At 33.7% G+C, this 144179-nt stretch overlaps 6 protein-coding genes and 1 long non-coding RNA gene across 8 annotated transcripts; 2 read left to right on the top strand and 5 right to left on the bottom strand.

Moving 5' to 3' along the window:
* Nucleotides 1-25130: 25130 nt before the first annotated feature.
* On the bottom strand, nucleotides 25131-30500 carry LOC133198909 (uncharacterized). 2 transcript variants are annotated; one of them, XM_061334832.1, is made up of 4 exons: nucleotides 30261-30500; nucleotides 29267-29339; nucleotides 28296-28610; nucleotides 25131-26032 (listed from the first exon to the last, which is right to left on the bottom strand). In XM_061334832.1, the coding sequence occupies exons 3-4, from the start codon at nucleotides 28600-28602 to the stop codon at nucleotides 25140-25142; spliced, it is 1200 nt and encodes a 399-aa protein (XP_061190816.1). In that variant the 5' UTR covers nucleotides 28603-28610; nucleotides 29267-29339; nucleotides 30261-30500; the 3' UTR covers nucleotides 25131-25139. The 2 variants fall into 2 exon arrangements, with proteins under 2 accessions (XP_061190816.1, XP_061190817.1); XM_061334833.1 differs by having other exon boundaries at nucleotides 25131-28610.
* A 7684-nt stretch (nucleotides 30501-38184) lies between these two features.
* On the bottom strand, nucleotides 38185-39402 carry LOC133198531 (uncharacterized protein F54H12.2-like). Its single transcript, XM_061334614.1, has one exon. It carries the CDS (start codon nucleotides 39400-39402, stop codon nucleotides 38185-38187), a length of 1218 nt encoding a protein of 405 aa, XP_061190598.1.
* Nucleotides 39403-48299: 8897 nt separating this feature from the next.
* On the bottom strand, nucleotides 48300-48842 carry LOC133198530 (baculoviral IAP repeat-containing protein 7-like). Its single transcript, XM_061334613.1, has one exon. It carries the CDS (start codon nucleotides 48840-48842, stop codon nucleotides 48300-48302), a length of 543 nt encoding a protein of 180 aa, XP_061190597.1.
* Nucleotides 48843-65379: 16537 nt separating this feature from the next.
* Nucleotides 65380-66069, bottom strand: LOC133198529 (uncharacterized). Its single transcript, XM_061334612.1, has one exon. It carries the CDS (start codon nucleotides 66067-66069, stop codon nucleotides 65380-65382), a length of 690 nt encoding a protein of 229 aa, XP_061190596.1.
* Nucleotides 66070-78524: 12455 nt separating this feature from the next.
* LOC133198915 (uncharacterized) lies at nucleotides 78525-79349 on the bottom strand. The gene is made up of 3 exons (XR_009722662.1): nucleotides 79287-79349; nucleotides 78718-78867; nucleotides 78525-78600 (listed from the first exon to the last, which is right to left on the bottom strand). It is a non-coding gene; the product is annotated as an uncharacterized LOC133198915 (long non-coding RNA).
* Nucleotides 79350-86723: 7374 nt separating this feature from the next.
* On the top strand, nucleotides 86724-112724 carry LOC133198528 (disintegrin and metalloproteinase domain-containing protein 10-like). The gene is made up of 17 exons (XM_061334610.1): nucleotides 86724-86781; nucleotides 87015-87165; nucleotides 89388-89509; nucleotides 92158-92344; nucleotides 92679-92784; nucleotides 93748-93888; nucleotides 94678-94873; nucleotides 102431-102603; nucleotides 104215-104398; nucleotides 106686-106860; nucleotides 108488-108595; nucleotides 108758-108833; nucleotides 109662-109794; nucleotides 110104-110214; nucleotides 110582-110718; nucleotides 111307-111468; nucleotides 112415-112724. The coding sequence occupies exons 1-17, from the start codon at nucleotides 86724-86726 to the stop codon at nucleotides 112487-112489; spliced, it is 2295 nt and encodes a 764-aa protein (XP_061190594.1). The 3' UTR covers nucleotides 112490-112724.
* Nucleotides 112725-120030: 7306 nt separating this feature from the next.
* LOC133198527 (disintegrin and metalloproteinase domain-containing protein 10-like) lies at nucleotides 120031-143574 on the top strand. Its single transcript, XM_061334609.1, has 18 exons — nucleotides 120031-120037; nucleotides 120423-120570; nucleotides 123624-123745; nucleotides 126298-126484; nucleotides 126660-126765; nucleotides 127405-127584; nucleotides 128078-128218; nucleotides 128876-129065; nucleotides 131343-131515; nucleotides 132846-133029; nucleotides 136334-136508; nucleotides 136597-136701; nucleotides 137168-137246; nucleotides 138484-138631; nucleotides 139045-139176; nucleotides 139501-139640; nucleotides 140098-140265; nucleotides 141731-143574. Exons 1-18 carry the CDS (start codon nucleotides 120031-120033, stop codon nucleotides 141797-141799), a joined length of 2454 nt encoding a protein of 817 aa, XP_061190593.1. The 3' UTR covers nucleotides 141800-143574.
* The last annotated feature ends 605 nt before the right edge of the window (nucleotides 143575-144179 follow it).

Here is a 144179-nt window from a genome sequence, read left to right as displayed (position 1 = left end):
CACAGCTCATGAACATATCTATATCTTCTTCTTCTCTCACATCATGGATGACAAATGTCCAATTAATGGCAACTGGATAATCTCTGAATGGGTTCTTTAGGTCATGGATCTCCTCATTTTCTGCCAAGTAAACATTACAGGGTTCTTCATCCTCCAGAGTTTTCACTTCTATTCTTCTTTGAGGACTGGAATGTTCTTCCTCCGTAGGCATGATCAATCTTTTTTCTTATAACTGTTTTTTCTCCACATCTATATCCATAGTCTCTATTTTTTCTAATAACTGTTTTTTTCCCTCATCTATATCCATAGTCTCTGTTTTTTTTCCAAACTGACTTTGACTCATGGTTAGGGTCAACTGATCATGATCAGCTACACACCTTGTATGTATACCCTCAGGGGTGGTGTGCAAAAAATAAATGTTTTACCTACGTTTTTACTGAGAAACTACTGTGTACGTTTTGTTTACGTTATGCTGAGTCAGTCAATACAAAAACCTTATATTATGACGTCATACTTGGCAGTGAGTAGTTATATATAGATGATTCCAGCACACCTATGCACTGTAAATAGACATGTCGCATTATAAATAGAAAATATACTTTTCTATTTTATAATGCGACATGTCCATTTATAGTGCATAGGTGTCTCTTCAGAAAGGAGCATTTTTTATGTACTATAAATAGAAACGTAGCAATTTATAGAAAAAATTAAATAGAAAATTTTCATTTGCTCCTTCTGGAAGGAGTTATACCTATAATTAAAACTTGAGAGGAGCAAATAAACAATTTTCTATTTAAACTGGAAGGAGTCATGTATACCTATAATTATATACCTGCTCCTCCTGAAAGGAGCAAACTTGAATATTGTCCTGTTTTTGAAAGAATAAGGAAGACAACTCTGTTAAAACAAATTTTCAGACGAATACTGAAGTAGTTACGCATGTTTAGATATTTTGAACATATATCATAGCTTTCATTTTCTTCTATCAATCATTGTAGGAAAAATATGGCATACAACTGCAAGGATAAAATTTTTGACTCTTCTATATTTAAACTATTTACTCAGTACTATAAAAAACACTGCATGCAACATATTGAAGATCTAGCTATTAAACAATGTGATGGATGTACTGCATGTGATCCAATTCAAAATCATCATTCCTGTGTAATGAATTCACAGTTTATAAAAATAATTTTATATTATGAGGATGCGTATGATTCAATTCATATATGTGATATTTTGTCAATCTTGCTGTTGAATGAATACACTGAAAAAGAAGTGATTGAGGTTTATCTAAATATTCTGTGCTTTGTGCATTGTCATCATTTGGAATTTAAGGACTATGTTTTGAGTGAATTGAAAAAGACGTTTCACTTACGTAATGAAATAAAAATGGTGTCCAACGAAGAGAAAAATAAATTTTTGGAGAAGTATTATTACAATCCTTCGAATGCAGGTGCATTTTCTATCGCTGAGAAATTATATACTATTCTTAAATCAAGAACAAATATTCAATTTACAAAGTACTTTATCAAAAAGTGGTTACGTGGTCAAGATGTTTATACCCTTCAGAGACAATCACGAAAACCATCAAGATTCGCTCAAATCCGAACGAGTGGGATTAACAATCAGTGGGAGGTTGATTTAATGGATGTTAGGAATTTAAGTAAATATAATGAAAATACAAACTATCTTTTGGTAATAATTGATGTGTTTTCAAAATTTTAAGAGTTGTACCTTTAAAGAATAAGACTTTCACATCTATTCTAAATGCACTGAAAGAAATATTACAAAAGGTAAAGTGTTAAAATTGTGAAACGGTTTCATATACAAGGCATTCCTAGATATGAAGTGAGTGATTTTGTGGATGAAAGAATAAAAGGGTCTTTTACCGAGGAGGAGTTACAAAAAGTAGAAAAAAAAAGAGAGGAGTCCTTGTGGATTATTGAAAAAAAAATACGGAAATGAAAAAAAGGAAAAAATGTTGAATGGTTAGTAAAATTTGAGGGTTGGCCCGACAAATTCAATGCATAGATAAATGAAAAAGAAATTGTAAATTTTAAATAGTTTATGATGGATAAATATATTTATATGAATTCCTCTGAATGTAGAGATTATTTCCCCAAAAATGGACCGAGTCACTTTAAGATTAATCTAAACCATTCGATTATATTGCAAGGTCACTGGACAGTAGGCTTAATAGAATTTTATACTTCATCTCCGTTTCAAAACCCATTATTGATTACATGTAATATTCGTAATACATCATTAAAGAATGGCAGAGAGCAGTCAGTGTTACGAATAATATTTCCTGATGTTTCCGGTAGAAAGGACTATTCTCTAAAATCAGTCATTCATGTACCCGTCAAAGTGCAAGAAATTATGGAAATAGAGATCATAATAAAAGATGCTACAACTGAAGAAATTGCCACTTTTTTATCAGCAAATGTATGGTTAACACTCCATCTTCGACGATATCCTTATTTGATATAAAAATGGATCAATCATCTATCTACATACCAAATGCTGGAAAATGGATACGATTTTTTTTTGCGCATGAAAAATGGAGACTTGAATTCATCAATTGATCAGACTATGAAATGATATCAAAGGGGTGGTGGACTTCAAAACAATACATCTACTTTTATTATGCCTATCGATAAGTATGTGAACAATGAAAAGGATAATCAAAACTCAAAAAAAATCTCATTGAAAGTTGTTTCCCCCGCAGAGCAAGTAGTTGAACAGGCTAAGACGGCAGTGGATGACACTAAAAGGAAACGCAAATATAATCATCCTTCAGTAAACTATCCTTCCAGTAAGAAGAAGACGAAAGCACAGAAAACACATTCTGCTGTAAGCTCTGTTTTAAAGAAAAATTCCACACAGAAGGGACAAGGAAAGAAGAAGATAGTAAAAACAAAATCTGTCAAGAGAAAAAGTGATATTTTTCGTGATTACTAGACCATGTCTGTGGTTTCACGAGAATCTTTCAGAGAGGCATTACCAAGTCAGCACTATTTGATTTACCTCCAACTCAAACTGCAATTAAAAATGTATATTTTCAAGAAGTGAGACCAATTTCACAGCTTTCAGGCAATTCACCGATTGAGTTTCATCTCTCTAGTCAGAATGGAATGGATTATATAGATTTGAAAAGAACAAGGATATACGTACGCTTAAGAGTGGTTAAAGAAGATGGATCACATCTGAGTGCAGATGAAAGTGTTGCACCTGTTAACATGTTACTGCACTCACTATTTTCTCGGCTAGATATTTCAATGCAGGATAAAACTGTGAGCACCACAGGAGGAAATTATCCATATGAAGCCATGATAAACCTTTTGTTAAACTTTGGACAAGATGCAAAAGATTCGCAATTATCTTCTCAGCTTTGGACAAAAGACACTGCGGGACACCTGGACGATGTTAATGTTAAAGGCGGATTAAATGTTGGTGTGTTCAAACGCTTTCAAGCTATTGAAGGGAGTAAATATTTAGATTTAGAGGGACCAGTAATGCATGAATTATTTCAAATGGATAGATATATTATTAATCAAGTTAGTTTACAGCTTAAGTTTTATAGAAGCAGAGTTGAATTTTGTTTATTGTCATCTGTTCCTTCGCCTTCATATCGAATTGAAATTGATGATGTAATTTTGAAAGTTTGTAAATGTAAGATAAATCCAGCAGTAATATATGGACACGCTAAAATATTAGAATCAGTTAATGCCAAGTATCCTTACAAAAAAACATTAGTAAAAATGTATAGTTTAGCTTCTGGTATGCGAAGTATTACAATTGATAATATGTTTTCGGGGGTACGTCCCAATAATCTTGTAATTGGTTTTGTTTCTGCAGCTGCAACATCTGGATCGTATACTAAAAACCCCTACAATTTCAGAAATTATGACATTTCACAGATAGGTGTCTATTGTGATGGTAATCCCATATCAAATACACCAATGAAATTAAATTTTAGTGCAAATGAAGGACAAACTGTTGTAGGAGCATATGTAAACACATTTTTATCTACTGGAAAGTGGATGTATGATCATGGTAATAATATATCTTTAGATGAATTTCAAACGGATAGATATACTTTGTTTGGTTTCAATCTTGAACCTCGGTTTGATCAAGGGGAATACCTAACTCTTTTAAAACAGTCTAATGTTCGCCTAGAGGTCTCTTTTAAAACACCTCTTCCAGAAACAGTTTCTTGTATTGTATTTGCCCAGTTTTTGGGATATTTTGAAATCAATCACGCCAGAGATATATTATCAGACTAAGAAAAATTATGGAAGGTTTAAACACAAAACAATTGATGTGTATGCTAAATTGTGAGAAAAACTTGAAAAGGGATGTTATGGGTGTGTTTTCATCAGACAACGTACCTTCTCTAAAACCAGGAAAAGGTGCGATTGTAAAAACTGAACCGAGTGTTATGCCTGGAAACCACTGGATTGCATTTTTCATGCATTCAAATAGTTTAGTAGTAGAGATGTTTGATAGCTTTGGTCGACCACCAAGTTTTTTTCGAAACATTCCGTTTAAAATTTTCTCTTATAAAAACATATGTTATAATAATAGAATTATACAGCATGAGAATAGTTATATGTGTGGCTATTACTGTATTTTATTTTTGTTATATAAATCTTATGATTTTACAATGAATGAATTTCTTAGTTTATTTACAAATGATTATCATGCGAATGATGAATATATATACAAGACTATTGTTAATTTGTTTCCTTTGTGTATTTTAAATCATCCATATTAAAAATAGTATGTTTCGATATTTTTATGTGCACAATGTATTATTAGATGTTCACAATTATATATTTATTTACATTCATATTATACACAATAAAATAATAAATAATGAAAGAGTTGAATCATTTATCACTCGTACCTACACGTGACAACAATGGCAGAGGATAAAAGTTGATTACAAATTAGAACAAAATCAAACATAATAATAAGTGGAGTAAGTCAATCTGGAAAAACTACTCTTGAAAACTTTTGAATGCAAAAGGATTATTTGATGAGGAACCAACTCGCATCCTTTATGCTTACAGTGCATGGCAAGTATTATTTGATGAAATGGAAAAGAATATTAGTAATATTACATTTTATGAGGGAATTCCAGACAAAAAACTGATAAATCAATTTTCATCAGATGATAAATTACTACTTATATTGGACGATGTTATGCATGCAGCTGCCAATGATCCCAATATTATGAATTTATTTACAACTTATTCTCATCACAGGGGAATAACGGTGATATTTCTATTGCAAAATATATTTCCTCCAGGAAAATATATGAGAACGATATCATTGAATGCACATTACATAATTTTATTTAGAAATAATAGAGATCTTATGCAAGTTGTCAAGACAGATTTTTCCAAACCAATCGCATTATTTCATGGATGCATATAATAAAGCGACAGAGGAAAACCATTCATATTTATGTATCACACTCTTTCCAAACACAGATCCACTTTATCGACTAACATCAAGGATTTTACCGGGTGAGAACACGCGAGTTTACCTGCCTTTCAATGTATAAACTCTTGTGCAATGAGTCGATTAATCCGTGAACAATCTGACTCTATTCGCTTATTATCTACAACCTCATCCATTCAACGAATACAATTACTACGTACCATAAGTGAACAACAATTTAAGGCAGTGGTAGAAATTATTTACAACGTATTAAATGGTGTATGTCATGTTTCTTCATCAATTTATGGAAAGTTAAAGTGATTTAAGTTACAGTTACGAAAAATTACTCATAAAAATGTGAGTAAAAAGACACGTAAATCACTCTTGCTTGAGTTGCGAAACAAATCTAAAAAAGGAATCTGAGCACAAAGCGATAAAGAAAACAAATAAGGTGGAAAATTTACAATCCCTTGGTAAACAAGCAAGTGATGTCATGGAAAGTTTTCAAAAGGAAAAAGATAGTCACTATAGCAACAGTAAGAATGAAACAAATGATAAAGAACATTCAAGTGATGTCATGGAAAGTTTTAAACAGCAGCAAGAGAGCGAGCATGAAAATGATTATGATTTATCAAAAAATGAAGAAATGAAAAACAAACCAAAAACTGTTCAAGGAGTCGTAAGATCATATAGTGATTTTACCAAGGAATACAACAAATCCAAAAGTCAGCGATTTCCAAAGAAGAGAAAATGGATAAAATATTATTGATAACATTTTCTACGTAATCAACAGAGAAGATGACAAGCAAAAATTGGGACAGAAATTTCAATGTGACACTTGTGGAAAAAAATTTACTCATAAACGTAATTTGACTAGACATGTATTAACAAAGACAAATTTGTTAAATTGTGAGTTCTGCTTTAAGAATTTTAACAGGAAAGATAATTTAATTAAACATGTACGAGTTTTTCACAAACTTTCTCTTCAATTGGGAGTACAGAGAGGTGGAAATGTTACCAATAAAATAGTATCAAATAAGAGAAAGTTTGAAAGTGATACAAATGATACAGAAATACATGATGGGAATAAGCGATTACATTCTTCTGACATTGATATAAAGGATAAATTACGTAATCATCTGAGCAAAAAACAGAAAATCACTAATTCTGTTGACATTGCTTCAAATCAAAATGAAAGATCTAATACCATTGTCAACAACACAAGTAATAATAGCAGAGACGTTCTTCGAAATTTCATTTTACGTAAAACAAATTTAAAAAAGAAGGATCACAGTGAAACACAGAAAAGAAAAGAAAATATCGATGAAAATAAACTAAACCAAAAGGATGATAATAAAAATGGATATGAGTATGTCGAACAAAAATCAATAAATGATTCACTCAGATCGATTAGAATTTCCTTTGACTTGCTTGGATTTTATTCAAATACAAAACAACAAATTCGTGAAACACTGCAAAAATGCACAAATGAACTAAATGGTATTAAATGGTATTTAAACAGTCGCGTTGAAATGGAGCGGGAAAAGGAAACGGGTGAGATTGAAACGACAACCCCCCATTTTCGTTCACTCACTAATATGCAGTTACCTAGTGAGGATTTTGATGAACATGCCCTTAATCTAGCATTTCAAAAAATGTTTGTATCCAAAGAAGAATTCATTCACAGAGGATCCAACGGGCGTTTTAAAGAAATAAAATACATAGAAATTAATGTTGCAATGTTTGCACCTCTGAAAGCAATGCAATATGTCAAACTTTGTAAAACATTGCAAAAAAGTGGATCAATAATCAACATAAAGAACAAAGATGAAAAGTGTTTTCTATATAGTATACTTGCCAGCTTATATCCTATGCCAAGAAATGGAAATCGTGTAAAAAGGTATAAAAAATATGAAAATAGGTTAAATATGAAGGGAATAGAATACCCGGTAAAAATATCACAGATTGGAAAATTCGAGAAACAAAATAATATATCTGTAAACGTGTTCGGATTTGAAGAAAATGAAAATTATCCTTTGAGAATAACAAAGCAGAAGATGAGTCATCATGTTAATCTTTTGTACTTAAAAAATGAAAGTACATCACATTACTGCTTAATAAAGAATTTGGATCGCTTTCTCTATAGGACATCCGGATTAGGAAACCATCCACATTTTTATTGTCACTTTTGTCTGCATGGCTTTACAAAAGAAAGACTACTGAAAAAACATTTAGATATATGTTCAAAGTTTGGAGAGCAGAAAATCGAAATGCCTGAACCCGGTGAAAATGATATAATTGAATTTACTGATTATGAGAAAATGTTAAAAGTTCCATTTGTTATTTATGCAGACTTTGAGACATTTGTTCATTCGATGGATACTTGTGATAGAGATCCATCTAAAAGTTATACAAATTTTTGAAGTTATCTTAGTGCATGCAGTTTTGGTTACAAAGTTGTTTCATCTTGTCAAAAATATACGAAGGATACGGTTGTATACCGGGGTGATAATGTTATTGAAAATTTTTTAGATAGTCTGATAGAGGAAGAAAAAGAAATTGTGAATATATTGAAAAAAATTGAACCGATGGAAGTAAATCCAGATATTGAAAGGGAATATGACACTGCAAAAAATGTCATATTTGTTTAAAACCATTCACTTCAAAATGTGTTAAAGTTCGAAAAAAATGATCATTTAACCGGAAAGTTTTTTGGAATAGCTCATAGAGATTGTAATCTTAATTTTAAACAAGCAACATTTATTCCAGTAATATTTCATAATTTAAAAAGGTTTGATTCACATTTGATAATGCAATGCATTGGAAAGTATAAGGAACGATCTATAAACATTATTCCTTTGAACAATGAACAGTATGTGAGCTTCTCCTTTGGAAAGCTATGCTTTATTGATTCTTTTCAGTTTTTAAGTACTTCACTGAAAGATTTGGTTAACAATTTGTCTGCTTCAGGATATGATAGTTTTATCAATTTCAACGAGGAATTCAAGGATTATTCAGAAAAGAGCTTTTGTTACAAAAACAATTTTATCCATATGAATATATGAATGATAAAATAAAGTTTGAAGAACGGAAACTTCCACCAAAAAGTGCATTCTTTGATACACTGAAAAAAATGACTATAACAGAAAACGATTATGACCATGCACAAAATGTATGGAAGAAAATGAACATACAAAACATGGGAGAATATCATGATTTATATCTGAAATGTGATGGTGTGTTATTATCAGATGTTTTTGAAAAATTTAGATTAATTACCATGAAAACTTTTGAAATTGATCCAGCACATTACTTTACAGCCACTGGGCTCTCCTGGAGTGCATGTTTAAAAATGACAGGAGTAAAACTTGAACTGCTCACTGATGTTGATCAATTTCAGATGATTGAGGCGGCATGTCGCGGTGGTGTTGCCATGACCTCGCATCGTTATGCAAAATGTAATAATCCACATGTAGAGGGATTTGATAACTCTTTACCAAATCAATATTTAATGTACTTTGATATGAATAATCAGTATGGATATGCAATGTCTCAATCATTACCTGTTGAAGAATTCACATGGTTGAGTAAATCCGAGATTGAATCTACTGATTTTCTTCATTTGGATGTTAATGAAGAAAAGGGATATATATTGGAAGTTGATTTGTTATATCCACATACTTTACATGATGAACATTCAGATTTCTGTCTTGCACCAGAGCATGTAACTGTGACAGAAAACATGTTGTCACCATATAGCAAACAGACATATAGAACTGTGCATAATTTGGATGATAAAGATAAATTTTCCTACATGAAAACAACAAAATTGATACCAAACTTACATGATAAAATAAAATACGTTGTGCATTATCGAAACTTGCAGTACTATGTAAAGCAAGGAATGATATTAAACAAAGTGCACAGAGTCTTACAATTTAGACAGTCTCCTTGGTTGAAATCATATGTGGACTTCAACACCAAAAAAAGACAAGAAGCAACAGATCCGTTTACTATATCACTTCACAAGCTGTATAACAATGTTATTTACGGGTATGTACATAGATATGGAGGGATGATAGTATTTGAAAGAAAAATAAATTAAGATTATTTACAATTTTAATTTTATTATTTTATTTGTTTTAGCAAAACAATGGAAAACATTCGACTGAGAAAGAACATCAAATTAGTTCACAAACCAAGAATTCTCAAACGATTGGTGTGTAAACCCAGTCTTGATAGCTTCATCATATTCAATAAGGACTTAGCAGCAGTAAAAAACAGGATTTCTCTACTCCTAAATAAACCAATATACGTCGGTTTTACGATTCTAGAGCTGTCAAAACTGTTTATGTACCAGTTTCATTATGATTATATAAAAAGAAACTATGGAAATAAAGCAAAGTTATTAATGACGGATACAGGTAATCTCTCTCTCTCTCTCTCTCATTTACATTATAATTATAAAAGTTTTTTAATTATTTAGATTCACTATTTTACTCCATTGAAACCGAGGATGTCTACAGTGATATGATGCAAAATAAGCATTTATTTGATACGTCAAATTATCCGAAAGATAATCCTCTTTTCAACATAACAAATAAAAAAGTAATGGGGAAAATGACAGATGAAGCTGCTGGTTTGTATTTTTAATTTTTTTAAATATACTAGTACACTATTTTTAAGATCGATTGCCCCCTTCTCTCCCTCTCACTCGCTCTCTCTCTCTCTCTCTCTGTTAATATATTTTTTTTTCAGGACAGCAGATTACGGAATGTGTCTGCCTTCGCGCCAAGATGTATTCATATACAAAACGTGGTGAGATGCAAGTTGAAATGAACAGTGTAAAACGTGCAAAGGGAATTTGCAAAAATGTCGTTGATAATGAATTAACTTTTGAATCATACAAGAAGTCTCTGTTTGAAAAAAATACTTTTCATAATACAATGAACTCATTGCAAAGTGAAAAGCATGAAATATATTTAAAATCAATAAATAAACTTTCGTTATCTCCATTTGATGATAAAAGATATATCTTGAATGATGGTATCCATACCTTAGCATATGGACATTTTAGGATTCTGCAATAACCAAAACGCAATGATATCAAATGTAAGAGAAAACAGTAATATCAGTTTGATTTTTGTGTTATATATTTATTTGTATACATCGTGAATAAATGCTCTACAACATGATTATTTTGTATTTTTTAAAATCCAACACATTGTCAATATGAGAAAAGTTTAAAAAAAAACTATAGAAAAATAGCAGAGATGAAAACAGAAAGAAAATAAAGAAACAAGTTATGATTTTCAATATGTACTGCACCATTTTTTTTATCTTTAAAAAAACAAAACAACTGATCAAACGACAAAACAATTTATTAAGAAAAAATATATATTCTCCATTAAAAAATTCAGTTAATTCTAATGATTGGTTAGAAGATTTGTGCCAATTTGTGATAATGTATTTATTTATTTTGTAATAATTGATTCATCATGACAAATACATAGTTTAGTGTATAGCCAAAAAAAAAAATCCTTTACAAATTTTATTCAACCAAAGGATTCAAAACTACTTAAGAAAAAAGGAAGAAATATTTCGATTAATTTTATTGATTGTTTTGAGTTTATTTATTTTGTAATAATCGATTCATCACATCAAATTCATAGTTGAGTGTGTGTAGCAGTTGCATCGAGAAAGTGACAAAAGTTAAAGTGTGACATTACAATAAGTGCACATCAGAATGATCACGTTACTATTTAATAAAATTTTTAATTAAAAATAATAATTTATTTTGAAGATTGATTAGGGGAAGATGAGATTTTGAAGACATAAACAAATTGTTACATGTTATGATATTTTCTACAAAAATACATGGTTTGAGTGTAAGAGACAATGTTTGAAGAAAAAAAAAATCAAAATGTGATGACAAAAACTGTTATTTTAAATGATTTTTTCCCGAAGAAATAATAGTATTGATAAATAATCATTCAAAATGAAATTTCTTTAAAATATTCATTCTTAACCTTTTTTGCTGAATTTGTATGTCATTGATTAATTTAACAAAGAGAATGTGAAAAATAAATATATCCCATGAATTCATTATGGTAACCCTTTTGCTACCTTTTAAAAATAAAATACTACTGGCGGTTGTCTCTCTTTTTACAAGGCGAATTTCATACATCTCTGTTACGTACATTAAGTGAATTCTGACAGTTATGTTCATTTTAAAATATATTATACAAGTATATATATTGATATGAAAAAAAAAATGTTATTAATTTAAAACACACAAACTTACCACCTGTTTGTTTAAAACAATCCAAAAAAAAAGTAAGTCTATCCAAATAACAATTAAATTGTGTTCATTAAATTATCCCTCCACTTTTACAATGGTTCTTTTTTTAAATGGGTGGGAAGTCCTCATTATCACTGCTAGTGAATTGGATTTCATGTCCTCTCCTGTTCTATTCTTCTTCTTTTTTCAGACAGTATGCATTTATAATAATTATGTATCGATATATATATATATGGTATACATCAGATCAAGGAAGCACTTTGGGATGATATTCATAATTTTTCAAGCTTATATTTTTTTAATTATATATAAATCTATGAATAAAATTAATTCTAAAAGAAAATAATTCCATCCCAAAATGCCACCATATATAGCTACTGATTTTGTCTAATCGTAGACATATTTATATATGCACGCTCTTAGGCAGTGGACTTCTTGAAGGGGGGGGGGGGCAACTCCTCCTCGTCATCAGTAGTGTTTATGATGATATCAGTATCATCATCATCCTCGGTGATCACAGGGATCTTATTTCCACTGCTTTCACCGCTCTTTATTGGTCTTTTTTCCCTCTCATCTTTGCCGGCTAAATGAGAAAAACAAAAGAATTCATAATTAACATTCGATTATAATACATTTTTTCTTATAAGATCAATATAGGAAAATTTTATTTATGAATTATTTCACGATAAAAGGTATTAAAATGAAACATATAGATATGTACTGACCAGAATTGCCGGTGGCGGAGGGGTTGGTGGACGCATTGCATTGTTATAAGTGTCTACTTCCCTCACCAGGCGTGTCAACGCCTTAACCGCTGGACGAGACGAAATAATGAAGAATTCTTTTTTAGAAAGGGAGACGGACTTTCCCTTGCGATTGTCTGAAAAAAAAAAAAAAAAAAAAAAAAAAAAAAAAAAAAAAATATATATATATATATATATATATATATATATATATATATATATATATATATATATATATATATATATATATATATATATATATATATATATATTTTGTCATCTCGCCCAAGCAAAACTATTAGCTTTGTTTGATTTGCAGCAAAAAGATAAACACAGTTTGAATTGAAAAAAGGTCATTTATTAACAAAACGACGAAACTACTAATGCAGTGTAATACTTTTTGTAATGAGAATTACATAACACTCCATGAGAAAGTCAACTTAATGTACTTTGTAAAACTTCACAATATATACACTCTATGAGAAACATCTGACTAATTCAATGATTATTGCAAAATCAAAGGTGGGGACCAATAAAACAGCCAACGTATTATTAATAAGTATGACTGATTAGTAATACCCCCCACCCAATAGTTTTGTGGGCGAGGTAAACAAAATAGGAGAAAACACCTAGAGTATGTTATTATAAGACTTACAATTTCACACAAAGATAAGATTTATCTTCCATTAATACTTTTAAATGTTAATTCGACTGTATGGCAAAACAATTCATTCCTACATAACACTGTAACGTACAACACATGGATACCAAGTGAACCCACATCAAAACATGTTTAAAAAGTAGCTAATTCAACATTAGAATCAGAAGAAAAACAATGCAATAAACACACATGGATACCAAGTTTAACAACATCAAAATATTACTAAAAAGTAGCTAAATCCACATTTAACAATCAAAAAACCTAAACTAACCTTAAGTAATTAATATAACATGACATTTTGCCTCTGTCTTCATATCCAGTCTTGTATTTTTAATTAAACCAATCTAAAAATTACATGTGCATTGGATAGAGGCCCCTGTCCTCACATCCAATTAAGGTCTTCCGTCTCCAACGGAAGACCTTATTGTTTTCGTTCGGTTTCTTTTTCCCTATTATTATTAAGGTCTTCCGTCTCCAACGGAAGACCTTATTGTTTTCGTTCGGTTTCTTTTTCCCTATTATTAAGGTCTTCCGTCTCCAACGGAAGACCTTATTGTTTTCGTTCGGTTTCTTTTTCCCTATTCTTATTGTCATCTCCCTCGGGAGATGACACATTAAGTTTGAATCACCGGAAGTAAAGTCCTAGTGTAAGCTGCCATTGATAAGCTGGTGGTCTGGCAAAGGAACTGACAATGACACGATTTCTAAATATAGAGATGTAAACAAAATTGACCAAAGTCTATCTTATTATTATTAAACAAAATAGTCCATCTTAAAGTTAAAGTAAAACTTCATCAGAGTTCATTAAGAGTAATAGAGGTAGGATCACTTAGGTGGTGGTGGGTTTTCATTAACGGCTTAAATATATATACATAAACATTGTATCTGGGCTATTGCGTAAAGCGATGGTCAGCGCGCGGGGATCAAAATACACAAAACATGGCATATTGAATGTATAAGCCAAGGCGTGGATCCAAGATTTACTGACGAAAGAAAACAGTGAAAACATTTAAATAACAACTCACATTAAATGCATATATACAATGGCAAAAAATTTACTTTTATGTGCACTTTAGTCAATCGATAATTAATGCCGTATATATGAAAAATAAAACAGAACTTATTCAAAAAAATAATAATTAATTTCGAAGAAAAGAAATTTTACCTAAATGCACAACTTAGGCGGAAACATAAATGTCTCTGATTTAAGTAACTCAGTGATGCAGGCATTGGAATAAAGATCACAAAGAATCATTATGAGTATTTTCTCCGATGTGTGGACTATTCTTTTTATTTAAATTTACCCCTGTAGAAAAGTGGGTATTACGAAAAGATACAGTTTTCTTTACCTGGCTCAGATTTTAAGAATTAATAAACAAAGCAACTGTTATCATTTTCTTTATGCAATTCTAATTTGCGTTTTTTGTCAATGAGAAAAGGTAAAAAAAAAAAATCACTCCTCGTATTCTTGAAATAAAGTCAAAATTATAAAATGTGTGTCTCATGGAACAGCCTATAAAATCGATGTTGGTAGATTGGGGTTCTTTTCGGTGTGTAAATACTTAATTTTAAATGGTAACGTTTCAATTTTATTACCTTTCTTTGCATGATTTTTTTCCCAGGAGCTTATACATGTACATGTACTTATATTATACATAATATAGCGTTAAAACATGAATCTGCAGAAGGGCATGATGCAGGAATGTCTCAGTTTTTCTCTTGATATTCCCAGTGGCTCGATAATCAATCAAATCCCAGTGGCTCGATGACCAAGTCACTTCAGAGGATACGATTAAGGAAAATAAGGAAAGTCTTGGAAATTAATTCAGGTTCAGATTAATTTAAGTTGGCGCTTTAAAACTTCTTTGCTGCCGTAGTTGGGGGCTACGAACTAAAGTCAAAAGGAACGCTAAGTTTTTATCCATCTTCTTTCGGAATAATTGTTAAAGCTATATATATGGCATATCCGAGCTAAAAAATAAAAATACGAGATTGGGTGTAGCTAAACATGATATATGTTATTTACGTTGAAATTAAATTTTTCACCGATTTTGAACTTGAGTAACCTCATGTTTCCATAGTTTGACTGATTAAAAAAAACTGTGTCTGTTATTAATTAAAATCTGAATCGGGTAAATAAATCGGTTATTGTTTTAAATTTCTAATATCTTTGAAACGTGATTGATTTAAATTGTGTTATTTACAGGAAAGTCCTATTTTTATATAAAGTAATAAAACAAATAGAGAGATCTTTTTAATTTAGGTAGTCTGAACTTATATAAAAAAAAAAATACGCAATATATGCCTTTAAATAATTCTTACGAATATTTCTCAGTGGTTAGAATTTTTTTTACAGACATTATACAAAATATATTTAAACTGAATAAAGCATATTTACAACAGGTAAAATAATACAGGCACATAGCACCAGGAGGGCCGTCCCCTTCCACTTTTTTCCCTAAACATTGAAAAGGCGCACCCTTGACCCCTCTTCCACCTTTTGTTGCAGTATGGTACGTCAAATCATCCCATGAGAATGTATTATAATATAAAATATGTTTGTCGGAAAAGTTTTAATCCCTCCTTCCAAGAAATGAAAATGTTGAGTTTGTATAGCCCCTTTTTCCCTTCGTCAAAGATTGTTCAGATAAATCGTCGATTTTTCTTTCTGTCCTCCACCCCCCCATTTTTTCAAAAGCAATACTACTGCCTGTAATAGCTGAGAAAATACTATAACATTCCACTGTTTATTCTGTGACATTAATGAAGCCAAAGAGATGACATTTCAGGCTTTCTGGAAAGCCAAACTTGTTATTATTATTATTATTATTATTATTTTTCTTCCAACCGATTTTGTGCACGCGATTTCTCAGAAACGGCTTGGCCGATTTACATCAAACTTTCAGATGTGAAAGATAATCAACTGATCTTGATAGGTTTTTTTGTTTTTTGATGACGTCACTTCCGGTCGTGAGATATCGACGATTTTTTGATTTTCAGAGGGTCGGCTTGTCCTGGGGTGTTCTCCTAAACGAATAGAGATAAAGGGATAAGATTTTCAGTGAAGATAGAGGAAAGATTGTAGATGTGCCATTTTGCATCTATATGTTTCCAGCTCAAAAGGCGCTGAAGCTCGCCTGAGCTCGAAAAATAGGCTCACAAGCATCTCGCAAAATTTGACACGTTTTCTTTTGTATCTTTTTACCTGTAAATATTTTGTTAAAACATATATTACAAAAGATGCACAAAATGACAAGACGTTTCATTTGCTATCAAGAAAAAGGGGCTGATCCCTCAAATTAGGGGCTCAGAGGGGCCAAAAGTCTTTCATATATAACTTTTCAACGATCAAAATTTTGTTATCAATTACTGAAGCAGAAATGTTCATCTTAAAACTCTGCAACTATATATTATAAAATGAGGATCATATATTGCGTAATAAGGGGCCAAAAGGGGCCAGAATGCTAAATCTTTGACGCTTGATATCTCGAAAAGGGGAAATATTTTGATAAGCAATATTGAACAAAAGATGTTCAGAATAATCTTCTCAACAACATATACCCTTTGAATTTTTGCAAGACATCCCCTTTAAGGACTTGGAGGGCTGGCCCCTAAATATTGTTATTCTTAATATCTCTTAAACGAAAGGAAATTTTTGAATAGTTGTTGAACAAAAAATCTTCAAAATCACAAGACCTTTTATTTGATATCAAGAAAAAGGGGCTGACCCCTCAAATTAGGGGCTCAGAAGGGCCAAAAGTCTTTCATCTATAACTTTTTAATGATCAATATTTTGTTATAAATTACTGAAGCAGAAATGTTCATCTTAACATTCTGCAACTATGTATTATAAAATTTGGATCATATGTTACGTAATAAGGGGCCATAAGGGGCCAGAATGCAAAATCTTTGACACTTGATATCTCGAAAAGGGGAAATATTTTGATAAACAATATTGAACAAAAGATGTTCAGAATAATGTTCTAAACAATATACACCCTTTTAATTTTCGCAGGACATCCCCATTAAGGACTTGGAGGGCTGGCCCCTAAATATTGTTATTCTAAATATCTCTTAAACGAAAGGAAATTTTTGAATAGTTGTTGAACAAAAAATCTTCAAAATCACAAGACCTTTTATTTGATATCAAGAAAAAGGGGCTGACCCCTCAAATTAGGGGCTCAGAAGGGCCAAAAGTCTTTCATCTATAACTTTTTAATGATCAATATTTTGTTATAAATTACTGAAGCAAAAATGTTCATCTTAACATTCTGCAACTATGTATTATAAAATTAGGATCATATGTTACGTAATAAGGGGCCATAAGGGGCCAGAATGCAAAATCTTTGACACTTGATATCTCGAAAAGGGGAAATATTTTGATAAGCAATATTGAACAAAAGATGTTCAGAATAATGTTCTAAACAATATACACCCTTTTAATTTTCGCAGGACATCCCCATTAAGGACTTGGAGGGCTGGCCCCTAAATATTGTTATTCTAAATATCTCTTAAACGAAAGGAAATTTTTGAATAGTTGTTGAACAAAAAATCTTCAAAATCACAAGACCTTTTATTTGATATCAAGAAAAAGGGGCTGACCCCTCAAATTAGGGGCTCAGAAGGGCCAAAAGTCTTTCATCTATAACTCTTTAATAATGAATATTTTGTTATAAATTACTGAAGCAGAAATGTTCATCTTAACATTCTGCAGCTATATATTATAAAATTTGGATCATATGTTACGTAATAAGGGACCATAAGGGGCCAGAATGCAAAATCTTTGACACCTGATATCTCGAAAAGGGGAAATATTTTGATAAACAATATTGAACAAAAGATGTTCAGAATAATGTTCTAAACAATATACACCCTTTTAATTTTTGCAAGACAACCCCATTAAGGACTTCGAAGGCTGGCCCCTAAATATTGTTATTATATATATCTCTTAAACGAAAGGAAATTTCTGAATAGTTGTTGAACAAAAAATCTTCAAAATCACAAGACCTTTTATTTGATATCAAGAAAAAGGGGCTGACCCCTTAAATTAGGGGCTCAGAAGGGCCAAAAGTCTTTCATCTATAACTCTTTGATAATGTTAGATAAATCAAAAGAATGAAATCTAATGAGGGAAGTCTATATATTATTATCTTTTAATAAAGATCATAGTCAAAATCTTATCTCATCTTATCGGAAAATCGGACGGAAGACCTACTCGTTGCTCGCAACGAGATCTCATCTAGTTATTAAGGTCTTCCGTCTCCAACGGAAGACCTTATTGTTTTCGTTCGGTTTCTTTTTCCCTATTATTAGGGTCTTCCGTCTCCAACGGAAGACCCTTCTATTATTCTATTGTTTCTTTTTCACTATTATTATTATTATTTTTTTCTGTCCAAATTTTGTGCAGACGATTTCTCAGAGATGGTTGGATGGATTCACCTGAAATTTTCAGAGATGATGTATCATGATGTAAACCTAATACGTTTTCTTTAATTTTTGGAAATTCACTTCCGGTCGGAAGTTATCGCCCTTTAATCGAATTTTTAGTGACCATTTTGTCTACACAAAAACTCAAAAATGACAAAAGCTAGAGTGCTGAAATTTTCAGTGATAATAGAGGACATGTTCTAGTTGTGCACCTCAGTTTTCAAATTTTCTGGAAGTACCTAGTATGGAAGCTCGGTAGGGGTCAAAATTTAGGACATGAATCAGGAGTGAATTTTCGAGACATTTTTTATCATATCTTCAAAACTATGAATATTTTCTTAAAACATATTGAACAGAAATTGTGTAGAATAATAAGATCTTTTTTACGATATCAAGAAAAAAGGGCTGACTCATCACATTAGGGGCCAAGAGGGGCCAAAAGTCTTAAATCCATAACTCTTAAACGATCAATATTTTGATATACATTACTAAACCAAAAATGTTTATATGAACAATCTACAACTATATGTTATAATAAAAATCTCATATGTTACATAATTAGGGGCCATAAGGGGCCAGAATGCTAAATCTTTGACACTTTGTATCTCGAAAATGGGAAATATTTTGATAAGCAATATTGAAAAAAAGATGTTCAAAATAATGTGCTTAACAATATGCAACCTTTCAATATTTGCTAAGCGTCCCCATTAAGGAGTTGAAGGGCCGGCCCCTAAATATCTCTTTTTCATATATCTCGGAAACGAAAAAGAGTTCTGAATAGTTGTTAAACAAAATGTGTTCAATATCATAAGAACTTTAATGTGATATCAAGAAAAAGGGGCTGGCCCCTCAAAATCGGGGCCGATAGGGGCCGAAAGTCTTTCATCAATAACTCTTTAACGATCAACATTTTTTAAAATATTACTGCAGCAAAAATGTTTATCTGAGCAAACTACAACTATATATTATATTATTCACATCATATGTTACATAATTAGGGGTCGTGAGGGGCCGAAATACTAAATCTTTGACGCTTTATATCTCGAAATTGGGAAATATTTTGATAAGCAATATTGAATAAAAGATATTAACAATAATGCTCTGAACAATATGTAACCTTTCAATATTTTCTAAATGTCTCCATTAAGGAGTTGAAGGGCCGGCCCCTAAATATTTCTTTTGCATACATCCCGGAAACGAAAAAGAATTTCTGAATAGTTGTTGAACAAAAAGTGTTCAAAATCATAAGAGCTTTAAGGTGATATCAAGAAAAAGGGGCTGGCCCCTCAAAATAAGGGCCGGTAGGGGTCCTAAAACGATCAATATTTTGTAATACATTACTAAGGCAAAATAGATCATCTTTACACTCCTCAACTATATAACATGTTGTTGGCATCATATGTTATGTTATAAGGGGACATTAGGGGCCAGAATGCTAAATCTTTGACGCTTTATAACTCGAAAGTGGGAAATATTTTCATAAGCAATATTGAATGAAAGATGTTCACAATAATGTCCTGAATAATATGTTACCTTTCAATTTTTGCTAAACGTTCCCATTAAGGAGTTGAAGGGCCGGCCCCTATTATTTCTTTTGCAGATATCTCAGAAACGAAAAAGAATTTTTTGAATAGTTGTTGAACAAAAAGTGTTGTAGGGGCCAAGACGGACCGAAAGTCTTTAATCTATAATCTTTAATGATCAATATTTTGTTATAGATTACTGAAGCAAAATTGGTCGTCTTAACAATTTATTTATATCATTATATTTGAACGAAAGTCTGAGTCAAATTCTTATCACATCTTATCAAAAATCGGACGGAAGACCCACTCGTTGCTCGCAACGAGATCGCATCTAGTTATTATTATTATTATTATTATTATTCTTACCGATTTTGTGCACGCAAGTTCTCGGTAACGTCTTGGCCGATTTTCATGAAACTTTCAGATCTGATAGGTATTGATCTGAACCTTATTGGAAATTTTTTTCGTTGATGACGTCACTTTCCATCTCGAGATATTTAGGATTTTCTGATTTTCAGAGGTTCGGCTTGTCCTGGAAACTCCTCCGAAACGACTTAAGATATTGAGTCAAGATTTTCAGTGAAGGTAGGGGAAGGTTTGTAGATTTGCAGGCAGGTGTCCAAATCTCCCTAGCGCAAAAGGCGCCGAAGCTCGGTAGGGCTCAAAAAATGTCTCAGAAACATCTCACAAAATTTTACACCTTTTCTTTCATATCTTCATACATGTTAAGAATTTGTTAAAACATATAGAAGAAAAGTTGTGCAGAATGATACGACCTTTCATTTGATATCAAGAAAAAGGGGCTGACCCCTCAAATTAGGGTCTCAGAGGGGCCAAAAGTCTTTCATCGTTAAATCTTTAAGGATCAATAATTTGTAATACATTATTAAAGCAAAGATGCTTATCATAACGATTTACATCAATATATGATAAGATTCTGATCATATGTTACGTAATAAGGGGACACAAGGGGCCAGAATGCTAAATCTTTGACGTTTTATATCTCGAAAAGGGGGAATATTTTGATAAGGAATACTGAACAAAAGATGGTCAGAATAATGTTCTAAACATTATGCACCCTTTCAATTTTTGTCAGACGGCCCCATTAAGGACTTGGAGGGGTAGCCCCTGAATATTTCAATTCAGCATATCTCCACAACGATAAGAAATCTCTGAATAGTTGTTGAACAAAAAGTCTTCAAAATCACAAGACCTTTCATTTGATATCAAGAAAATGGGGCTGACCCCTTAAATTAGGGGCTCAAAGGGGCCAAAAGTCTTTCACCTATAACTCTTTAACGATCAATAATTTGTAATACATTACTGAAGCAAAGATGTTTATCTTAACAATTTACGACAATATATGATAAGATTCTGATCATATGTTACGTAATAAGGGGTCACAAGGGGCCAGAATGCTAAATCTTTGACGCTTTATATCTCGAAAATGGAGAATATTTTGATAAGCAATACTGAACAAAAGATGGTCAGAATAATGTTCTAAACAATATGCACCCTTTCAATTTTTGTCAAACGGCCCAAGTAAGGACTTGGGGGGGGGGGGGGTGGCCCCTAAATATTTCCATTAAGTATATCTCCACAACCAAAGGAAATCTCTGAATAGTTGTTGAACAAAAAGTCTTCAAAATCACAAGACCTTTCATTTGATATCAAGAAAAAGGGGCTGACCCCTCAAATTAGGGGCTCAGAGGGGCCAAAAGTCTTCAACCTATAAGTCTTTAACGAGCAATAATTTGTAATACATTACTGAAGCAAAGATGCTTATCTTAACGATTTACATTAATATATGATAAGATTCTGATCATATTTTATGTAATAAGGGGTCACAAGGGGTCAGAACACTAAATTTTTGATGTTTTATATCTCGAAAAGGGGGAATATTTTGAAAAGCAATACTGAACAAAATATGGACAGAATAATGTTCTAAACAATATGCACCCTTTCAATTTCTGTCAAACGGCCCCATTAAGGACTTGGAGGGATGGCCCCTAAATATTTCCATTCAGCATATTTCCACAACGAAAAGAAATTTCTGAATAGTTGTTGAACAAAACGTTTTCAAAATCACAAGACCTTTCAATTGATATCAAGAAAAAGGGGCTGACCCCTCAAACTAGGGGTTCAGAGGGGCCAAAAGCAATTCATCGATAGCTCTTTGATAATGTATATAAATCAAAGGATTGAAATCTAATTAGGGAAGTCTATATATATTATCTTTTAACAAAGATCATAGTCAAAATCATATCTCATCTTATCGAAAAATCGGACGGAAGACCTACTCGTTGCTCGCAACGAGATCTCATCTAGTTATTATTATTATTATTATTTTTCTTCCAACCGATTTTGTGCACGCGATTTCTCAGAAGCGGCTGGACCGATTTATACCAAACTTTCAGATGTAAAAGATATTCAATTGATCTTGATAGGTTTTTTGGTTCTTTGATGACGTCACTTCCGGTCGTGAGATATTGACGATTTTCTGATTTTCAGAGGGTCGGCTTGTCCTGGAAACTCCTCCTAAACGACTAAAGCTATTGAGTTAAGATTTTCAGTGAAGATAGAGGAAAGATTGTAGATGTGCAATTGGGCATCTATATCTTTCCAGCTGAAATGGCGTTGAAGCTCGCCTGGGCTCGAAAAATAGGCTCACAAACATCTCGCAAAATTTGACACGTTTTCTTTTATATCTTTTTACCTGTAAATATTTTGTTAAAACATGTAGTACAAAAGATGTGTAAAATGATAAGACCTTTCATTTGATATCGAGAAAAAAGGGCTGATCCCTCAAATTAGGGGCTCAGAGGGGCCAAAAGTCTTTTAAATATAACTCTTGAATGATCAATCTTTTGTAATAAATTACTGAAGCAAAAATATTCATCTTATCGATTTACAACTATATGTTTTAAAATTTTGATCATATGTTACGTAATAAGGGGCCAAAAGGGGCCAGAATGCTAAATCTTTGACGCTTTATATCTCAAAAAGGGGGAATATTTTGAAAAGCAATATTGAACAAAAGATGTTCAGAATAATGTTCTAAACGATATGCAACCTTTCAATTTTTGCAAAACGGCCCCATTAAGGACTTGAAGGGTTGGCCCCTAAATATTTCAATTCAGCATATCTCGAAAACGAAAATAGATTTCTGAATAGTTGTTGAAGAAAAAGTCTTCAAAATCACAAGATCTTTCATTTGATATCAAGAAAAAAGGGCTGACCCCTTAAATTAGGGGCTCAGAGGGGCCAAAAGTCTTTTACATATAACTCTTGAATGATCAATCTTTTGTAATCAATTACTGAAGCAAAAATGTTCATCTTATCGATTTGCAACTATATGTTTTAAAATTTTGATCATATGTTACGTAATAAGGGGCCAAAAGGGGCCAGAATGCTAAATCTTTGACGCTTTATATCTCAAAAAGGGGGAATATTTTGAAAAGCAATATTGAACAAAAGATGTTCAGAATAATGTTCTAAACGATATGCAGCCTTTCAATTTTTGCAAAACGGCCCCATTAAGGACTTGAAGGGCTGGCCCCTAAATATTTCAATTCAGCATATCTCGAAAACGAAAATAGATTTCTGAATAGTTGTTGAACAAAAAGTCTTTAAAATCACAAGATCTTTCATTTGATATCAAGAAAAAAGGGCTGATCCCTTAAATTAGGGGTTCAGAGGGGCCAAAAGTCTTTTATGTATAACTCTTGAACGATCAATATTTTATTATAAATTACTGAAGCAAAAATGTTCATCTCAACAATTTGCAACTATATGTTTTAAAATTTTGATCATATGTTACGTAATAAGGGGCCAAAAGGGGCCAGAATGCTAAATCTTTGACGCTTTATATCTCGAAAAAGGGGAATATTTTGATAAGCAATACTGAACAAAAGATGGTCAGAATAATGTTCTAAACAATATGCACCCTTTCAGTTTTTGTGAAACGGCCCCATTAAGGACTTGGGAGGGGTGGCCCCTAAATATTTTCAATCAGCATATCTCCACAAGGAAAGGAAATTTCTGAATTTTTCTTGAAAAGTCTTCAAAATCAGAAGACCTTTCAATTGATATCAAGAGAAAGGGGCTGACCCCTCAAATTAGGGGCTCTTAGGGGCCAGAAGCCTGTCATCTATAGCTCTTTGATAATGTTACATGAATCAAAAGAATGAAATCTAATTAAGGAAGTCTATATATTATTATCTTTTAACAAAGATCATAGTCAAAATCATATCTCATCTTATCAAAAATTCGGACGGAAGACCTACTCGTTGCTCGCAACGAGATCTCATCTAGTTTTGTAACTTATTCAAATTTTTTATTTTGGATAAAGGCCCCTGTCCTCATATCCAACTTTGGAAATATTCAAAAATCAGTACATTGGCTCCTGTCCTAATATCAAATCTTGTAGCTATTTCTACAAAAATCAGTGTGTAACAATGGACAAAGGCTTGTAACTATTCAAAATTATACACTGGATAAAGTCCTTTAGCCTCATATTCAACCTTCGAAATATTCAAACAATACATTGGATATACATTGGATAATGACCCTTGCCATCATATCCAACCATGTAACTATTTCTATTCAAACCACTAAATGTATAACATTGGATAAAGGCCCCTGTCCTCATATCCAAACTTGTACACATTCAGAATAAATTGTAAGTACTTTTACATCAGATAAAATTACACATTCAGTATCAGTTTGTTATTAAGCCTTCCACAATACAAGCCAATTATGAGGGGACTATACACATTCTTGCAGAATTTCTTCTCTATGCTACAATTAAAGGTACCTGATAACAATATATACACGTGAAGGCTTATTATGTACTAGTAAGTGTTCACTTTGTACTGCTTACAATCAGCTGAGAAATTTTTCCATTTTACAATGACAAAACTTGTTGTTTATTATTTTAATAAAGGAATTCGAATATATCTTCTAAAAGCTTCTGATTTCCATCTTCCTAACAGCTGAATCTGATCATCAGAAACTCCTTTTGATTTAGCCCATTATGCAGCACCAATTCTAAATGAATGACCCTTATAAATTTTAGCATCATAACCCAAGAATGTAAGAGAAATTTTCAATTGTTCATTGAACATATGGCGTGTAATAGGCGATTGATCACTAAGCATGAAAAGAGGCCCATCTTCTTCACCCCTTACATTCAAATAATCTAACATTGCTAGCACTGCACAAGTTTCCGGTTTTTCAGTGTCTGCGGTTATTTGAAATGTCACAGGTGGCTTGCCTTGATGATGCTTGAAGTTTGTTAGAGTTAATATCATTTCTTTAGGTCTGGCATTGGGAGATTTTTCCAATTGTATAGCTGTTAATGGTAGGACAGTAGAGGACTTTGTTGTGCTTGTGATTTCACCAATGCGTAAAAATGCATGAAAAGCTAGTAAAAACATTGCTTTAAACAAACATTTCTCATAAAATGAAGATGTACAAAAATGAAGGGAGTTTACCAACTTTTGTAAAATTGAAGGGGTAATAGGCATTCTGACATCTGTAGTGGACTTTAAATTTTGAAAACCCTGAATTGTTCGTTTTATCACAAAATTTTGAGTAGGGTCAACATGACCTTCCATCTTACTAAAATGTGCTAATGCAGACAAATATGTACGAACAGTTTGAGGTGCAAGACCTTTTTGATAACAATTTGATATAAACAACACTAAATGTTCTACATCAATTGGAAATGTTACTGTTCCAGGAAAATGGACTTCCAAGAATTCCTCATAAGCCAATTTTTCTCTCTGATATGAATTACGTGTCCCAACTGTAAGGGCATTGTCCAACAGGAACTGCGACACCTCTTTCAGATTTTGTATATTTCTGATGGGATCTCCAACGGAGACTTGTCCATGTGTGGAGCCAGTTCCCGGAACTGTTGAATCTGCAATCGAGACAATTTGTCTCTTAATATGTTTTTGACACCTGGCACATGTTTAGTATAAAATAGAATGTTGAATTTCAAACACTGAACAATGAGACGACGCAATAAATTCATAATAGACTGGTCCTTTGCACTTTGTTTATTAATAACATAAACAACTGCCATATTATCTGAAAAGAAACAGATTCTCTTATTAGCCATTTGATTTCCGCATAAATGAACAGCCACAACAATTGGGAAAAGTTCTTTTACAGATATATGATGTTCAGTCCATTCGGTCGTCCATTCTCCGAAAAACCATTGTTTTCCAAACACCCCTCCATGTCCTAAGCCACTTGCATCCGTATACAATTGCAGTGTTTCTGATGTTTGAAGCTTATCATCCAAAAAAAAAAATGATGAACCATTAAAATGTTCAATAAACAATGACCATGCCTCTAAATCCGCTCTTGCATCTTTTGTTATTCTTCGCTTATGGTGAGGCTTTTCTAATCCTTTGGTCAAATCAATGAGCCGGCGGAGGAATGTTCTTCCTGGTGTAACTACTGCACAGGCAAAATTTAATAGCCCAATCAATGATTGAATTTCTTGTAGAGTCATCTTTTTCTGACACTTTGCATTGAAAATTTCCTTACGTATCTTGGAAAGTTTTTTTTCTGGGAGACGTATAATCATGTTATCCGTGTCCAATTCCAATCCAAGAAATGTGATGGTGGTTGTTGGAAATACTGTTTTATCTTGTTTCATTGGAATGCCGATGTTGTCAAAAGTGTTAAGAAGTATGCATAATTGTTTCTCACATATAGAGTAGGAAGGTGGTCCTACCAACAAAAAATTTCAACATATGTACACATCCAGGAATCTTAAGTTTGTTGGTTACAATCCAATGCAATGCTGTTGAAAATTTTTCAAAAAGATTACATGCAAAACTTAATCCCATAGGAAGTGTCTTATCAAAATATATATCTTTTCCAATGGCAAACCCCAATAGTTCATGGTCAGATGGATGAATAGGAATATTTTTATAGCCATGTTCAATATCTGTTTTAGACAAATAAGCTCCCTTTCCAAATTGTTTTATCAATTTAACAGCATCATCAACAGTTTGATAAGATACATCTGAGTGTTCTCTATCAATTCCATCATTAATTGATGACCCTTCAGGAAATGAGAGGTGATGGATTACCCTATATTCCCCAGGTCTCTGCTTAGGAACCAGACCCAGTGGAGAAATCTGTAATGCTTTAAATGGAATATTATTGATATGGAAAGGGCCCCCGACCCTATTTGTGGCAACTTCTTTTTGATTTTTTTCCTGCAAAATTTCTAAGTTTTCACGAGCTGACTTGAGATTTTCACTATAACGAAAAGTTCTATTGCCATTAAATGGAATGCGAAACCCAAACTTAAACCCATCCAACAAGTACTGTAGTTTTTCCTCCTCATAACCCTCTAGCCACAAATTTAACACATCAACTTTTATCGGTGTAACCACATTATGATCTTTATTTCTTAGCCTTTGTTGCGGTCTGACTGATTTTGTTCCCGCTTGCTGGCATGAATCTAACTGGGCTTGGTTGGATTTCACTTGAGAGGGTACAGATTCTTTTGTGGTGTTGTCCTTGGCACCTAAGGCAAATATGGGGAAAGTCACAGTTTGTTCTGAGGCACTTCCCTGCGTTGTTGTTGAAACTAAAGCACGGACCTTTTTCCTGTGATCTGGCACGAAAGGGCTGCTGTTTGTTTCCTGACTGCTGAGTATAGGAGCTGTTAGTTTTTGATGATTTCTCCCAAGTCTGAATTTTGGTTTTTAAGCCAATCTGTAGCGCCTCAGAATGAAGTTCCTGGTTGATAAGCTGCCAGGGCATAAGACTTGGGCTATCCGCTCTCCACAGTCGAAATTGCTCATCATAATACAAAGCTGCCTTTTCCCCAACATCTGCGTTTAATTTCTTTACAATTGCCATGTACTTCATCATGTTGGAAGACTGGTTAGGAAATTTCTCACAATAAATTGACACAAAAATGTGGAATGCATTATCCACTGAGTGAAAGATTTCAAATAAAACTTTCTCTTTGTGCTGAAAAGTTATTTCATTGTTTGCACCTTGCACTGCTTGTAATTTTGAATATGGATTCTTGAACAGGAGAGCACCAAGTTGGATGTATTCTTCCGCCCAAATTTTAGCTTTCAATTTCTTGTCAATGCTTTGTCCTAAGGGACGACCTGAGTGTAATGGACCTGTTGCATTTAAAACATTACCTTGGGTACTGTTTGTCAAGGGTTGACTTGGCAGGGTTGCTGCACTGCTTGTACCCTGTTGACTAGGCTCTCCTTGATGGACTGTTGCTACAACATTGTTATCTGGGGGCGGTTGGCTTACATCCAAGCTGCATACGTTGGTAGGAGATCCTTGCTCTGTAGGCAGATGCGACATATCTCCCTTTAATTTCTGAGTAACCATTTCTACAATGTTTGGTACCATTGTTTGCAGCATCTGTGACATCAGATCGGAAACCTCCTTTCTAGTTGTATCATCTAGTCTTCTTCTTTTGCGTGCTGGCGGCATTTTGAGAGCTGAAATAAATATAGCTTTATTACAATACCAGTACTAACGTACTTTATGGCATTTAGCATTGATTAACATCAAAATGCAAAAAACAACTTGCAATTACCATTGCCAAGACAATTAAGTAAAATCCATAGCAGGAATAAACTTTCATCTTTTTGATAAAATTCCTTAACAGGAAAAAGAAACTTATCATCCTTAGCAGGATGAATAAGCCATTATTCATTGCAAGGTCCTTAACAGGTCTTACATGTATTTAAAAATTCCTTAGCAGGAATACAATTTCATCCTTAGCAGGATAATTCAGAGACTTCTGATTCTAAGTTCCCTAACAGGAAGTTCCTTAGCAGGAAGAAACTTTCATCCTCCGCAGGGTAAATAGAAAACAATTGATTTCAAATACATAAATTCCTTAGCAGGAATAACTTTTCATCCTAAACAGGACATAGATGGATGATTGCAAATTCCTTTACAGGATTTAAAATAATTTAAAAATTCCTTAACGGGAATCAATTTTTACAACCTAGGCAGAATAACTCAGCCTGCTTACCATAATCTTAAATAGGATATACCTGATATTTCCTTATTGTTAACATAATGAGAGAGACCGAAGACTCTGCAAATTATCTAACATGGTTAACACCACTGTCAGTACTGTCAGTACCTTAAGAGTATCCCTTCCAATTCTAGTCGTTGATTGATGCGAAAAACTTTACTGGCATGTACTGCTACTTAATCTGTAAAACATGTCTGTATGCATTAAATGTGAACGTCATACGCAATGAAATTTTTCATATCAAACACTGAGTGCAATATGTCACAACTATTATTTAAAATTTTCACAAAAGATACATATATATATAGTACTGTATATATATACAAAGCATTATGGATTAAAATCATTCATCTGCTCACTATACTAACTTCAGAATATGCAGAATGGCACCTCGAATGTTCCTATAATATTTATGGTAGCCAACAGTCTCATTTAAATGTACACCATCCTGCTTGTATATATCAGCCTGACTGTTTTTTAACCCCTTTAACTTCCAATACCTTAAATTTGAATGTTTAGACAATTCCTTCTTAAGAATTTTGTTTGCAAAACTGACAAAATTATTGTAAGTACAATCTGTTAAATATCTTGTTCTTTGAAGAAACAGTAATTGGCACACTATTATTTCAAGGGAATATCTTTTTGCAAACAAGTTTAAAAGGGCCACATATCGCAAAATGATTGAATTTACTTCATCAAATGGCACTTCTTTAGAATCTAAATCATTCCCACCCAAGTGTACAACAAGACCTTTCGGTTTATGTGTCTTTATAAAAACTTCAATTCTTTCAACATGTCGTGAATTTTTAATACATCCTCCTGGTATTCCATAACAAAGAACGGAGCAGTCTTCAATATCAAATTTTTTATCACGATAAGAAAGGAAAGTTGCTAGTCTTTTCACGTGTGAATCGCCTACAATCACAACATTGGTCATGTCGCTTCATTTATATATTGACATGTAACTGACCAATCAGCATCGAGGATATCTTTAGCACAGGCAGACAATATCTCTCAGATCCGTATTTTCACAGCGTCCATACAATTCAACCATAAATAACAGTTGTTTTGTTTGTTTGTTGTTTGTTTTTTAAATACCTACATGTATATACTATGGGTTTCCTCACGTTAATGATGCTTTTCTTGTAGCAAATTGTTGATGGTCAGTCCGCGCCAATTTTCACAATGGATGTTCACAATGCAACCCACGCTATTCGTTTTTCCGACGTTTCCGCCTTGGCTGAACACACACAATAGAAAAATTACACTGCAGTACATCTACTAACTTGCGACATAAAATGGATCCACCACTCACCGTGTTTGAAAACACTAAATAGCCAGCTTTCTACTACCGTGGAATTTCAGCTTTTGTTTACAAACTTTGACGTATTGCACTGCCACCTAACGGCAGTGTTACTCTGCAGGGAGATAACTCTCCCAAACACCAACTACAGCTCATGCCAAAAATGCACTTATTAACATAAATGTAATTTATATATATATATATATATATATATATATATATATATATATATATATATATATATATATATATATATATATATATATATATAAGATGAATAAAATCATTCAGTATTCGATAGAATGGTTCATTTTTTAACTTGTCTAAGTTTTTATAGAATTTTTTTTTTAAGTGATAGACTTCAAATTTTAACGAAATGTTTTTTTTTAATGAAAAATAAAACAATAAATTAAAATAATTACCTTGAATATGGAAGAAGAAATCCCCCATAAACTGATTTACTGTAATACTCTTGTTTCCTTTCAGTAACAAAAGGCCACTTGCGGTTGTTTCGCCTTTTACAAGGCGTGTCTCATACATTTCTGTAACATCCATGTCATATGAGTGTGCTGCTTCGAGAAAATTTCCGCTTTTATATGATCAATTACATAACACCGTTAAGAGAGTTCTGACAGCTGTGATCATTTTAATATTTTTTTTCTTAAATCATTGTTTCTCTATATTTTATTTTGATTGCAAACATTCGTCAACGTTGTAAACATCATAATTTCTTATCATAAATAATTTTTACTTGAGAAATATATACGGATTCTCATATATTCAAATATAATGCAGACTAACTCAGTCGATGAATATGCAAAGATTTTATCGGTTAATTGGTCAATTTTGTCGAAAAAAAATATATATACTCATACAATGATCAGTTGTTCGAGAATTCCTTATAAATGAGCAAATACTCTTCAAGTGTTCATGATTGTTGGTTTATGAATAAAGAAGTATCTATTGAACACTGGTACAATCTGAAGAGGGACTTAGAATAGATAATTAGTACCTAATGGGTGTATAAATTACAGAAGAGCATACATGAATACATATGCTACAACAATTTATAATTTTTATTTGATTATCAATATATTTTTACTCTTTTATAAATCAACTAAAATATATTTTAAAAATGATTTTTAATCTGTTATTAGATTTTAATTATAGTTATTATCAACGTTAGAATCTTTGATTTTCATCCTTTTTGTAATAATATTTAAGTAAATATATTCCGTTTCCCACGGTATGTTTTTCCCCATCACAATACAAATTGTGATGTAACTTTCCTTTACGCAGCAGTGTTAAGGCGTACTTCGAAGAAATCAACAGAATATAAACGTGCATAAATACATACCTTTTTAAACTGAATTATTTTTGTAAAGGTGCTATATTATCACATGACTTTAAATATTATTTGAAATAACATTGTATACCTCGCTCTATACTGAATTTGATTTGGTCACGTTATTTGACAGTCACGTGATAAATGCATATAATGTGTACTGTATGTAGGTCACAAACAAATTTCAATATCGCAAGGGCATGCCCTAGTTAAAATTAAAAATTTAAGTAATAAATTGTTTCTACATAACTTGTAGTTTATGGAAAGTGCTGCTGCTTTAAATAGAATTCGCATTTTAATAGTTTAAATTTCAAGTTATCTGGTTTATGTCGAAATATGTGTGACCTTTATCAAGTATTTTATGTATTAATTAAGTAAAGCTCTCGATTTCAGGAAAGCAGCAACACTTTTCAAGTTAAGGAATATGTTCGTTATGTATATTCAAAAAATGGTCAAGATCTATTAAGTGTATGCCCTTGCGAAAAGGCGATTTAATGAAGCACCTCGGCATGAAACATGCACACCCTGTAGACAAAAACACGGTAGAATTAATTCAATACATTCTCTCGATAGTGTTTAAATAATGACACTCAACAAACGTTTCAGATTTGTATTAATGGTCTACCTAAGATTCGCAAATAATATTCTGTTTAATAATAAAATGCATTTTTCACTGTGAAAAAATTACTTGATCCGCCTCTCAATGCACACAAAATGCGTCAAATTTTACCATGATGACGTCATGTCGACAAGTGCATTGTGATCAGTGACTTGTTTATATCTTGCTGTGTGGAATTTAACTAGCGACAAAAATGAATGCAGTGGTAAGTGTTGATGTAGTTCACTACTCTTATGCAGTTTAGAATCGCACATTATTTCATTTTCTGTTATTGTGAGGAATTGCTATATTTGTGTGATGTCACAGTAGACTTTTCCCGTATAAATTAGGCCCCGCCCCCTTTATGCAGCCTTAACAGAGCTGCGTACTGAATGAGTAAATGAATGAATGACAGGGCAAAAATAAATAAAATGAATCTGATTCATTCATTTCAAATATACATTCACTATTCATTCATGTCTACAAAAGAAGTAATCTTGATATTGGTTTGTAAACAGTGGTGATTCATCTATAGATTTTTTTTTATATTTATTTATTTATTTTTTTTTTTCGATTAAAAAAACAATTAAAGAAATATTTTTTAATGCATACTATAGAATCAAAAAGGAATTTTGTTCATTACTTATAAAGTAAGATGAAAATGAATATTTTATTTATTGTGTACGCTCCTTCATATCGCTGAGTTACTATTATACAATATGCTTAACATGCTAAGGGGGGATAGAAGTTTTAAAAATCAATTTAAAAATAAGATAACAAAATGCTTTCAAATTTATTTTAATAAAAAAAAAAGTTTATCGCCTGTAAATTGAATGTTTTAACGTATGATTGTTTTATTTCTTGTTAAATGTCTGAATATTAATGGCTACAGAAGAATATAAAAACACTCAATATTCCTGCACATGATGCGAATTTCTTTGGTATGACTTCACAAATCTCGACTACTCTTGGCACCATAACAAAATTTTCCCGCGGTTTCTTGAGAAAGTAAACAAAGATGGTGCGAACAATTCTGTGTATAATATTGGTGGTATTTGTGAGTTTTGGTTCCTGTGAAGTTTTCCCTTTATCTCAAGTGTGTAAAACATATGAAAACATTTGTTACTGGCGAGGTGATGGTCATTACGGAGGATGTAATGATGAACTTAATGAAGTACATTTCCGGAGATTTCAAAGGGGGTCGATTCTGGATCTAACTTGTACGAAAGTTCATTTAGTACAAATTGACCAAACCAATTACAATTGTGATTCCTTTTTACGACATGGGTTAAAGGCAGGAACAGCCCTGAAGACAGTTTACCTCAATGGGGATCACTGCGTAAGTGATTGTTTATTGTGTCATTGATGTGTTTTTGTGTGTTGTCTTTACCTAAGAAAGAATTAGTAAAAGAAAGATTAGCAGTGATACTTGTATTATATTAAGAAGTAATTTTGTGTATTATGTATTGCTCTTTTATATTTTTAGGATTTTGAGGATTTCAAACAGTCTACCAAAGACAAAGATTCAACAACTGCCTCACCAAAAATTGTCATGTCATGTCCATCATGCCCCACATGTCCACCATGTTCAAATTCATCTTCACCATCATCAGTCATTATTAGTAAGCAATCAAATCATGTTATTGGTCTTTCAATTGCTGTTTTTATTTTATCAATTGTTTTAATTTCTATTTTAATATTTTGGATACATAACTGTAAATGTAGGAAAACTGTACATCCAAGAAATAGCATTTACACTCCTCCCTCTAATGCCTCAACATTTTCTTTAGATACTTTTAACAGTGATGAAAATGATAGAAATGCAACAGAAAACATTTATGAAGAACCCATTTAATTATTCATATTTCCATATCATTTCTTACAGTCATTGGCTTTGTTATGACATCATTATTTTACATCATCTCATGCATCATCTTGTGCAAAAAACTGGTTAAACAACGTCGTCAACTCCAAACTATCTTATCAGGCTTTTCATACCGTCCATGCCATTCAGAAAGGAGACAAAGAAAGCAACAGGATACTCGTTCTGCAAGTTATGAATCAGCTGTATAATCTCCTTATTTCTCTTTATAGACGCTGTTTGTGCTATTCTGGGATATCTTTTGAAAAAGTATGCCACCCAGATTGAAAACTTTCTTATTAGATGTGTCACAGAGTTTACGCAGTATTATAGAAATCGTTGGATAACACCAAGAGAGGAACAACCCCGTTATCCAAGGCGAAACAGGCGCAGAACACAGAGATATCAAGATTCAAATGAATAAACAGTGAATTCACTCAGACATTATTTCAGTAGATTTTTTTCTTTTCACATTTTCACAAATCAGTATATTGTACATGTAAATTTCAGACATTGTTCTTTCTTTTCTTATTTTGTGGTTTTTTAATTGAACTTGCTTGGAAGCATGTTGTAAACAGACTTGGGTAAAAAAAAAATATATATATGTCAATCAAATGAAAAGTGATCCGGTGATAATGTTTACCTCAGTTGTATTTTATTTTTTTTATTTTTTTCATTTTTATGAAAATCATATATTAAGTTGTAGTCTTCTTTTACAGTGTAATCATGATCAGTTGATATCATTCTCTGTTCAATGATTGTCTATCATGATTAAGATTTTATAATGTCATTATATCATACTTTTAAACTTTCTTTTTCATCTTTAGAAGAAAATTATAAACAGCTTTTCCCCCTGTGATTTTACTTCATCATGAACAGACCAGTTTAATGAATTGTAATATATGTACATTCCATAGAAATATAGTTGTGTTAGATTGTTTACAGTTTTTTCATGTGTTTTAAAATCAAGGTATTAATGTAAGAAAGTATTAGCATCAGTTAAGATATTTTTTTTCATATAACTTTATCATACTTTTTTAAAAAAAAAAAATTATAGCTCAGATAGAAAAATGATAAAGTAAATGTTTCATATTTAATTTATTAATTATATTTGTCTTTCCTCAGGTATCCTAGTTTACTTTTGTATTAGATTGTCCTAGTCACTGTTTTTTTTTTCTTTTGGTTTTCGAGTAGACATTTTTTTTTTATAAATTTATTTGTTATAGTTTATTGTTAAGATTTTTTGATAGTTTATATACATCTCAGGAATCATTACAGTAGTTTTTACCTTAAGTATTATTTTTACTTATTATGTGCCAATCAGGTTTTTGTAGATAGATTTGTTGAAAATAAATTTACATACAAAAATATAGTTATTTTTTTTTCTTTTTTATCTTAAAAAATGATTAAATTTCAATATCTTTTTTTTAAAATATATATTAGATGTATTTTAACCACTAAATACATTGAATTTGTCAACTTCATTAATTAATAGAAAAAAAATTATAAAATTTGAATAACATTTTTTTGACTTAAATTTCTGCTTGGTTTTTCATTTGTGTAATTTTGGGAAAGATAGACAGGTTTTTAAAAGATAGGTGCAGACTAAACAGAGAAAAAACTAGGAATGGTGTTCCTTGAAGAAATTTAAATTTGAAAGAGTTATCTTTCTTATTCCATAAGATTTTTATCCATGCAGTACAAAACTTTGTGGTAGGAGCATGATATAAATATATATCAATGCTTGTGCTATAAAGTATAGACTATCCTTTCCTTGCTTCATTTCTATATATAGAAATGAAGCGAAAATTGCTTCATTTCTATTTGTAGTACATAAAAAATATATGCTCCTTTCTGAGGAGCTTTTTGTTTTCCCTTTCTATTTAATTCTCTAAATAAACAGGACAATATTCAAGTTTGCTCCTTTCAGGAGGAGCAGGTATATAATTATAGGTATACATGACTCCTTCCAGTTTAAATAGAAAATTGTTTATTTGCTCCTCTCAAGTTTTAATTATAGGTATAGCTCCTTCCAGAAGGAGCAAATGAAAATTTTCTATTTAATTTTTTCTATAAATTGCTACATTTCTATTTATAGTACATAAAAAATGCTCCTTTCTGAGGAGCACACCTATGCACTATAAATAGACAAGTTGCATTATAAAATAGAAAAGTATATTTTCTATTTATAATGCGACATGTCTATTTATAGTGCATAGGATTCACAGTCTAAGTAAAAACCACACACACACACACACACACACACACACCCTCACACACACACACACACACACACAAGCTCAATGTTAAAAACATTTTTTTATTCAAGTAAATCTACAATCTCTTGGAATTAATTCTTTGTTTCTCTTTTCAGGTTTTAAAGTCCCATATTCTTCATAGTTGCCACCTTGCATATAAAATGTTCTTTCTAATTCTGGTGTGCTGTGAGACATATCAAAACAGGTTAACCCATGAATGATTTTGTACATGTCTCTCTCATTGGTCCAGTGTTTCATTTGAATGAATCCTCTCACATGATGAAGTTTTCCTGTTTCTGGATGCATTTCTTTTTGTAAGATCAAGTATTGATAATCACTTCTAATGATTTGATCTATATCCTCCTGATGGCCCCCAGTTAAATTAAATATCCAATTAGCAGCTCTTCTAAATCTCTCCTTTTTAAATATGGCAATATAATGATTGCCTGGATCTTCTTTATGTTTGTTCTCATAATGAGTTTTAATGTCTTTCAACAATTGAGTTCTGATTTCCATGATTAATCCTTCTGTCAGACTCATGTTTGAAAAATGATTTTTTTTTGGTGACACACACTTTTTATATAGATAACAACTCCCTCTCAAGATATTTAAATTATTTATTCAGATTCTACAATGATTCTTCTCTTGGTTTAAAATCCTGTGTCAATCTTTTCTTTTTTTTCTCTCTCAAAATCCTTTTTTTTTTTTACACATCTTGGCTTCTTCTGCAGTCAAAGGTCTTTCAGGATAATCTTTTTTTGGTAATAAATGGGTATATTCTTCTTCTTCTGCAGTCAAGGGTCTTTCAATGTAATCTCTCACATCATTAGGATCACCCTTTTCTGGACATAATTGATTATATTTTTTATGAGAAATGATCTCAATAGTCCCATCCTCATGTATTTGAATTGGTATACCTCTATCCACATCTTCCTTTCTCAGAACTCTCTTTCCAAATTGAATTTTACTCTTTTCTTTACTGGACGTGTTACCCATGGTTAAGACAAATCAATAACTGATATATTTTTCATTTTACACCTTGTATTTATACCTTTTTCTATCTATATTTAGTATCAACCCTTTTTTTTATTTAAAAAAAAAAAAAACAAGAACAGATTTTTTTTTTTCAATTCTTTATTGATAACAATAACAACAACAACAATTACAATACATTTTGATAGAAACATTGACAAGTTTGTCCATGACCCGGAGGTCTTTTATGATAAGTGTCTCTAAACCATTGAGCTACATAATCTCTTTGTAATGCTGTACTATGGTCAAAGGGGAATAACCACTCATCTGCGGTTTTTCTCTTCTTGTGTCTTTGATGTAAATAATACACGCAATATTGTCCACATACATCTGTATTCCAATCTTGATATCGGTACGGATTATAAATCCATTGTTGAGATGACGATGGATAAAGTCTTGAATTTCTTTTTGTAAGGGAGGAAATCCATAAGAGTCAAAATATTCGATGACTGGACTGGACAAATACAAACATACCCAATGTTCTCCAGGTTTATCTTGAGGATCCGTATTCACCACAATGGCTTTTTCTTGAGGTCTTAATTGATCCTGTAATAAATCTAAAGGGTACACTCCACCAAAAGAACTCTTTAATTCTCTGGATAAGACTTCTTTTAACTGTCCTGTATCCATTAGTAATCAATACTGACTTCTCTCTGTTTGTTGATTTCTAACAGATTATCGAATTCTGCATATACCACACAATTTAAGGTGTTCACCGTATTGTTAGTAAATTGGACTTCTACTCTCAGATTTCCGGTTTCTATGATATGGAATTTATCCGATTGCGCTTCTTGATCTTTAGTGAAATCCCAGCCCCATAAAGTGTATCCGTTTTTATACTCTTCTAGGGTGATGTCCGGGGTCCAATCTTCTCCTAATTTTCCCAAAGCTTGATATAAACTCAGATAAGATCTCAGATATAAGTCTTCATTGAAATTAGGTTCGAAACAACGAGTACTCATGATCTCTCCGTTAATACTGACATCTAATTTCTTAATTCCCACGTTTTGGAAATGAAACGGATTTTTAGATTTATCTCCGTTAAAAGCCACATTGTCCACAAAGCCTAAAATGATGCGTTTAGGCATCTGGCCTTGAAACAGATGATCCGTGATTTTAGATTGAGTTCCTGTGGGTATAGTAAAGGTTTTCACTTCGACTCTTCTCAAAGGATATTTAGCTCTGTGAGTGTTCAAACCTTGATTAATATCATTCATCATGACTGCCGTGGCTTTGACTTTTCTTACCCACAAGATCATGCTCAATATTTTGACTTTTCCCGTACTTCCTGCTTTGATCATCATATAGAACTGAGGTTTAGCTCGATTAAATCTCAAACGGACATCTACTCCATTCGGTAGAAATCGGCCTTGTTGAAATAAATCCAGATGTAAACGATCATACAAGGTTATTTCCTTACTATCATTTATAGCCTGGTGACGTTTTCTAAATCCGTCGTTTTTAGAATTGGCCGGTAACTCTGGGATGATAGGTTCATCAATGGTCACAGTATCAGCACCACCCTGTGCACCTGGGGTTACATCAAATGTCTTATTTTGAGCCACTCCAAGGTCTGCTACCCCTACTTCGTCCATGTGTCCTGCTGTATCTTTTTCCCACAGACTACAAGCTCTCATCTGTGTCATTAAAGTTCTGGGTTTGTTAGAAAGTAATTTCTCCAGATAAGCTTTGTAAGGATAAGTATCGCTTCCAGGAGTCGCTATTTTTCCATTGACACTGAGATCGATTTCCGTGAACAAGGAATGTAAGATATTATTAACCGGGGCGGAAGTATTCCCAGCCCCAGTCAGATTAGTACCATCATCTTTGGTAAATTTACACACCATTTGAACATACGTTTGAGATAAATCCAGATACTGATCTCCTTGTCCATTAATTTCAAATTCAATAGGAGCCGTTAGTTGGGGGGACTTGGAACAATTCTAAATTGTTCATCCCACACGCACAGGAATCTGGTTGCAACATGATGTGTCTACTAAGATTGATTTTTCACAAATGAAGGTCAATATCACTCGACTCCCCTATTTATACTCTCTTAGTCAAAGATATCTAAACCCCTTTTTTTCTTCTTGGGAATATTGCCTCCTTGATTTTTTCTTTTTCTCTTAGGACCTTCTCGGGCTAACACAGGTGTCTTTTTTCTTCTTTTCTTACTACCTCCTAGATTCATTTTTTGTTTCAGGGCTTGTACTCCGTGAGTTTTGACAGCGTCTTTTAAAGATCTCTTATTTTCTAACACATCTAACCCCGTTCTAACAGCAGTAGTCAAGGCATGTTTAGCTCCCGTTTTCAGTAAATCTCTAAAAATTCCTCTGCCTCTCTGCCGTCTTCTTCTTTTTCTTCTCCCTTTACCTTTTTGACCTTTCTTATTCATCTTATTTAAAAGCTAAAGTTCCTCCTCTATTGAGAGCAAATAAGCCTGTATTTTTAACGGCATTGAGTCCATGAGTTAAAAGAGCATTTTTGATATTTCTCTTTTTTAAAATCACATCCGCTCCTATTTTAGCTCCGGCAATCAAGGCTTGATTACGACCCATTGTGACTAGATCTTTAAGAAATCCTCGACCTCTTTGTCGCAGGCCTGAGCCTAATTGGACAACTTCTTTTTAAGTCATCCCTATAGGTAAGTTAGGTACAGCTCCCGAAGTGAAGTCTAAAAAAATTCCTCCTCTTTGAGATTTCAAATACTGGGGAAATTTCCTGAAATGGGGTGGAAGAAATATGGATGGTATTGGTAATGCAGTAGAATCAAAGGGAAGGGCTCCAACCAATCCAGATATAATTCCACCTACACCGTGTCCTTTTTGACGTAATAAACCTCTATGATAGACAAACTGTCCGTGTCCTCTTTGTCTCAATAATGCGGGATGATACTGCATGTTTCATGACTCGTGTCAGACTGACCTAAATGCACTCAAGTGACTCCTTTTATACCCTGTCTTAGGGTTGAATACAATACAGACAGCATATCAGACATCACTCCCAATAGGATGTAACAAAAAAGATGTACACTCATCTCAGTACACTTTTCTGAAATGAAGTTTCACGACCGATTTTCCATTTAAAAAAGGCATGGGAGTCCCTAAAGGAGTCATGATATGAATCTCAATGCTATCGAAATGTTTTTTACTCAGTTTCGAATATTCCGCTCTAACGGGTTCCCATTTAGCTTGTTTTTATCTTCCAGATTGAGTGTACAAGGAACCACTCTTAATAATTTCAAGGCATTGGATCCTACCGTCTGGGGTTCAATTAAGTCACAATACACGTACATGGATTTCAGATTTTCATATAAATCTACGGTATTGTTGCCCATGTAACTAACGTTGATCCATTTGGTCATATTTTCTGTATCGTTCTGAAGAATCACCTTCTTACTTTCTATTCCTAGCTTATAAGCTAAGGCTGTGGTGAAACGAATGCATAAGGGATATTTTCTAAGTTCTTTCCCGATAAACTGATACATCACTTTATCATGTTTGTCATGATATATTAATTTCATGCCATTCTCTTTTTTTAGAATCACCCAATAACTTCCATATTTTTTTCAAACTTCTTTCCAGTCCAAGACTGATTTCACCTGTTAAAGCCATGTGATGAATGTAAGGCCCCTGTCTAAAGTGAATTCGCTTAATTTCCATCTTCTGGTCTTTCCTTATGAGATTAGCAAATTCAGTATGGGCCCAATCTAACAGTACAGGACATTGGTTTAATGGCATCGCATCTATGGTTTTCATTTTAAATCTGTCCCATTTAAAAACATTAGGTTCTTGGACTCTTGGAGCATAAAACTGAGGAAGCAGGATGTCAAAATAAGCTTCCTCTTCTGTGATGTTTTTCAATGAAATGGGATACATCAATTCTGTTAAAGTCACTTCCCATTGTCGATCTGTTAAATCTACTGTTTGTGGTAATAAGGTTTTAAATTGAGCAGTCGTATTACTCGGAAAAGATTGCATGGACCCATCACTGGGTAAAGTCATGTAAAAACTTCTGCTCTCGGCCATGTTCAGTGAGATACTGAGACAAAAGAACTTATGACCCTTCTATTTATAACAACAATTTTTTGTTTTTTAATTTTTTTATTTGACATATTACACTTCTTCCTCTTCGGATCTGTAAGGAATCACTGTCTCAAAACACTGTCCCTCTTAGTTTTCCAAGCTATCTTTAATCTGGGAAAAAGGAATACGACAATACAGGTACTCTGTAGGACAGTAATAGCTGGGAATCCTCAGTCCATCTTTTTGCTGGTTCCAGAACAAATCACGAAGACAGTGTTCTATATTCCAGCACCATTCACCTTCAGCCAGAGCCAGACTAGTCTGGAATTTACAACGACCTCGGATCACCCATTTGTACTGCTGATAATGATGGTATATTTTTACCCTCACCTTAGATCCTTTAGGATGCAAGAATTTCTGTCTTTTTTCCAACCACACATCTTGAGTAGATGTTCCTGGATGACTTTCAAAATAATCTAGGATTGCTCCTATTTTAGTTTTCATCCAGGGTCCCTGCATGTAAATACATCCAAATAAACTCTCACAATACCAACGATACTGCATATTTTTTTGCGTCTGACTTTTAAACTTGACTTTTTCAGAATGATTTTTTTTGTCATACCTCTTTATTTGACCTTATCAAATCTATTTTTAGTATCTCAGGAAAAAAAACCAACAACATTTTTGATTTTATGATTTATTTCCTTCATATCAACATAATGGACAAAGTCTGTAGCAAGTCTTGACGAAGTTCTCGACACATTCCCCACAGCAAGGATACTGTCGGCATTGTTGACACTTCCATCTCCCCTCCGTATTTTCCTGCCAGCAGGTCAGGCATTTCTTTAAGGCTCTCTTCCTGGTCACTTTGACCCATAGGGGCACCATATTCTCTGCCCCGTACTTCCATGTGAAATATTTCACGCACCAGCTACATCCACAGGTCTCCATGGAAGGGGGATCATCCACAAACCAGTGAGGAAAAGGCATTTCACAATGCTCGCAAATTTGATGTGTTCTGTGATGCCATCCGGGATAATCATACACCGTAAATGTACACTCATGGATCATCTCCCTATCACAGTAATGACAGTAATACTTTTCTTCCTTAATCAAATACAACATTCTCCACACAAAAAACATGATTGAGCGCAGTGTACTGAAAGCTAAGCTTTATATATCTTATTTATAGGGTGGTGTGCAAAAATATGTTTGACCTACGTTTTTTTTACTGAGACACTATGTGTACGTTTTATTTACGTTTTGCTGAGTCAGTCAATACACAGGTAATACACAATTTTGGCAGAGATTCAAGTCAGTCAAGCTACCCATTGTGACGTCATTGTAACCAAATGTTAGACAAGCTGAAGAGAGAGAGAGAAAAAAATGTCATTTTTTTTTCTAGATTTTTTCTTATTTTTAATTCACAACAACAATAACATTAAAGTAACAAACATGGAATACTTTGGCATAGTTCTTTTTGAATAGGAAAAGTTCTCCTCATGTACAAATATTCTGTTTCACAAGCACAGTCCATGATGTCGTATCCTTCTTTGAGCACTTTGTTTACATAATCTTTGATACAATCTCGGACTTCTTCCATCCATTTCCCTTGAATCCAGGTCCTTGCTGGTCCCTCTCTTTTGTGAGCCAAAACGTATTTTACTTTCCATTTGAATTCCTGATACTGGGGTTGCCATGGCCCTAATAATACTATTATAAGTTGTCCACATTCATGGTCCGGTAATTTGATTCTCTTATACAGGTACACATCATTGACTCCTGTTTCACCCGGATTCTTATCCATGAAATCTTGGATACATTCATCTTTGTTTTTCATCCATTCTCCTTTGTTAGTGGAACCTTGCATTTTCCAACGATACTCTGAGCTTAAAAATTCCATGTTGCTTTGTCCTCAGTCAGATCAGAAATGAAAAAAATCTTTGTTGTTTCCCCATTTTATATACTCTGTTGTGTATCTATTTTTTTAGACATTAACCCTGTGCATTCGTGGTCTTCTTAGGGGTAGGTGTATGATGCATCATCGTAGGACTAGGCATGATATAACCCACTGAAGAACTGACACATACCATCCAATATTCTCGATTAGGATCGTGTAAAGCTAACATGACCACACTGGTGACGATAAGAGATACACAGATAAATAATTGTACGAAATAAACGATTTCTTCTCGAGGAACATTCTCTCCACAAAATTTCCAATGAGGAGTTATTTGATGAGATCCGTTTGGGGAATCCATGAATCGAAACTAGGGGGATATCCTTACCACCGAACTTTGACTTCTTGAATGATTTTTTTCCCTACGCGTCGCTTTTTATACCCTAAGATTTCCTCCACTTTGTACACGTCGTCTTTTTTAATGATCTTTTGTAATTCTTTCTCGTAAAAAGTCCCTTCTAATTCCTCTCCGTTATAATCTTGCACTCTATACACGTAAGGATACCTTCCAGGAACTCTTTTAGAAATGGTAAACAGTTCTGTGGTCCAGTTAGGTAAATATCCTTTTTCAAATGTGCGCTTGGCCTTACTGATGCGTACCTGATCTCCTTCTTTAAACTGAGGTTTAGGAAACTGTTTCCGATTTGATTTCCCATATAAAGTTTTCCAGACTTTTAACACATTAGAAGCATTCACTTGAGCTGGTGCTCTTTTGATACTCCGATGATAGGTATCATTGTAAGCATACACTAAATCCGGTAAAACCTAAATACCGTCTGGTTTTATGACGAATAAAACAACGCCACATGCGTGCTTTGAGTGTACGCTGAAATCGTTCCACTATACTAACTTTAGTGTCCGTATTACGAGTGGTAAAAAAATTGAATGGATTTAAAAGCTTGTAAGAATTCTCGATTGGTAACTTCTTTTCCTTGATCCGATTGAATGCGGACGGGACGTCGACCGTCTTGTTGAAAAATCTCTTGTAATCCTCGAATCATTTTTTTCCCCTGTTTGCTGTTTTAAAGGCACTACCCAGGCATATTTAGATAAGACGTCAATGGCACATAATAAAAACGTATATCCATCATTATGTTTCTTTAAACTGGACACATCTGCTAAATCTAATTGCCATTGTTCGTCTATATCTGTCACTCTAGTCTGTTGTCTTCGGAATTTTCTTTGAATGGGTTTATGTAAGGTATAAATATCTTGCTCTTTTAACCATTCTCGAATCTTTTTCAGGGAAATTCCTAAAGGTTTGACCTGACGATACAAAGCTTGTATTCCTCCGTAACCTCTTTTAGGATCAAAATAAATCTCTTTTAAAATGTCTTCCACTTGTTTCTTTTTCATATTTTAGGCAATGAAAGCCAATTTTCGTCGATTTGTCCTAATTTCTTTTCTTCTTCGAGGTTGGCTTTTAATTTCTTTCGAGCTAAAGGACTATATCTGGATCCTACCCTTGTCCCTACAGGGGTTGAAATGGATTTTTCAATGATGGTTCCTGGATCTTCTATTGATCTACTCACTGGAGTGTCAAAAAAGGAAGAAAATCCACTATCGTCTATTTCGTGACTTTAAGGAGTACTGATTTTTCCAATTCTCTGCATGGCTTTTATAAAGTTTCCATTGTTCACGTATTCCAGAGGAGTACGCGTCTCTTTTAAAGCTTGAGCAAACTGTTCTAATCCTGTAGGAACCGGATGGTTTTTACGAGAATGAGATAACATACTATCAGCCATTAAATCCACAATGTTAGAATCGGGAACTTTTTGATCTCGATAACTAATTTCACCTTCTTTATTCCAAGTTAACACTTTAGGGTTTTTCCTTAAATGATTTAATAATAATCCAGCTTTTCTTTTCATGTTTTTATTCACTGTTGCAAGGATTTCATCTTCAATCTCAGCTGGGGTTGCTGGTAATGCTGCTGCTGCTGGGGCTGGAGCTCCTGCTGCCGGAATTTTCAGTTTAGAAATAGGCTACTGTCTAGCTTGTTGTAAATAATTCCTATATCGATGAAGTTCCTGGCCATATAAAGCGACTTTTTCTTCTGGGGTTAAATCTTCACGTTTTGTAATCTCGTCCAATTCCTGACCTAAACTGATGATTGATTGAAATTCCGGAGGTTTCGGTAATTTTGCCTTGAGATCATTCAATAAGACTTCAGGAACTAACACCATTTTACGACTCATTTTTTCTTCTTGATGACTTTATAGACGGATCGACCGGCATCCAACAGTAAAGGTGCTGCTGAGATTAAAAGGGGTATAATGTTTCCTCCTTTTTGTTGAAGTAATAAAGCTCTTCGTCTCTGGACAGATTGAGGTTTGACCAGTCTCCTGAAGATGTGTTTCTTTGGAGCTAGTTTTCGTTTATGAGCCGAACTGAGAGGTAATACTCCTTTTAATAGGTTATACACGATCTCGCAGATTTTGAGAATACAATCTCCAGAACAATGTTTTAAAATACCCGTCTTTAATGGAGAGGAATAGTGAGGGTCAGATAACACTCTTAAAAGAGGCCAATGAGGTTTTAATCGTGTAGAACAGCAAGTCCTTCTTCTTAGCCATCATGGGGTTAAAATGAGGACATGTCCCAGGTTTCTCCTCCTTTTATACTCTCAAGGAGGAGCATACATGCAGACCTGTTTACTCTTACGATTTCGCCGTATTTTGTACGGATTTTGAGTCCAAAATACGTCTCACGTTTTGCTATAATAAAAATACGGAAATTGGGAAATTCTTTCATTTGGATTTTAGCAGCTAGTTTTTGTTATGATGTCTCAGTTTGACGCTTTTTAATCGCTAAAAAAGAGAAAAATTTCAAACACTTAAGTGATGTCGGGTTGCCAAAACGCGGTGGTTTAAAAATGACAGAAACCACTCGAAAGAAAGCAAGGTATTATGTTTTTCTTTGTTATTAAAAAATGTTCATTTTTGGTAATCCGAAATGTAGTTGTTTTAGTAATACATGTACAATCGACGAAAAGTGAAATCTTACGGGGAAATGCCAAATCTCACTGACAAATCTAATAAAAAATACTGAGAGACAACAATATGGGTAAACAGGTCTGATACATGTCGTGTTTGTCCTTCTCGTGTTTGTCTCTATTTTTCTGGGTGACGTAGATTTTGGAACAATATCGGCATTTATATCTCATTCCTTTAGGAAGTTGAGGTGTAGAAGCGGTCAGAGGTTGAAAGCGTGCTATTTTAGAAGTGTGAATGGGTACTTTAATTCTAGGAGAGGGAATTCCCACATTGACTTGAGGAAACACATCTAAATCGGTAGCTCTTTGACTGCCTATGGGTCCCATAGGACGATCCATTCCCATTTCAGCTTGTTTTTTAATAACTCCCCAATAGGTTTTTGTCTTTGTTCCTTATAATACTGATTGATTTCGTTTTTCAGACTTTTAGGTATAGCTTTTCGTTGAGCTGGAGTTTTTGGAGTAGTTTTTTCTTTCTACCAGCAGAGGCTTTTCTTTGAGCAGCAGCAGGTTTTCTCTTTTGAGGTTTTCTCTTTTGAGGTTTTCTCTTTTGAGGTTTTTTCTTAGAAGGTTTTCTCTTCTTTCTGCTCCTTTGAGCTGCTCCTCCTACTCGGACCATCCAATCTGGAAACACTCTTTGTTTCTTATTATAGACTCGCACTACCAGACTTTTTAAACGACGAACACGTCGTTTCTTAGGTGCATTCCATTTAAATAAATGACGAATGATGACTCCGCCTAGAAATCCGGCTCCTCCGCGTTTTAAAATGGCATTTTTTCTGTCTTGATCACTCGCCGACTTATCGGCTATGATACTTAAATCTTGACGATGATTATTAATAAACTTTTGGGTCTGTTTATTGATAGGTAAGACCCCACGTATCAAATTTCGAGCTCCCATAGCAAACCAATTCAATAAGGCTTTACGCCGTAATTCGATTAAATGGGCTCGCTTGGCAGGATCTCGCTCCCGCTGTGAACGTCGTAACGTTTTCACTAATTTACTCTTGGCTGAGAGAGGTCGACCCATGACGATTGTATAATGATAAATGACAAGTTTAATGCTGGTACATTTTTATTTATACTCTTGTGGCATGTGTACAGTTAACAATTCAAACAATCGACTTCTCAATCTGTATTCGTCTGGGGTCTGTGGACTCAAGTCAACCAGGAGATACCCGTGAGGAACACTGGTGGCTTCTTGATAGGCTGACATCAAATGAGGTAAGGCTAATTGTCGACTCAAGACACTGATTTGAGATTTGTCTCTGGGATTTTTGAACAACACTAAATAATGAGCATTCAAACTAATGGTGCGATGCTGTGGTGCCCGATTAAATAAATTCTGAGTGATGTAAATCACACTAGTATTCCGACGATGAGCTTTACGGGTAAACCAGTCCACGATCGATTCGATGGCTTTTCCTCCCATCATGTCGTCAAAAATGAGTAAGTGAGGAATACTTAAATTGGCCACTAATTTCTCATCGTCTTCTGGAATATTTCGAATGAAGGAGACCTGATCTGTTAAAGAAGTGTAAGTAGGTTGCCATTCTCGATAACACCAGACAATTTTTTGTGGCATGGGGTAATCCAATGTAAATTTTTCACTAATTTATTGACAAATTCCGTTTTGCCTGATTTAGAAGGTCCTGCTACCACCATGGTAAATTCGTGTTTCAATTGAAAAGATGGGAGTGTCTCGTCAGGTTGCATGATGATAAATGAAGAGAAAAATAATGGTTTCAATCCTTTTATTGATAGTCAACACAGAAATATACGCTGGGTTCTCTTCACATCGACTCGACAGATGGGGCAATACCGGAATGTGGGAGCACATAATGAACAGCAACATACGTGTCCACAAGGGAGTAAAGCAATTTGTAATTCTCCCTCTAAACAAATGTGACATTTTCCTGTTGCCTGGATCTCTGTAGAGGTTTGGTCTAGTAGAGGTTTAATTTGAGGTGAAAGTTTGTATCCCAGCTGATCTAAAGAGATAATGAATACATTCATCACCCACCCACGTCCTTTATAGGTATTGATGTAAGGACAATTAGGGTTCCAATAAGCATGTTCTACATAAGGATCGTCCTCGGGATCCCAGTTGGTGAAATGCAAACCACAATGAAAACAGATGGTCTTATCACTCACTCCCCTGTAATAAAATCCGGCTTTGGCTAGGTTGGGTAATAATCCTTTTAAAGACTCGGGCCATCCATCTTCAAAGGTAGCTTCTCTCTTTAAGAGCAGAGCATAGTTAGGGTAAACAGGAGGCCCGTCTGGCTCCTTATTATCATTAGCCATGACTGAAGTGTTAAAATATTTTTGCCCCCCTTTTTATAACCCTTCATTTTGGGGTTTTCCCATAAAATAACAACACATTTGAAATACAGTATGTTTTTAATAACCATAAGGTAAAGTGTTATAATCTTCCATCAATTGTCTCTTATCATAGACAATTCTATATTGTTTTTCTTAAGGTATTGTCTTGACTTCATGTTGACGGGTCCTCTGTATTTTGTAAGGATACGAGACTTGGATTTCATCAATTTCTTTCTTGAGCATTTTTTGTAATGTCTCTGGAGATACGAGACTCGATAATTAAAAGTCAATCCTTTGACTTTACACACGGAATTTCCCTTGGCTTTGAGGTAAGCATAATTTTTAGGGCCTCCTGACATGAATTTAATAATGTGGTCCCCGTCTAATTCGTCGGTCCATTCTCCTAAACTGTTGCCAAGGGTAGGATTAAATTGTCCCTCCTTATGTTGGTATATGATACTGTCCGTATCGAAATAAAGGACCCGATTTCCTAAAGGTTGTAAAGTTTCGTAGAGGTGTAATCGGGCATGAGCGATAGTGAAACAGGCCAGTACCACGTTTCCGAAGGGGCACTCTTCTACAAATTCCTGTTTCTCTTGATAATTGACCAGCATCATGTCCGATTCTGGCTGCTCTTTATTTTCTAAGAGTTCTATCCCTTTGATGTCAATGGTCGAATCTTGTAAGAGTTGCTGTAATTCCTCTTCTTCGGTCAAGTATCGAGTTTTAGGTAATAACAGGCGTTGAGCGAATTTTCCCCACAAGCAATTTAAAAAGAGTTTGGCTATAGTTCTTCGCACCGGATTTTTTTCTATACTTAACAGGTCCATTCTAATCCCTTCTCCTTCTATTACCTTAGTAATGTAATCTAGTTTCTGTTCCTCCGTCTGACAATCAGGTGGGAATCCAGAAACTTCCCGTTTGATCTTTAAGAAGGTATCGATGTAAGATCTGAATAAATCTTTACTACTTTCTGGAAAATGCCAAACCTCGTAAATTTGCTCTAAGGTATATCCCATGTCTAGGGCTTTATGTAATTCTGCAGTCACCCAGGTACCTGTAAGACAGCGTTCCTGGTCTGTGTGTTGACATTGAAGTTTAGAAGTAGAGTCCTGTCGTTCCGCACACGTTCGACATAAGGGAAACAATAACTTCCGTGCGATAAGGTAAAACGGGGTGATAGAGGCCTCGGGGTGGTAAGACCCGACAGTGGATGAGACCGAAATAAGTTCTCACGTCCCGGAATTGGTCTGTTATGATCTGAGGATGGCCTAGGGGGAAAAGTCTCTGTTTTAATACGTAAGGGTATAAGGAACAGACGTCCACATATCTCATGTCCCCCTCTTCATAATACAAGTGTGTAGCATTGGTCCGGCCTCCGTACAGAGCCTCTCGGGGGTTCAAAGGATCTGGAATGTCCAGGTCTCGTACATAATTCTGCAATGCCACATCTTGTACTTGTTGATCGAAATGGTGTTCCCAGATACTACTTACGGAATACCCCATTTCCTCTAAGACCGTATTCCTCCTTAAAGTTTCCTCGTGTAATTCCTGGTAAGTAAATTGTGTCCGGTGAGAATGAGTTTCGGTCTGTAGATTCGGATAGCAGGTAGGGCATCCGTGCCAGTAGCATCCGTAAAATTCGTAGATGGTGCGAGTAACTTCCTGGTATCCATCTACAGTATAACTTCCGATCTTGACTTCTCCCCCGTTTCTAGCATGTCGTATGTTAGATCCGCTCTGGTGACTCATCCAGGTTAGCCAACGACAGGCTTTGGCGGAATATTGACGCGCAGGCTGATACCCCATGTTGGAAATGATGGCAATGGTATCTTCGGGCATGAATCCTCGACGGTAAGCTAAATTGGCCGCACTGCAAAAGTGATGGATTCCTGGAAGGGGTCTACATTGACCAAGCTCTTGAAGGTGGCTCTAAACTGAGCACAACATCGTCGTAAAATATCGACGTCTGAAATACAATAGTCTAAAAATTCCTTCTGGAAATCAAACACTTTTCCGGCTTGTTGTTCGTACCATTTGTAAAAAGCCTGTCGTCCACTTATAGACATGATGTCCGGATTGTAGAAAGCCGGTGGATAAGGCCCCACATAATTCTGGTTGTGTTCTGTATTAAAAAAGTGAGGGAAATACCCCTTTTTCAGTTCGGTGAATCCGAAAGCAGAGGGCATTTTAGACAGAGCAAAAGGTAAAAAATTATAAGTGTCGATGAATTTCAATCCGCAGATTTGCATGGATAAGATTTTACTGCCGTTCATGATGACTGTAGGCTTCATGCAGGCGGAATGAACCAGGTAATTTAAAATGAACTGTCCGTCATATCCTTTGAAATTGTGGGCAATGATGATGGCCTCGTCGTGTAATAAGGCGGAATTCTTATAACCTGTGTCGGGTTGTAATAACCAGTCCATGAAGTGTTTTAAGGTATCTGGCCCTTTAAACACGTGCTGACGGGGTCCCATGTGTCGACAACGAGGACAGGGATCTTCTATGGGTAAGTGTCCGCAATGTTGACATACGCGGTGTGCCACACATAAATAAGGGACGTGGATGCCGTTTTCCTGTGTACATTCGATATCGAAATAAATATAAAACTGTAATGTCTCTTTGCCTTTCTTTTTCTTTATCTTAGGCTTGAGTTGAACGTAGCACTGTTGATCTGTGTCTACAGTTTTCTTACAAATCTTACATTGTTTCTGTCCTCCGCAATGATGATGAGGGAGTAACATTTTAGGCATCCATTTCTCACAATGCTCGCATCGTCCCATTAAACTGCACACCGTTGTGGCCGTATTCTTACTGTGAGGTTGTAAATGGTTTTCGTAGCAAGTTCTGCTCTGAAAAAATCCCTGGCACTGGCTACATTGAATGTGGCTCCCGTCTGGAGGGCAGGGAGTGTCCGCTAAACAAAAGGAACATCGGTAAGGACACTTGGTACGATGGTCTGTGATGTTCCTGTAGCCCACATCGCAATGATCACAAAAGTATTGATTGCCCGTCACACCTGGCATAGATAAAATAGCATCGTAATGATGGTCATCTAACAAAACATTTAAACAAGTTCCATCTCCGCAGCCTTTATAAAGGGGCTCCAAACTGAGTTTAGAGGAGGTGGACTTGAACTGATATATTTTCAGTCGATAGCGAGGGGCTAACACCTGTTGTAATTTTCCCCATTCTTCGGGTCCACAAGGCTGATGGATATCACAGCCGGCTTGTTCCATGAGAGCTATAGCTTCATTTTTCTGGTCATTAGCTCTTACATCTCCTAACCTCATGAGTTTCCATAATTTTTCCCATTCAACTAAACTCTCTGGATTTTCCGGTTTTTGACTGTGTAACCGGGTGACTACGATTGCTCTAGCTAAACAAAATTTATCCCAGGGATTGTCGATCTGAAAGATGGATTTTTTATTCTTTTTAAAACTATCCTTGTTGACCATCAGGTGTTTGGTATTCTGTCCACCACTGCCTTCTGGATATTTGACATGAAGCATGTCGAATTCCATAGAGCCGTCTCCCAGTTTAAAATCTTTCTTGGATTGTTGAACGGCTTCTATTTTGTTTAAAATGACGTCCTCGTTAAAATGTTTACATTGCGTAAACTCGTACCAAATGTCGGAATCCAGAGAAGGGTGGTGAATGTTCAGGCGTACATAATCGTTAGGGTTACACTGCATTTGATATTTGACATTCTGTAGCATGTCTCTAAATAATCGCCGAACAAAGCCTCTGTTTTCCTCCTCTTGAAAGTCTTTAAAATTCACACTGTAGACATCTTCTTTAGCTTTAAATTTTCTTGAATGCTTAGCTTTATTGAGTCTCACTTGGTAATACTGGGAAATGGTCTTTGGCTTCTGGGGTGGCGAATGAGGTAGTGACGAAGACGGAGAGGGTAGTTCTTCTTCAGGTAGATTCCTTAAAACTTGTAGGTGTTGAGCTCGGTTGGCTTTGGTTCTCTTTAATCTTTCTACTAGTCTTGCATTTTTTTCCTGAGAACTAATTCTCTCGTTCTCTGTTGAGAAATAATTCTTTCTAATTCTTTCTCCCGTTTTTTCCATCTCATAAGTTGTTGTGCATGTAACAATCTTTTCAATGCACTATCAAAATTCATCTTGATAGATCTGACAACAAAATGAGCTGAAAGTCGGAGAAAGGCTGTATTTATAGAGTGTATGACGTCACAATGCATAGGTAGCTCGCTGTTCCAAGACTGTTTATTGAGACGTACACAGTACGTACAAACGTAAGTCAAACTTATTTTTGCACACGAAAAAGGGTATATAAACCAGAGCTGGAAATTTAGGATCAGTCTTAGTGGGCACTTCGAACTTGACAGACGTAGAAATATGGCAGAGGAAAATCCCATGAATTCACCTCCAACCTTACCAGAGACACAGGATAGTATTGAAGGAAATGAAAGAAGTTTGATATGTGATATCTTAGATCAAATGACCAATGTAATTGAGATACTTCAACAGACTATTTGTGACATGATTACTGAGATTCGTGTGTTTAGAGGAGTGATGAATGAGATTGGTAATCTAGAAAAGAAAATAGAGAGTAGTAAGGATCAAAAGCAGACTCCATTTAACAACAAGAGGAAATTTTCTGCTACTACTACAACCCAGACGGAGAAGAAACAGCCCCTGAAACCCCAGAAGAAAAAGTAAAATTATGTACATTTTTTACTTTGAATAAATCATCTTACAAACTTTTTCTGTGTTATTGTTTTTTCGGTTTTCAGAAAATAGAGAGAGAGAAACTGGCTGCATGAATGACACATGACGTCACAATGCATAGGTAGCTGTGATTTGAATCGATGCCAAGTTTTTGTGTGTATTGCCTATGTATTACTGACTCAGCGATTTTACACACAGTAAGCACAAACGTAGATCAAACGTACCCCCCTTTGCACAAAACTTTTTTCTTGGGTTTTTCCAGGGTGTGTACTAAGTTGAACCACCCATCTCCCCCAGGGGACAAAAAGTGCACTCAGTTGACCCGGCCAGCCAGGCCTGTTATACTACTTATGTCCTAACTCCGCGTCAGTTTGTGCAAATATATCTTTATTTTGCTTTACAAGTTTTTCAATCATTTCCCTATGTTTAGGAGAGACATCTAATTCAGTAAGTAATTCAACAGACATCTTATCATTTTGCTCTCGACTCACTACTTCATTTATTGTTTCAACTCTTCTCTCTTCAACCACATCTATTCTACCAACCACACATCCTCTTCTGATCTTTAAAGTTTTGTTAGTATTGTTAACAATTAGCACAGGAATTTTTCGTGATTGTTTGGTGTTAGCAACTGCATTTCCTATCATAAGTCCTGGCTCTTCACTAATAAATCCTTTCTCTATTGCACTATAATTTCAACAAATTTATTTCTGAAATTTTCGTGATCTCGATGTTTGACAAAACAAACCGTTGCTGACTGAGGTTTTAAAACAGTTCTTTGTGAAGCTCTGAAAATTGAAGCAATATGGATATCTTCTACTATGGGTACGTACGTTTTTCCGATTCTTAAACTACCAAGATCAAAATAAAGTCTAACACCATTTTGTACAAGCCAATCTCTTCCCAAAATGAATGAACGATTTATGTTTTGGACAACGTAAAATTCATGATTCAGTGTAAGACCTCCTATTTGAAACTCAATATTTGTACAACCATCAATTTTCAGATCGGCGCCATTTAAAGATTTCAGATTTAGTTTTGGTTTTGTTAATTTTGATTGAATTTGAAGGGACCTATAAATATTTGAACTGACCAAAGAAACAGAGGCGCCTGTATCGATCAAAGGTCTAAATCTTTGTTAATTTTGATAATACAGGAATTTGGATTTTCAACAGAATTGATTGTTACAGTAGGTTTTTCATTACATTTTTGTTTTTGACTTTTGCTCCCTCCAATGGTCCCATCTTGGAGGAGCGCCTTAGTTTAACTCTTCCCATTAGTCATCATCATTACCCATTGTGGCATCGATGGCCTCGACCTTTCTTGAAGGACAATTTCTACTAATATGCCCCGTTCTGTTGCAAGTCCAGCAAACAACATCTTTTTAGTCCCCTATAGCTACTGGTGAAACCGGAGGGGACTATAGGTTTCCTCTGAGTCTGTCCGTCCGTCTGTCTGTCTGCCTGTCCCTCTGTCTGTCAGTCTGTCCCACTTGGTTTTCCGCACTTTTTTCGTAAACCCTTGCAGATATTGAGCTGATTTTTGGTATGTGAGTATATCTTGATGAGTTACAGATCAAAGTTTGCATTTCATACCGCTTCATTGATTTTTGACGGAATTACGGCCTTTACAATTTTTAAGGGTTTTCCGCAATTTTTTCTAAACGCTTTCAGATATTGAGCTGATTTTTTGTATGTGATTTTACCTTGATTAGTTTTAGATCAAGTTTGCATTTCGTCCCGCTTCATGGATTTCTGTCGGAATTATGGCATTTTCAATTTCTTAAAGGGAACCAGATTTCACTTGCCGGTAGGGGACTAGTATTGCTAATGCAATATTCTCAGAATGCCTGTTTTTTCTTTACTTTGTTCTATTGCCAAAACTTTCTTAGGGGCAAATTTAGGTTTGTCATAATGTCTGTATTTGGGTCGGACATAATTTTCCTTTTTCCTTACCCTTCTTTGTCTATAGTGATCAATTTCCATGGGTTCTCCTGTGTTACTTGGAGGAACAAAATATGTACGACCGGTTCGTAACTGAAAACGCTGTTACAAGTTGTGTTCAGCTCTAGCGGAATTGATAGCATCCTGCATAGTTCGTGGATTGTCACGCATTACTTTTAATTTCAATCGGTCAGAGTACAGCCCGTCAATAAAGAACCCGACAAGCTGACCTTCAGTAACTCTGCCGGCTTCTTGTTGACCTTCATACGCTTGTTCAGCGAGGGAAAGCAAGCGCTCAGCATAAATCTGAACATTTTCAGAGTTTTCTTGCTTCACATGACGAAGCAACATAAATGAATGTTGTGCGTCTGTTATGTTGGCAAAGCGAACAGACAATTCTCCCTTCAATACGTCCCATGTTACATTAGGGTCCCCCGTCAAATATCTATGAATAAAATCACTAACCGTCCCTGAACTGGATTTAAAAGCAACAAGTTTGATTTTTTCTGCCGCTACTCTTTCTAATAAAACAAATGTTATAGAGGTCTCAACAACCTCGTTTAAGATAGAGAGAGAATTTCATAGTTTTATGATGAACTTTTCAGCAAATATGACCTATCAGTAGGAAGCGTTTGTTTATATACTGAATTCGACAAAGGAATGTTCGGTCTACCTGATCAATACATAGGGCTCACGGCGGCTGGAGACTGATCAACAGAAGATGCTTACTCTTCTAAGCAGATATCGGTGTGATACGCCCTCTTTGCTCTTGATGTCCGTTGAGACATCTTTCCCCCCTAACACAGCTCGCTATTATTCAGGCCTCTCCGGATTTTTCTTTGGAGATATCTTGTTGATATTGATCTTACCTTGAAAGGGATAAAATCCTGGTCGAAATGACTCGTTGGAAATTGAATTAATAACGTTTATCCTAAAACGTTGGCTTTAAGGTAACATTAACGTCTTTTTCTAGTGAAAAATTAAAATATGAAATGATGTGTCAGACCCTGTGTTGTCTTTTTATATCAAGTTTAAATCAGCCTGCAGGCCGCAAACATCGCTCCTTAAAAACAATTTAAACAAGCTTCGTGTAAATGTTGCAACTTATACATGAAATTATTTAAGAGATAATAAACAATTATATGTTTGTTGCAACATCTACTTTGTAGATATATGCATGCCAAGGTATGCCATGTTTGAAAAAATGAATGCATGGGAGTTGTGTGTCTGAAGTACATAGATTAAGTTATATCTGAAACTCCCAAACTTTTTCCAAAGATACAGTATCTGCGAGATGTTGCAGTGGATGAAATTTGAAGGGCGGTCGATATTGGACTAAAGGTTCTTTTTTTCGCTCGTGGCTGTGGTTACTTGTATTTAAATACTTGAAGATGGAAGGCTTTTGTAGCCTATCTGTACAAGATCCACAAACTACATCTGCGCTGGTACATTCCCTTCCAGTAATGCATTGTTGGGTTCCCTTTGCATCATATAATTAGAAATGGATGGGAAACATCTCCGTTTCGCATAAAGTGTTAAAACCTGGTAATTTAAAGCTTTTTCAAGCCTTCCAGGAGGTCTGAGAAGATGTGTTGCTACAAAACGGTATCATACTGCTGAAATTTCTGTAACTTGCTATTTCCTATGCTTGTGCAAAATTGGTGTTTTGCACTTTTGTGATTTATTCTGATTTTTGGGTGTAAGAATTACAATATTTAACCGAGTTCTATTAGTAAACAAAGCACATTGAATTTGAATGTAACAGATGTATATACTTTTTGAAATAGTGATATTTTTAATCATTTTTGTTTCTACACTGTTGACATCCTACGTAGTAACAGGTGTTGAACAATAAACACGATATAATCATCATGGATACTCAGTGATGGTAAAACGAGACAGTATAACTGAAGCGTAGGATGAACAGTGCCTAGGATAAAATTTTGTCAACTCCACATTTTTTTTGTTTATTCAAATTTTTAATGATGTAAATCATATACGGTACTAATTTTGAGGCACCAGATGCGCATTTCGACAAATTATGTCTCTTCAATGATGCTCATGCCGAAACGCTGGAAATCCGAAATATTTAAATGAAAAAAAAAACTGAAGAGCTGCAAATTCGGAGCTGCTTTTAAAACAAATTGCTATTGAGCTAAAGTATCTTCTGCGACAAAAATGCAGTATTTATTCAGTCAACATATTACTCAGCATTTAAATATTAAATAATGCTGCATGTATTGTAATAGTCAAATAATGCTGCATGTATTGTAAAAATTCTGTAGTGAAGCTAAACTTGCATGTCGTTATTCTAAAAGAAAAAGTTTTTTTTTTTCAAAAATCAATAATTCTAAGGAATATACTGTTTATAATTATTAACGAAGTTGTGTGATATATTCCTCCCACAAAGATGCCCAAAGTTGTTCTCGTAGAATGCTCAATAGAGACTAATCACAAAGTCCTGATTACCAATCAATTTTTAATAAATGCAAAGTGGTAAAGCCTTTGAAATAGAAACTGCTTACACATTAAAATTTAAATTACATTCTATGTTATAACGCATTCAACTTTCTTTTCTTTTTTTTTTTAAAAATGCATTCCTTAAATGTATTCCTAACAGTGTCAACCTTATTTCTACAAGAAATAAAACTGACATCTTTTTTTTCCCTTTGACAGTAGTTCCTTCTGCAAAATATTTTTTTTCTTGGATTTCAAATTTCCAAAATGTTCGCCTTAGACACGGTAAACAGCAATAGTAAAAGGTGAAGTTTTACACTTATATTGATACTGATTCAATTATGATTTTTAGTCCATTATTTATACACTGAACTGTCTACGGATATTTCCGGTTTTTGTTTCCCGATCATGACAAGGAGCACAAGGCGGGTGTGACCGGTCGACAGGGGATGCTCACTCCTCCAAGGCACCTGATCCCACCTCTAAATTTTGAGGTCCGTGTTTGCTCTGCTTCAAATTTGTATCGTTTCAATGGACTTTCGAGATTGAATACTGTTCGTTATCTTCATATTTCATGTACCCGAAATGGGTCAGCTCGAGGTTACTTATTCAGTGGCTTTTTATTCTAGAATATCTTCTATGTAGCTCTCACCTCCGTTGTTCATCAATTTTATCTTATTAATTAATTAAACTTGTAAAAATATTTTCGGAAGATTGCAATGATGCGTAAGGTTTCAAATGTAAATACAACTTGTTTGAAAGCGTCTTTTACAATCAATTGTTATAATTTTGCATTAAGAAATGCTTCTTTGTGTTTTTGTTTTTAAATGATGAGTTGGAAATTTCAATATATATAGAGACGGGGAGAGAAAATCGGAAATATCGAGAACAAAATCTTTTCACAGAGGTTAAAAAGTTTTGATTCGGGCCATTTTTAGCCAGTCTGTAGGGAGAGGGCAAACAAACAATGTTTATTCAGAGATGGCTTAATAGAAATAAAAACTATCTAAGTTGCCACAGCTGCCGCTACCTGAGATATTATTTCATACTAAAACACAACATTCTCATCATTTGTGGTCTTGTATTAAACAAATGAAAACGGATATACCATAGCATTTTAGCTCACCTGAGCTGAAAGCTCAAGTGAGCTTTTCTGATCACCGTTGTCCGTCGTCCGTCCGTCTGTAAACTTTTCACATTTTCAACTTCTTCTCAAGAACCACTGGACCAATTTTAAACAAACTTGGTACAAAGCATCCTTGGGTAAAGGGGAGTTTAAATTGTTAAAATGAAGGGCCAAGCCCCCTTCCAAGGGGAGATAATCAAGAAAAGATAAAAATAGGGTGGGGTCATTAAAAAAATTTCTGAAGAAACACTGGGCCAGAAAAGCTGACACTCATATTGAAACATCCTGGGGTAGTGTACATTCTAAATTGTTCAAATCATGACCCCCGGGTGTAGGGCGGGGCCACAATAGGGAATCCATATTTTACATTGAAATTGGTAGTAAAAATCTTTAAAAATCTTCTCAAGACCACTGGTCCTGAAAAGCTGAAACTTATATGGAAGCTTCCTGGGGTAGTGTAGATTCTAAATTGTTCAAATCATGACCCCCGGGGGTAACGGGGCCACAATAGGGAATCCAAGTTTTACAATGATATATGTAGAAAAAATCTTCTTCTCAAGAACCACTGGGCCAGAAAAGCTTAAACCTATGTTGAAGCATCCCGGGGTAGTGTAGATTCTAAAATGTTAAAATCATGACCCCAGGTGTAGGGCGTGGCCACAATAGGGAATCCAAGTTTTACATTGATATATGTAGAAAAAAATCTTTAAAAATCTCCCCAAGAACCACGCGGCCAGAAAAGCTGAAAATTGAGCGGAAGCATCATGGGGTAATGTAGATTCTACATTGTTCAAATCATGATCCCTGGGGGTAGGGCTGGGTCACAATAAATAATACAAGTGGGGAAATCAGGTGAAAAACAGCAAGGCCAAAGTTACTCAAGTGAGCGTTGTGGCCCATGGGCCTCTTGTTATAAATATGTAGGATATAGATATGCAGTTTACACAGGAGCGCGTACTTCTTAAGGATTAAATTAAGGTAAGTTATTATTTAAAGGATTGTATTATTTCATTAACAAATTGAGAAAGTGTGAGATTCATTAATACATTACAAATTAAATTTGTTTATTTTGACGGTTTTCTAGGAAATATTGCATAGAATAGCGTATTTACATTTTTACAAAGTTGTAAAAGTCTTTTCACCTTTGCCAGTATTTACATTAGTAGAATACGCAGAGAGCCCTTTTCAATTCAGTTTTAATCAGACAATAGCTGTTTAGCACTACAACGACAGTAGTCCTCAATCCAGGGATCCCATGACCACGTGTAAACTAAGGACTGTGATGGTTGTTTTATGTCTATAGAGTAGTATGAACTTAATGTTGCGTCATTTGAAAAGGAAAATTTTTGTTTATTTGTTTATTGTTCGACGTCCCTCTCGAGAATTTTTCACTCATATAGAGACGCCACCACTTGCCGGTGGAGAGCTGCAATATTTGACCTATGCTCGGTACTCAAGGCTATCTAGCAATGAGGGATATTTTTTGTGCCAGCATCTAGTGCGACACAATAGCTCGGTTTATACTGTATCATCTGAAGTACCGGTCTCCACGTTCCACAGTGGGATTCGAACCCTTGACGTAAGGATCAGCTCTTTTCTCCGTGACTCTTGAGCATACGCTCTACCACTGCACCAGGAGAGTAATGCAACTTCTAGGTTTTTGTAAAGTAGGATGGAGACATTCAAATGTTTTACTTTATGTTCTGTTCTCTCTCTCTTTTTCTGTATTTAACATTTACCATGACATCTGATTCCACCTCTGATGGTTTGAGAGGTCAGTGTTTGCTCTGCTTTCGATTTGTATTGAAATAAATGTATCTCAATAATTCATTCATGAAAAAAGAAGTACATGCAAATTGTTTTAATTGGGAAAAATGTTTTTTAGTTAATTAAGACCGACTGTTAAACATCCTAACAAGAGAAATAATTTTGATTGCAGCACTTTTGTGGTTCACAATGAGGATCCTGTTGCTGTTTATTTTGCTTCTGTATCTTCAGGAGAACACGTGCAATGGAGCGTGTCCTCCCACGTACTGCTCGGACAATTATGTTTCCTGTGTGACGGGTTGTCTTGGACGCAGCAGTATGTACAGATGTATTGACAGCTGCATCCGGGCATCTAGGAGATGCATTAGTTACTGCATCGGATAAAACATGCTATAACTTTTTATAGTCATCACTGTAAAACTTTGAAAAATTATAAAACATTTTCCAAATTTTTGAATCTGAAATGTCTTGCAGAAGAACTCATCAACATAAATAAAGAGTTGTATTTAAAAGAAATAGATTTGAATTTATTTTTATATTTCTGTTTAATATCACAAAGTAGAGTGCTGGCCTTCAAGGAATACACTCTAGTATTTGAAGAAACGCTTGTCTCGTCTGCTTTATAGCATTATTAAAGAGGCATATAAATCTTACAGTAGTCAGCTGTTTATTTGTTACTAGTATTATCGTCCATGCAATAGCCTTCAAAAGAAAAAAAATCATGGAGAGTAAGGCTGTGGTTGATATAAGTTCAAGAGTGAAAGAAAAATATTTCTATAGAAAGTTAACCGGCATCAGGCGCGGATCCAGGAATTGAAGTTAGGGGCGCATTAAGTAGGCAGGGGGTCTTGGGGCCGCCTTGAGGCCCACAGTGGGTCCAGGGCGGAGCTATGATATACGCTTAAATCCGCCACTGGGCATAAAACCAATAAAAAGTTACAGGCAGATCCGTCCACAACAGTTCCGGAAGTTGATATTAACTAGGGATGTCAATTTTGTCAATAATAATTCATATTCGAATATTCAATGAAAGTATTCGAATATATTCGAATATTCGATAAAATAAATATATTTGTTTTATTTTAAATATGCATCATCCTACTCTCATGAAAGGTTTAGCGTAGGTATACTTATATTGGAAGTAAAATTGTGTGAAGACTTTCGTAGGTGTACAATAAGAAATTCCAATTGATATTTGTCAATGTTTGAAATAAATAATTGATTTAAATGTGGTGAAGTATAATTTTAACAAATGAAACGTGTTAATTGATTTAAATGTAGAAAAGTATAATTTTAACAAATGAAACGTGTATTTATAGTAGCTCCAACTGAGCAACCAGTCGTCTTACAAAAGGCAAGATAGTCGTAACGGTATACTGTTCAGATTTCAATATGTGTAATGAATTACAATTATCTGCCTGATAAGAGATATGATGATAATTTTTGATACAATAGACAATTTTCCTAGGTAATTAACTAATTTCCCGATAATGAATATAAAATTCAGGATTATGTACAACCCGAGATAATCAAGTAATTTACACTTTTATTCTGAAATTAAGCCCTTTACAATATTAATTACAGATTAATTCTATCGGACATTCATTCAATGATCAATTAATTTTATTTTGATAAGTAAACTCTTTACGCCTTTTAGACATTCTTAGATTTCATTTTTGTCCTCGATTCTAGATCCGATTGTATCTAACTAATAAAAACTATGAAAGTACGTTTTGTATTATACATAAAGCATTTTTGTACAATTCTTTAACACATTACTCAAAACAAAATACATGTAATTTAGTAGATTTATAAGATAAGAAAGTAGTGAAAGAAATTGATCGCTAGTAAATTAAACAGGGATAATTCCAGCACTGCTGTAATCAAAATTTATTAATCACAGTACTTCTTTTTATGAAATCTGAAAAACACCGAATATTCGAATCTTAAATTCATATTCGAATATCAACTCATCGAATGAATATTCGAATGTTCGAATATTCGTTGCCATCCCTAATATTAACATTTAATTTCAGAATGAAATCGCAGCCAGGGACGAAATTCTGTTACTACCGTATTCAGTAGCCATGTTAACGCATTGAATGAAATTTTCCGACTGGAGTTAAGAAGACTTAAATCCTCAAAAATTGACAGAAAAAACGACATCGGCCATCTGAGCGGAACGTCCAATCATAAAGTCATGTTTTAATTTGGTTGAAATAACGTCAAAGACAAAATATTGATCAAACAACTTGAAATATTGAAAAATATTAAGGTCAATTCATTTGAAGTTTGTATAGATGATTAATTCGTTTAGTGTACTATTTCGGAGACACTACAAGTAGTGGAAAACCACTGTTATTGGATGAAAATAAGATAAACCTATTCATAACGTTGTTATAAATCTAGCGCAATGTCGGACTGGGCTGTGCAGCCTGTGTATATTAAGCGTTAATATTGATGATGCTCGTAAATTAGCATGTATTGTTTTTATTTTTAAAAATTTAATTAATTATGGTCTGTTCATAAATATTATTGCAATCACTTGGCAATGTGGAATAATAAAAAAAAATGTAGCATGTCTCCATTGACATGTGATAAAAATTCAATTCCCTATTTTTGAGGTTATCAAGATATTGGCTTTACGTCAGATTTGGCCGTGCGGCTTGAATATGTAAATTAATTACACCTACAATGTTTTTAAGATAGTGTGCATTGTTTTAATTTTGATACATTTACCAAATCATGGTCTATATATTAAAATATTATTTTACACTTTTGCCAGTGCAGATTTTTTTAAGAAAATCATAGCATTTGTCAATGAACATTTTGGACAACCCTCGTATGTTAGTGTGGTGGATAGTGGGTGTAAACTGTTTGGTATTTGTTTATATATATGAAAAAGGCTTCAAAATAAAGCACTAAAAAGAGGAATGGTGAATTTTAAGGTAAGGATCTAGGATAAGTTACAAATATCAGGTTAAGGTTACCAATTAGTCTTACATTGTCAAGTCTACCTCATCATCTGAAACTGCAAATCGACCAAACTTCTTTTTTTGCTTTTTGCAGAACATGGGAGATCAAAGGAGATAAACCAAGGTATATTTTATCTTAAATGTTTTGGGAGGGTTAAGGTAAGAGTTAGTTTTATGCAACCAAATATAAAAGAATTCCACAGAAGACACTAAAATGCTAATATCTTTGGTTAATATTATGAAGCTTCTCTTTATGTTGTTTTCTTTTTTCGTCAGAGCAGCAAAGACGAGGACTGCAACAAAGGAGGTTACATGTTGAATAGTTCATTTTTAATATAAAAACTACTGATATAAGGAGTAACTGTATTGTATTGTTTTAAACTCATTTTATTTGACTGATGTTTGATCATCAGTCTTACTTTTCGCTTTTCAATATTTTAATAGTATAATTTATGAAATATATGGAAATTACTCTGGAAGAAGTCAGTTGGCTTGTGGACAAAGGGCCAAGGAAGTGCAAAGACATTTAAGAAGGCAAATTTTCAAGCTTAGTGGCCATGTTGGCAGACAAACATCTGGGAAAATTAAATCAATGAAATCTCAAATGCACTCGGAAGGATCGAAAGATAGATTGTTAGCATATTGCCTTTTAAATTTCTTTTACAATTCTTTAATATATTTCTAACACATTTTTCTATAACATGTTATGCATGATCGGAATAAGTAGTAAAATTTGATACTTAGGATTTTTCGATAAAGCAGAAGATATCTGGTGTAGAAAGACAGTAGTCTACAACACTTAACCCCCTGGATTCCATGAATGTAAAATCCCTGTCCATATTATTTTTATGACGACCATTTAGTATCCTCATCCCAGATGATTTGCACATTGCCAATAGTTTCGAACCATTGTCATTTATACTTTTATCCTGGTTCACCCGTAATGGCAAATCGTAGTCCATCTCATAACCAATAGTTTCAATATGACTCAATTTATTCTCATAAAGAACATCATCAATTATAAAGTCTTCCCTAGATGAAGTCCGTGCATTCATATCTCCTAATATCATAACTTTTCCTTTGCTCTGATATGAAGTTATTTGTGTTTCCAGATCATTGAATAGGTCACAGTCATACAGGCGATAAAATGTAGAATTGCTAGGTGGTATATATACACATCCTACGTACAAGTCTTTGTCTATATTTCTTAGAAGACGGTGTATTTTTTACCATACAATAGTATTTTTTTTTTTTTGTTACAACTGATATATAATTGTGAAATGTTTTGCGAATCAGTATTGCAATTCCACCGCCTTGGGTGTTTCTGCTTTTCTGTCTTGGGAAAACATAAGAATCAAAATTTTCGACATGCACATCAATTTTTTTTTGAAGCCAACATTCAGTTAAAAGAATTACATCATAAGATAGTAAGAACTTTTGGAAACTTAATTCTTTAATTTAAGTAGCAAAACCACCATTGATATTCCAACAGATGAATTTCAATACTTCAGTCCGAACTGTTTTTGTATGTTTGCCATTCTCCTGAGAACCCTATCCTTCTGTAACCTCATCATCCCTAGTACTTGCAACCATAGTTTCCTTTGTTTCCGGTCCTCTGTACTCCTCAACTTCAATATAAAGTCTGTTAACAACCATTGTTGCCCTTATACCACTTCTTCTTGCTTCTTTTAGAATTGGGTAAAGTTGTTTTCTTTGCTCCTGTATTGATCTTGGAAATTGCTCCGAAATTGCATATCTCGTGTCCTCTAGCCTGCTGGCGTTCGCGCGGACTTTCTCTCTCACCCTATAAGATGAAAATTTCACTAACACTGGTCTGCATTCTCCATCCCTCCTTCTTCCTATCCTATGAGCTCTTTCGATGTCCCGCTTTATATTACGGAGCCGAAGTAGGTCATCACAAAAGACATCTATGAGAGCCACGTAATCCTCTTTTCTGTTACCTCTGTATTCTGCCGGGCCAAAAAACAGGAGGTTGTCGCGCATACTACGACACTGTAAATCAGTCATTGTTTTTTCAATGTCTTTCTGTGTTTTTTCTAAGCTCTGGATCTGAGACAACACGTCCTCGCTGACATAAGTAGATCGTGATCGGTCTATATCCTGAACTTGCTCTCTGTTTTCAAGCCTTTCGAGACGCTTAACAATAGAATCTATTGTTCGTGCCAGTTTATCTATGTCGGCCTTATGGACAGCAAGTTCAAGGTCGATGTCCGACTTCATGGCCTAAAATTTCTTGTCCACGCTTGCTATAAAATCATTCTTGAACTTGTCTAATTTAATTTCTACCATGGATTGCAGGGCCCATTTGTAGATTCTGGACGGCCTCCGCAATCACTACAATCTTGTTCACCATACTATAATCTGAACCACTGTCTAATGCAGTCTTAACAGTCTCATTATCCGCCATTTTTACAGTTTTTGTTGATGGCTTTGGGGTATTCCCGTCAGAAGACAGTCGCCGCATCCTGTCGGTTTTGTCCGTTTTAGGCATCAATGCAATATAGGGATATCGAGATATCTAAACATACCTGATTTTCCAAGGTTATTCTTTTAAATTAATAAAAGGTTACTCACAAAGTATCACAGCAAGAAAATTACACGTCCATGTCTACCCACGCATGCGCACGAAAAATGATCAATTTGATTTTGTATAATTAATTATGATATTTTTTTTCAACAATCAATTTGCAGAGTGTCATGTCTCACAAAGATGACAGATAGTTGCAAACTATTTTTTCAATGTAATAAAAATCACTGTAATTATTAGTATTGATGTTTTATTAGGCTGCACCGTAGTTTCATTCATTAAAAAAATATAATGAGTAATTAAATTTTCACTCTAAATGTTTAAGCAAATTGTGAACACCTCTCACATCTAGAAAACATTAACGATTTGATACCTTCTCTGAAAAACCCAGCGGGGGGTATTGTCTCTTTTGGACAGTTTTAATTACAACTTGCAGATTTTATTAATTTCTTTAGAATAATTTATTTTGTTTTTGGTGACTGTTTTAACATTTTTTTTTTCCATATTACTTTAGTTGGCGAACTTTTATAACGGTATATCCTCATTTTGGATGAAAATGCTCAACAATGGCAGGTTTGAGAATAAATGTTAACTTATCCAGAAATATCCTTCCAATGTAACTTCAACTAAAACTTTATTCCTCCAGTGAAATAAAACATTTATACGTAGCCAAAATATGTTGTGCAAATGTTGAAAAACAAACCTGTATATACATTGTATTAATTTCTTCATGGTACACATTTATAATATTTGTCAGTTGTTAATGAATGTATATGCCAACTAAAAATCTACCATCATAACCTGAAAAGTGATCTGCATAAAGCACAATTAAAAAGAGAAAACCTGAACTAAAACATATTAAAATGACAAGTTAATTTTCTAATTTCTAAACAACTGGAAAACTCTTAATCAATAAGACAATGGTATTCAGATAATTTAGAGGAAATTCTGTGACATTTGTTTGATATTTAATAAGATATGAAAATGATGTTTTTATCATGTGTAATATGTCTTGAAATATGAAATAACCTTTATATGACATTTTAATCAAATTGTGATTCATATCTGATTTTGATTGAGCATAAAAAATATTTGCATTTATTTTTTTTTTATGAAATTTGTTGTCACATTATATCGAGTAAAGTACTGTATACATGATTATTTTCCCCCAAGATATTTTTGTCTCTTCACAGTTGCTAATAGTTTTGTCCCATTTTAAATTTGCCAAGGCACAGTTGCGTTGAAGATATAATGCAGTCTTCTTTTAATTCACACCATTTTAAATTCGTCCATATGCAAGGAGACCTAAAGTGGCTAAATTGAAATGGGAGCGGAAAATTTCCCTGCATACAGTATGGTGTTGACAGAATTGATTTTTTAAAAAAAAACATTTCTTTATTTTTATATTATTTCTTCTTGTTTCTTTCGATTCCGTTTCTTTTTTGAGCTGTATTACTTTTACAATTCTTCAAACCATTAGTTGAATTGTCTTCAGTGAATTATAATGCGTAAGCCAGGGGTTATATGTTATCCCTTCAGCAAATACTGCGGTGTCTCAATTCAAGTACAGACCGTTAGGGTTAGAACAGTGGCATCTGTTGTGCCACCATCCCGACTTCTACTCGTATGTTTATTTCATCTTAATGCGCGTGCCAAAAGAATAGGAATAATTAAAGGAAGCGGAGAAACGAGTACATATTCACTTTTCCAATAAATGAATATGCCAGGCCAGTAAGATTCTAGCATATTATTGTATTTTTGATAGTTTAAATTGCTGAATTATTTTCTTTATTTTCCTGCTTTTTGATAAACCTATTCCAAATCAATACTCTTACACTTAGATTAGCCCACTTAATATGAAGTATCTTACAAAATATTTGAATTATTGTCTATATGAACAACGAACTCTATATAATTCTATGCCTTTTGAAATTTAAGATTTTTTAAGATTACAATTTTTGCTGTACATTACATTAAAAAGAATTATATTTACATGTAAAAAAAAAAAAAAATCTGCAAAAATGTTCATTTAATTATGTAGGTATTATAAATTTTTCTTCTGCAAAATGATCAAATAAATCATCCTCTAAAATGTTAATTCTTACCTTTTGCAACTTCGATGAAATATTCTTCGCAGCCCCCAAAATAGTTATTTAAAATTTCTCTGAATTTTTCTCACTTTTTCCTGAAATATTTCAAAGTTGATGGATGCGCCTGATGATATTGGATTTATATTTTTCCTCTGCTTTCCCGAAAACACATGAATATTGAATCCCGTTTGTTGATCTATTATTTTATGTCTGTATTTAACAAATAGATTACCATCGGTCATAACTGAACGAGATTAAATAGCCTTTTTTAATTTCACCTGTGCATTTAACCAGTAACACGAATTGTTTGGATGTACTATAATCTTTTACCTCATGACTTCGACCTTTATGTTTGATCTAATTCTAATCTTAGCCATAACTTTCGCACTAGAGCAGATATGACTTTCATAGTTTTCTCATTGCGTTTCCTTTGACATCGCTGGATCGTATTTTATCTTTCATACCATTTGTAAGCTAATTGACTTTATATTAAATTTGACTTCTGAGTTCTCACTCTACCTTATTAAACATAGGACTCACGGCGGATGTGATTGGTCGACAGAGGATGCTTACTCCTCTTATATTTACATCCACTAAATATTATTTCCTTTATTTCTTAAGAAAACCATTGCCGTTCATCAGTCAGTTAACAACAATAAGCATATCACATATACAGATTTCTTGAGCAGTGGTTGTTCCATCAATGAAACATAAAATGGCGTACATATCAATAATACACCATTTCATCTACTAAATCCTACTTTAAGGTAAAATATCCCTATGCTCTAAATTTCACCATTTTTTTTTAAAATTCACAGCATTGATTTTCATCAACAACATTAGCATTAGATTCAAATGGAAAATAGTTTGAAGTATGAAGCATTGCTTACTTTTTCGGAAATGAATATTATGTCTAATCATGATATTTTATCTCAACATAAAATTAGGTATGTATGAAAATGATATTTACTGTCATACCTATTGAATTCATATAAGGAAATATAATGAAACGTTGCTTTTTAAATCAGAATATCACATTGTTTTCTGTGCTTGTAAATTAAAAATGCATCCATCTACAAGAGTTATCTTTTTTCAGAATATTTTTTAAGAGGAAAAAAAAGGATTATGAACATTCTGCATCTGAAATATGATAAATTCCTGTAACAATTAAAAGAATTATTGTTAAGAGATAAAAATATCTCAATTTTAACAGTTTAAAGGAAATGAGTAAAAATGTTTTAGGTAATCTATTATATTTAATCATTAAAAATTTTGGCAATAGAAAATAGAAATCTATATTTGTAACAAAATTTAGGTTCGATTGAATTGATATATAATGGTCTTCATTATTAAACTCTGGTAGTACGATTAATAGATTACTCGGAATAACTTTCTTGGAAAGTTATTTCTCTTATCAGAGGGACATTACATCTTAGATAATTATTTGTACAGATATAAATACAAACAATAAAATGTCTTTCTTTGTTCTTCAGTACGGGAATTAAAGTTGCAGCTATTGGAGAAAAAATTACACAACCCCGCACCATAACAACCAAAGAAAGCATTTTCTTGTTTAAATACACTTTATCCAAACTCTTTTGTTTCCAGTGTTTCGTGTTATTTCCTGTTCACGATTCATTTTGAGATTGATTACGATTCGTTTACTTAATCTTTTACATGACCTTTCCAAATGAAGGATGATAGATTTTCCTCGTGGCTTTCAGCAAATTTGACTTTGGCCGTAAACTTTGCACTAGATGATATTTCTTCAATAATTTTATCTTTGTATGTCTTTTTAAAAGTACATGATTTAGGAATTGTTTAACTTAAAGAGTTCGACTGTTTAACTTAAGGAGTCCGTTTGCACAATATAAGGCCAAATATTTTATGTGTTGTATATAGGTTTTGTAATATTTTCTTATTGCCTAGTGATCTGTAATAATGAAAAAGACCTAATGATTTAATGTTAATTACTTATTCTCGGGTTCAAAGCCTTTTGATTATGATATTGTGCCCAAGCAACAACTGCTTAACATGCATGTTGCATTCTTTTTTATACCTGGAGTTGGAGGTAATGTACCGGTATATGTACATAGATGAACTGTAAGTAACAGGTTTAAGATGAAAAACGATAAAAAAAACCTTTCCTTGGGAGCCTATAAACCAGATTCTCCTGTTGATTGTGATATATATTTGAATTTTGATGATATAGATTACACACATCAATCTTTCGGTATTAAGATGAGTATAAACTAAAAAATATATGCTTTTCTATGGTGCCTTTCATTTTACAATGTCATATTGCATGTGTGCCTTTGTGTTAAGTACATTTGTACTTAATACAAAATTTATTTCACACCAGCGGAGAATATGTTGCTATTATGAAGTTCTATGCCTCTTTGCTGTTGAGAAGCTAAAAAAATAAATAAACGGGTTTTTATTATTGCCATTTTGTTCACATCTACACAACTACGGTATATAGGGAATATTAATGCGTGTACAAAACTGTGTTGTGTTGTTCCTTATGCATCTGTTATATTTTCATAGCACTGTTCCACTGATTATAAGGTCTTTACCTGGACATCTACTGATTCTTTTTCCACATTATATTTTATTACTTTAAAATCCGCAATGTAAATACATGTACTAAAACGTTTGTTTGTTTTTGGTATTGTTTTATTCTGTATATATGATATACAATCTTTACAAAATTCAGTTTCTGACCTACTTAGAAGTTTTATCAGTTGGGAAAATTCGTTAAGGCAGCTCAGTCGGTAGAGCGCTTGCTCCGTGATCGGAATGTCTTGTGTTCGAATCATGGCCGCGACTGACCTAAGTCAATAATATTTAGCAACTGTTTCATTGCAAAGCTCTCGGCACCTTGAAGTGAAAGCGGGTCTTTCGGATGAAACCTTAAAAACCGAGGCCCAGTGTCACGATAGGCGTTGGCACGATAAAGAATCTTCTCTGCTCAATGGCTTTGAGTGCCGAGTAAAGGTCTAAATTTGAAGCCCTTCATCGGTATATGGTGACGCCTCTATATAAGTGAAAAATTCTCGAATGGGACGTAAAACAACATTCAATCAATCAATCAATTGGGACAATTTAAGAGACTCTTTTTTGACTGGGTTTGTATTCGTGTGGTTATTATATTTTGAACATTGCATTGAGAAAAAACATTGTACATGTAATTATTTTCCTAGCTTTTGTCATTTAGAGAAGAAGACAAGAATGACAGAGTACTGATGCTCAATTCATTTTGCTAAAACCTACGTTCCGCAAATTTTTCTGAAATGATATTATATATATAAAATTGTAAAGTCAACATAGTATATATTGTAGAGGCAATAAATCATTTATCAGTTTCATTAGAGAAAATTGAAAAATTGAAGGAAATAATAGACTTTTTTCTTCTAACGTTTTGTAAATAACCCCGAATCTAGAATATCCTAATACGCCCCACTATCTTAATCTGTAATCCGATTAATTGGATAAAAAAGGGGACGAACAAGGCAAGCAAAATGCCTATTGTGCGACAAATAAGAAAGTGCAAAATTAAGTCTCAAATTGTCAATTTTTTTTTTTGATATTTCCTTTAACATTAGCGTATACTTATTGTAAAATTTCCATAAGTTGCAATATTTACATTTGCAAATGTTTTCTTTTATATAACACTATTAAAAGCAACGCGTATCTATATCTGCATAAACACGGGTTCCTCGCGTCATAAACGTTCGACGTAATTTCTCAGTGACGTCATAAAGGGTCGACGCGCAATCAGAGGATCAAACACGTGCCGTTGGGTTTGAAAAATAAAACGTTTCACGCGTTAAAGATTAATAATTTAATTTTGTTTGTATTCTAGTCTCTGATTGGTTAATATCCAAAAAGGAACACAAATTATTTCTGAATAACTTGGTTTGGTATGGGGACACCCCCCCCCCCCCCCGACAACCAGCTGAATCATCTGTATCCATACAATCCTCTCATTTCCAGTCCTCGGGATTCATGGAAAATTCCAGATTGAATAAATATACCTTTAACTTCAAACAATAATTCGATCTTACCACATGTAAACAAGCTGCTAGGCCTATATATCATTTTTTACCTCCCCTCGCTTCCCATCACTTCCGTTACTTCCGTTACTACGGTTGTATTATTGAGCGGCAAATTTGAACTAATAAAAAGCAACGAAATTTTACACCCATAGTTATTTAATGATTTTAAAATTAAATTATAAGGAATGACTCTAATTCTTGGCCAAATTATTCGAGTATAACCTGGTTTGGGTCAGTTTACGCTGTTTTATAATCCGCTTCGCGGATTATAAAGCGTAAACTGACCAAAACCAGGTTATATTCGAATAATTTGGCCAAGAATTAGAGTCGTTCCTAAATAATCAGGCAAATATAAATTATAAATAAGTCAGAAATGTAAATATAAGTAATAAGGTATCATTTAAAAACATATATCGGGCTATAAATACGGGTTGGTACGAGATCAAATTTACCATAAAGCCCTTCGGGCTTTATTGAATTTGATCTCGTGACCAAACCGTATTTATATCCCGATAGATGTTTAAAAATGATACCTTATTTCTTAAACAAACTCATAGAGATTGAAATTATGTGTCCATGAAATAGCACACATACACCAAGGAGGGCAAAAATGATAATTTCTTCATACTTTAACACAATTTTTCCATATGAGTGGGTATTTGCTCCATTTTTTTAACGTTTATGTTCAAAGTATGCGTAAAAATATACATTTATCAGTCGACAAGAACATGGAGCAAAGACCCACTTTACCTTCAAAATACACTTTTATGACAAAACATCCATTTAGTCAAGGACCAAATCACCAACAAGATTTCAATGCAGATATTTGTCACTACCATAATAATTTTATTTTTTATTTATTTCACCCAATGCGACGAATATAATGAAATATGAAGATAACGAACAGTATTCAATCTCGAAAGTCCAATGAAACGATACAAATTTGAAGCAGAGAAAACACTGGCCTCAAAATTTAGAGGTGGTATCAGGTGCCATGGAGGAGTGAGCATCCCCGGTCACACCCGCCGTGTGCTCCTTGTCATGAACGGGTAATAACGGAGATATCCGTAGACAGTTCAGTGTATAAATAATGGCCTAACAATTAGCAGGGTTCTCCATCATTTGAAATTTTACTGTGTTGCAGACTTTACGTGAACCACTAATATTTGCGGTATTTTGGCGATCAAATTCACAACCGAATCCACTATTCTTTAAAATTACAAAAGCCCCCCCCCCCCCCCCCCCCCAACCCACACAACTCTTTTGAATCGCCAATTCATACAAATGATCAGACATTCATAAAAAATAAATTAATGGAATGGATATTTAAAACAAATACACAACTGTAAAAAAATAAGTACGGTATTAAAAAAAACCCTTAAATAATATACTTTTATTATATACCCAACTGTTTGTCACTCAGTTTTACTGTTGAATTTACGCAATCACGAGACGATGTGATCCAACGTTCTGGATCACCACACTGTGGTTTTCTGAATCCATATCACCCCTCTCTGAAACTGATGACGTAGTACACAGATAAATGACGTTTTTATTCTCGCGCATCAAAAAGTTCGTTGACAAAATGGTGTGTTTAATGGATAAAAGTTATGTAATTGATCCAAAAAATTTCCTTTTATTTTACTTTGCTAGTTGTAAAGGGGTATATAATAAATTTATCATTATAACAGTAACTTGATCCGAAGAGCCGTATCACGTCTCGTTGACAGGCGCGGATCATCAGATCAAACGAGACGCGAAGCGTCGAGTTTGATCTGATGATCCGCGCCTGTCAACGAGACGTGATACGGCTCTTCGGATCAAGTTACTGTTATAATAATATATATGTATCACTGTCTACAAGTTGTACGTGTATATTTAACCTTGATGTTGTATATACAGTGTATATTTATCTTCATATTTTACACATGCTCTGAAGAGCAGTGGAAATTCTGGGCGATAAAATCGATCAGCATCCCCACTTTAAAAGTAAATTTGCCGTGATTTTTGTCAGTTGATCGAATTTACGAATTTAAAAAAACAAACAAAAAAACTCTGGAATAGTAAAATACTTTTAGGGGTGCCTTTAAATTCTTCAACAATACATTTACATCAATGAAATGATTATGGTACCGTAATGATGTTTGACTCACAGTGCCAATATAATTCTAGAGACATGGTTCTGAAGTATAAAGACATGTATTTAGCATAAATTTTTAAATAATATTTACAAATGCACGTAGCAGTTGTACGCTTATATGAAAGTGTGAAAACAAATTGTCTTTGTTCCTTCATGCGTAAAGTTTAGAGAGGATCTAGGAGATAATTGATTATGCAAGGTGAAGCAAGGCAAAATAAGTGTCGTACATGTTATGAAGAAATGATTAAGTGCTCTGCCTTAAAAATTGAAAGACGGTTGATTTGTTTGATTACAATTTCAGTTAGAGAGAATTTATATTTAGATTTTCTGATTATCACAGATCTTACTGTGTCTCAAAAGTTTTACTGTGTCGCACGCATAATTTGAATCGTTACTGTGTCGGGGAAATTTTTAATGTGTCGGGGCCGACACAGTAAAACAGCTCATGGAGAACCCTGAATTATTATGAAAAATGTGAGTCAGCATTTCACTCCATGATAGGTTGTATGCGCTGACAAGGTCATTGAATCGACCGTAAAACTTGCGAAAAGATGACTTCAAACGAGACTGTTGATAAAAAAACTTCATGTAACAGTATGTCGGATGGCACACTTTATAGTGACCCAGCCAGAACATTGATTGTTAAAGCTTCTTCTGTAATTGATATTGTTCAGCTATTTTTACGGAGTATAATTACATTTTGCAAGCACAATAAACTTTCGTTAATCGTCAAATAGATATAATTATATATAATTACTATTGATGCTCGAACAAATCACAAGATAGTGAGAGCAAAAAATTAAATACTCTACCTTGTAAAGATTATGAAATTGATTTCTACTTATATAATAAAGTTTTATCAGTGCACAAGTAAATGAATGAAATTATATGCTATATTGTATATTTTGTGGCTTAAAACTTGAGACTTTTATACAAGTTTTATAAGACATATTACGACAGTCTTAATGAATGACAAAAATTTGAATCATATACAGGATTAACTCAGATAATTCGACTGATACAGTAATTGACCAGTTGTAAATTTATACTAGTATATAATGACTGATATTTCATTCAAAGTTTGCAATACTCTTCATTTGTACAACTTCAATTTAAATAAATATAAACAAATATAATTATGGTACCTGATGTCATAATCTAATGTTCCTTTCAATAAGACACCCATATAAGTCAATTAACTCAAGTTTCCCATATATCATGTTGAATCTGTAATTTTTGGAACGACTGTTACTTGACAAACCCTTTCCATTAACTTTCCGCTATCAGAGATGAATGCACTTACTATGACATACGTCCATTGCGAGAAAATTATCTTCGTAAATGAGAAGTTTTCTGCAATAATGGATAATATCTCAATATATTAAGTACATTGATTAAATGTTTGTATTTACGAAGTACGGATCCCTTTGCATAGCGGGGTAATCAAGATTTCCTGAAATTCTATCTAATTCGTTTTTAATCATGCTGTATACAGGAAATTTTTCGCCCCTTTTTAATTTCACCCTTTTGCCCTCATCGCAAGTGGGCGAATTTAAAACGGTCATATTCATAGAAGACAGGTTTATTTGTTTAAGTAGAACTATGTTTAGGCGTATTTGAAAGCGGGGATGTAATAAAGTGTTTCTTCGTAATTTTTTTTCTCTTTTATATCTTTCGTTATGTAGTCTATCAACTAAGCTACTAGGAAATAATGTTTCAAGACGTGAAATCTTAGTCATTAATTTACGATCAACTGATCTTATTTTCCTTTATTTTCAATTTTAGAGTATAATTGAACCAGTGCACTAGAGAGAATTTTTCTACCTAATAGACAGGGTATCGAATCAGACTAGGTAAAGGACATGTTAAACTGAAATATAAATAACGGTACGAATTCACAGTAAAATGCATTGCACAGGTGCCGGATTAGACCGTTTATACTGTAAATTCCCTTAACGTTCCGGAGAGAGAGAAGGAGAAGAAATCACATTTTTTCCTGTATACGAGGCACTGTTCAGCTAGTCTAATTATCAGTTCCACCTCTCTTGCACATGTATCAACTTTTCTTCAATCAAGGGTAGTTAAGTACATTCTCGATTTGTGCAAAGGATTAAGGCTGTGAAAAGGCACCCAAATATTTTTTGTACAAAAATCTAAAATGACATTGATATTCATATTTTGTTTAAAATAACCTTGAAGTTTTTTGTGAAGTGAAAATGAAATAATATAACTTTATTAGACGCGAAAGCAACAGAAGAAACCAACATGGAATCCCAAACCCGTCCATAATGGATAAGTTGAAAAACCCTTAAATAGCATCTTACTATAGAGATGTCAACATTTTCAAAATTTGGTAGCCTGGCTTGATCTTATAATGCAGTCTGCAATTTAATTATCGTCCAAGTCTCTGTCACAAGATGAAAAAATTCCTTTAAGCTTTCCTTATTATAACATCGTGAAGAGACAGATATTTATGATACCCCTATACAAAAAAATATATAAAGTTGTACTAATGATACCAACACCTATCAAAACATGAATAAACAGGTGACTGTGATATAATATGTTCCTAAAATATGTGCGTTTTAAGCAATTTGCTGGATACAGAAAAACAGTAAGGAAAATCTTTCAAAACAACAGGTGAGTTATGAAATATCTCTTGAATAATTTATTTTTTTTTAGCATTAAACTGTGTCTATTTTGTTACACATGTTGCATGAAAAATTAGATTTTGCTTGACACAAATACAATGTCGAGTAAAATCCGACATTTTTTTTGTTCATACAAGGATATCAAATAGTACTGTTTTGTAAACAAACACGGATCGTTGAAAGTTAATACCGGGTGTAGCATTGTTGTAAAGGCATTTGTTTATTTGAAATATTTACATGCATTGTTAGAATGTGTGCATTTTTATGATTGTTAGGATTCCTGGTCTTGCTTGTTAAAGAAGAATTTCTAAATGTAGAGACAAGGAAGTACCACCCCAAATCAACAGAGGTTTGTATAGGATTCTTATCAGGTTTGTTAAGGGTTCTGCAATCTTTTTATCGAACTTTGACACAGATCATTACTTAATACTTCATTCTTTTTTCCCTCTGACTATATATTAAGATTTTCACCAGAAAATTTTTTTTTTCACAAAAACTGGAATATATAAAGATATGATTTATAAGTATTAAGAGATATTTTGTTTTCAGAGGTCCGTGTTTGCTTTTCTCACAAATTGTTTTGGTTGATAACGATTATCGTTTGTCGTCTTCACATTTTATTCTAGGATATCTGTTTCTACTTTTTCTTACAGAATCTTTTATTACTCCCCGTGCCCTGACTGAAATACTCTTTCTTGGAACGATGCAGATTGTTCAAAGTTCTTTGTTCCTTTTCTTACTTCAATGTTTAGCAGGTAAGTTGATACAATATTAAGCAATTTAGATGACACAGTATTTAAAAAATAATAAGCCAATATGGCTCTTGCTATCTTTTCGCCTACACAGGTAAAATTGCAGCGCATGTTAAACACATGTTGAAATACGTTGAACATGTTCTGAAACATATGTTCGCCATATAAAACGAGCAACATATGTTAAACATATGTTTATGAACATATGTTGATTATATGTTTAATATATTTTTCTCATACGTTTTTTATGATCATATGATTAACATATGTTTATGTTCATATGTTTTTCATATGTTAAACATGTTAATTTTATTTCTTACTCACATTTATTATTTAATTATTTTGTATTTCTTGGGATTGCAAAGTCAACTTAATAGTACTCTTATCCTTTAATATATATCTTGTCATCTAAACACTTAATAATAAGAAATCAAAGAACACAATCTGAAGCATTAATCTTGTGTTTATTTTTTAATTTTTTTTTTGTTTTACATAATTCTGGCTTTATATCCCTGACAGGGACTGCATTGCTTCTGAAATGATAAAGAAAAGATAATAAAAATTAAGAAGTCCAAATTTCTTGTCAATCACATATATAATTAATAAATTTATATTATTTAGCACAAAGAGTAATAAATTTGAGCACTTACAATTTTTTTCTTAGCATGTTCTTTGTTTTCTTCCATTTTACAACCCCTTGGAACCTCATCATAGGATTTGAAATTGTCACATGTTAAGGTACTGGGTGGCAATTCAGTTGAGTCTCCAATTTTAAGGTTTCGTTGATTAATACAGATTCTCTGAAAAACAAATTAAAATCTACATGTAATTTAAGTTAATACACTGATGCGCAGACAAATGCATACCCCATTCTCCTAAACAGTTATCGAGTTTTTATATGAGTTAAAAACTAATTTCATAAACTTTGTTTGGTGTTGTGTAACACCATATAATGTTATGTCAAAGACAATTTCACTCTTGGATGGTATGCTTAATAATAAAATCATAAAAAAACAATTAGTTTTTTTTTTAACTTTTACAAACGAATTTAAAAATGTGAAATTCATAATATATTAATATTTGTTAGATATTCAGATACAAATATATAATATTTGGATATAAAACATACAGGCAGAGAAACTTACAGTGTGGTTCCAGTATATCCCAAAACTTTGTTTGGAAAGAGATTAATAAAGCTTGTAATACATGGTGTACTTACCTGTTCTGAAGCAAGCATGGTGTTCTTCCATGTTATTCATACCAGAGAGACTGTATTTTGAACCTATAAAAATCATAAAATAAATATTCATAGAGTAAATATTTTGTAATCAAATTCCAATCAAAACTTAAGATACCTCGAAAGAGATGTGTTGAAAAAAAAACTTCGTCAATTAATATATAAATATGTAATAAATTAGCTGATGCACTTTAAAACCAATTGCACTATAATAAGGCTGAAATTTATTACTATTCAGATATTTTATAGTTTAAAACCGAGCAATTTCTATCCATATCTTTAATATTTTAGAAAAAAAAGAGTTGATAAACCAAAACAGTGTAGAAATAAGAAGCAAAAATAAATAAATAAATAAATAAATAAATAAATAAATAAATAAATAAATAAATAAAAAAATAATAAAAATAAAGAAATATTTTGTTATTAAAGACTCATTCCTCATATGCACCCTGTAATTACTGTGATTATTATATGTATTTATTTTTCACCTGTATTGTGATCATGCAATCTTCAAATCAGCTTTGGGTTGAATCGTCAGTCTTAAGAGCTTTGGGTTTTTTCAGTAAAAATGGCACTCTGACATTGAACTCCAGTTGCTTAATACATAATACATAAAAACAAACATTTTCCATTAATAATTTGATAAAAGAACTGCATAAATAACCATCTTAACATAGGCTACATACAAACTGCTATGCAAGATTTCTACTTTCACTTTCATATCAAGATGGTACAAAAATATGGAAACGTAACCATTGACAAAGGAAAAAAAAAACAATCTGAAAAATTAGTAATGCTAAATGATTTTTACATTCGTCGAAAACAAATCCAAAATAACGTAGACAAGATCACTAGGTGTCTCGTCTTTTTACGAACTGCATTAATTACAACTACAGTTAGATGTTAAGCAAGTCATGAGAGCATTAGAAGTTTGTATAAATCTGTAACCGTAAAGAAATTCTCTTAAGATTTAACCAAACGTCAAAAAATTTCAAAAATTTGCATATTTTTTTAAAAATGCACCTGCTTAATTCTGTACTTTTAGTGAAAACTATCATTGCAGAAATAATATATGATTATCAATGAAGGGCAAACTGGACGTGAATGGTCTCTGAAAGGCTGTAATTGAAAGCATGACATGCATAAAGACAAGAACCCTATAAAATCCGCAATTTGCAATGTACTTTCGGTTTCAAATCTTAACATTTGGACAAAATAAACAGGGAAAACAACTTTCCAGAGGCTATCGAAATCCAACTTTTCCTTCATTGATTAACATATATTGTTTCTGCAATGATGGCTTTCACCAAAAATACGGATTTAATTAGGTGTATTTATTAAAAACATATGCATTTTTTTTAAAAAGAATTTTTCTCGATAAATATTTTTAAAGTATTTGTTATCAAGTGATACTTTCTATTTGTTAATCAATTATATATTTATAAACTGTAAAAGTTTTAACTTTATAAACCACATAGTTTTGGATAAATTTTTGGACGTTTACCTTTGGCAAAACCTTGAACTAAGTCCTAAAAAACATATCTGAGAGCACTTACTTGTTTCCAACACCCAACACTTCTGCTGCAGCAGTGACGTAAAAATGACTTAAGTACACTTTTATCCGATAAAACACAAAACCGGTCCGGAAATAAAATACGGAATGATTTTAATTTCACTCATAAAATAAACCCAAACAAAACGGGGTAAAATACAAATTAATTAATTCTTGATAAATTTAATTTGGGGAATACAATGTTCAAGAAGACAAATTTTGAATTTGAAGAAAGGAGGGGGGGGGGCTGAATTTGGAGAAACGAATGGGGGAGGGGTGCAGGGTAACAGAGTAGTTAACAGGTCCTCCTTTTTATGCAAGCTTCTACAGGAAATGTTCATTCTTTTGAATAAATATGTATTCAGTTTAATCTTGATATATGTTATTGAAATTATTTTTTTAACATTCAGTCTACTTGCACTGGCGAATCTAGAGGGGGGGGGGGGGTTCGGGGGTTGGACCCCACCCTTTATTTTTGCAGAGAGAGAGAGAGAGAGAGAGAGAGAGAGAGAGAGAGAGAGAGAGAGTTTTCTGTAATATGAATATCTATACCTATGATATTTTGAATAAAATAAGTAATTCAATATCTGCCCATTCTGCTCGCTAGGTAGAGTTTCACGTATGTGCCTTCCTCCGCGTATCTTCAGAACCCTGGCCCCGACCACCCACAAGTAACATGCAAGGTTTCAATTTGATATTATCGGAAGATTCCGGCGAACTTTAGCTGCGCCATTTTTGGATTATCTTCTGAAGTAATTAAGTTTAAGAAGTATGCATAAAAAAGTCAGGAAATCATGAAAGGGAGTATGCATAAGGGAATGTTTTTCTCCTTGTATTTTGGAGATATTTTAATCACTGAAGAAAAGGTTTAAAATGGTCCCCAGGTATGCAGGGAGAGGAGGCTCACTTTTTTCTGAGAAAAATCTTTGGCTGTAGTTTTAATATGAAAGCTTTAATCTGGATGCTCCCCTCTCACTTTTTGTTGCAGGAAGGTCAAAATACACAAATTCAAGCATTTGATAGGAAAAAAAATGCCGAAAAGTTAGATGAACCCCCCATTCCAGCCCTGAAATAGGATGTTACAATGTAGTGGATTTTTTTTGCTTAAATAGTCAACTCCCCTAACAAAAATTTACTACAGTTAACTATAGTGAAAACTTTGATACTTTGATTTACTATGAAAGTTTACTCTGGAACTTTTTATGAGATTTCAAAGCTTCAATTCTCTAAAATTCGATCATAGTAATGTAAAATTGGTAATATTGTGTGAATATACAAAAAAATATTTCAATTTGATATAAAAAAATGTACAGATATGAATTGTAGAACAAAAATATAACGATTTGAAATCCATAGTAAAAATACTTTGATTTACTATAGTGAAAAAAACTTTAATACTATAGTAAACTAAAGTTAAATATAGTAAACTATAGTTAACTATAGTAAATTATTGTTTACTATAGTAAACTATAGTTAACTATAGTAAACTATAGTTAACTATAGTACTTTTTTGTTAGGGTCTGTTCGGAGGTTGTTCCCTTTGAAAACCGTTGCTACAGGCTTGAAATGCCTATGCATGAGTGTTGGGGCACCGACCGTGACCTGGAACCCCCCTCCCCCTTTTTTTTCAAAATTTGCTGGATCCGCCCTTGACTTTTTAAAATATAACATTTAATGTAATCCATATTAGGTTTAAGGTATTCAATGTATAAAGACCATTTTTTGTACCTAATAAACGAATGGTCCGATTTTTAGGTCACCTGAGTCACTCAGGTGACCTATTGCTATCTCTTTTCGTCCGTCGTCGTGCGTCGTCCATCGTTCGTCGGTCGTTAACTTTTGAACATTTTCAGCTTCTTCTCTGGAACCAGCAAACCAATTTCAACCAATTTTGGCATATAGCATCTATGGGTGAAGGGGAACAAAAATTGTGAAATTCGTGGCCCTGCCCCCTGGGGCCTAAGGGGTGGGGCCAAAATCATCAAAATTAATGCAATCTTTAAAAATCTTCTTCTTCTCTACTCCTGGACATCAAGCAGTCAAACTGTTGGCATGATTGTAATAAGCATTGAGCCCTCTAACAAAATTTTGAAATTCATGGCCCCAGGGTCAGGGGTTCTGGTGCTAGGGCGGGCTATAAAGATCATATAGTGAAAGTGAATTTTTTCTTTGAAAATCTTCTTCTCTACTCCTGAGTATTATTGAAACAAATTGAATACATAGTTATGATAAGCAAGGGTGACTCTACCAAAATTGTGAAATTCATGACCCCAGGGTGAGGGGTTCTGGTGATAGGGCGGGGCTATAAAGATCATATAGTGAAAGAGCATTATTTCTTTGAAAATCTTCTGCTCTACTCCTGGGTATTATTGAAACAAATTGAATACATAGTTATGATAAGCAAGGGTGACTCTACCAAGATTGTGAAATTCATGACCCCAGGGTCAGGGGTTCTGGTGTTAGGGTGGGGCTATATAGATCCTATAGAGAAAGAGCATTATTTCTTGAAAATCTTTTTCTCTACTCCTGGGTATTATTGAAACAAATTGAATACCTGGTTACCTAGCAGGAGTGACTCTACCAAAATTGTGAAATTCATGACCCCAGGGTCAGGGGTTCTGGTGCTAGGGCGGGGCTTATAGATCATCTAGTGAAAGTGCATTATTTCTTTGAAAATCTTATTCTCTACTCCTGGTTATTATTTAAACAAATACATGATTATGATAAGCAAGGGTGACTCTACCAAAATTGTGAATTTCATGACCCCTGGATCAGAGGTTCTGATGATAGGGCGGGGCTCTATTTATTATATAGTGAAAATGCTTTCAAAATCTTCTCTGCATATGGGCATATCAGAGGCAAAAAGAGTAAAAGTTTCAACAAGGAAGGGTATTTTTACCAGATTTTTGAACATGATCAGAACCATTTGGTCAAGTGTTCTGGTCCAGGCCAGGGCTCGATTAATTTGTATTCTACTGAGAGGAGTTATTCCCCTTTGCCATTTATATTATGTGATAATTAATCACTGTAAATAATGTACTTGAAAAGTTAATAGAACAAGAATTTTTATTGTATAATACAAAAAGTACTTTCATAGTTTTAATGATCAGGTAGACTTGTAAGTAATAGATAAATAAAAATGAGACAAAAATAACTTGTCTTATTAAATGTTCATCAAAGACCAAGAGAGGCCAATGTAACAATGCAACAATTTCAACAAGGAATTAAAAGAGTAGAGAAGCACTGATAGTTTCTTAATATACTGTATGGTGATAGTGATAAATGGGGAACAGATTAGAACCTAATTTATGAACTGTTAATGAATGCTAGACTAATTACTTTGTTGATCCTGATCACCCTATTTTTCTTGCTTTTGGGCAACAAAGCTTCACCTTGCAGTTCATTTCATACTCTATGGATCCTCTAAATTGTTGTATTATACTCAGGTGACCGTTAAGGCCCTTGGACCTCTTGTTAAATCATTGTAGCATTTAGAAGGTTTTATAAAACAAAAATACTCCACCTAAGGAATTTACCAAATTTTAATTATTGTACAATTAATTGTACCTTAAAGTTAACATTGAAGTCAATGGGCAGCACATGTGTTATTAAGATATTGTAAAAAGTAATTTGAATTTCATACAAATCTCTTGGTGAATATATGCATAAACTCTCTCTTTATTGTAATATGAAATGAAATGAATCATTTACCTTTGATATTTTGAAAAAAAAAATTCTTCTTTTCATCAAGGGCAGACAACTCTTCAAAAACTTTTAGGGTGCAAAATGACTGGCTTCTTACATGTTATCTGTCATGTGAATTTGGTTCATTTCACTTTCATCGTTATCTAGCAATGCATTTTTAACTAGTTTAAGATGATTCAAAATTGTTCAAAATCCCTTCATTATACTTTGAATACCTTAATATTAAATTATTGCCGGTTCACTGATTAATATTAAATTAATTAACGTATTTTAAATTTTATCTTGTTAAATTAAAATAAAATTAATTAAATAATGATAACGATAATTTTATATTAAATGAAATAAATGTGAAAAGCCTATTGGTTATTATATAATGTTCAGTATGATTTTTTTGTGAAACTTAAAACATATGTTGAACATATGTTTGAAACAACTATATGTTTAAAATATGTTCAACATACGTTAAACATATAGTTACCACAAACATATGTTCAACATATATTTCAAACATATGTTTAACATATTTGTTAAACATATGTTCAACATACTGTCAAAATTTCATATGGTCAACATTTGTTCAACGTATGTTCAACATATGTTACTCGAAACATATGTTGAACGTACGTTGCAATTTTAGCTGTGTACATCATACACTAGAATGCTAGATAAGATAGATAAGATAAGATAATATTTATTTAAAGTCGGGTAAATCAAACAAAAAACATTAGCTCTGAAGAGCTATTTTCCGACTACATAATAATATTACATATAATACAATAATACAGAATAAACAAGAAACAGTACTTAAAAATCACACTTCTAAAATATCAATATAGCCCGTGATGCATTACAATGACATATGACATAGTATTCATCACATTAAGACTAACAAACTGAAATAAACCTTGTTTACTATTATCTAAAAATAAAATTTAGCGACAAGCGCAGCAATTACAACTATTTCCGTACCAACTACTTATATTTGATTTGAATTGGTTAAAAGTAGTAATATTTCTAAAAGATTCTGGTAAAGAATTCCAGAGTTTTGCGGATTCATATCTAAAAGACTTCAAACCGTATGTTGTTGATCTTGTTTTTGGTAAAACAGCAGTTTTCCTATATCTTAAAGAATATGGCGTTTCTTTAATATGGATAAAATCGTGCAGGTAAGATGGGCTTTGTTTGTTTAAAATCTTAAAACATTCTATGGCCATTGTTCTAATACGCCGGAGTTTGAGGCATGGCAATTTTGATTTATCCAGAAGATAACTATATGAGTTTTTGTAGTCGTCATAAACGAAACGCAGTGCTCTTTCCTGTATTTTTTCCATTTTTCTTGTCTCTCGTTCACCACAAAAATGCCAAACTAATGGACAATAATTGAAGTTTGACATGATAAATGTATGATAGATTGTTAGTTTTCCTAATTTAGTCAGGTGAGCCCCTATTCTTTTAAGTACATTCAGTTGTTGTGAAGCTTTCTTACAAATGTTTGAAATATGAGAGCTAAACTTGAGTTCAAAATCTATAGTCACGCCAAGTAATTTTACTTCGTTTTCCGGATTAATCATATTACCATCAATTTCAAAACAAATGTTTTCCTGTTTTGTTTTCTTTCCGAGACATATAGCTTGGAATTTATCAGGATTGGCTTGCATTTGGTTATCTTCAAACCACTTAACTAGGGTTGAACAATTAGCTTCTAATGTATTTTTTAGTGAGATAATATCGTCGCTCGAGTTCGAGAGAGTGTTATCATCGGCATAGTTGTAGAGGTCGCAATCAGATACAAAAAGAAAAATATCATTGATAAAAATATTAAAAATAACAGGACCAAGTATTGAACCCTGTGGAACACCTTTGTACAATTCTAAAAAATCACTACAAACATTTCCCAGTTTCACACATTGTTTTCGATTGCTTAAATAGCTTGAAATTAGACTTGTAGCTGCATTTGTAAAACCATATGCATTTAATTTTGCTAAAACTAGATCATGTGGAATACAATCAAAGGCTTTAGATAAATCCATCATAATTGCTGCAGTATATTTTTTATGATCAAGAGCAAACTTCCAATCTTCAACAATTTTTAGCAATACACTCTGACAGCCATACCCTGGTCTAAAAGCTGCTCTAAGGAATGAAAGTACATAGAGATATATATGCGTCTGAGTCTACACCATGTCTTTGCTAAAACTGAGAATAGTAATGCCATCAAATGTACTGCTTGGTTGAATCATGAGAAATTATGATTAGTCAGTACCAATCAACTGTAAATTGAATTAAGTTTATCACTATATCAACCCATTACAGATGCTTCACAGTTTTATAGAGAGGGTGTTAAATGTTTCGACTCTCAAAGCATAAAAGTCTAATTACCCATTTACATCATTGATTAAGGAAAAGCTTAACTTATATTCAAAAGTCTGTGTATTAATTTTGATTGTAATCAGCTCTAGATGTAGAACAAAAATCTATAGACGACTACATAAAATATTACGAAGAACTGACATACGACACACAAGAGCTCCACAACAAACACTTGAAGGCAAAAAGGTCAACACAAAACAAGAGATTGGATCTTAAATTTACAGCTCATGACAGGTATGATCACTTCAGTGTTAACATATTGTGTAAGTTTATATTTGATATTCCAGTTTCTACCATTCCGAGAGAAAAAAAAATTATCAAAATGAGTTGCTATCTGTAAATGTACATTGTTTCTTTGTATCTAACATTAGAATTTGAAATGTCTGGGTTAGGGTTATGTTATGGTTATTTAGGATATTCAATGTTTTGTAGATGAATATGGAATTTATTTCACGAGTGGGACAGGATTTTTTGATATTTTCACAAGTGCGAAGCACGAGTGAAAATATCAAAAAATCCTATCTCACGAGTGAAATAAATTTCATTTTCATCTACAAAACATTGAATTTTCTGTTTATTACATTTTGATTGATTTTCCCTTTTGCCTCTGTCTTTTCTTAACACAGTGTCATAGCTAGGCTTGACGTCATAGTTGAGCGGTTGAGACGTCATAGCTTAGCAATTGTGAGATTGAAAACATTACATAGCATGGATTTTAGCATCATATTTGGGAAGAAAATTGCAGTTTTAGCTCTGTTAAGATGTTTAGTTGCTATTTCTATCTACTAGTAATGACAGGCCAGAAATTATCATGCCCCCGGATCGAAAGATCCCGGGGATATATTGTTTTTGTCCTGTCTGTCTGTTTGTCCGTTTGTCTGTTTGTATGTTTGTCTGTCTGTCTGTTGTCAACTTTAACCTTGCCCATAACTTTTGATTGGTTGGAGCTATGACTTTCATATTTCACATGTGTATTCCTTGTGACAAAACCTCTCTTTGGGTACCATCATATTTGACCTTTTGACCTTGGAGTTTGACCACTTTTGCAAATTTTTTTGAGACTTTAACCTTGGCCATTACTTCTGAACTGTTGGTGCTTGGGGTTTCAAACTTCACATGTGTATTCTTTGTGACAAGGCCTTCCTTTGGATACCAACAACTTTGAACTTTTGACCTTGACCTTGGAGTTTGACCTACTTTTGAAGAACTTTAACCTTGGCCATAACTTTTGAACAGTTGGTGCTTGGGTTTTCCAACTTCACATGTGTATTCCTTGTGACAAGACTTTCCTCTGGATATCAACCCCTTTGACCCTTTGACCTTGACCTAGGAGTTTGACCTACTTTTGAAAAACTTTAACCTTGGCCATAACTTTTGAATGGTTGGAGCTAGGGCTTTCATACTTCACATATGTAATTCTTGTGACAAGACCTTCCTTTGGATACCAACCACTTTGACCCTTTGACCTTGACATAGGAGTTTGACCTACTTTTGAAAAACTTTAACCTTGGCCATAACTTTTGAATGGTTGGTGCTAGGGCTTTCATTTTTTCACATATGTAATCCTTGGGACAAGACCTTCCTTTGGATACCAACCACTTTGACCTTGACATTTGACTTTTATTTTTAAAAACTTTAACCAATGCCATAACTTTTGAACAGTTGCAGCTAGGTCTTTCAAATTTCACAGGTATATTCCTATATAGACAAGACCTTTCTTTGGGTATCAACATTTTTTATCTTTTGGCCTGGATTTTGACTTGCATTTGAGAAACTTTAACCTTCGCCATAAGCTGCCATACGGGGGCATCAGTGATTCACAAACACATCTTGTTTTTTACTTACTTTGGTATCCTTTCACACTGTGAGAGAATATCATTTTGGTATTCTTTCACACTGTGAGAGAATATCACTTTTATTCAATAAATAAATCACAGTATTTCACTGTTGAAAGTGTAATAAAAAAAACTTACACACTGACGGGTTATAACCGTTAATAAATTTGAAAGTAATCAGCCACCAAAACCCAGAACCACACAGGGTATTGTCGATCCCAATACACCTATAGCTGGTTATCGAAATTATTCATAAATTGAATCGGCGGTTAATTTTCATTGTTTGTCAACACTGTCTTCTTTGTGTAACAAAATCTGTAATAGATACAAAGAACATATCATTGTCAGAAGGACCTCTATAAGTCAACTTGTTTTCATATCAAATTTCATTGTTATTCATTCTTCTGGAAAATAATGAAAACAATCCTCTTCCGACATCAAATGCAATGAAGGTTATATGCGTAAATTGTTGTATCTCTTTTTCGCTCCTCCAGCCTTTTAGGGATGAAATATGTCTTCGTTCTCATCAAATTGTTATTTTAAGCTGCTTGCTTTAAACAAGGTTTACTTAAGTTTGTTAAAACAAGGTTTACTTAAGTTTGTTTATTTTATTTTCTTTAGAGGATTCCATCTAGATTTGAAGCCGTCCACCTCTGTTTTTACCCGAAACTTTAGATCCACCCATAACAATGGGACGGAGGATTCCGTGGATCTATCTTTTATATATGAGGGATCTGTTGTAGGTATGACATTCAGTGAATGCAAAAGAGACTTGAGGATAATTTTGTTGATACTTGATATATGTTTGTCAAGGTCAAAAAGTCAAAAATATTTACATCCATGGAAAGGTCTTATCAAGTTAAATATAAATGTGAAATATGAAAACCCTAGCACCAACTGTTCAAAAGTTATGACAAATATTAAAGTTGTATAATTTTTTTTTTTTTTTGCAAAAGTGGGTCAAACTCAAAAAAGTCAAAAGGTCAATTTTTTGGTACCAAAAGTAAGGTCTTGTAACAATGAAATATAAAGATAACGAACAGTATTCAATCTCGAAAGTCCAATGAAACGATACAAATTTGGAGCAGAGCAAACAAGGACCTCAAAATATAGAGTTGGAATCATGTGCCATGGAGGAGTGAGCATCCTCGGCCGACCGGTCACACCCGCCGTGTGCTCCTTGTCATGATCGGGAAACAAAAACCAGGAAAACACATGTGAATATGAAAGTCATAGCTCAAACCAATCAATAATTATGGGCAAGGTAAAAGTGTTTGCGGAAAAACAGATAAACAGATAAATAGACAGACGGACGGACAAGGTATAAAACTGTACATCTCCGAATCTTTGATTACTGGGACATAAAAAATAAGTTTAAAAGCAATAGATACGAAAACATAAAATAAAAAATGACAACTGAAATTTTTAAGGTAAGCTTATTTAATGAAAATGTGGAAAAAACGAACAGTGGTCGATCTCACAAAAAATAGTATTCAATACTTTTTGAAATTTAAAATAATGTAAGTATCAGTGTAGTTTTATTGTATTAGATAATCTGTATGGTTTAGCTTGCGTACTACATTTGGTTTTTGTTTTTACCGGTATGAAATGAGAAGATATTGAACATCAAATATACTCAAAAGTTCATTGGAATAATACAGATTGTAAGCAAAGCAAACACTGAGTGAGCATCCTCTGTTCATGTGTCACAACGAGTATGTGCCCTTGTTTGGATCCAGTAATCAGAAAAAAATTGCAGACAATTCAGTGTGAAAAAAATTGCTTAACATTGTGCTTGAACCACTTCAGACAACGTTTGACCTAACAATAGATGGTATTTGCAAACATGGTCAGTGTATCAATCATAGAATTTACGAGATGTTGACTAGATTTTAAACAAGATTGTTGATATCCTTATATTGTCACCTAAATTGTCTGGCTGCCTCGTTTTAAAACTAGAGTGTTCCAAGAAACGCATATATCGCTTGCTTTTAGCTTCATTAAAGATTTTAATATATCTAAGAGTGGTCAGCTTATTCATTTGCTACTAGCATTTTATAGTTCGTGCATTTTGCAACAAAGAAAAAAATCCAAGGATAGTAAGATTGCGATGTAATCTGACAATAAAATAAGAAAATTAATCTTCAGCCCCTCAAAGCTAAAATAAATATTATTGAAAATTAAATTATTAGAAATAATTATTTATCAGTTAGTTAATTAGTACGTGTTTTCAACAATCCTTCAAAGGAGACTTCAGTCTGTCTTTACCACAATTGTCAGTCTATACCATCTATTTTGGAATACCGATCCCGTTGTATTTTCATAATACTAGGTTTCAGTTTTTTTTGTGGTAACTGTATATCATACATTGTCAAAGTACATGTTTATGAGCTCATAAAAATGTATGAATGCCAATTTTTAAATCCCTGCCTTTTTAAAAATAATCCGTATGCAGTATATTTTGCAAAGTAGGTCATGGTGAAGTAGACTGTAACGCTAGTTTTTCTGGCAAAATATTGTATGACAAACAATGCACATGGTAAATAGCCTAGATTCAACTCTTAAATGTCCAAAATAAGTTGTATATTGGCAGTGTGAACTTTTTTAAAAAGTAGGTCAAAGGTCAAGTTCAGGAGTCAAGAGGTCGGTAAACATGGTAAATTACAAAAGCCATAGTGTCATGTTTTATAAGTGCAAAATATGAAATCCATACCTCTTACAGTTATCGAGATATAAGGTGTGACAGACGGACAGACAGAAAGATAGACTGACAGACGCCGGGTAAAGTGATCCTTAAGTGTCGCTCTGCAGGCGACAGAGAAATGGTACAAGTACATAGAACATAATCTTGCATATTGAATCAAGTGGGAGACATAACATTTCCCCGAATACAGTTTAAAAAAAAGAGAAGTGGCTACATAAATATGAAACATTGAAAAGAAAAGTTGATAAAGGTTATAATGTTTACCCTAATGTTTAATTGTTAGTTTGCCTACTATATTTTCTAAAAAAAAATATTTAAATATAAAACAGATATGTCGTTCTCTAAGAGCCATTTACTTAAGTTTCGTGGGATTTACCGAATCAGTATAAGTATGTCATAAGTTGAATGTCGTCTATCGAAGAACTATTAGTCTTTTTAGTTTCGTTCGTTAACTTCACCATGTCATTTTTTTTTCATTGAAACTCCAAAATTTAGTTTTCATATATATGTATTTTTTAAAAAATATTACGATACGGATTTTTATATATATTTTTCTTGTTAAATACCAAATCAACTACAGAGCAAACGCCTTATTGCTCTCATTGGTACAAAGCACGTCCATAATTTATACTAAGTAAGCATCCACGTCCTCATAATTTCATTCTGACACAGTCAATATTTTTACAGGTGAGCCTGGGAGCCGCGTCCATGGAGCGGTCATTCTGGGGATTTTCCGGGGGACGATATATATTCCAGGTGACACGTTATACCACATTGAGCCGGCGTACAGATTCTACGGTCTTAATGAAGCACAAAAATTACCGTACCATTCTGTTATATATAAAGAAGAACACCTTGATATAGATCCATATAGGTAGATCTTATGACTTTGCTAGAATTTTAAGCGAAAAAGAATATTATAGTACTAAAGTGTACCTTACTTCAGAAAAAAGAATTTAATTGGTCTTTAGTTGACATAGGTTTTCAAATTTAGACAGTAATTTTGACATGGGTGGTTACTTAGTATAAATGATGGATGTGCTTGGAACAAATGAGAGCGTTAAGGTGTTTGCTTTGTATTTCATTTGGTATTTAACAATAAAAAATGTATAATGAATCGTATAGTATTGTAATAAATAATGAAAAAAAAAAACTAAACTGGTCTGTCGACACAAATAAACCCATGTTTTGTTTATATTTTGATAAAGATTCAAACAAGGGACAGATGCGAGGAGGGGAAGTTGCGCTTTTGAGAGATACCAAGATTGGATGATCCATCAAACTGAGGCTGAGGTCGACTTAAAGAGAAAACGGGTGATTTTTCAATTGATCAACAGATTTTAATGTGTAGCTTAAAGAGCCTCACAATCAATAAATGTCAAAAGAAATCACCTTTTCTTATACGTTAATATTAATAAAATAAGATGTTTTAGTATCAAGGAATTATACGGGTTAGAATTCAATTTATACATCATCTTTATTTATTACTATAAAAGTCAAATATTTACGCACTAGACATCTGATTTTTTATTTATTTTGGCACATTTATAAATTTGTCTTTAATAACGTTTTAGATTTACTTCAGTCATATTGAAAATCACAACAAGTATTCTGCAGAGAGCAACAATCAAAAGAATCGAGAAAGGCGGGCGACTGGAGAGGAGACTTGTGATAATTCAATACCAAACACATGCAACCTTTACCTGAGATCAGATCCAGTGTTATACAACAATTTATACCCCTATCTCGTATGTAATTCCAAGCACCCTTAATTAAATACATCTAAATGTCATTAATTTGAAATTTTCATACCAAACGAAATAGCAATATGCAAATCATTGAAATGATTTATTTTAAATATTTTGTTTTATAATCTCTGTCATATTTTTATGATTCTTTCGTTCATCGTCGAACGTATGTATCTCTTATAACATTCATTTTTCCCTATTCAATTTGAATATCTCCAACAAGCTGCATAATTCTCTAATTTAATTGACTTTATTTAAGCTTCAATTCTCAATATATTTCATCTCAATACTAATGTTTTCCTTTTTGTCCCTAAGAAATATATTTCATTCAATTTCGACATTACAAAAAATGCACGTATAAATGTATACATTTTATTTCTTAATGTGTTACTCTTGAGATCTGTTTAAGATTAAGAATTTTTTTAAAATGAATATTGCAGAAGAATTTAAATGACATGAAATCGTTCTCCTGTTTCATACAGATCTTTTATGCACAGTACAGAAAGTTGCTATAACCATTTATTTTCAGAATAAAATCACAGCGAGAGACGAAATTTTATCACTATTCAGCAGCCATGTTAACGCATTGAATGAAATTTTCCGACGAACAAGATTTAAATCCTCATCTAAAATCCCATGCTTCGTTCAATTTCAAATCAAGCGGATTACGGTAAAATAGCATGTATTAATTTTCATATTAAGAGGATTTAAAGCTTCATGTTAAAAAGCTTACTTTATGATATTATGTATATAAGCAATTCTCTTATAACATTTACAGAAACTCATTATGTTTTCTTTTTTGAAGCCTGCCTGCTTAATGTTCAGTCTTCATCCTTAATCAATTCTAAAAGTCCTGACTTTCTTTGTTTGCTTTTTGTTTTTTAATGTTTAAATGTCTGCACTTATTGTTAAATTTCCATTTCCCTAAGGTGAAAGAGTATTTATTTAAGCTGAAATATGGTGGGTTGATTGCCATCACTACAGATAACCTCCAAATCTTGAAAGGTTTAACACAGGAAAAAACTTTACTTCCCAAAAAATATTAAAGTTTACCTAATGGATCGGGACACTATATCCTTTTTTCAAAATTTAATATTGTAAACAGGGTATTATTTACGATGAAGAAGAAAACATCCTAGTAAAAATCGTCTCTGTGATGTAATATGAGCTTACTATACTCAAGTGATCCATTTTACCTTATGTTATCTATGGTTGACAGGTTTTGTCTCATTCATAAAAATGTCTTCATCATAATTTATTTTTCAGGAATAAGTTTGCATAATTTTCTTTTGGTTTGAGCATTTATGTTTTGGAAAAAATTCAGGCCTTCTAATCAAAAGTAAATTTACCCTTATCTGATCTGAGCTTTTATTGACACAAAATTTTTTATACACTGTTTTTTTCTGAGCTTTGTGTTTTCCTTTGATGATTATTAACATCCAGATTATTATTTTTCTAGGTTATGACAGACAGCACGGAAAACTGTAACAATGATTTAAAAAAGACTGCGTTTTGTCAGGGGAACCTAGACGTCGTTAACTTTCTAAATCAGCAATCTCTATCCAATCACGACGACTTCTGTCTGGTCTATACGTTTACCTATCGGGATTTTCTAGAAGGAACACTGGGGCTAGCCTGGTTGGGATCTTCAACAGGTAAAAGTTATGTTTATAAAACCTCCACATAATAAATCTGTACACAAGCGCTCAACAAAAATGAAAATTGAGAAAAGGGCCTTAAGGTCAAAATTTCACAAATAGACTTTTTTTTTTGTAAATTTTGATAGCCCGACTCTTTTTAAATATAAATATGCATCACTTTTATAAATATCTCATTTTTTCATTATTTTATGATCATTTAAGAAAGGCGCTTCAAAACGACCTTGACATTATTCAATGAGGACGTAATGACGTCGCGCACGTCAAATTCAGTTTCCAATTATTCATGTTATATATATATATATATATATATATATATATATATATATATATATATATATATATATATATATATATATATATATATATATATATATATATATATATATATATACATACATACATACATACATACATACACACACATATATATATATATATATATATATATATATATATATATATATATATATATATATATATATATATATATATATATATATATATATATATATATATATATTATTCTAAGCTTCATAATCGTCAATATATACCTTGAAGTTGTCTTTGTCTTTGTTGTTACATGCGTACAATTGCACAGGCAGATCCAGTAATTTCGAAAAAAAAAAGGGGGGGGTCTAGACATGTTCTAGAAAGGAATTGTATTAATACGAAAATATGATGCGTGTACTGTATAGGCAATTTTTAAAATTTGATATTTTAGCTCAATTAAAAAAAATATATAAAGCACCTGTACATTAAAACATAAAAAAAATACACAGATGTCCCGGAAAAAGGGGAAATCTATCCCAAATAAAACCATGTATTTTGTGTATTAACGAAAAACTGGTGCCCAAACTGAATGGTTGTGATTATTTTCTTGGCTTTTTTGGTATAATAGCGCAAACGATTCATTCCATGATCATTATTATTATTATGAACATTTATCCAGTCAATAAAATTTATATCCCCCTCGGGCAAGCCATCGGGGAATGATTTAATCCTCATATTTCCTAGATGATCATGTACTAAAAGTATAATGCATGTTAGGATTTCAGGGTTTGTAATATTTTGAGCTGGCAGAGAAATAAATCAAGAAACAGTGCACTTTTTGTGTGCAATTAATATGCACTTTTTCCATTCCAATTTCCTTATGCAGATCAACTAGCTTAAGATCAGCAGCTACAAAGTTGTATGTAAATCCTTCTCTTTCTTTCGCTTAACTGTAGTGTTTATTTTTCATCTTCTCCATAATACAGAATTCTTTATTGTCTTTGTTGAGCTTGCAATTGATGTTTATTTGGTTGATGATTTTGAAAATTTTTATATCATTTTGAATGAAACCCCACCCATAGCCACTTGTCACTAATACTTTTTTTTCTATCAAAAGATTTCATATCATTTAACGGAAGTAAATAATTTCTTGACTGCCTAATCTATTGTTTCTTTTCTTTCATACATACATATAAGAATAAGTATACTTCTGTCGATATAAACAGTATTTCCTTTAACATTGAGTAATACTCTTGGAGGTGGGGTCGGAATGGGTGGGGCTGGGGGGTTGGTGGGGGTGATGGTTCCACATTAACTGTATTTAATTCCTAAACAAAATGCAACCTAAATTTCAAGCTCTCCTCGGAACAAATTAAAGAAAATAGAATCAAAAGTAATTGTTATCCGAGAATAATTTTTTCTGCATCTTTATTATTATTTCATTTTTTATTAATATGCTTCGTATTTTAAGATTCATCTGCACTTTTGCGCAGTTGTTTTATGCTTTCCAAGATCAAGAAATCACACCGTTCACTAGTTTTCGATGTTAAATTTACTAAATGTAATTCAATGGATACGAAAATCTGTGCGAAAAGATACAAAAAGCTTTTAAAAACATATTTCAGTCGGATTTCGGCGAAGTACTGTTCTGACGTCATAGGCGACAATTCAGTGATAGAGAGATGAGAATATGCACACTATTTACGGAGTTAACAACGACAAATGCAGCTTAATTACGAAAAATGCTGAAAAAATTAATTCCTAACGTGCTTTTCAATTACTATAGAAACATTAACTAGTTCTAAGGTTTAAGGCTTTTGAGATATTTTCGTTTTTTTTTATTCCAGACATTTCGAGTCTGTAGCTCTGATTACGATAATCTTTCGTGATCGGAAAATTATTTTTCAAGACCGCCATCCTTTACAGAACATATGAAGGCATATATATATATACATGCATAAATTAATATAATGTTAAAAACGAAGAATAACAAAGTTATATAATATTGAATTTCTGAATCAAATAAGTTAATACATGTGATAAAATGACAAATCAAATTGTATTGTGATGGCGAGTTTCCTTCGCCGTGTCTCCCTCACAATCGTCGCTGCTATTTTTATAATGTTAACAGATTTTTCATATTTTTTCTTGCAAACAATTTTAAAATATAAGGTCGGATATTTAATTTTACATCGATAAAATCAGTGATTTCGTCGTCTACAACGCGGAAATTCAGGTTGTATCGCATATATTTTAGTAAGATTAACGTGAAGAGCTAATCAGCCATTGTCGCCTTTGAAGTCACAGGGTCACGTGATCACTATCTAATTAACTTAGATTTTTAACTCAAGGGTTTTCATTTGAGTCAATAATTACCGCGGTTTATCCCCTATAAAAGCACAAAATTTATTAACTGTGGTGATAAGGAACACTTTACGCTTTTAATTTCAAATGATTTGGAAACATGCGATAGGTCCTTTAAGTTATTATGCTATATACACATGTAATAGTTTTAAATTATGCGAGATATCAAAACCTATATTTTTGCCAGAGACATACATGTAGGCACAACACTTTTCTTTAACCATTTATCAGTAGAATCAAAGTGATCCTTTTATTCACTGAGAATATTCTCATCCTGTTAATTTTAAATACGGAATAATTTATTAAAAGGCAGTTTGCCACACACAGACACCCCATCTCTTCAATTGTTGTAATAGGTTCAAATCTCTTATATAACAGTATCTATGCATTTAAAAAAAAGGGTTCTCTTTTTAGAACTTTGAACCTGTGTCTTTCTAATTTGGAGACTTTTTGGGCTGTCAATTATAGCCCCCTCCCTTCCCCTTTCGGAAAATAACGCCACATGCCTGAACTGGTCTAACTGTGCTTATCGATACGATGAACTATTGAATAAAATTAGAATATCGCGGGTATGTTAAGGCTACACCCAGAGATATACGACTTGCCTCAACAATATGACGTCATAGTGAGCTGTATGACGTGAAGTTTAGAAATAATGATTTCTTAATATCTATATTCAAAGTTTAATTTCAGGTCCAAAAAATGAATGGAATCATTCAAAAACATAATATAAACAAAATCATGTCGTTTTGGGGTGGTATAAACAGTTAAGTATTTATCACGGGGGTTAAATACCAAACCCATGACGTCATAACTATTGATCAAATATTTGCCGAGTGAAAATTAAACGTGACGAGAATTCATGTAAACAAATATGTAAAATGGGAGTTTTCAAGCATATACCATGAATGTCATGTGTGATTCATAAGGAATTAAAGATTAAGAATCAGGTACGCTGATATATTCTAATCATGTTTTCTTAAAATGAACACAGGCAGTGCTTTAAAATCCCGATCAGCCTTTCCTCTGTCGTTCTATACCAACAAAGTTGCAAAAGTTCAACACTACGCGGCATACTTTGTGACATAATTTTTGTTTGTATCGAAAGCTTGTATTCTATAGTACTTGGAAAGTGCTGCTAGAATCGTGTGATTAACATAAATTGATGACAATCCCTTGATCGTTTGTACAAAATGTAATAATTTTGGTAAGGTTTCATGCGAAACTTTGGAATAATTTTTTCTGTGTCGGGAGAGTAGGATTCAAGCAGCACTTTTCATGATCCAGTGGTGTTTTTGCATAATTATTTTCACAAAAAGAACTGAATTATCCCCGGGGTAGTGTTGAACTTTTTACTTTTTCATTAAGGCAATTTTTCTATTTATAGACGTCACGTGATGACGTCGTAGTGGAGTGCCTCTTTTAGCCTAAAACTGAATGACGTCTATACAATGGATAATTATAGTAAATGTTTTATCTATGGCTTTTCCGATTTATCAATGTTACATTTTACGAAAAAAGTCTAAATTCGCCGAAATATGATCTGGGTACTGCCTTATACCTGCGATGTAACTACATTTTAAGGTTTATTTTAAAGGAAGCACTAATTTTTAAAAACGCGTGCATGTATATGTACATTGAGTACTCTGTGAAAAAAATATAAATGTATGTAAACTACCTTGAAGAATTAAGACTAATTAATGCATTCATGTATAAACCAAATATAAGCATTTGCAAATTGCTCAAACAAGAAATATATATTTAGCTTTGCATGCTATATTGATATCGCTATTAAGCGATCTATCTGTCTATCTGACAATGAGTTCAATGTAGCGTTCGGATATATTATTAATATTGACACATAAACTTGAGTAAATACATTTGCAATGTACTAATTAGTAAAAATGCTACTTAGGGTGAGTTAACCATGCATCGGACACATACCTTGCTTCGGACAACTTTAAGCAATAAACTTACATTGAACCTGAGTCTCCCCGTGTTTTTACTTGTTTCTGTCTTAAAGGTGAAGATTTAAACTTTTTAATGATGCTGATTTTTATTTTCATGTTGTGATAAAAATACCACAAGAATAGCCTTGAAATTACGTCATATTTTGCATCATCAAAGGGGGGTAACCAGAATTTTACGATTTTGCAATTTTTTAGAGTTGTTATTTTAATTAGACTTCAACGGAACGAGTCGGACCTACGTAAAATTTGTCAATGATTGATAATTTTAAAGAAATTCTTCAAAAATGTTACTTCAATGTTTGTATAATATTTTTTATTAGAGTTTTTTTTTACAACTATGTTTATTTCACCGTACATCGGACACAAATTAACCCATGCATCGGACACTTTCCGATGCATGGGTAATCACTTCCATTTTCATATAAAACCCTAATGACAGCTGTTTTAGCGGAAATAGAAAATAAAAACTCTAAATTTTCAGTGTAAATACAAGTTATCGATATATATCGACTAGAAGTGGACTCACTTTATTATTTTAAACTAGATGATGATAACCCACGTGACAAAGGCGCGAGTTGGCATATTACTAGCATTGTAAAGCCTTTCTAAGGCGATGTGATGCACCTAAAATCACTTCACATTTGTGGATCGAACTAGTCATTCTTAGTTTACTTTAAGGTCAATTTTTAAATAAAAGATAAAAAAAATTTCGACATCACTAATTTAAGGTATGATATTTTTTTTCGGTTCAAAATACCGTATATCCGATGCATGGTGAATATTGTCCGAACCATGGTGAATTCTGACTTATTTCGAAAAAACGACGTCAAAGTCTTGTATTGTAAACACGGAAGTGATTTTTTTGTCGACTGCGTTTTGTGCAGAGGTATAGAGAGAATAAAATCAAATTGGATTTACAGGTGTAACAAAATATCAAATTATACGAAATATTTTGAAGGAAACTCTTAAGAAGTTATAATGTATTATATAACCCTCTTAATACCTTAAAAATTCAATTCAAAGTACACTATAAACAATTTGACATGGTTTTTGAAACATGCTTTTTTTTCTAAACGCAAAGTAGTAATATAGTTCTAAACTTCATGAAACAGTATGCAATCAATACTTATATCCTTGCAAATCATAGAAAATGAAAAAGAAAAACCCGGAGAATACGTGTAACGAACTTAGATGGTAAAACATTTAGTTGAACTCTTAACTACAAAAAAGTAAAGATATCAAACAATGGTCGATATCAAGAAAATCAACAAACAACACACAACTCTTGAACAGGGCATGAAACGCGGACCCATTGGAAATTTCAGAGGTGGGATCAGGTTCCTATAAGAAAGAAGCATACCCTGTAGAGTAAAACTAAATATTTATCAGCAATGGAGCTCCACTGTAAAGAAAAAAAATCGTATCCCCAGTTTACGAAATATAATAATCACTAGAAACTCGTTGCGAACAACGAGAGGTCTCCCTCCTATTCTTCATCCTTGTATTATTGGATGCAAGTAAAAAGAATTATATACATGTATGCTAGTAATAGTGACACACATGGGAATACGTACTTTAAAAGAAATACTTATTAGTGAAAGTATCACAATGAAAAAGGTGGGGTGAATTCAACGCAGACGTTTGAGAAAACTTTTGATTAAAATTATTGTTCATTTTAGTCCAAAAAAGCTATTCTCATACGCATAATGTAAATAATAGACAAGTAATTTCAGAATTTTCCATCTAATGTTTTAAATACAAGCAAATGTAATTATGTCTTTTTGGAATAGCCATTTTATCATGAAAAAGGAGAGAAAACCTGTGAATATTGACTAAGATATTTTTCTTTTTATGTCATTGCAGACAGATTATTTTTTCTGAGATGACCAGGAACATAAACAAAACAGGGAGGAGGGATACTCATGAACTCAATTTTTTTTGCTAGGAAAGAGTTGGAATGTCTTACAGATACTCACAAATCAGATGACTGAAGGCCCATTTCAATGTCATGAATTCAATGTCAGCTTACTTATTTTATTGCCTTTGGAGGACATATTTTCGTAGACGGTTTAGTCATTTCCAAAAACGCCATCTCTCATGTCCTTATTTGTCAAATTAGCCCCGTGAACGTCATTAATTTCTTTTAGAAATTGGATGGAAAAGTCATATTGTATTAGTTGTATATAAGATAGAAATTAAAATAATATTTTTGTCCTCTTGGGGATTCATTAACGCTTTGCCGAAGAGAATAGCAAAGTTGATTGAAATTCAACTGTAAAGAAGAATTTCATTCCAATGTTTACTAAAACGTCCGCTATAAACTCAATACGGACGACTGAGCAAACATTGAATTCCATTAAGTGTTTTTTCGGAGGTCCGCCATTAATTTGACGCGGACACACGAGAAAACATTGGATTGAAATTCTGCTTTCAAAAAGCAAAGTTAAAATGAATATTAAATGTAGTGAAAACTATCTTAAATATGAATTTCCTCGCTTTTGCAGAGTCACGGAACTATGTGTCCCCCCCCCCCAAAAAAAAATTCCGCCAAGATTATTAGGATACCTTTGAGAAAGTAAAACGCCAAATTTTGCACCCTCTATAGAATCACTCTATACGGTATTTTAAAGATCATGAAATATATGGAGATAACGAACAGTATTCAAGCTCAAAAGTTCTTTAAACAAAACAAATCTGGAGCAGAGCAAGCACAGACCTCCAAAACATCAGAGGTGGGACCAGGTGCCGTGGAGGAGTGATCATCTCCTGTCAACCAGTTACACCCGCCGTGCGCCCCCTGTCACGATCGGGAAACAACGGGAAAAACCGTTAATTCAGTTTGTAAATAATAGCCTAACAATTAGTTTGGGAAAAAAGTCAGTCAGCAATTGACTTAATAAGAAATTGTATTTGTATTTATATCATATACAATTCTCTTTAATTGTAGCATCATCAGGAGGCGTTTGTGCGAGATACAAATCGTACAGAGAAGGTGCCACTGAAATCAAGAAAAGCCTGAACACAGGAGTGGTTTCCCTACTCAACTACGGCAAACGTGTCCCACCACGTATCTCAGAGCTCACATTTGCTCATGAAGTCGGACACAACTTCGGCTCTCCTGTAATTACTGTAGATTGGAAAATAATCACGATGGGTTTAATTTCAGTATGTTCGCGATTTATCATTTATCCGCGAAATTAAACACATCGTGAATGCCATCATTAGTTTTTAAAAACGTTTTAATGCTTTTACGAAATTGAAATTAATTTCTCTCAGCGTGTTCGAATCCAACTGTGGGACGTGGAGACCCGTCCTTCGGATTAGAACGCATAAGCCGAGGTCTCATGTCGCAGTAGGTGCTAGCACGATAAAGATCTCTCAATGCTCAAAGGCCCTGAATGCTGAACATAGGTCAAAATTTGCAGCTCTCCACCGGCAAGTGGTGGCGTCTCCATTTGAGTGAAAAGTTCTCGAGAGGAACGTTAAACAACATACAAATCAAAAAAGTCCATTAAACACTAAGGCAGAACCATTCCTATGTATTTAGCTCTTTTGAGTTCTTGGGATTCAACATTTAATCTAATGGATGGGAATCTTTGTTATCTGTCTGATATTTTAAGGTCACCTGAGTCCGTCGTCCTGCGTCGTCCGTCGTGTGTTAACATTTGTGCATTTTCAGCTTCTTCTCTGAAAGGGCTAAACCAATTTCATCCATAGCATCAATAAGTGAAGGGGAGTAAAAATTATGATATTCATTAAAAATTGTGAATTTCATTATCCCTGGGTCAGGGGCTTTAGTGTTAGGGTGGGTTCGAATGATTATATAGTGAAAAACATTAATTCTTTCAAAATCTTATCCTTTGCTCCTGAGTGTAAAGCAGATGACTTACGTACGTGGTTATGATGAGCAGGGGGGGGGGGGGGGTTCGAAAATTGTGAGTTTCATGGCCCCTGTGTCAGGGATGCAGGTATTCCAATTATTATATCGTAAAAATTGTGATATCTATGGCCCCTATCCCCTGGGGCTTGAGAGGTGGAGCTTAAATTATCAAAACTAATGCAATCATTGAAATCTTCTCAGATATTCAGAAAGAGAGGACTTATATAGGCAGTGCCTGTTGACCAATCCTATTATGATTATTCATGATAAGATATTGTTTTAAAAAGGTTTCTTCTTTACTCATTGACATCAAGCAGTCATCCTGTTGGCATGATTGTAATAAGCATTGAACCCTCTACAAAAATTGTGAAATTCATGACCCCAGGGTGAGGGGTTTTGGTGTTAGGGCAAGGATCTGTTGAATATATAGTTAAAAAGCATTATTTCTTTAAAAAAAAAACTTCTCCTCTAGTCATGGGTATTATAAGCTGATGAACTAAGTACATACATGTAGTAATGATGAGGAATGCTGTCTTCCAGAATTTTATTGTTCCTGGATCAGGGGCTCTGGAGTTTAGGCGGGCTCTAATGATTATATATATCGAAAATACATTATTTCTTTAAAAAATTTCTCCTCTGCTCCTGGGTATTGGGCCGATGAACTACGTACATGGTTATGATGAGCAAGGGTGCCATTTCAAAAATTGTGAGTTTCATGCCCCCTTGGTCAGATTTACAGTAAAATAAAATACTACTGGTTTAACTGTAAAATAAAAAAACTTCTGATTTACAGTAAAACCAAAAAAAAAAAAAAAAAAAAAAAAACTACTGATTTACAGTATTCTGTTTAGCATGACAACGATAAAGCATGTGCCCAGTCAACGCCTGCTCGGGGGAATTATATCATGTTTGCAAGCGCCACAAACGGAAACCTGCCAGACAACGACGATTTCTCAAGCTGTAGCAAAAAAAGCTTTACTGACGTCATTACTGCTGTTGTGAATCAAATTAATGGAAAGTACAACTGCTTTACACGTGAGTAAAAAGGTTCAGTAACTTTTCTTCACTTTTTTAAACTTAATGAAAGGTACTGTCTTAAAAATATGCGGTTTTTCGAGCAAATTTGAGTCATGTTCCACATTTTTATTGCATTATGTAAAACTAAATGTAAAATTATATTGAAATTCTTCAAAAATACAAAGCAATACAAAGCAACAAAATTATTGCTTTCAACACTTTATTTTATCAAACCTTTCTATGAATTAGATCCTTGACAGATAGCTCTCCTCTTTAAATCCAGAACTTGGAAATCATTGGGCATATACAAAATTACTTTGTATAAATGTTCATTCACGTATTCTGTAGTTGATATTTGAAACAATGTCCGAGTTCATCGCTGACAAATACATTTAGTATATGGGGACAAGGTCAATCTGCTGGAATTGCAAATTGTGCCCAATTATTAGATGACTTTTTTGTATTCTTGGTAAGCAAAATTTATTGCTAAGAATCGTTTACAAGAAAGTGAGAAAACCCTTCCTTTGATTCAAAATACAACATAAACTTTTATCACGATTTTGGATTCACAATTTTATCTTCATTTATTCATTTATTTGATATATACTCCAGTAGCAATAGAATCAAAGTAAATAATCACATTTTTCAGATTTTGATATTTTACCATTTGGTTGTGGGGGTGGGGGGGGGGGGGCGGGGGTGGGGATGGGGGGTCGTAAACTAAATCTTAATATAATGAAGAAATATGAAGATTGCGAACACTTATCAAACACATGAGTCTACTAGAACAATAGAATTAGTGGATCAAATAAATATCAGTGGTGTGATCCGGTGCCATGGAGGAGTAAGCATCCCCTGTAGAACGGTCACATACGTCGTGATGATATCTTTTTCATTGTCAACATCACTTACGTACGTGGCAATATAAAAGCACCTATATCACCTGCATATGGAGTCTGTGCCCCATTTTATTCGATACACAACAACATGTTCCAAAGTACCACAAAGGATGTCATAACACAGACAGGCTATTATTTTCATACCGGATTGTCTACAATTACTCCGTTTACCCAAACACGACAATGGACACACGGTGGATGTGATAGGTTGACAGCAGATTCTTTTTTAGCCGTTTTCAAGGGTTTCTCATCTTTCAATTTCTTTTATTTAATTTAAACCTCTTACATTCATTACTGCCCTTTAATTTCATTTTACAAAGTCCAACATGACATTCTGTGTTATATTAGTGTTATATATTACAGAGTCCAACATGGCCTTCTGTGTTATATTAGTGTTATATATTACAGAGTCCAACATGGCGTTCTGTGTTATATCAGTGTTATATATTACAGAGTCCAACATGGCGTTCTGTGGTTATATTCGTGTGATATATTACAGTGTCCAACATGGCGTTCTGTAGTTAAATTAGTGTGATATATTACAGAGTCCAACATGGCCTTCTGTGTTATATTAGTGTTATATATTACAGAGTCCAACATGGCTTCTGTGTTATATCAGTGTTATATATTACAGAGTCCAACATGGCGTTCTGTGTTATATTAGTGTTATATATTACAGAGTCCAACATGGCGTTCTGTGTTGTATTAGTGAAGAGTCCAACATGGCGTTCTGTGTTATATTAGTATTATATATTACAGAGTCCAACATGGCCTTCTGTGGTTATATTAATATTACAGTAAATCTTGTTTTGTACGAACACGGATATAGCAAATTTACAGGTATAGCGAAGTTTTTCGGAATCACCGGAAAAATTCTTAGCAATTCCTTGTAAATTTATTACGGATAAAATGAACTCGGATATCACGAATTTACGGTTATAACGAACTGATTTTGTGTCCCCTAGAGTTTAAAAATAACGAAATTTACATCTTTTATAACAAATTCTAAAAGATGAAATATACTGAGACAACGAACAGTATTCAAGCTCAGAAGTCCATTAAACAATATGAATTATGGAATAGAGCAAACGCGGACCTCATAAATTTCATAGCTGGGATCTGAAATTCAATTCGTCCGAATTGTTTTTTAACTCTAGGGCAACCTTTGTAATTGATACTGCCCAAAATGCATTTGGTAGTCATACTTGAAGGAAATTTTTTTTTTATTTGCTTTATAAACTTAAAAAGATTTGTTCTTCTGATATAGCAAAGTAATTTTTCAGGTCCCCAAGACTTTGCTATAACCGAGTTTTACTGTATATATTCGAGAGTCCAACATGGCGTTCTGTGTTATTTTAGTGTTATATATTACAGAGTCCAACATGGCGTTCTGTGTTATATTATAGAGTCCAACATGGCGTTCTGTGGTAATGGAATTGTTGAGGAGGGGGAGGAGTGTGATTGTGGGTATGATTCAGACTGTACAGATAAATGCTGTAATCCACAACAAACAAGTGGCCCTGACAGTAATGCGTGTACACTGAAAATCAACCAACTTAGCAATCAGAAATATGTTTGCAGGTAAACCTATACTAGTCAGAAATTCTAAGTCCCTATCTTGGTTTCCATCACTCACTGTTTTCTATCGTTTTATTTCAACCTGAGTTTGTTTGACATAGAGAATAACCTCTCATTCTGCAGAAAAATCATTATTTCTTTATCGTCTTTTGCATCGTGTAAATAAAAGCAATTAGTAATTTTCAAAATAAAAGTCTCAATTAATATCTTAAGTGCCCCCAATTAGCTCGAATAACTGCTTGAAATCTACTCCTCACAGAATTTACATAATTGTGCAGAGGTTTTTCCCGTTAGATTCTGTGGCTACGAAAATTGCCTAATTTTTGGTCAATTTCTTCCCATACATTCTCAATTGGATTCAGATCGGGACTGTTAAGTTCCCTGATGTTGTGTTGATGTAGCATCTGTTTGGCCGTTCTAGCTGTATGGAGAGTTGCATTATCCTGCATTTGAATTATTTCACGATTTGCCTGGATATTACTCCCTGGAGTAGAAGATTCTGATACCTCACAGCGGTTAGGTTCTGATGGAATGGCACATTCTATTTTTACTTTAGTAAGATATCCCTGCCTAAACCATGACAGAATCCCCTCCAAACTGTCCTCGTCCCATCTCACATGCATCTGTGTAACGTTCACCTCTTCTCCAGAAGACTCAGGAACGAGCATCTGATCTTCTCAGCTTGAATCTGGACTCGTCTGTAAAAAGAACCTGACCCACGTCCGCCGGTGTAGACTTAAGAGGATGTCTTGCCCTTGCTAAGTGCTGTTGACTTTGTCTTGCAGACAGCCCCAACCCTACATAAGGCCTTCGTGTCCTTACCCCTGCCTCCTTAAGACTTGTCCTTAACGTCTGGTAACTAAGAGGACTTTCATGTGTAACATTGTATGTCTTGCAGTTGCTTGTGCCGTCATGAGCCTGTCCCGCAAATGGGTACTGGTCCTGTTGACGGGTCGTCTCGAGCCGTTTGGGTCTTCCTCGTAAAATTCTCACACTTCTGGTTCCGTAGAATTTTTGACAGGTTTCTGGGTTGTCTTATGGTCTCTGTTTAAATAACTTTCAAACTGTAACAATGATTACAAATTAAATTTAGTTCTTTTATTTTGAAAAAAAATTATATGCCAAAATGAGAGCAAATTTAGTGTTTATATTGTAAAAAAGTTAACCTCTCTCAAACTGCGCCAAGTGTGAACCATGCCAACTACTCTTGAACGTTCTTCCACTGACATAAACGGCATTTTATAGAAGTTATATTCTGTTTTTGTATTTGTAACAAGGTACGAAGAACGTTATAAATAGTTCACGTTCCAAAAACAGGTATAGAATATCATTCGAACACGAGTTTTTCAACTGAAACAAACCGGGTTAGCGGTCCGCTTATCACGACCACGATTTCTATTTCTTTTGTGCCATTGTGTTGGTTGTGAGGCTAACAGACGATATTTTGAATTTCAAAACTTATCGTAAACGATTTGTAAATATTTTAAAATTCTTTCAGAGTTACGGTTAGGGATGGGACTAAGAAATTTTGAGAAGTATATAAAGAATAAATTATCAAAACATTATCTGTATTAGATCTTCATTTGATTTTTGCTCTTTGACTACATATTCCTCTTTCCTTTAATCACAGCCCTACTCAAGGAGCTTGTTGTTCATCAGAATGTGAGTTTTTGGCCAGCGACAAACAGTGTCGACTTTCAACAGCATGTATGAAGGCTCAAAATTGTGTATATCCTTTAATACACAATGTTTTGATATCATATATTCAAAGTATTACCATCTGTAAACTTTACATCTATAAAGTTTGTCAATGTTCGAAATATCTTCAAATACATAAACATGTTGATAAGCATTCTAATAATTTATCAGTGTTTTCTTAATAATTGATTACGGGGAATTCTCCAACTTGTCCTGCACCAGAAAAGGAACCAGACCTAACCTACTGTGATGATTTCTCCCAAGTTTGTCTTAATGGGGTAGGTAAAAATATATTTATTTCCTAACCAGCTTGTTACACAAAATCTGATTGGTTAGCAAGCCGGTGTAACGACAAAAAGTGACCCCCGTACGTCGTTACACCGGATGTAAATTTCTGTAGACGGGAAGTGAGCCAGGCATTATCAATTTGATGTCACAATACGTAGTTTGTAGCATGCAGTTAGTCTTATGGATAGTTCGAGATACAATGATCAGAATTGGGTATACAAAAAATTTATTTGGTTACATAGGAAATGAATTCGTTATCAAGGTTCAATCATATTAACCGATGTATGTATTCCATACATCATTCAGCCTCACGGCGTATGGAAAACAGCCCGGGGTGAATCCCCGTACAACCCTGATTGAACCTGGATAACTAATATTACCTTGGCAGCTTCTCTGTCTTATGTAGCAAACTAAAAGCAAATATGTTTTAATGACATGGAATGTAGCTATTGATGTGGAAACCACAAAGAAACCACAGCTCTCGAAAAATTTGTATCCCTAGAAAAATAAAGAGCTTAATCGCGAAAAAAGGTTTTGCAAAAATATATTGATCTACAATAATTGCTATCGAATGACCCATGTATCTCACAACCGTTAGCCGATCATTAAACAAAAGGTTATTTCTTAAAATGACTTACAATTTTATAAGTTAATCATCGGGCAATCTTTTTTTCTCTTACACTAACTGATTAAGTAAAACCTGTCATTAGTCAATCGCTATACAATTAGTTATTCCAACAACAGATTCTTGTCAGTTTGGTAGACTTATCAAATTGTTTCTCAGCGCATGACTTCATCGAATACTTTTGCTATTTCAGTCCTGTTCCGGGTCCCTTTGCTTAAGAATTAATGGTTCTGGTGATAGTACTTCAAGGTGGGAGCAATGCTTCATCACAAAGACAGGAAAGCTCACAGTACAGGACAGAGTGGACCTGTGTTATTTGGCTTGTAGTAAGTCTTTCTTAAGTTACTCACTCAATGATAATTTAGTTTAAAGGGATAACAGATAAGCAGATACGATTGATTTAATTCAGAGTAGAAAATTCAATAAGATGATAATGATATTTTTAAACCCGTATATGTCTTTTATACTCCTAATTTTCATGTTTCTTTTACCGGCGATTGTATTTTAAGTGTGGGTTAGGGTTAGGGTTTGGAGATTCCTGTCTTTTCTATCAAATAAAACATTGATAATTGCATTCACCTGATACTAGGCTTCCGCGTTTATCTTTCAAACAACACGTTCCACTGTTTACTTAGGAAGGAAAGGTTCCACTCACTGCTATGCATCAAATGGCAATCTAGACGCTTTGGAAGCTAGAGAATTCAAGGCTTTCATGGGGTCCTCGCGTGGAGTGAGAATGCCAGCAGGTAAAATTCATAAAGGGAAGGGAAACAGAGAAGAAAGGTAGAGGACGTACTTACACAAAACGAGAGAGAGAGGGAGAGAGAATAAGACAAAAACAAAGAAAACGAGAGGGGACAGAGGACAGACAGATTCACACATACACACACACACACACACACACACACAGAGAGAGAGAGAGAGAGAGAGAGAGAGAGAGAGAGAGATAGACAGGAAGGGAGAGAGAGAGGGTGAAATAAAGAATTTGAATTCATATTTTGCATGTATTTTTTTTCTGGATTGTTAATCAGTAATTTTTTTGTCTTTTTTCCGAAGAATACATGTACATTGTACTTTGAAGTTTAAATACATGTACATATTCCTGATATTTAGGAACAGTCTGCAATGATTACCAGGGTATTTGTGACGTATTTCATCGATGCCGAGGAGCGAGTGACGAAGGCCCCTTAAGAAGATTGACAAACCTCTTGTTTAGTGAGGTGACATTAACCATCAAAAGCTGGATTACAGTAAGTACAAGTAACAGCATTTTGTAAGCATTCATTAATATTGGACACTGTACAAATACATGTACAAACAACATTAAGAATATATGAAATAATGCATCTGCTTTAATTAGCTAAGTCTGTTTATTTTTTTCCTTCATGTTTTTTTTGCATTTAAACTTTATCTGTTTTACTGGCTTTCGGTTTCGTTAAGGTCTGACGACACGTTCCTCAAATATCTGTTTTGTATTTCTTCGTAATATATAAAAAATTATTCATAATTGTCATTCACTTGTGATTTCTAAATTGTTTTCAAAGTTTCGTAAATAATAAGTACATTAAAATTGTAATATTTGCAATTCAAACGATTACCAAAAAGATTATATAGGAAACATCATCCTCTGGTATCTTGCACAAATGTCTGGTAAGGTACCTCAACTTGTGAGGAAACTTGGTAAAGTAGCAGTACTTCAATGACAAAGTCTTGGGAAAAATTATATATTAATGAGGAACGTGTCGTCTGACCTTAAATACATTTTATAAGAATGAATGATGGAGGACATTTTATATGTATATATACTTCAATTATTATTGTTTAATAATTCTTTTTAGGAACATTGGTGGGCCACTATTCTGATAGGGATTGTAGCGATTGTATCAATGGGAATCTTCATAAAAGTATTTTCTTATCATACTCCTAGTACCAATCCTCACAAGCCGGCACAGAATCTAAACATCCCACTTGGAGAGCTTGGGCACAGCCGTAGGAGAAGGGTAAGCTTAGCGTAGAAAGAGTTAGAGTAAGGATAAATTGAAAGTAGAGAAAAACAAGCAAATCTGATGTATTGTGTTCCCCAGACTTCGGTGTCTTAGTGGATGAGAGATGCTGTTAGCAACAATAATGAAATGTTTGAAAATTAAGTCAAACATGAAGGTCAACATCACGGTGACAAATATCATTGCCAAGCTCCTCGATACAACAGATGAACTGATGTCCCAATTCGATTTCTACACATTTATTGATTTTAAATCATGTATCATTCATCAAGTCGCCGTGGCGTAATGGATAAAGTCACAGACTATCAAGCGGGAGGATGCGGTTTGACCTTGGCTCTCTACAAGAATTTTCTTTTTTACATTAACTTTTTTTTCATTTTTTTAAAATTCAATAATAGATTAGTTTAATATCATTGTAATAAGAAAACGTGAAAAAAAATTTCTAAGTAAAAAAATAAGCCGATTTTTCAATGAAAAGATACAACTGAAAGATAACTGAAAGGCCAATGATATATATCTGCCATTCAGTCGACTGAATGGTAACTGAAAGATCACGGAAAAGTCACGGGAGAATATCTTTTCAGTGACCTTTCAGTAGCCATTGAGTGAGCATTCAGCTACCATTTCGTCGACTGAATGGTGTTTTTTCAAATGTAAATGGCCTATCTTATATTGTTCACAATTAATCATCAAAGTTAATTTTTTTGAAAATTAGGTCAAACATGAAGGTCAAGGTCAAGGGGTCAAAAATCATATCATACTCGGAAACATATTGTCATAGGTAAATAAGGTAATGCACATGTCTAATATGAAAACCCTACCTTTCCTCGATCAAAGGATATAAGCAAATGTATATTTTTAAAAAGTTGGTCAAGCGTCAAGGTCATTGGAACAAAAACCGTAGTTTACCACCAAATAAAGTTTTTTTTGTATTTCTCTGTAGGGCTTCTCGGAATTCCCTCCGCCATATTCACCTCCTGGAGGCCCAGCACAAGGACACAGAAAAGGGTGTAAGTAAAGACAAAAAATACAGGACATGTCCAATACATAAAGTTTTAAATCAAGTCAGCTTATTTAGTTGAAAAACCAACAGATTTTAACTGACCATTTCCTGTGATTGGTTTTGAAGTCATTTGTGTTGTACATAGGATTTCTGCTGGACTAATTCTACTACTTTAAGTTTCAAGGAACGGTAGCTCTTTGTAAGAATTCCGGTGATTGTAAAAAAAATCTATGTAAACATTAATAATAAGATAAATGCACAAAACATCACGTGTATGTATTTATCAATCTAATATTGTTGTCTTCTGATTGCTTTTTATTAGTTAAGAATTTTATATTTCTTACGGCTTATACATAATAACCCCATACTCAGTGAATAAAACAAGGTTCACTTTGCTGCCATTCATAATTTTTCTGCATGTAGTTCAGACACATCATCACGTTTATTTTTTTCATTTGAAACTCAACGAAAGTAAGAGTACTTCCTGGTGACCAGTCTGATCAGTCAAACCTTTTATATGTAAAATGCTACCAAAAGTACACACACTACGCATGCTACGAAAAGAACACATCACACTTGCTACCAAAAGTACACATCACTCATGCTACCAAAAGTACACATCACGCACATGCTACCAAAAGTACACATTACGCAGGCTACGATAAGTACTCATCACGCACGCATGCTTCGAAAAGTACACATCACGCATGCCACCAAAAGTACACATTACACACGCAACTAAAAGTACACATCACTCATGCAACCTTAAGTACACATCAAGCATGCATGGTACCAAAAGTACACATCAATCATGCAACCAAAATTACACATCACGCATATGATTGCAAAAGTACCCATCACGCATGCTACCAAAAATACACATAACGCATGCTACCAAAAGTATACATACATTGTATCAGGCATGCTACCAAAAATCCTCCTTGGACATGCCCGACTGCTTCAGATCTATACAAAAAGACAAAAGTGACAAAACACATTGTTCACTTTTGGGGTAACGGTCCGGGAGAGGAGTTGTCCGGACACCCTGGACTTTTCAGAGATATTACTAAATCAAACAATCCAATTAATGATTGAACTTCCGGCAAGTCTTTTGTCTTCATAAACCTTGAACAAAATTATTGTATGCTACTGCAAAGGAATTTCCAAGGTATACGTTCAAATTTACAGCCGTTCATTGCTCGAGTGCGACTGAGTCACCCATTTTTTGTCATAAGTCATCTACATCGTGACGTCATTTTCACATTATGACATCACAAACATGGAGCAAAACAAACATAACATCTGCTATTTATAGAACATGTGTATGACTATATGTGTGCCAAATTTCATTCTGATCTGAATTGTCGTATTATAAATATAGAGAAAGTTCGCGAACTTTTTGATCACCCCTCGTATTCTGGTCGAAAATAAGAAATACCAAGAATGCGCTTAAACAAGTACCAACCTATCTCAAAGTAACTCAAAGCTGATGCACTTATTATCTACTGTTAGAGACCAAAATTAGTAAATATTGTTTTTCTATTGTTTGCATTTATGGAAAATTAACCACGTTAGAACTGCGCAGCTGCAGCATTCAGGAGATGAAAAATGCAATGAGAATGATGTCGGTTCGGTTCATTAATAATATGGCTACAACGATTAGTTTTGCTTTTTTCTTGTCATTGTCCATAATTCTTGAAAATTTGTTTTGTTCATATGGTGGTCTCCCTGAAGCCATGTGCACATGATATCCGCCATTACTCTGTCACACAGTGTTCAAATAACTGTTTTTAGCTCACCTGAGCTGAAAGCTCAAGTGAGCTTTTCTGATCACCCGTTGTCCGTCGTCCGTCCGTCTGTCCGTCTGTCCGTCCGTCTGTAAACTTTTCACATTTTCAACTTCTTCTCAAGAACCACTGGGCCAATTTTAACCAAACTTGGTACAAAGTATCCTTGGGTAAAGAGAATCAAGAAAAGACAAAAATAGGGTGGGGTCATTAAAAAATCTTCTTCTCAAGAACCACTGGGCCAGAAAAGCTGAAACTTATGTGGAAGCATCCTGAGATATTGTAGATTCTAAATTGTTAAAATCATGACCCCCGGGGGTAGGGCGGGGCCACAATAGGGAATCCAAGTTTTACATTGAAATACATAAGAAAAATCTTGAAAAATCTTCTTCTCAAGAACCACAGGGCCAGAAAAGCTGAAACTTATATGGAAGCATCCTGGGGTAGTGTAGATTCTAAATTGTTAAAATCATGACCCCTGGGGGTAGGGCGGGGCCACAATAGGGAATCCAAGTTTTACATTGAAATATTTAGGAAAAATCTTGAAAAATCTTCTTCTCAAGAACCACAGGGCCAGAAAAGCTGAAACTTATATGGAAGCATCCTGGGGTAGTGTAGATTCTAAATTGTTAAAATCATGACCCCCCGGGGGTAGGGCGGGGCCACAATAGGGAATCCAAGTTTTACATTGAAATACATAAGAAAAATCTTGAAAAATCTTCTTCTCAAGAACCACAGGGCCAGAAAAGCTGAAACTTATATTGAAGCATCCTGGGGTAGTGTAGAATCTAAATTGTTCAAATCATGAGCCCCGGGGGTAGGGCGGGGCCACAATAGGGAATCCAAGTTTTACATTGAAATACATAAGAAAAATCTTGAAAAATCTTCTTCTCAAGAACCACAGGGCCAGAAATACTGAAACTTATATGGAAGCATCCTGGGGTAGTGTAGATTATAAATTGTTCAAATCTTGACCCCCGGGGGTAGGGCGGGCCACAATAAGGAATCCAAGTTTTACATTGAAATATATAAGAAAAATCTTTAAAAATCTTCTTTTCAAGAACCACTGGACCAATAAAGCTGAGACATATTTGGAAGCATCCTGAAGTAGTGTAGATTCTAAATTGTTCAAATCATGACCCCCGGGGGTAGGGTGGAGCCACGATAGGTATATTAAAAGGGGGGAAATCTGATAAAGAACAGCATGGCCAAAGTTACTCAGGTGAGCGATGTGGCCCATGGGCCTCTTGTTAGAATAAATATGACTGTAATAAAATCAAAACAAGACATTTTCAAGTCATGGTCATTAGGTTATACAACTTAATCATTTTATTTGTTGCATCGCAATGGTTAATTAATGACAAAACGCGATTTTATTCCCACTCTTTCGAAAACAGGAAAAAACGTCATGTTTCTTGCTCGAGTTTCCTCGGACATATCATTCCACGGAACACGTCGTCATCATGTGCATATTTCTTTTGTGGATAGATGCATTAATCACAGTTGAATTATGCTTAGAACAAGTATATTTAGTTTGTTGACTCCTTTCAAACGAATGGTAAAAAAGATTCAAAAGTTCTAAACATACGTTTTTACGGCGGATCTTTTTTCCACGGGATAGAAGAATGAATGTCCATTATTTCTGGTGAAAACAGCTGATAGAAGATAAGACACATTTCGGGTATGTAAAAACGTGATTCCAAGTTTGAATCCTTGTAATGAACATGTAATTATTTTCTGCAGACTTGCAGGGTTTGTAAAAATGCCATATATCTGTGTGATTTCTGGTCAAAATGCTGGCCTCTCCTTTAGTTGTAATAGTATATATAGACTATTTTTAAATGGAACTCTCCAATTTTTTTTATTTAAAAATGTTAAGCAAGATACGATACAATCAATAACAAATTGTAATTATTACATTCGGAAAGTTGATACATGTGTCAATATTGTTCAGTAGTAAAAAAGGAAAAGTAGTCAGTTTTAGGATTTCCTTTAGGAGCCTCACAGGAATAGAGAATGGTTGATGTACTGTCGGGTTTTAGGTCCACACATTGTATGGAGCATTAAACACATCATGGAAAAGTATGTCCTAAACATATATATATATATGATATATTCTTCATGATTTTAACAGCATTTTTGAAATCTGATTTTTTAAAATGCTTATTGGACATGTTGAATATTCAATAGTCAGAATATACACTATTCGAAATGCGAAATTAATTCCAAAAGTTTTTTTGCATCACTTTTGACAGTTTATCATATCATCAAAACACATGCACTTATTTCTTTAATAAAAACTTACCCCATAGTAAAACAAAATTGTACATGAGGTTTCTAACTCCAAATCCAATTACATGTAGTAAACCCTCCCAAAAATTGCAGTCTTTTGTATATTTAAATGACACTTTCAGGGGAAATGCAATGGAAACATGTTTGCTACCATTTTCATCTTCAATAATTTATTCGCAAAATCTGAGTATTGCATACTTTTTTGCATCAACTGTGTCAAAACATTGCTGGGCAACTGGAAAAAAAATTCACACTAAAAGTGTCCATGCACTAATTTTTATAATAAGTAGGGTCAGGATTGAGGATTCACAAAGTACACATAACTCTTCCTAATTGTCTTTAAATGGCCTTTGCTCTAGGTAAAAAAAAAAAAAAAACACTTGTTAAAAATTTTGAATTATATTTCATGTACAAAGTTTGCTTGAACCCATAATTTTTTAGTATTCAATATTATGAGTTTGATGGAGAATCATGCAAGCACTATATGTATATATGTTCTCCCTAGGGACTAAGGAGTAAATGTATTTAAAAAAAAATAATTATTATCTTGATGACTTAAGAGTTTAAGTTAGACACACATTTCTTAACTTGTAGTTTACTATGTGAAAAATCACATTTTATGAAACTTTTATTTTTATAAGGCAGTAATAAGTATTCGAGCTAAAAAGTCTTTATCTCAAGTTCACCGGGATATACCGTGTCGACATAAGAATGGAAATTACCATTGTCAATTGACAATACGTCGTCGATATATCTAAATGTCAAGTTGAAGCTGCTTTTTCAATAAAAATGGGACTCGTAGATTTACTTACCTTGTCATTGGTCATTTACAAAATTATTTTGTAAAAAAGCACTCTGATTGTACACACAAGTATTCTGAAGTTGACTTTAAAAAGATGCTCGAGTTTCTGATTGACAATATCTCTGTGGTTATTTGAGACCAGGTCTTCCAACAATCTATTGGAATTTCCATGGGTACGAATTGCGCCCCATTATTAGCAGATCTATTTTTGTATTCATATGAAGCAGAATCTGTTCAAAATCTTTTAATTGAAAAGAAGAAAACACTTGCTGTGGCCTTCAACTCGACATTTAGATATACCGATTGTCAATCAACAATGGTTATTTCCATCCTTATGTCGACACGATATATCCCGGTGAACTTGAGATAAAAGATACCACAGAGTCTGACACATCTGCTTCATATTTGGATATTTTATTAGAAAAAAAAAACGTTAATGGTAATCTAACAAGCAAGCTTTATGATAAACGTGATGACTTTAACTTTTCAATCGTCAATTCCCTTACTTATACAGCAATATACCTTCACCACCTGCATACGGAGTTTAAATCTCTCAGTTGATTCGATACGCAAGAGCATGCTCTACGTATGATCAATTTCTAAAACGAGGTAAGTTATTGAAAAACAAGTTGATGAAACAAGAATATCAACAGTCTCATTTTAAGTCATCATTTTGTAAGTTCTATGGTCGATACAATGGCCTTGTCAGCAAATACAATCTATCATTAAGTCAAATGCTGACTGACTTTTATCCCATACTATTTGTTAAGCCATTATTTACACACTGAATTGTCGATGGATTTTTCCGTTATTTCCCGATCATGACAAGGAGCACACGGCGGGTGTGACCGATCGGCAGGGGATGCTCACTCCTCCATGGCACCTGATCCCACCTCTGAGGCTTTAGAGGTTCATGTTTGCTCTGCTCTTATTTTGTAATGTTTAATGGACTTTTGAGCTCGAATAGTCATATTTCATCCATAAGGTCAATGAAACTGCTGTTTTATAGATGCATTCCAAACATCAGCTCATTATGTACATGTACGAAAAAAAAGTAAAGAAAACGTGGAATGATTTAAAAGATTAAAAGTGAATCTAAGGGCAAATCATTGTTGACAATAGGTCAATCGACATAAAACTTGATTAATATGTTATCAATTTAAAGAAACACATTAAAAATCTGCAAAGTATCTACAAATACAATAAAAAGGTCTCAAAATCTAATTATGACGGAATAACGGAATGAGGGGTACCAATAAATACCAAGAAAATTACATAACGGGGTCCTAAAAGCTGAGTGGAAACAAACATTTGTGAAACTCGTGTGTAACGAAACACTGGTTAGAAAGAACGATTTGTGATGGTCGCCCGCGTGGCGCAGTGGTTAGAGCGTTCGATCTGGAGTCGCGGAGTAAGGAGTTGATCCTTACGTCGCGGGTTCGACTCCCACTGTGGGACGTGGAGACCGGTCCTTCGGATGAGACCGAATAAACCGAGGTCCCGTGTCGCAGTAGGAGCTGGCACGAAAAAGATCCCTCACTGCTCAATTGCTCTGAGTGCCGAGTATAGGTCAAAATTTGTAGCTCTCCACCGGCAAGTGGTGGCGTCTCCATATGAGTGAAAAATTCTCGAGAGGGACGTTAAACAATAAACAAACAAACAAACAAACGATTTGTGATGCCCGTATATAATAAAAATAACAAAATATTTGGAAACAAGAATTTGTAATACCCATATGGAGCAAAAAAGCTTGAATAATTTAGTTTTGAAATAAAACTGTGCCTATTTTGTTTCATATGTTGCATGATATATAAGATTTTGCTTGACACAGATAAAATATCCGATAAAAAGCAGAAATTTTTGTTGAGTATCAAATTGTACTGTTTTGCAAGCTATACGGGTTGTATAATCTTAACAACCATGATGTATTGCCGTCAGTCAATTGTAAAGTCACCTGAGTATTCGAATATTTAAATGTATTGTAAGAAGGGTGTATTCTCATGTCTGTTAACATTCTTTGTCCTGAACAGTCGTGTAACAACTTGTAAAAGAATTTCTAAATGTGGTGACAAGGAAGTATATCCCAAATCAACTAAGGTTTGTTATTATTTTAATTTCCACTCTTTTTATCCAATATTAATAGAACAATTATTATTTAGTGTAAACATGACTTAGGTTTTCGATATTTTTTTATATATATATATTAAGATGTTTAAAGAGAAACATATATGTTATGTTTAGATATGGTTTATAATAAAAGAGAGATTTATGAATATCTATTTTTACTGCTTATTACAGAATCTTTAACTATACTTCCCGTTCCCAAACAGAAAAACACTCTTTCTTGGAATGATGCAGATTGTTGGAAGATATCTACTCGTCTCCTTCCTTCTGGTACAATGTATAGTGGGTAGGTTGACACAGTGCCCAGCAATTAAGATGACACAGTGTTGAGCTGGTAAGATGACAAAATATTTAAAAAAACCAGACAATTCAAAAATACTCTAACTTTCATTTCTACTACAATATACACTATAGTATCCTAAAAAACACAAATGTGGCCTGCTGTCATTAAAGGTACAAATAAATTTCAAAGTTGCCATCTATCTATTTGCATGCTAGTATTATAGTTCATTATAGTTCATGCGTTTGCCTGCAAAGAAAAGAAAACATCCATGTATGGTAAGATAGCGACAATAAAGCATTTTTTTTAAAATATGAAAATCAAAAAGAAATATGATTCCTCATTATTCCGAGCTAAAATGGATAATGACATTGAAATTATCAGAAATAACTAATTATTATTTTATTCATACGTGTTTAATTCAACAAAACCTCAGATTTGAAACTAGAAACTATCACCTGTACAATGAATGAAGTTTTTTCACTATTTCAACTTATAACATCTATTCCACAGTTTTCAAGACTTAGTGGCGGAGGTGCAAGTTTCAAATCAAAAGGCATTTAAGTGTACTTTCCCATTTACATCAATTAACATCAATGGTTTAGGAAAATCATTACTTATTGTCAAAATTCCATGGATTAATTAGAGTCCAATCAATTTTAGATGTAGAACAAAAATCTATAGACGACTACATAAAATATTACGAAGAACTGACTTACGACACACAAGAGCTCCACAACAAACACTTGAGGGCAAAAAGGTCAACAACAGAAGGCAAGAGACTGGAACTGAAATTTACAGCTCATAACAGGTATGATCATTTAAGAATTTACTCACTATGTAAGCTAAGATTTGATATTTTAAAAGATTTTTTTTCTTCCGAGTAAATAAAGTAATTAAAATGTAGTTGCTATCCGTAGATTATTACTTTATAATTTAATTTTGTTTGTATTCTAGCCTCTGATTGGTTAATATCCAAAAAGGAACACAAATTATTTTTGTATAACCTGGTTTGGTATGGGGACACACCCCCTGACAACCAGCTGAATCATCTGTATCCATACAATCCTCTCATTTCCAGTCCTCGGAATTCATGGAAAATTCCAGATTTAATAAATGTACCTTTAACTTCAAACAATAATTCGATCTTACCACATGTAAACAAACAACAAGGCTGCTAGGCCTATGTATCAGTTTTTAACTCCCCTTGCTTCCCATCACTTCCGTTACTTCCGTAACTACGGTTGTATTATTGAGCGGCAAATTTGAACTAAGAAAAAGCAACGAAATTATACACCCATAGTTATTTAATGATTTTAAAATTAAATTATAAGGAATGACTCTAATTCTTGGCCAAATTATTCGAGTATAACCTGGTTTGGGTCAGTTTACGCTGTTTTATAATCCGCTTCGCGGATTATAAAGCGTAAACTGACCCAAACCAGGTTATACTCGAATAATTTGGCCAAGAATTAGAGTCATTCCTAAAATATTTGTATTCATTATTTATTATAATTCCTTATTATAATTAATTATCTATCAGTTATTTGATGCGCAAGAGCATAGGCTACTGGCGGATAAGTTGAGAGACAGGGGTGTCCGGGGTCTCGTTTAAGGTCAACATTTCACAAACTCTGACCTTGTCGGCAAATATAGTGTATCCAGGGTTCTCCACAAGGGGTTTTACCATGCGGTCCGCCATGGTTAAATTTATGTGCGCCATGGTTAAACGAGCTGCGCCATGGTTAAAATCGGCGGCCGCCATGATTAAATTTTCTTGCATTTCAGTACTGACACTTAATTTTTAATGACCTGAGTAGTTAATTGTGTTTATACTACGGCTAGCTGGCATGCACCTTGAGAGAAAGCGGACTGTACGTGCTAAACAAACACGGTCGTTGATCGGCGAATACCATGAAGCGTGACAATTGAGAGTCAATCAGTTGATGATCAATATCTTTAGAGTTAATTTTTCTGTAGACATGTAATTTCGGGGAACTCCAACGTGTTCACTATATACATGTAATAACAAATTTACAAAAGATAACAGCGCACAGTAACGTAACGATGTCTAATAATCGACAAGCATTCGAATCAAGTTTCTGTGGCCAAAAAGAACTTTCCTATCCGTTGTATTTAATTAATACCCCTTGCTCCGTTTTTAAATATTAATTTTATTATTTTTCTGATTAAATGGACACGAACGCCAATCACCACGTCCAAATTTTAGAGTTATCTCCCGTTTTTATGAAACGTCGCGTGGCGCTATTTTTAGCAGTGTGGCACATGGAGAAGTAAACAGTGGAAGAAAATCGGCGAAAAACGCAGTGTCGAAAAAAAACTTTTAGAAAGCAGAACAGAGAAAGCAATGTTACAGTTATATCAGATTTATGCCCCTGGTTATATTAAGTTTTGATACTTATACCATCAGTAAGTTTTCAAAGACCATGCAGTTAAAAGCTCAGGCAATGTTAAGATGTCGGTGTTCGTTCATGTGTTCGTTTGTGTGTCTGTTATTTTTTTTTCCGAAATACTACTGAGCCTTCTTCAGTTTTGGTCCTATTTAAATAAAACTTTTCATGCGACAGGCAAGATCAATTCTGTATAAGTTTTTGAATAACATTCGACGAACATTGTTGCAATGTTTACTATATACATGTATTAAAATAAAGAAAAATATATGAAATTCTTTTCAAACGATCCTACAGTTTTGGTCCAATTTTGGTAATTTTGTAAATTAAGAGACATAATCCTTTTTATTCTTTTATTTTTATTTATTTATTTTTTAAATTTCTTTTTTTTTTGTGGGGGGGGGGGGTATTTCATCTTGTTTTGCAGTCACTGTGGTTAAGTTTTGTGAAATCAGCCATTTATAATGAAGCTTAGAGAGTCAAACACACGTTCGTGCTTTTGATCACATTTCCCTTTCGCGCGGCTTCCTCCATGGTTAAATTTTCAAATGTGGAGAACCCTGTGTATCGTTGAGTGGAATGTTGACTGACGTTTTTCATGCAGGTTGTCTGACCATTGTTTTCGAAAAGTTGTTTGCGGATTTTTTCGTTTTCCCGATCATGACAAGGAGTACACGGCGGGTGTGACCGGTCGGCAAGAGATGTTATATATCTGCGTATTTAAAATTGATACGAAGGACATATCTTTTTCAGAAGGACTTCTACATTTCAAAACTTTGAATGTAATTCTACATTTCAAAACTTTGAATGTAATTCTACATTTCAAACTTTAAATGGACATATATATATTATTTCCTGAAAAATGTGCCGTACCGATATCCATTTTCATTTCATCTATTCTACAAAAAATAATAAATCCATACTGCTTCTGACAGTCAAATGCAATAGCTTATTTGGGTAATATCCAGTTAATTTTTCTAACCTGCAGCTTTTTAGGGATGAAATGTGTATTAGTTCTAATCAAGTGTTTGCTATACACAAGGCCCTCTTCATTTATTTAAGAAATGAGTTTAATTTTTGAGATTTCATGAGAATATGAACTAAGACAATTCACGCCGGCATATTTCATTAAGCGGGACGTGAAGCGTTGTAGCTCATGTACCTCATGAATTCTCAAAAACCAAATTTATATCCTTTATTTCCATTAATTATCTGATGAATTGCCACAGATTCATGTCATTCAACTATCGGTTTTGAATAAAAAGAATTGCTCTATAGCTTTAATGTCAAGTACAATATTATAACGTCATAATGTATAAATCAATGCTCATCATGGTAGTTCATGATAAAATATTAAATGAACTGTTTCTTAATTTGTAAGGGACCTTTGGGAAAATATTTGAAAATGAAAATGTTGAGAGATGCTTATGTTCACCAACTTTGTTTTCTTTAGGTCATTCCATTTAGATTTGAAGCCGTCCACCTCTGTTTTTACCAAAAACTTTAGATCCACCCACAACAATGGGACGGAGGATCCTGTGGATCTGTCTATAATATATGAGGGGTCAGTTAGGGGTAAGTTATATTAACTGTAAACCATTATCGTAGTTAAAATATGTCTATAATATATGAGGGATCAATTAGAGGTATAACATTCATTGAATACAAAGACAATTCTTGAAGATAACTATAAATTTAAAATGTTTTGATATATGATATCTGTTTGGTACTGAGTCATAATTGCATCCCCCATCTAGTACCTCTGTATAAAAGACATTGTGTCATTTATATCAGTTCTGATCCAACCTTCTTAATCAAACTAGAGTTGTTTTTTTTTTACATTGCCGTTTTTAAAATACTTACAATACGTGATTCTGCTGGTGGTAAGATTGAATAAAGCAAACATTCTTACTCTCGTTTTAAGGTTACAAACTGTAAATAAAACCGTTTTTCCTTGTGCAGAGGTATTGTAGAAAATATTCTGTATTCTGTACTACCAGGATTAATTCACCTTTACCACATTTTTTAGGTTAATAGAGAGTCTGAGGCTCTAAACAATCTGCATTGATTTCAATGCATTTGTGGGACAAGAATGTTTTAATTTGTATCTGTTACATTCCTCTCAGATTTTAAGATCTCCTTTACAGGGTTTTCCTTTATATGTTTTTTAAACCTCACTGTGTTCGCTGATGACAAACATTGTAAAACTTTTAAGATTATACAATTCGTGTTGAGATCCTAATATCAACAAACCTATTGACATTTACCTACATTTAAATTTATCACAGTGTACGACAAAATATTACAAAAAATAAACTGTTGATGCATTGCAATCAGAGTAAATTTAAAAAAAATTCTTTAGAAGTTAAACCTAGTTGAAAAACAGCATAAATATCAGTGGTGTTTGATTGTCTTATTTCAACTACGTCACTCAGATCATCTTTTGCTATCTGTTTTTGTCGATGTGCCGTATATCGGGTAATTATCGTAAAAGTTGGCTTTTCTTGCGGGAATAGAAAAAATCGCCAAAAAAGCTCAAACATTTCAATAACCTCTCAAAAAATACATGTATTTGCTTTATTTTGATTTCTCCGATTTTGATTTCCTATTTTGTGTAATCATTCGATTGTGAATCTATGCCGTCGTTATGTGCAGAACACGCAATTAGATGAATGCAAAGGCGACTCCAGGAGACTCGAAGTTCAGCGAAGCACTGAAAAAACCTCGAGAGAGCTCAAAAATCAATCAGCATATTTCACACTGATTACAAATATACATATATCAATAGATTTTCTGAATAATTTTTCATTTTTAAAATTGTCAGAAATATTTTCACAGTTGCTTCTTTAAAATAGTTACTGTTTTTTGTTAAGATTGTTTATGATTTATTCTATATTATAAATATCATGGTCGAACAGAAACGAAAGTAGAAATTCTTCTGTGTATATGCTATTAGATAAAGATAAACTAACAAAATACCGTCAGTAAAGTTTCTTTATGTAACAATATAATAAATACATGCATGGTATGTTTTATGATTGTTTTTTATTTGTTTTGCCGATTTTGTCCAATGTGTTAATAGACAAAGCAATTGGTGGTTAAACCATAACTTTCCTATGTTATCATTAAAGATAACTATCTTTTTTCTAAAGTGTAAAAATTGTCTAAAAAGTATAAAATATGTAAAAAAAAAAATGATTGCCACCCGCCGGAAGAGGACCTGATACCTGCTGAATCGGTGTTTCTGGCACATTTAGGGAATGTTCCAGGATCTGCTACTCGTTACAAATACATTATACGTCTGAATGTCTTCTTCTTTATAGATGGACATCTAGGCAAGCTGTTGGCATGATTACTATCGGTAGTTAACCTTTTCCAAAATTTTGGAAAAAAAATGTGAATCCCGTGTCCTACGTTCAGTTCCCGGTGTTGAACTTCGGTATCTCGAACACCGATATCTCGAATACCATGGATATGTCAAAGAGATTTTGAAGTCCCAATCCCTTATTCTTTAAGTATCTTATCCTGGATATCTCGAATCCTTTGATATCTCGTCGTTTTTTCTCGGTTCCATTAAGTTCGATATAACAAGGTTTGACTGTATAAAACTGTTTGATGATTACAATTAATACCTTACCACAATTGTAAAATCCATATCGCTTGTATAAACATGATTACATATATTGATAAAATGCATATATCTTGTAACCTGTCTTATTGTTATCAAAAAAGCCCCTAATACGTAATTAGAAACATGCTAATTATAGTGCTTTGTAAGTACTATTCGTGTACAAGTATACAAGGTGGCGACTAGGACATGTCATGCATGAACATGTAGTTTCAGATTAGCTTCATCGTTTAGACTTATTACATATCATAATCTCCGTTTCATTTTTTTTGTTAAGATCTATAAATTTTAGTTCATTTAAATGGACTTATTTGTGCTTAGAGACCAATTTAGTTTTTCTTAACCATATATTCAGAGGGAAACTGTATGGTTAATTATATATTTTTATCATAAATTCCTATATCAAATATAGAGCAAAAATCTTATTGGTCCCATTGGAACCAATCACAGTCCTTATATGTAAAGCTGTCAATGACCTTATTATTTAAAACTCTGACAGGCGAACCTGGGAGCAACGTCCACGGAGCTGTGATTCTGGGAATATTCCGGGGGAAAATTAATATTCCCAGTGACACTGTGTACCACATTGAGCCTGCATACAGATTCTACGGCCTTAATGAGGCACAAAAATTACCGTACCATTCTGTTATCTATAAGGATGAACATCTTGATTTAGACCCATATAGGTAATTTTTATAACTTTTCTAGAATGTTTAAAATAAAAAATATAAAAATACTAAAGAGTACCTGCTCAAAAAAAATGATTTTTAATTGGTCCTTATTCATATCTGTTGTTAAAATTACACAAAATTCCTTCCGGTTCATTATTATGGATATTTTTTTCTTTTTCTTTTATTATAGATACAAAGAAGGTACAGAGGCCAGAACAGGAAATTGTGCCCTTGACAGATACCAAGACTGGATGGTCCAACAAACCGAGGCTGAGGTCAATTTACGGACGAAACGTGTGAGTATACTATAAATATTAATGTATAAAGACATCTTTTATTCGCGATTCTTCAGTTTGGAAGCCATCCGCGACTACTAACTTTCGCGATTAAGGCAGCATTCAACATAAATACATAAGTGAATAATTGGGTCGCGACTAGAAATATTCGCAAGTAAAAGAATCTCTCGCGAAACTCGCGGATATTTCTCGCTCGCGAATAAAAGTTGGTTTACAGTAGAAGGGTCTCACAATCGATAATTTTCGGAACTGGATGATAAACTAAACTTAGAGCGAGGTTAAAAAAAGATACAAAGCATAGTGGTATACATTTTCTTTGATTTTGATCAGTTTTAAGGATATTTATCACGTATACCTTAGATTCTAAGAATCACATGTTGTCGACTGGGCAATAACGTTATGTTTGTCTCTATTTTATTTGATGTATCATTAATCATGTCATATTCCCCTCAAATTAATTAGAAGTTTATAAAAAGTGCAAATTGCATAAATAGTAAGCTTATTACTAGACATTAATTTTTATATGATGTTCTGGTGTCAAGGGTTTATAGGGGGTTAAATTCAATTAAACTCACTAGATATCTGCTTTCTTAATTTTCTTTTAGCAAATTAATAAAATTTTCTTGAATAACGTTTTAGATATACTTCAGCCAAAAAGAAAAACACAACAAGTATTCTGCAGAGAGCAACGATGATAAGAATCGAGGAATACGGTCGGCTGGAGTAGAAACCTGTGATAACACTATACCAAACACATGCAACCTTTACCTGAGATCAGATCCAGTATTATTTAATAAATTCAACACTGATCTCGGCAATGTAATCACTATTAACCTATATAAAATACATTTTATTTTCATTAATTTTGAACAAGGGTTTTAAAACAAAAGCAAATGCCAAAAAAAACAAAAACAAAAAAAAAAAAACGCAATTTATTTTAATGAAATATTTTTTTTTTAGTTTTTGTTGTAAAAACTATGCAATGTTTTCATTAATATATTGATCATCTGAGAAAGTATATCATTCTTTTTTCTACTATTAAATGGGAATATCTCCATTGACCTTCATAAATGTTTCAATATTGCAAAAAAAAAAAATTGCGCTTTAGAAATATAATTCAATTTCGATATTATACTGTGATACACATACACAAGAATCAATTTATTTCAGTAAGCGCTTCTCTTGATATCACTGTAAAAATGAAAGATTGCAAAATATTTCAATGCAATGTTAAATGACATGATATCAGTAACCGGTTACAAAAGAGTCTTCCACAACAATTCCGGAAGTTGATATACAAATTTAATTTCAGAATCAAATCGCAGCCAGAGACGAAATTCTCTCCCTCTTCAGTACTCATGTTAACGCATTGAATGAAATTTTCCGACGCACAAGACTTAAATCCTCTTCTACAATCCCATGTTTCGTTCAATTTCAAATCCAGCGGACTACGGTAATTAAAAAAAAAAACATGTCTTCTTGCTTTAATGTTAATAATGTTAATTTATGAGCAAGTCTCTTGTAATATTTTTTAAAAATTGCCTTATTTTCTTTTCCTTTATTTTATTTTTACAACTTTTGAGCCATGTTTATGTTATGTCCTCGTTCCTATTAAATGCTGACATTCTTTATCTGGTTTCGTTTTGTTTTTATGCTTAATTAAAGATCTGTACTTACTATTGCGAGTCAAGTGTAAATTTTATTCAAAAGGAGAAAGAGTATTTATTTTAGAGGTATATTGTTTGCCTGATATCCATCATTAGAGATTATCTGTTAATCTGGAAAAGTTTGCTACACGAAAAATCTCTTTCTCTAAATTTTGTGTTTTAATTCTGAAAAAATCTAAGGAATCGGAACACAATATCCTTATCAACAATGCAACATTTTAAACAGGCTATTATTTACCATGAACTAGAAAACAATCCCAGGTTAAAGCGTCTCTACGGTGTAACACGAGAGCTTACTACCCCCAGATTACCTGTATCTGCAAGTTATTTAATATTGTGAGGTTTTATTCCAATAATAAAAATGTCTTAAACAGGATTTATTTTCCGCCATTTAGATTGCTATACAATGCATGGCTGTTAATATCAGATTATTATCTTATTAGGTTATGACAGACAGCACGGAGAACTGTGTTCTTCAAAAGACAAAGTTCTGTCAGGAGAACCTAGACGTCAGTAACTTTCTAAATCTTCATTCTCTCTCTAACCACGACAGCTTCTGTCTGGCCTATACCTTTACCTATCGAGATTTTCTACAAGGAACACTGGGACTCGCCTGGGTTGGATCTTCTACAGGTATCACTAGTGTTTGTACTAAAAACCTACATGGTATAAATCCATTCACTGACGGTTGAGCAAAATGTAAATTAATAGGCAAAATGACGTTAAAGACATCGATGTCGAAACCTTTGAAAAGCCAAATACCTTTTAATTCATAAAAATATTAGTTCAAAGTGTTCTTTACACAATGTGAGATAAAGGTTTTAAAGCATGTTTTATGTTCTCCGATAACTAAGAAATTTAGAAGTTCCAAACTGTATTTTACATTATCCAATCAAAACTAATGCCCATGTTTATCATTTTAAAGTCATCATTTCGTAAGTTCTATGGTCGATACAATGACCTTGTCAGCAAATACAATCTTTCATTAAGTCAGATGCTAACTGACTTTTTTCATACTAATTGTTAGGCCATTATTTACACACTGAATTGTCGACGGATTTTTCCGTTATTTCCCGATCATGACAAGGAGCACACGGCGGGTGTGACCGGTCGGCAGGGGATGCTCACTCCTTCATGGCACCTGATCCCACCTGTGATGTCTCAGAGGTCCGCATTTGCTCTTATTTTGTACTGTTTAATGGACATTTGAGTTCGAATACTGTTCGTTATCTCCACATATTTCATTCAAAAATCCGCGAGGTATGTCCAGTGTACGATGTTTTATCGATGTTGTCGACTTCGCCATGTACTTTCTATTCAACATCCAACAAGTATATACTGTATCTAAGATAATCCTTACATTGTTTACATCGTATACATAGAAATGTTTATGACATCATGTCAACAGTGCGATGCCGACGTCATATCCTGTTTACATCGTATACATAGCAATGTTTACGACATCTTGTCAACATTGCGATGCCGACGTCATATCCTGTTTGCATCGTATACATAGCAATGTTTACGACATCTTGTCAACATTGCGATGCCGGCGTCTTATCCTGTTTACATCGCTCAAATCGTCGATATCACAATGTTGAACGATATCGAGTTGACATCATGTTAATTTCGAGTATTAAATATAGTTTTTGCATTTTTATTTGGTATTCATTAGAATCTATCATAATGTGGAGAAAGTATAATGTGGACATAGGCGACTGCTATAATGAATTTATTGATTTTATTTAACTTTATTACATCTAGCTTAAATAATGATGTGCAAGACTATGCCATATATAAAAAAAGACTAATCCTAATGAGTCGACTGATGGGCGAGATAACCTTTTCCAATCGAGTGGTGTGCAAGATTTGACCCTTATCAAAAGAGTGGGATGCTTCACAATCTTTAATATATGAATAACAATAATCTAGTGATGTTCGAGACTACCCATAATCATTTGAGTGGAGCACAAAAAAGTCGTTACTTAAAAGAATAGGAAAAAAAACTTTTAACATAGCAATGTATACGATATGAACTCTATATCATATCACCATTGTCGACATTGCAATGTCGACTGTGAAGATGTAGCTAGAATTGATATGAATGAAGATGATGTAAACACGACATCAGTATCATTGTGGACATTGCGATATCGACGTGTTACAGGTTCAAATTGAAGTTCACTAGTGAAAGCCTTTGATAAGCAATTAGGGCTACACAAGCTAAACAGATAATTAAACCAAGATCTTAAGAGTAATAGCTAATCATTGTCAGAAAGATCTGTAAAATCTGAAACACAGAGTAATAGAGAATCAGTGTCAGAAAGTTCTGTAAAATATGGAACACAGAGTAATAGCTAGTCAGTGCCAGAAAGATCTGTAAAATCTAGAACACAGAGTGATAACAGTAATAATTACTCTTAGCAAGATGATTTCTTGATTCATTGGTGTATTATATCCCATTCAATAATTTTTCACTCATATAAAAACATCACCATATACCGGTGGGTTAATGTTAGGGTTAGGGTAACGGGCTTTTAATTTAGATCTTTATTCGCCATTTAAGGCCATTGAAGAGTGTGGGATATTTATCTTGCCAACGCCTGTCGTGACATGGGGCCTTGGATTTTAAGGTGTCATCCTAAAGACCCACAACTTTCACTTCAAAGTGCCTAGCGCTTAGCGAAGAAGCGGTTGCTACCTATTTTTATCGACTAAGGTCAGTCGCGACCGAGGTTTAAACCTACGACCGTCCGATCACGGAGCGAGCGCTCTACCGACTGAGCTACCGTGGCTGTGAGTAGCATCATGAGGAAACGTATATAAGAGAATAATTAATAGTAATATTTACTTATAGCATCATCAGTAGGGGTATATAAGAGAATAATTAACAATAATATTTATTTGTAGCATCATCAGGTGGCGTATGTGAAAGACACAAATCCTACAGGGAAGGTACCACTGAAATCAAGAAAAGTCTCAACACGGGAGTGGTTACTCTACTCAACTATGGCAAACGTGTCCCCCCACGTATCTCAGAGCTCACTTTCGCTCATGAAGTCGGACACAACATGGGATCTCCCGTAAGCCAGTATTTTTTTCTTTCAATTCAACACTGAAACGAAAAATTCCAGTTCTTTAGTTCTTGGGACCCCGCTTTTAAAAAAAATGGTTTGGAGTCCTAGTATTTCTTAAACTTTTTATTACTAAGATCAGGTGTTCAATATGCAGAAAACGCTCCGCCTGATATATAGTTTACAGGTAAGAAAATAGTCTACAAATATTTGGACTGTGATTTAAAACAAGCAAGCCATACAATAAAATCGTTTTACAATTGTCGCGAAAGACGAGAGCTTGTCTGAAAGTATATCATTTCCTATTTAGCTATTGAAGTTATTTAAATGCTATTTTTACGTTATTGGAATGTACACAAATTGTTTCTTACACTTGAAAAAGACCTTTGTATAAAAATAAAAAGAATGACTTCCTTAACTCCCCTCTTTGAGTACACATAATTTGATTTTTGAAGATAAACTCGTCTAACTTTATTATATGTTCTAACAGTGCCCTAGTATGCATGTTATGTCTTTATCATTGTGTTCTCTCAAATTTTAGCGAAAAAAATCATTAATTTTTATTTTTATATTTTTAAAAAAAATATTTTCTTATGCATATAAGAGAAATGATGTATCACTTTTGTACATCTGTGGGGATATAGATTAATTAGGTGTTCAATTCCTATAAATCACAATGAACTTCATGGCACATTTGATCATGATCACGAATGAATAGATGTTTAAAAGTGATACCTTATTACTGAAATGTATTATCTTTAAATTTCGCTTATATTACTTGAATCCATTAAAATTACCTTGGTTTCTATAACCGAGAAATCACGTGGCTTACGCTTATATCGCCAATAGGAATTAGCTTCCTGTTTATAACAATACTTGAATTTGTGGTCTTGCGACAAACTTTCATTAAAACTGTTATAGATAAGTAAAAAATAGGATAATTTGTGTAAATGTAAATATATAAAAAATATTGACCATAACATTGTTGAAACGCCTAATAAAAAAGTAAATTTTTAATGTAAGTTGTATGAAAACTTTTTAAACTAATAAGATTCATATTTGCTGATTTAATCAAACCATGAACCCTAAAAGTAAGCAAGACTTCACTGATGGCGTCCAAAGAATTTACAGGGGAACATACAGATTTTCTGTTGAATAAGAAATGCTACTTTTTTAATGATTCAAAAAAATGCTTCCAAGAGAAATAGATACCTTTTCCTCATGTGCGCATTAAGGCCAGTGGGATTCTTGTCTCATATCAAAAGATAATTAAAGTTGTAATTTTTATCATTATTCTACAAGAAATCAGAACACTGCTGACTTAAAGTATTCTGTTTAGCACGATGACGGTAAACCATGTGCCCAGACCACTTCTGATCAGGGAAATTATATCATGTTTGCAAGTGCAACAAAGGGAAACCTTCCAAACAACGATGATTTCTCTCTCTGTAGTAAAAATAGTTTTACTGACGTCATTACGGCTGTTGTTGATCCAAATAAGGGAAAATACAACTGCTTTACACGTAAGTAAAAAATAGAGTTTAATTACATTGATAACTTTTAGATTTGAAGCATAGTTCTATCGTAAAAGTAGTTTTTTTCTGCAAATTTGAGCTCTCCCTCAACTTTTTATTGAATTGTGTAAAACTAGACGTAAAAGTATTTTAAAAGACTATATTACAAAGAGTATCTTCAAAGATTATTACTTTTCAACACTTTTTAGCCATTCCTGGAGAGAAATTAAATATTAGAATATTTAAAGTCACTGAGAGCTACTTCCCTAAATATAAGTATTTGGAAATTATTGGTCATCTACAAAATTACTTTTTAAAAAATCATTCTATTTCTTTATCCAAGTAAACTCTGAAGTTGATATTAAAAAAAGACGCTTGAGTTTATTATAGACAAATCAAAGTATTCTATGGAGACAAGGTCTTCCACCAATCTGTTGGAATTCCCATAGGCACTGACTGTGTCCCATTGTTAACGGATCTGTTTTGTACTCTTGGAGGGCAAAATTTATTCAAAAAGCGTTTACAGGAAAAAAGAAATCCCTTTTAGTATCCCTTTTGACTCCAAAAAAAAAATCCCTTTAGTAGTTTTAATTTAAAATTTAGAAATATCATCGATATTTTAGTAATTAATAGTTTCATTTTAATTTATCCATTGATTCGGTATATCACAATGAAATCCAAATAAAAAACACAACAGTGTCTGAAACATCTTTTTCATATTTTGATGTTTTGGTAGTTAGAGAAAGACTTCAGTGGTAAACTAAAATAAAAGTAATGAAATCTTTTCCATTATCAACATCACTTATTTAATGTCTCCCAGTTGATTCGATACACAAGAGCATGTTCTGCTTACGAACGATTTCTTACATTATGCAGGCTACTGACAAATGACTTTATGTTACAAGGGTATCGAGAATCTCAAACTAACATTTTGCAAGTTCTATAGTTGATACGGTGATCTAATTACAGTTACAAACTATTGTTAGGTCGAACCAGGACTGACAATTAGGCATTTTTGCATAGCGAATAATCTACGGATAAATCCGCACGCCCAGTCAAGTTTTTTTATTCCTCAATGGCACCTGATTCCACCTCTGAAGTTTTCATGGGTTCATAATTGTTTTTGTCTCAATTTGTTTTGTTTAATTTTGACTTTTAAGATTCATTACTACCTTAATCTTCATATTTAATTATCTTTACAGAGTCCAACATGGCGTTCTGTGTTATATCAGTGTTATATATTACAGAATCCAACATGGCGTTCTGTGTTATATATTACAGAGTCCAGCATGGCGTTCTGTGGTTATATTAGTGTTATAAATTACAGAATCCAACATGGCCTTCTGTGGTTATATTAGTGTTATATATTACAGAATCCAACATGGCGTTCTGTGGTTATATCAGTGTTATATATTACAGAATCCAACATGGCGTTCTGTGTTATATCAGTGTTATATATTACAGAATCCAACATGGCCTTCTGTGGTTATATTAGTGTTATATATTACAGAATCCAACATGGCGTTCTGTGTTATATCAGTGTTATATATTACAGAGTCCAACATGGCGTTCTGTGTTATATCAGTGTTATATATTACAGAGTCCAACATGGCGTTCTGTGTAATATCAGTGTTATATATTACAGAGTCCAACATGGCGTTCAGTGTTATATATTACAGAGTCCAACATGGCCTTCCGTGTTATATTAGTGTTATATATTACAGAATCCAACATGGCGTTCTGTGTTATATCAGTGTTATATATTACAGAGTCCAACATGGCGTTCTGTGTTATATTAGTGTTATATATTACAGAGTCCAACATGGCGTTCTGTGTTATATTAGTGTTATATTACAGAGTCCAACATGGCGTTCTGTGTTATATCAGTGTTATATATTACAGAATCCAACATGGCGTTCTGTGTTATATATTACAGAGTCCAACATGGCGTTCTGTGGTTATATTAGTGTTATAAATTACAGAGTCCAACATGGCGTTCTGTGTTATATCAGTGTTATATATTACAGAATCCAACATGGCGTTCTGTGGTTATATTAGTGTTGTATATTACAGAATCCAACATGGCGTTCTGTGGTTTTATCAGTGTTATATATTACAGAATCCAACATGGCGTTCTGTGTTATATCAGTGTTATATATTACAGAATCCAACATGGCCTTCTGTGGTTATATCAGTGTTATATATTACAGAATCCAACATGGCGTTCTGTGTTATATCAGTGTTATATATTACAGAGTCCAACATGGCGTTCTGTGTAATATCAGTGTTATATATTACAGGGTCCAACATGGCGTTCTGTGTTATATATTACAGAGTCCAACATGGCGTTCAGTGTTATATATTACAGAGTCCAACATGGCCTTCCGTGTTATATTAGTGTTATATATTACAGAATCCAACATGAAGTTCTGTGTTATATCAGTGTTATATATTACAGAGTCCAACATGTCGTTCTGTGTTATATCAGTGTTATATATTACAGAGTTCAACATGGCGTTCTGTGTTATATTAGTGTTATATATTACAGAGTCCAACATGGCGTTCTGTGTTATATTAGTGTTATATTACAAAGTCCAACATGTCGTTCTGTGTTATATCAGTGTTATATATTACAGAATGATTCCAACATGGCCTTCTGTGGTTATATCAGTGTTATATATTACAAAGTCCAACATGTCGTTCTGTGTTATATCAGTGTTTTATATTACAGAGTCCAACATGTCGTTCTGTGTTATATCAGTGTTGTATATTACAGAATGATTCCAACATGGCCTTCTGTGGTTATATCAGTGTTATATGTTACAGAGTCCAACATGGCGTTCTGTGTTATATCAGTGTTATATATTACAGAGTCCAACATGTCGTTCTGTGTTATATCAGTGTTATATATTACAGAGTCCAACATGGCGTTCTGTGTTTATATTAGTTTTATATATTACAGAGTCCAACACGGCGTTCTGTGGTTATATCAGTGTTATATATTACAGAGTCCAACATGGCGTTCTGTGTTATATCAGTGTTATATATTACAGAGTCCAACATGGCGTTCTGTGGTTATATCAGTGTTATATATTACAGAGTCCAACATGGCATTCTGTGTTATATCAGTGTTATATATTACAGAGTCCAACATGGCGTTCTGTGGTTATATCAGTGTTATATATTACAGAGTCCAACATGGCCTTCTGTGGTTATATTACTGTTATATATTACAGAGTCCAACATGTCGTTCTGTGTTATATCAGTGTTATATATTACAGAGTCCAACATGGCGTTCTGTGTTATATTACAGAGTCCAACATGGCGTTCTGTGGTAATGGAATTGTAGAGGAGGGAGAGGAGTGTGACTGTGGTTATGATACAGACTGTACAGATAAATGCTGTAATCCACAACAAACAAGTGGTCCCGACAGCAATGCGTGTACACTTAAAATAGACCAAATGAACAATCGGAAATATAATTGCAGGTAAACCTGCCAACAATAAATTATCAATTCTTAATCTGTATCAGATCTTTATATATTTGTGTTTAATTTAATTTCTCTTAAATGACAGCCCTTCCCAAGGAGCTTGTTGTTCATCAGAATGTACCTATATGGACACAGAGAATCAATGTCGACCTTCAACAGAATGCATGAAGGCTCAAAATTGTACATATCCTTAAAAACAGGACGATTTTTCGTTACCTACACGGATGCCAGTGTAAAGGGCACTCCTCTGTGGATAAGCAGGGAGTTGATTAACGGGAAAAAAGATATACTTGCATATACATGTAGTTTGCTATTTTTTAACTTACATTTATTTAATTAATAGAAGTAAGAATCTGATTTTATTTCTGATATAGCTAGAGAAGTTACTTAAAAATTATCCATAAATAGCTTTAATTTTCGTTAAGGTTAAGTGAAAATATGTTCCTGTAAGTATTGTTAACCTTAAAAATAAGAAACGTAAAAATCTAGTCATTGTACATATTTTTTCTTTTCGTACTTATACACGTTGACAGACAATGATAGATGTATTTTTCTTAATGATTGTGTCAATGTTCATATTATTTAAATTATTTAAACATGTTGACAAGCATTTTCGTACGTACGCAGTGGTTTTCTTAACGATCGATTACTGGGGATTCATCAACTTGTCCTGCATCAGAGAAGGAACCAGATCTAACCTTCTGTGATAACTTCTCCCAAGTTTGTCTTAATGGGGTAGGTAAAATAAAGATTTATAGCTTGTTTCTCGAAATTTGATTTGTTAGCGAGGAATTATTAATGTGACGTCACAATGCACAGTTCTTCCATCACAAAAGGCAGAAGAATGACGTAACGATGAATTTGTATCACATAATAAATCTTATGGATGGCTTGAGACACATTTGATCAGACTTGGGTTTACAAAGAATTTATTTGGTTACTTTGGAAATAATTTTGTTATCCAGATTCAATTAAATAAAGGTAGACATAAATGCAGAACTCCATATATCCTTCGGTCTCAAAGTAAATGGTATACAACCCCGAGATAATTTCCCGTATACCCTCGACTGAAGCTGGACAAATAATTTTTTTTTAGCAGTATCTCTGTCTTATATAACAAACTAAAAGCAAATAGGTTTTAATGATATGGAGTGTAGCTGATAAAAAGGTACATGCTGTTTATCTATAGTCCTCTTTTCTTTTTTTTTTAAAATGAAATGTAAATATATTCTACAACGCTGCTTTTTAAAAAAAAAAAAAAAAAACAAATTTGTTAACAATTTGTAACAGTTCCTAAGTTCAAGACATACAATTAATGATTTACGGTCCATGATTCCCTGAAAAATTTTAATAAAATTTTAAATCTGGGATAAATGTATACCTGAGCAAATCTACGTGGGAAACCCTCCAAGTGTATGGAATATAATCATGTTCATGTTCAACCAAGTTTACTTCCAAGAGAACTTTTTGAACATTGTTTACTTATTCTTTCCCAATGACCATATTATACTGTTTTTCTGTGACAATTTTATGCTCTTATTAGTGCCATAGATTTATTGTTTGTATGTTGTTTAACGTCCTTTCGAAAAATTTTCCACTCATTTAGAGACATAGTGCTATAGAATAATATCGCTTATTTGTCACAGAACAATCATTAGCCAATCACTAAACAAAATGTTATTCAATAAAATGACTAACACTTGTTAGTATCATTACATGGAGTTATCATTAACCAATATCTACAGAATCGGTTATTTCTTACGTCAATGACAAAGCGAAGGTAAAGAACAGTGATCGATGTGAAAAGGGCATAAAACAAGGACCCATGGAAATTTTAGAGGTGGGATCAGGTACCTAGGAGGAGTAAGCATCCCCTATCGACCAGTCACCTAAACTTAAACTTCTCACTTTTTTAGGCTGATCAGATTGTTTCTTAGTGCAGGTCTTTATATCATACGTTTGTTTGTTTCAGTTTTGTTCCGGGTCCCTCTGTTTAAAAATTAATGGTACTAATATTAATACTTCTGATAGTACCACTTCAAGATGGGAGCAATGCTTCATCCCAAGAACTGGGGATCTCACAGTGCAGGACAGAGTGGAGCTGTGTTATCTGGCTTGTAGTTAGTCATTCTTAAGCTACTCACTCAATGATCATTTAGGCAGAAGAGTTAAAAGATAAGCTGATACAAGTTTAATTACTGTTTACTTAATTTAGGGTAAAGACCATGATGATTTTTCTTAATCATACATTGACATATTATTTTGCATGTTTGTACATTGATATGGAAATATCAAGGTGCTTTGTAGGGGGAAGAAATTTCACATCTTTACATTACAGGATTAAGAAACGATTTTTTTTTATCTAAATAATAGAGATTACAATAAATCTTTGTTTTTATGAAGCAAAACAATTCAAATCGCTTTGTTATCAGATTGTCATCGTTTCTATCAATAAAGCATAGATAAATGCATTCAGCTGATGCTAGGCTTTCATATTTATCTTTCAATATCCATGTTAAATTCCTCTGTTTAGGACAGAATAATTCCACTGAATGCTATACATCAAATAGCAATCTAGATCATTTGAAAGCCAGAGAATTCGATACTTTAGTAAAGGAAGTCAACATGATGAAAAATTCCTCAGGTGGAGTGAGAATGCCAGCAGGTAAAATTCAAAAGGGGTGGCAGAGGAGTGGGGTAGAGAACATAATAACACAAAACGAGAGGAAGAGAGATTGACACACACAAGGAAAGAGAGATGGGGACAGAGAACAGAAAACACACACACACACACACACACACACACACACACACACACACACACACGGAGAGAAAGAGAGAGATTTAGAAAAGAATTTTAATGTATATTTTGTATATACTTTTTTCAGGATTTCCTATAAGCATGTTATTAAATTATTATTTCCAAAGAATACATAGTATTTTGAAGTTCTATTACTAGCTCTATGTAGGAGATATTATTGATATTTAGGTGCAGTGTGTAATGATTATCAGGGTGTTTGTGACGCTTTCTCTCGATGTCGAGGAGTTAGTGATGAAGGACCCTTAAGGAGATTGACAAATCTGTTGTTTAGTGAGGAAACATTGGCCAACATCAAAAACTGGATTATAGTAAGTACATGTAACAGTATTTTGTGAGCATTCTTATATATTAGACACTGTACAAATACAGGTACAATCAGTATTAAGAATATGATAAAAAGAAGGCATCTTCTTTTATAAAACTAAGTTTATTTTTCTTCATATTCTTTGTATCTTTCCTCTTTCTTTTTCCTGGCTTTCAACTTTTATTATACACAATTATGTATACATATTATAAGAATGAATGATGGAAGTCATTTTTTATGTATATTCAGAGAAACTTGTCTAGTCCGACATGCACAGGGAGACCCTTTTTGTGTCGGAATAGGCAGGGTGTCATAATGCTTAGTGAAAAGAATATGGAAGACAGTAGAATAGGAATGAAAATAAGGGTCGGAATTCACAGTGAAATGGAATGCACAGGTGCCAGATTAGACAATTTTTACCGTATATTTAAATTATAAATGTTTAATATTTCTTATTTTAGGAACATTGGTGGGCCACTATTCTGATAGGGATTGGTGTGATCGTATTTATGGGAATTTTCATAAAAGTATTTTCTGTACATACTCCTAGTACCAATCCTGACAGGCCGGTACAGAATCACAACATCCCACTCCGCGAGCCTGAGCCTGAGCACAACCGCAGGAGGAAGGTAAGCTGGGCGTAAACATGATAAGCTGAAAGTAGGGAAGATAAGAGAGGTGATAAAGTGGGCGTGTGTAGGGTACAACGTGTAGTTAAGTCGTGAGAACACAGGAAGAAGGATTTCCTGGTAGTAGACAGGAACAAAAGTTGGAAAACCTGGGCGTAGACAAAGTTAATAGTGTCTATAATATAAGAGTAATGTTTAAAGTTTAATTCAGCTGGGAAGAAAGAAGGATAAGATTGTGGAAGATGTGTGTGTGTGTGTGTGTGTGTGTGTGTGTGTGTGTGTGTACAGAGTTAAAAGTGTGGAAGAGCTGGATGTATAGCAGACACGGTAAATAGTGGGGATACCAGGGAAGTACACGTGTATAGTCAAGTTGAAGGGTGTAGATTACATAGTTAAGGGTTTGGATACGTTTAGACATGGTTACGGGCGAGAATTAATTATAGATATGGTGAAGGGTATGGATAGCTAGACGTTAAGATATTGTGAAAAGTGGGGATATCATGGAAGGGTAGACATTGTTCAAGGCGTGGAATACGTGGACGTGTTAACCTGCTTAGGGTCGTGATAACCTGGAAGTATATGCATGGTTCGAGTCAGAGTTAGGGCTATAATTAATAGTGTGGATAACGTGGTAGTATTGAGAGTGTGGTTAAGCTTCAAGCTAACAGAAAAATATGTGGGAAGACCGAAGTATAGGTATGGTTAAGGGTGTTCATTGGGCGGAAGTATAATTTTAGTTAAGAGTATCAGCTGGAAGTAAAGGCATAGTTAATAGTGTTTATCAGCTAGAAGCATAGGCATAGTTAAGAGTGTTTTATTTGCTGGAAGTATAGGTATGGTTAAGGGTGGTAGTCAGTTGGTAGTAAAGGCAAACTTAAGAGTGTTTATCATCTGAAAGTATAAACATAGTTAAGGGTGTTCACCATCTGGAAGTACAGGCATGGTTATGAGTGTTTATCAACTGGAAGGATAACGTTAGACTTGTTAAGAGTGTGGATAAGATGGGGGTAAATTTGGGTCAGAATATCAATAGGCCTGAAACAGACAGGGTTAGGAAAGTGGATATGTTTGAAGTAAACTGAGTTTAGGGAATTTGCAAGTTGTAAGTTATGGAGGCAGTTGACACGATAAAATATCTTTATTTGTTTTGTTTTAGGGTATAACTGTTTCAATAATTGACAAAAATATTCATCTATATTTTTTCTCAATTTTAATTATTTTCATAAAGTGGGTTTAAGAATAAAAATTATATGCATTGTGTTATGGTTTCTACTTACTTCCCTCTTCTTTCGGAAAAAAATACTGCATTTTTTCATACGGATAACAAAACTCAAACTTGTCATTTTAGTCAATCGTTTCTATTCGCCCTAGATTTAAACTTTACTATTTATAACAAACATATATAACTTTTATGTATCGAACATTTACTACGTTACTAAAGTTGTTTTTTTTAACCTCTTTGTAGCGCTCCTCGGAATTCCCTCCGCCATATTCCCCTCCCGGAGGCCCACCACAGGGACACAGAAAAAGGTAGAATGAAGTAAAGACAAAAAATACGAACATTTCTAACACATAAAATTTTAAATCAAGTCAGCTTATTTAGTTGAACAACCAACAGATTTTCACTGACATTTCCTGTGATTGGCTTTAAAACCATTTGTGTTGTACCTCGGATTTCTATTAGACAACTTCTATTTCTTTGAGTGACAAGGAACGGTAACTCTGTAAAGATACCGGTGAATTGTAAAAAATGAAATGTATACGTGTATAATAAGGTGAATGCAAAAAATTACATGTATATATATTTATAATTGGACTATTGTACTCTCCTGATTGCTCTTTGTCACTTGAGGTATTTAACTCACCTGAGCTGAAAGCTCAAGTGAGCTTTTCTGATCACATTTTGTTCGGCGTCCGTCTGTCCGTCTGTCTGTCCGTCTGTCTGTCTGTAAACTTTTCACATTTTCAACTTCTTCTCAATAACCACTGGGCCAAATTCAACCAAACTTGCCACAAAGCATCCTTGGGTAAAGGGGATTCAAGTTTGTTCAAATGAAGGGCCACGCCCTCTTTCAAGGGGAGATAATTAGGAATTAGTGAAAAAATAATGGCATCATTTAAAAATCTTCTTCTCAAGAACCACTGGGCCAGGAAAGATGAAACTTATGTGGAAACATCCTCAGGTAGTGTAGATTCAAGTTTGTTCAAATCATGACCCCCGGGGGTAGGGTGGGGCCACAATGGGGGATCCAAGTTTTACATAGAAATATATAGGAAAATATCTTTAAAAATCTTCTTCTTAAGAACAGTAAAGCCAGGATTGGTCATATTTATATGGAAGCATCCTCAGGTAGTGTAGATTCAAGTTTGTTCAAATCATGACCCCCGGGGTAGGGTGGGGCCACAATGGGGGATCCAAGTTTTACATAGAAATATATAGGAAAATATCTTTAAAAATCTTCTTCTTAAGAACAGCAAAGCCAAGATTGGTCATATTTTTATGGAAGCATCCTCAGGTAGTGTAGATTCAAGTTTGTTCAAATCATGTCCCCCGGGGATAGGGTGGGGCCACAATGGGGGATCCAAGTTTTACATAGAAATATATAGGAAAATATCTTTAAAAATCTGCTTCTTAAGAACAGTAAAGCCAAGATTGGTCATATTTATATGGAAGCATCCCCAGGTAGTGTAGATTCAAGTTTGTTCAAATCATGACCCCCGGGGGTAGGGTGGGGCCACAATGGGGGATCCAAGTTTTACATAGAAATATATAGGAAAATATCTTTAAAAATCTTCTTCTTAAGAACAGCAAAGGCATGATTGGTCATATTTATATGGAAGCATCCTTAGGTAGTGTAGATTCAAGTTTGTTCAAATCATGACCCCCGGGGGTAGGGTGGGGCCACAATGGAAGATCCAAGTTTTACATAGATATATATAGGAAAATATCTTTAAAAATCTTCTTCTTAAGAAAGCAAAGCCATGATTGGTCATATTTATATGGAAGCATCCTCAGATAGTGAAGATTCAAATTTGTTCAAATAATAACCCCCGGGGGTAGGGTGGGGCCACAATTGGGGATCAAAGTTTTACATAGAAATATATAGGAAAATATCGTTAAAAATCTTCTTCTTAAGAACAGTAAAGCCATGATTGGTCATATTTATATGGAAGCATCCTCAGATAGTGAAGATTCAAGTTTGTTCAAATTATTACCCTGGGGATAGGTTGGGGCCACAATGGGTGATCAAAGTTTACAGAGGAATATATAGGAAAAAGTCTTTTTCTCAAGAACAGAAAAGCCATGATTAGTCAAATTGATATGGAGGCATCTTTGGGTAGTGTAGAATGAAATTTGTTCAAATGAGGGCCCCCGGGGGTAGGGTGGGGCCACAATGGGGGATCAAATTTTTACAAATGAATATATGGGAAAAAAATCTGCTGCTCAAGAACAACAAAGCCATTTGTTATATTGATATGAAAGCATCATCAGGTAGTTTAAAATTCAACACCCCCCTCCCTGTAAACTTTTCAATACTGTACTGATTTTTGCTTTTTTTCCTAGCCAATGTGCTTAGGTGAGCGATGTGGCCCATGGGCCTCTTTTTTTTTTTTCTTATGGCTTATAGATAATAACCCCCTGACCAATAAAGCATTCAGGTTCACGTCGCTGCCATTTAGAATTTTTTCCACATGTAGTTCAGTTGCATCAATTTTTTTTTTAACTCAGTGAAAGTACACATCACGCATGCAATAAATAAAAAAATCTCTTTAAACTTTGCCTACTGTTCCAAAACTATAACAGAGAGTTTACTGACGAAACGTTATGTACGCATTTTACCGATTCGTGTGTCCGTGTTTCCCAAATATATTTTTTTTGGTCTTCTATATGTTCTGAAAATTCTAGGGTGTCC

Source organism: Saccostrea echinata, unplaced genomic scaffold (genome assembly GCF_033153115.1).
Source record: "Saccostrea echinata isolate AGI-Se365-2 ecotype Australia unplaced genomic scaffold, CSIRO_AGI_Sech_v1 ptg000033l, whole genome shotgun sequence".
NCBI lineage: Eukaryota > Metazoa > Mollusca > Bivalvia > Ostreida > Ostreidae > Saccostrea > Saccostrea echinata.
The sequence above is the reverse complement of the archived record's forward strand: the minus strand, read 5'-3'. Positions and strand labels throughout refer to the sequence as shown.

Excerpts from the sequence above, each read along its gene's own strand:
- LOC133198528 (XM_061334610.1), top strand. The coding sequence starts at position 86,724 with ATGCGTCTGAGTCTACACCATGTCTTTGCTAAAACTGAGAATAGTAAT. Across the intron at positions 104,399-106,685 it reads AAAGTACAACTGCTTTACAC|AGTCCAACATGGCGTTCTGT; the intron begins GTGAGTAAAAAG and ends GTTATATTATAG. Across the intron at positions 108,834-109,661 it reads CCCAAGTTTGTCTTAATGGG|TCCTGTTCCGGGTCCCTTTG; the intron begins GTAGGTAAAAAT and ends TTGCTATTTCAG.
- LOC133198530 (XM_061334613.1), bottom strand. The coding sequence starts at position 48,842 with ATGGCTAATGATAATAAGGAGCCAGACGGGCCTCCTGTTTACCCTAAC.
- LOC133198909 (XM_061334832.1), bottom strand. The coding sequence starts at position 28,602 with ATGCCGCCAGCACGCAAAAGAAGAAGACTAGATGATACAACTAGAAAG. Across the intron at positions 26,033-28,295 it reads CTTGACAAACAGTACCCAAG|ATTCAACAGTTCCGGGAACT; the intron begins GTAATGTTTTAA and ends TCTCGATTGCAG.
- LOC133198527 (XM_061334609.1), top strand. Across the intron at positions 127,585-128,077 it reads TCAACACTGATCTCGGCAAT|AATCAAATCGCAGCCAGAGA; the intron begins GTAATCACTATT and ends ATTTAATTTCAG. Across the intron at positions 133,030-136,333 it reads AAAATACAACTGCTTTACAC|AGTCCAACATGGCGTTCTGT; the intron begins GTAAGTAAAAAA and ends GTTATATTACAG.
- LOC133198531 (XM_061334614.1), bottom strand. The coding sequence starts at position 39,402 with ATGGTGTGTAAATTTACCAAAGATGATGGTACTAATCTGACTGGGGCT.
- LOC133198529 (XM_061334612.1), bottom strand. The coding sequence starts at position 66,069 with ATGAAGTCGGACATCGACCTTGAACTTGCTGTCCATAAGGCCGACATA.